General features: G+C 40.6%; 5 protein-coding genes across 8 annotated transcripts; 1 reads left to right on the forward strand and 4 right to left on the reverse strand.

The window, feature by feature from the left end:
- Positions 1-668: 668 nt before the first annotated feature.
- On the reverse strand, positions 669-25,249 carry ly75 (lymphocyte antigen 75). The gene is made up of 35 exons (XM_044143704.1): positions 24,903-25,249; positions 22,397-22,768; positions 19,794-19,967; positions 19,452-19,610; positions 18,546-18,665; positions 17,639-17,779; positions 17,077-17,280; positions 15,929-16,089; positions 15,701-15,808; positions 15,433-15,521; positions 14,329-14,498; positions 13,977-14,176; positions 12,748-12,890; positions 12,385-12,463; positions 12,105-12,176; positions 11,754-11,874; positions 11,536-11,571; positions 11,255-11,424; positions 10,241-10,311; positions 10,032-10,114; positions 9,250-9,386; positions 8,811-8,916; positions 8,156-8,316; positions 7,919-8,048; positions 7,385-7,608; positions 7,148-7,310; positions 6,809-6,973; positions 6,603-6,722; positions 5,212-5,397; positions 4,901-5,124; positions 4,590-4,791; positions 4,207-4,368; positions 3,879-3,995; positions 2,539-2,721; positions 669-2,454 (listed from the first exon to the last, which is right to left on the reverse strand). Exons 1-35 carry the CDS (start codon positions 25,000-25,002, stop codon positions 2,279-2,281), a joined length of 5,229 nt encoding a protein of 1,742 aa, XP_043999639.1. The 5' UTR covers positions 25,003-25,249; the 3' UTR covers positions 669-2,278.
- Positions 25,250-26,090: 841 nt separating this feature from the next.
- On the reverse strand, positions 26,091-50,238 carry pla2r1 (phospholipase A2 receptor 1). 2 transcript variants are annotated; one of them, XM_044143725.1, is made up of 30 exons: positions 48,800-50,238; positions 46,010-46,390; positions 45,759-45,932; positions 45,020-45,184; positions 44,777-44,890; positions 44,526-44,675; positions 44,048-44,242; positions 42,567-42,730; positions 42,385-42,495; positions 41,038-41,150; positions 40,788-40,957; positions 40,506-40,711; positions 39,771-39,916; positions 39,187-39,271; positions 38,939-39,074; positions 38,806-38,841; positions 36,918-37,078; positions 36,126-36,190; positions 33,850-33,950; positions 33,635-33,771; positions 32,438-32,555; positions 32,217-32,356; positions 31,925-32,063; positions 31,210-31,445; positions 30,246-30,435; positions 30,012-30,146; positions 28,422-28,544; positions 28,168-28,344; positions 27,767-27,802; positions 26,091-27,567 (listed from the first exon to the last, which is right to left on the reverse strand). In XM_044143725.1, the coding sequence occupies exons 1-30, from the start codon at positions 48,945-48,947 to the stop codon at positions 27,350-27,352; spliced, it is 4,470 nt and encodes a 1,489-aa protein (XP_043999660.1). In that variant the 5' UTR covers positions 48,948-50,238; the 3' UTR covers positions 26,091-27,349. The 2 variants fall into 2 exon arrangements, with proteins under 2 accessions (XP_043999660.1, XP_043999651.1); XM_044143716.1 differs by having other exon boundaries at positions 26,092-27,567; positions 31,925-32,066.
- A 174-nt stretch (positions 50,239-50,412) lies between these two features.
- itgb6 (integrin, beta 6) lies at positions 50,413-73,962 on the reverse strand. 3 transcript variants are annotated; one of them, XM_044143782.1, is made up of 16 exons: positions 73,775-73,962; positions 69,904-69,973; positions 69,508-69,587; positions 69,147-69,345; positions 68,797-69,043; positions 68,521-68,686; positions 68,263-68,424; positions 66,921-67,016; positions 66,569-66,658; positions 65,392-65,526; positions 64,159-64,573; positions 63,827-64,049; positions 63,245-63,339; positions 53,798-53,914; positions 52,286-52,452; positions 50,413-51,243 (listed from the first exon to the last, which is right to left on the reverse strand). In XM_044143782.1, the coding sequence occupies exons 2-16, from the start codon at positions 69,956-69,958 to the stop codon at positions 51,148-51,150; spliced, it is 2,343 nt and encodes a 780-aa protein (XP_043999717.1). In that variant the 5' UTR covers positions 69,959-69,973; positions 73,775-73,962; the 3' UTR covers positions 50,413-51,147. The 3 variants fall into 3 exon arrangements, with proteins under 3 accessions (XP_043999717.1, XP_043999725.1, XP_043999708.1); XM_044143790.1 differs by lacking the exon at positions 73,775-73,962 and adding an exon at positions 70,147-70,166; XM_044143773.1 differs by lacking the exon at positions 73,775-73,962 and having other exon boundaries at positions 69,904-70,114.
- Positions 73,963-76,847: 2,885 nt separating this feature from the next.
- On the reverse strand, positions 76,848-94,379 carry rbms1a (RNA binding motif, single stranded interacting protein 1a). The gene is made up of 14 exons (XM_044143805.1): positions 93,767-94,379; positions 91,947-92,089; positions 88,507-88,565; positions 86,266-86,357; positions 85,282-85,439; positions 84,861-84,940; positions 84,665-84,765; positions 83,242-83,291; positions 82,867-82,957; positions 80,962-81,012; positions 80,041-80,142; positions 79,266-79,334; positions 78,949-79,024; positions 76,848-78,753 (listed from the first exon to the last, which is right to left on the reverse strand). The coding sequence occupies exons 1-13, from the start codon at positions 93,815-93,817 to the stop codon at positions 78,956-78,958; spliced, it is 1,116 nt and encodes a 371-aa protein (XP_043999740.1). The 5' UTR covers positions 93,818-94,379; the 3' UTR covers positions 76,848-78,753; positions 78,949-78,955.
- Positions 94,380-99,857: 5,478 nt separating this feature from the next.
- Positions 99,858-103,911, forward strand: psmd14 (proteasome 26S subunit, non-ATPase 14). Its single transcript, XM_044143819.1, has 11 exons — positions 99,858-99,987; positions 100,691-100,746; positions 100,936-101,007; positions 101,122-101,241; positions 101,987-102,057; positions 102,265-102,415; positions 102,511-102,618; positions 102,880-102,954; positions 103,049-103,174; positions 103,479-103,541; positions 103,738-103,911. The coding sequence occupies exons 2-11, from the start codon at positions 100,699-100,701 to the stop codon at positions 103,834-103,836; spliced, it is 933 nt and encodes a 310-aa protein (XP_043999754.1). The 5' UTR covers positions 99,858-99,987; positions 100,691-100,698; the 3' UTR covers positions 103,837-103,911.
- The last annotated feature ends 15,106 nt before the right edge of the window (positions 103,912-119,017 follow it).

A 119,017-nucleotide genomic window follows, 5' to 3' on the forward strand; every position in this document is an offset into this window, starting at 1 on the left:
GGGTGAGAAGCTCAGTCATCCAGAAGGGACTCAGAGTAGAGCTGCTGCTCCTTCACGTCGAGAGGAGACAGTGGAGGTGGCTCGGGTATCTGGTCAGGATGCCTCCTGGACGCCTCTCTGGTGAGGTGTTCCAGGCACGGGAGGGACTATGTCTCTCGGCTGGCCTGAAAATGTTCTGCCCCGACTCTGGATAAACAGAAGATGGATGGATGGATAAATGCACATACATACACTCACATGCGTGATACACATAGCACAACAGAATACAGACAGTAATGTTAGCTATCTAACATTGGTCACACACACACACACACACACACACCTAATGGACATTGACATTGTTCCAACATCGCTATTGTAAAATTGCTGTTTTAAAAATGTTCTACAAATTGTTCTAGAAATGTTTAAAAATGTGAAAAATGAAAAGATTTCAAACATGAAAGAATTTTTGTGTGGAATAAACCATAGCAGAAAGTATACAAAACTTTATTTTGAATCAAAATGACAAAAAGTAGCATAAAAACACATATATTCTAACAGGACTCAAAAAAAGACCCAGTCATGGAAGACTGTATAGTGAGTCACTCATGCATCAGAGGGTTAATCACATATTGGCAAATAAAAAGCTCTCAAAAAAAAAAAAAGCAATCACACAAGAACAGTAGAAATTCAAAGAAAATGTTTATTGAAAGGTTACAGTACCTGATTTAAGTTGATCGGTTTTTGTAAAACAGTGAACTTAATAATCAACCGTTTGCATTTTGATATTAACAGGCCAAACTGAGGCAGCTGCTCAGTAAAAGCTTTTAACATTCACATGCCATCTTTGGTTTAATTAAAAACAATAATAAAAATATATTTACAAAGCATTTACAGAAAACAGTGCAGTTTGACCATCTTGTGCTTTAGTATACAGCAGAAACCGTTTTCTCTCGCATTAAAGTGCGTTCTTGATCAGTAGTTATGTGCATAGATAAGACGCAGACGTCACACAGATGGGTGTCGATTCATTTTAGACTAAGGCAGTGCTCTTCACTTACAGTTAGTCGGCAGAACAATACATCATCTTCTGTATGCATTAGTAATACAATGTGTAAATTAATATCTAGCCACTGATGCTAGAAGGCATTTATTGTTTTTAAGACAGATTTTTGCCTATTAGATAATAGTTCAGCTGAAAATATAAACATGAACAAAGCAAGTTCAAATTACTTTAAATTCAAATTTAAATTATCTAGTCAGATCACTTCAACCTGCGGTGATTTCTTTTGGATTTATATATAAACACATTTTTAAATAAAAGCTTTTATCTGTATTGGAGATGAAACTCCTCGTCTATAAAACGCTTGGGCTCAAAGCAAATAGGTAAAAACAAAAAAAAAATAACAGCAAGTTTGATTCCTCGTAGTTTGAATGAACTCTTGTGTCAGCGTGCATCAGCCCGGTGGGACCGAATGGTAAAAACAAAAAAAATGCATGCTGCATACTGCAAAGGGAGAACAAAACGAGTTTTGCAAAGTTGGGCTTTCTTTGAGGAATTGGCTCAACAAAACCTAAAACCTCCACAGTCGATACAACAATGGTGGGAATGATCTTGATTCAATTTTGTGTTTCCTGTTTAGGGTCTGTGTTTGTGCATTTACACCTTCTTCAGCAGGACATTGATGACTGAGTGAAGGTTGCGCTAATGTAAAGTATAAATGTCACCATTGTAAGACAACTGAGAGGACTACAGCACAAGTTTGAGTAAATGTCTGCTGTCATTGTAAACTCGAGACGATAATTATTTCACTTCACCCTGCAGCTGACAAATCACTTCAATGACCAAATTAAAAGTATAGTTTTTAATAAATATTCCCTAACAAACAGAGTTAAAATTAAGGAAATTAGTTTAACGTTAGCAGGTGAGTGAAGTTTGCAGCTTCGCGGTGGAACTTGAAGACCCACAAAAGCATAAAAACAATAAAACATTATTCATCTCTTAGAAAATTTCAAATAAAGCTCCAACCTGCTCAGGAAAAGAGATTCAACTAGAATCTCCTTTTTTCTGATGTCAGATTTCTTTGGTTTTCAGCCTCACACAGCTGAATTCAGCGTCCCAGACTATACTTACAGATTATCGGGTTTTTGTTTTTTTTTCTTTAAGGCTGGGGTAAAAATGAATAAATAATAATAAAATAAAAACACTAGGAAGGCTGCATCCACTTTTGTTGAGGAGTAGAGAACGTAGACGACGCAGGCACAGAAGTAGTCCCTGAGGCTGAACGATAAGACAAGCTCAATCTTTTCCTGTCATTATACTGGTGGTGTCCAAGTCATCCAGGGTCCTCTCATAGCGAACTGTCGAGGAGAAGTAGGACCGTTTCTTCTTGTAGATGACAAAGCCGATGGCTAGGAGGAGAGCGAGGAGGACTACGATGAAGAGTCCCAGTGCAACAGGGGAGCCTGAAGACTCTGATGGGCAAAACGGGTCAAAACGTCAGTTTTTTTTCTTCCTATTTGTACATCAAACTCATTCCACTTGAATACGATACTCACTCGCTTGAGTTTGGCAGACCACACGGCTCTTGGTGGATGCACAGTCGACCAGCTTCCAGTCGCCGGCGTCTCCTGCCATCATGACAACACAGCTGGGGTTCGACTGTTTCCCTGGCGACGAGGGCTCAGACTTCAGGTTCGTGTAGGACAGGCTCGAGCCATCCTGCCAGGACACAGGTTTACCTGGGAGGAAGTAAGAGATGAAGATAAGTTCGACGTCAATCCGTCACATGATCACTGCTAACTTAGACCCACTGTTGGTTTCCTTACTTGACCTAGTATCTTCAGAAAAATCAAGATTTTCTACTTTCTTTCTAAGAGGTTGCTCACTGTTATTCTTCAGGATTTTGTTCTTGCCCAGTGCTGCTTGCATTGTGGTACCAATCAAAGGACATTAGGCAGTTATTGGTTGTATTATTGATAATATAGCCTCCTAACTTTAATATTTAAGGATCATTGTCCAGTGAAATGACAAAACTAAAAAAATGACAGTTTTCCTGTAATGCTGGGTTGTTTCTCTGCTATTACTGCAGCTGCATTAAATATCATTGTTGACTTGAGTTAAATACTTCTTCCTGGCACTGATTGGCTGTTTCAGATCAGTCGTGGTGTATTTCTGCAGATAGCAATATGACCACTGGGAAGAGCCAGAGAAGCTTGACTTAAAATGTGAAGTCATGTGGTTTAAAGGGCTATTTCTACCATTTTCTGCTTCACACGGTTAGCCAACCTCAGTAAGAAATGACCATATGTTCAAGTTTATAGTCAGCATGTATTGAAACCAATTTGGCTGTGACTAGACACCATGAAAATAAACTCAAATACAATAAACCTTGTGTATTCAGGAAGGGGAAGACAAGGTCTCCTTTTACAACAGTGCCAAGCAATTTGCTTAGTTCGGTTTTTGGGTCTGAAATATTTAGGGAGGGACTTTTGACAACACTTGGCAACAAAAACTGAATTCATGCTGTGCATCCTGAAACTGAAACCGATAACTATCTCATACGTCCGTAGAATTCTGCGGTTCAATTTTACCGAATCTCTAATCCTCCATTTTCGAAGCCTATTTGTCTTCGTTCGTAAACACGGCTACAAATTTTTAGAACTAAAAACTGGATGAAAAAAAACAATTTTATGTGTGAAAAATGCTTGGAAAAAAAAGTTCTTACTCAAAGCTTAGTGTAACATTTAAGATATTCAGGTTTTATGAAGCTGCGATGATGTTTTTTGCAAACTCCGTAAGTCTAGAAAAAATTCACAATTATGACAATTCCTTACCTTATCTAAAAATAGTTGGATATTTTATAATCTCCTCCTTTAATCTAAAACTCAGGCTTTACCTGCAGAGTCTAATTTGACGTCGAGCCAAACTCGACTGGTGATGAGAGGGTCGTCGGTGAGGTGCTTGTTCAAGAAGTCGTTCTCCTGTTTGGTTTTGATCGTCAGTAGCTGAGCATCTGTGGGCAGAGGGGAAAAAAAAAATAGTTGCAGGATTTCAAGTAGATCACATGCAAATCAAGAAACCGGATGTACATTTTAATTGTCTGACTGTATTAATGCTAAACCTGAAACACAGGCAGTTTTATTCAAACCAGAAAAGAAAAAAAAGAGACATTAGTTATATATACATGAATCTGGTTATATTTGAATTAATAAGATCCAGCTCACCCAGCTGCTGACATATTGTCTTGGCCTGGTCCATGAAGTAAACGCTGTAGTTATAGAAGCTCCCGTCGAATAAATAACAGTGATCCTGATGCTGAACCCATCTGGACGTCCCGTTGCCCTGAGGACAGGAGTTGTTCTCCGGGCCGGTTTGCAGCTTAGCTCCTGTTTCACAGCAACAACATGAGCAACAATTGATATCCGTCCGTCACATAAACAATCGCAGGAAAAAGCGCTGCTTTCCAACATTTGCATAGCTTGGAATGCTTCTTTTTTAGCAATTACTGTTTTTTTTTTTTTGTTGTTTTTTTTTTACACAATTGAGCAGTCAACACAAATCCCTTTTCCTACGATAGTGGTGGAACGGGCTCGACTTGTCATCTCACTTTGGGAGGACGTGGTGGTGTTGGTGGTGTAGCAGATGGCGCCGTCTTGCAAGGTATCACAGAGGGTTTTCACCCACTCTCCAGTGGGGTTGATGTGAACGCAACTGGGCTCGCTTGAGCTGAAGTCCGTCAGCGACTCTTTGATGTTGTCGTTGTACTTAAATTTCGTCCCATCTGACCACTCGAAGGCTGAGCCACTGACCTGTCCAAAGAAGTCAGAAGAGGTAAGAGTTAAGAAGAGGCAGAAGCTCTTGCAGGATGGTGTTGATGTGCTGCTCAGGCTGTTTAACCCTTCGCCATAAAACTCTTACATCCTGGTTTGACAGGCCAATCCAGAGCGGGAAGCCATCTGTCTTGGCGATGAGCTGCAGGTGCTTGTTGTGTTTTCCGTCATGAATGCTCGCCAGGTGACCGCCACGCTGGCTGCACTCTTCTAGAGCCTGAGACCAATTTAACTGTTTGGTGACGACCTCATAAGAGAGGGTCTCGTAGGCCTTCAGGTTCTTGAGCGACACTTTGTACTCCTTTTTGGGCTCTACAATGGAAGAAAAACGTAGCATCAAATACAGTCTGCAAACTGACTAATTATTCTGTATTACGATGTGAAGCGCAGGACACTGACCGTTATCCAACTTGCAGACAACAATTGACTTTTGTCTGAAAGCCTCAAAGGTTTCTTTGTCTTTTAAGAGAATCCAGGTTCCCTCAGATGTGAGGCCAGCCATGAAGGTACCGTTTAAATTGGGTCGGCCTTTCAACCAGTTGGAATACTGGACAGTCGTACCATCGTACCACATGGCCTGGTTATCTAGAGCAGAACAACATTTCCCTCACTCCACACATAAGGACGTATGGTGCTTTTAGAAGATATCTGCCCGCTTACAGATCTCTTGTTTTTGATTTGTGGTCACACTTACTTTTTTATCAAATAATTTTTAGGACAATTTTAAAGGTAACCAGAGAGACTGTAAGAAAAAAACAACAATATATTTCTAAAGACGACTTTTTTTATTAGCATAAAAAAAGCTATCCAAAGCACAGTAGATCTGACACAATTGGGGCAAAGTTTACCCCTAAAACTAATGACTGGTAAGGAACAAGAGAGTGTATGCTGTTTATTTAAGCAGCCATGTTATAGGTACTGTTTGGGGGAAAAAAAGCATTTGTGATATGTATTTGGGGATGGTGCCAATATGTAATAAAAGATAAAAAAAAAAAAAAAACTTTCTGTGTAAATATCATGGTGTGGTCTATAGCACAAGTATAGACCACATTGGTCTGTACACCACAGGTATAGACTTGTGTCTTGGCGATGAGCTTGGCAATAAAGGTACGAGTCTATACACCACATTGGTCTATTCCTGTTGTGTATAGACCATTGTGGCTATTTGTACAATTCTCTTTTTCTTCAAAGACAGTGGGTGTGGCTTTTACACAGGTAAGCCACACCTAATAGTCCAGAATTTATAGAAGTCCAGTCTTTAACCATTCAGATGTTGATTTACTGGTCAGCGTTGAATCTATATGCTCTGGATTGTCATGCTCCATAATCCCAGTAACCTTGAGATTAATGTTATGAAGTTGTAGCTATTCTAGTTTTTGATGGATGACATAATTCATGGACCTTTCAGGGCATCGTGCTGCTGTTTAAGATTATTTAGCCCACTTTCTGTCATTAGACAGGTTCAATTCAAATGATTACTTGACCCTGCAGGTCTGTCTGTAATCAGGCCAGGATTTGGGTAATGAAACTGAAGTCATCTTTTAAAAATTTGGTTAATCACGGTGAATTCATTAACATTGCTTTTTCAAATATGTCAGGCTGGTTTTTTCCAGCTTTTTCTCCCTTAATAATTGACATAATCATTTGAAAACTGCATTTTGTATTTACTCCGTTCATACTAAACCTCCTGAAACATTCAAGTGTAAAAAAAATCCAGCAAAAATCTGTAAAGGGGCAAACACTTTTTCAAGGAAATATAAACCTCCACAAACACCAGATAAAAGACCTACCGCTATTTTTGCGCAGTCCCAGCCAAACAAAGTGTACTAAGCTTTCGTAGGATTTGAGCTTTTCTGCGATGAACTTGTTCTCCTTCTCATTCCTGATGGTTAGGATGGAGGCGTTTGGATCTGAAACGCAGACGATCAAAAGCAGCCATTACCGAAACATTCCTGTCCAAACATCAGGACGATAACAAGCGAGGTCCAACTCTTACGAAGTTCTTTGCAGGTGTCATTCGCTTTATTATTTTTAAAAGCATCCCATCTGGTTGGGACGAGTTGAAAGGTGTAACAGTTGCTCATCCAGGGAATCCAGTTTGGTCCTTTTATGCTATGAGGGCATTTAGTGGCAGCGTGCTCCGGCGAGGGAATGACTTCATCTAGGAGACATAAGTGCACTTTTGTATTTAAAGAATTTAAAAGTGAATCTTTGTGCAGCACATTGAAGCTTTTATGTTCTTTTGTCCCTTTGAACGTGCCTGGAAACAACTGTACCCAACAAACAACCAAAACATCCAATCGATGGTATTTCTGTTGTCTACGTTTGCACTCACTGTGCGGTTTGTAGCAGATGGCGCCTCCAAGCTGATCCTCACATTCCGCGGCTTTCCAGAAGCCATCTGTGTCCAGGTACACACATCCTCCACTGGTGGGCTCCGAAGACCATCGGCTGAACACGGTGTGACTGTGGTCGGCCCACCGGTAGTGCTGCCCACTCTGAACACAAGGAGACATCTCGCAAAACAAGAAGCGTAGGTATGGGGTATTTAAAGAAATCGCAGGGCGCTTACATCTTCGCTAAAAAGGCCGATCCACATGGCGGTTCCAACGCGGCTCACGTTCACACTGAGGACAGACTGTACGAAGGCGTCGGGAATGCTAGCTGGATACATACTTTTCCTTTTGCAGTACTCCGAAGCCTCAAACCAGCTAAGATTTTTGGAAACCAGTAGGAAAGAGTAGTCTTTGACAATCAGAGACTGTTCAGTGATGACGGTCTTCTCCTCGGTTTTATCTGCAATGAAGGATAAAAAGAAAAGCGGTGAAAGGGTAAAACACTAACATGTAAATGCATCCCAAACATTTTTGGGATATTTTTAAACTTAAAATAATGTAAATATTTTAGAAAATACAAGATGAGAGAGCAATAGTTTTGGTACATAGATGTGGCAGCTAAAACTCTGATGCCAAAGAAAGAGAGCGTTTGCTTGATCTCTTTCATTTGCTTCAGTATTTTTTTTTCTTAGTCCTGTTAATACAATTCAATATTCTGCACTTCAACCAGCCAACACCTTCAATTTAAGCAGATCATTAGAGAACTTTACCTGCATAATACTGGCAAATGCCCAGATTTTGACTCTGGGTGCAAGGAGAGTAGTCCCAGGTTCCAAGCATGTCAGAGTGGTTGTTATTGATCAGGAACGCACAAATGACTGAACCCTCCTCATCTAAAGTCTAATGATAAACAAAACCAATCAGAAGGGACAATGCGACTCTTTGAAAATAGAAAAATAAATCTTAGTACACAAACTGTAAGTAACGAGGTGACATGTGGCGCTTACCCTGATTCTCATAGACTTGTGCATGCCCAGAAGGAGAGGGTTAAAATTAAAGTAGTTCACTGGGGTCTGATCGACCCACTGGAAGTTGTTCTGCTTGATTTTCATACCAATCCATACTCTCTCCATATGTACCACACTTGGTAACAGAGTGCTGATGAAGTCTAGAATGCACAGAAAATAAACGATGTAGACGGGAAACAGTTTGATTGTTTAAACATCCTAATCTAAAAACACTGGTTTGACTTCCACCCATTGACAGCATCGTCAAAAGCCTGCGCTTTCCTCTTTCATGCGACGGTTTAACACCACCTGATAGGAATAGCACAGCTAAGATTTTTTTTCTTAAGGGGAAAAACCCTTTATTACAGCCACTGCAGTTTGTGAGGAAAAGCTTTTGTTCTGTTGAAAAGACAAAAGCAACTTCAACATCAGGACAAAGAAAAATGTTTTTAAACCCAAAGCAAAAAATAAAAAATAAAATAAAGAGACAAACAGGTAACGTGTTAGACTAAGAAAGAAGAAAGAAGTGTTGGATTAAGCTCATGTGGATCAATTATCATGAAGGATGGTTGTCGACTAAAATTTAATGACAGTGAAAATCCTAAATGTAAACAAATAGAAGAAGAATGAAAGACATGTCAAGCAATGTCCTTACCTTGTTCCACCTGATCCGATATGGTGACCAGGGTTCCCCTCAAAGATTTGCACTCTTCATTGGCCTGTTTGAACGCTATCGAGGTCTTGTTCAACAGTACGTAGCACTGAGAAAACAACACAAACACTGTAACCATTGAAGCACAGAGCCGATCTGTGATCCTCCTGTAGTGTCCCAAATCTTGTGCTGCATGAAAATGTCTTGAAATCGTAAAACTTCTTGAGTAAATGCAGTGGCTGGCTAGAAATTAATCCAATATGCAGAGTACTTCTATTGGACCAACAAAGAAACCTAAGGAGGTGCAGTGTCGAATTTTAGAAATATTATATGCATCTGCATTGAGCTCTCAGCTCATTTTTATCCTTCGCTAAAGTTCTCCAACGTCACAATAAACAGAGGGTTCAAAGGAATGATGACAATAAAAGGACCAACTCCATACCTTGTTCCTGAAAGAGACTGAGCGGCCTCCACAAGGATGTCTTTCAGGTTGGGGTTTCGCAGGGACTTTCTCAACTGATGTGACGTTGAGCTTTTCACACACAAATGGATTTTTCTGCTGGCAATTTGCTAATTGCTCTGCAAGGTAAATGGAAAGGAATGGGAACAGAGATATTTGAAAAGGCTAGCATTATAAATCAGGTGGTTCTGTTCCAGTGGAGTCCCCAGAAAAGGTTCTTAAGGGTGGCCAGACCAGGCCAGTAAAAACTTTAAAAAGCTACTTCTAACTTGCTTTGGACAAACCTTTACAGCAAAATTGATGCCATTTACTCCCACTCGCACATTTTTTAGATGCTCAAGTTAAACGTAACATAAACTGAACTCACTGAACAGTGCCCAGAGGAAGAAAATGACATTACTTCTTGTCTCTTTCAATGTTTTTATCTATAGAAATATAGATGTATTATAGTCTCACTTCAAATGAGTGATAAATATCAACAACAGATTTTATTTCATCACTTCAAACAGCAGAGCCTGCTAAAGGTCGACTTTAAAGACGACCTTTATTTACTCCTTACTTTTAAGGAGTAAATATAACAATAAAAGCTAAGTCACATGCTTCTTCCCTTGGTTTGACCTTTGAACATGAACAGCAATGACGTCTCTATGTGAAAATAAATAAAGATAAAGACAGTAGCATGTCCTCACACTAGTAATTTAGTTTAACTTGATAATTCTTCTCTTCTTCCCACTGAGTAGAGCATTAACAGAGTTTTCAATTACCTGGAAAAAACCTTTTGGGAGTGACGTGATGCCGAGAGCATCGGCTGACAAATGTAGTGCGGTGAAAGCGCGTTGGGGTGTACCTGGAACACATGCGAGTTCAGTCAGTGCTGCCTTGTGAATTTTTTAATGCAGCTATATTTAGAAAAAATTTTTTTTTTTTTAAAAAGCATCAACATTAGACGTGTGTGAGATTTTTTTTTACTTACACATGGGGGGGGAGCAGCTGGCGAAGGCGGGTCATATCGACCCACCAGTTTTGATCTGATGGTCCACCCAGCTGTTAACAGTTTCAAAACAAAGTAATTACTGTTCATTTCAGGTCATACGCATCATAATAAGTTATATTGTGAAACATCAACTAGAGTGTTGTGCATTTTCATTAATCTACTGAGCTGGGATTTTCTTTGGTTAGCCTTCAGTTAATACATCCCAGTTTCTTGTTAAATCACATCGTCTGTGAGTCTGAGGTGCTGCTTCACTGCGTCTAGCTAGATTCTCACGACTAAATGCTCGTTTCCCACGACCCTGGAAAGAGGGGAAATAATTGCGTTGGACTGTGAGGATTTTCAAATCGGCTAAAAAATCCCCCATAGGAATGAAAACAATAATGGAGGGAAAAAGAAGCACAATAATATGTTTATCCTTTTTCCCCTCCCCATTTCATTCGGAACTATAATCCTGTTTTACTTTTATGAATCGTGGTTGCAGGGTCTCAACAGTTTTTTTTAAGTAACTAGTAGATAAATTAATCTTCAATAATTCAAACAACTCACTGTCTATGCTGAGTTTTACATCTTTTATGCCGAACTGCTTTGAGAGGAGGTGGATTATTATTTTCTTTTTAAAGATTATCATAAGCATACTGTAAGTTGCTGTTTCATGGACTTCCCCTGTTCAAAAATCTCCCTATAGACTTTATGAAAGTGTATTGATCCACTGTAAGACTTTCCAACTTGACTTTTAGTTGGATTTAAGTTTTTAATTGTAATGATTGAATTGTGCTCAATTTTAGGACGAAATTTGCTGGTAATGTTATTATTATAATGCCAGCCTGATTTATAATTGCATTTCATTTGCTATACTTGTGTTGGTTATTACTTTTACATCTCATTATTCAATGAAAAACACATTTATTAACTTTACGTTGGCTCCGTATTTCAATATCAAAGCATCGTCTGATTTAAAATAAATATTTTGAACCTTAAACCAGTGGGACTTACCTTTTCCATTTGTTGCTGGATCTTTGCAGCTGCAATCACGCTTGTTGGAGAAGCCAGTTTGCTGCCATTTGCATCGCAAAACAGAATAGCTTCATCAAAGCTTAGTTTGGGCTCTTTTACGAACCAAAACTCGGCTCCGTCTATGAAGACAGAAGTCTCATGGTGCCCATCTGAAAAACACACAATACATCGAACTGTCATCTACAGCTGAGGGTGGGAAAAGGATGAATCAAAGAAATTATTGATATGGGTTTTTAAAAATAAAACCGTAGTTTAATTACCAGGATTGTACCACTCCGGCGTCTTTGGCTTAATTCCTGTTAAAGCACGGACAAACATAAATTCAGAAGCACAAAACAAATACAAATACACAAAACTTCACTTATTTATTTTCTCAACAATGACTTCCTAAGTCACACAGTATCCTCCTTTTTGGTTAGATTTGCGGTCTAGTGGTTAATGCAGACGCTCCACAGCTGGGTTGAATGATCCCACTCACCGCGGGGAATCTGGCAGACCCACTCCAGCTGAGCGTCACAGTGGAAAGGCGTGGCAAAGAACGGTGGGATGTTTACGTTATAAAGGTAGAGCAGCAGGTGTGTGTGGGTTCCCTTCATTGACTACAGGGCACACATTTGGAAAAAAGCATAACAGGTTTAAGAAATACACAGAGATTTTAAAAGAATTGTTCGAGGGACAAGTAAAAAAAAAAAAAAAAAGGTTATAAAATTTATAAATTAACTGCAATTCACTATTTAATAACCAAGTATAACTCTCTTTACTACCATAAAAAAATCTAAATTTGGCACAAGAATGTAAAGCAAACCTAAGCAACACAAATCCAGCGAACCTTGAAAGCCGTGCAGTCTCTGTTGTAGTCATCGTCCTCGTGGAACTCGTGGTGTAAAACATCGAGGGACACCTGTGGCAAAAACCACTGATTACGCACTCAAAATAAATACTCTCTTCCAACAATAAGATTGTGTAACACTGCTTTACGCAACTCACGAAATAAATGCAAGAGCTTTTAGTGACATGGTTAGGGTGAACTTCCAGAAAGAAAGCTTTTAAAACAGACTGAACAGGGGACGAGGTGGGGTTTTCCCTTCAATGTTAAAAGAGGGACTCACAGGGCGGCCATCGCTCCACTGCCAGGATTGATCGTTTGGATTTCTTCTGTTCAGGCCAACCCAGAAGAACCGATCGTCACTGCAACGAGACAAAGACATTCACTTTATTCACACTAATTAATCAAGAAATGACCGAAGATATGAGTAAAATCCTCTAAAGTTGGACAGATTTTTGAAAGAGTGCTTTTTTTTTTCTTTAAATTGCCAGACTGACTCCTCTGACTTCAAAGTTAATAAGCCATTTTGTCCAATTAACTATCACTTCTTGGATGTTTTCTCGGAAAAGTCAGAATGGTCCGAAAAGTAAAGACCCTCCCAGTATCAATCTCTAGTGTGACGTCTGTATTACGGAAGAAGATATACCTAATTGAATTCCTCATAATGCGGTGCAGAAATGCCATCTCTTTAATGTTTGTGAAACTGGGCAGGTTGGCTCCCAGAGCCTGACAGAACTTCCTGGCTTCCTCCCAGGAGCGTTTCCTGCTGAGCCGCTCCTCATGAAACACCTGGAGGGAGAAAGACCAGCTCACAAAAACTTACCAATTTAAGAGGTTAAGCAGAAAAGGGCAATAAAAAGTGAATTTAGGACAAAAGAGACACGTGGTGTAACAACGCCGAAAGACATACGGATGATCTTTGAGTTTAAGAATTCAACATTTTTTATTTTCCAGAAATGAACAATAAAAATCAATAGTTGAAGTATTATTTAATGCAACCATAAAATTATCAAAAACGTTGGATTATCACATAGAAGTCAAAAAAGCTACATTGTAACCAGTAGAGTAGCGCTTACAGCTGTACGCACTGTGCATACCATGAGATTTTCCTTTTTATTATCTAACCCCCTTTACTATTAACAGATTTGTGGAGAAACATCTTGTACATATCCCATATCAGTGAGTCTGTGGGAATGGGCACATGCACGCCTTAAAGCCTACATGTTATTGGTCAGTTTACTGTTGTTTATTTGGCGGCTTGGCGCTTTTCCTGTAAGCAAAAAATTCACGAGTGGCTTTTTAACCCTCCCGTAGTTCTAGTAGTCGAGTGAACCCTGCCTGAGCTTTTTACCGTGTGCACGGTTCTGGCAGATTGACGGTTCATGAACATTTTCTGTGGTTTCACAAACTGAAGAGCTGACAGGTCACCCGGCTGGCCGACCATGACATCTGTCGCACTCTTCCTGAGCGTCGCGCTAAGACTGTGGGAGAGTTAAGTAGTTCAGTCTATTCAAAACGTTTTCCAAAGGAGTAGAAATGAAGCAAACATTTTTGCTTCACCTTCTTCTCCTCTGGGAGTCTCAGAAACATCACCTGAACCTGGGAATCTCCATCCTCCTCGTTCCTTGGATCAGACATGCAGGCTTTGCTTTCATGTCTTTATTGTTTAACATAATTTATAGGGGGAAAAAAAGGTCCGCTGTTGTAGTGGGCCATGTGAATTACGGGTGTCTGGCCTGCATTTGTGTGGTTTAGGTTTGTGTTGGTTTTGTGCGACACGTTGGAGATGTGGTTGTGCTCTTACGGGTCAGGTGCAATGATAGCTTTGTGCGTATCCTCCTATAATATCTTGTAGGTGCCCTTGACGGTACATACCTTGTAGCAGTAGTTGCTGTCTGTTTTAGTCATCCATCCATCAGCACAGGTCGCGTTAGGATCCGGTACTGGTTCTGGTGGCGGAGGTGACTGGAGGTCTGTTCTACAGATTGTGCCGGCTTTGAAAAGGGTGCAGTTCTTTATTTCCCACCTGCCCAGCGGCTTTGCTGTGGAAATCACTGCACAACCTCCGTCACCATCTAAAATACATAGGTGCAGAAAAATAAATATGCATAAGAACACCAAGACAAAAAACCCCTCCAAAGCTCTGCATAATCTGGTATTGCACAAGAGTTTAAATTGCAAATTACCACAGTCTGATTGGAGCAATGGGCTTGAGTTACTCACTAACCTGGTTGAAACCAGCCCCAATTAGTATATGTGACCACGCCCGAGGAGTCACCCTGACTCATCCACTGATACTCTCCAGTGTTCTTGATGTCCTGCAGACCTATCCAGAAATACTGAGGGTCTTTGCTGATGTGTTCTGCAAGCAGGCGGTTGATGAAGGCCTGCTCAAACCTAAAAAAAAAAAAAATCTTAATGATCTTTTTTCTTAATGACTCGGCCCCTGCCACAACCTAATACGACACAGCTCACCATGCAAATGCAAATAAAAGGATTTAAAATGTTGTGCATTTGGGTGGAGGCATGATAAAACGTACGCCCTCTTTCAATACTAAGAGACAACACAACGGGATTTGGATAAAAAGTAATCTAAAAGTAAACAGGTTATGCAAAATGGAAACTTGAGAGAACATCACCGGGGCATATTCCACTATGTTGTGTAACAAACTCCATGTAGTTAAAACTAAAACTCTGTAAAAGCAAGATTTTGTCAGCGTCTATGTTCTGGTGCAACATTTGTATTGCTAAACATAGATTGCTACAGTTCTAGTAAATTTGTACATTACACGGAAGAACATTGTCAGTTTTGAAACAGTGACTAAAAACCTTTGTAACAATCTTCTCAGCCAGTTCAAATAAATATAAAACTCAAGAGCCACATCACAGGCCCCCAAAAGCAGTTTGTTTTTGCATGCTTAATTATAAAGTTCAAACTGTACATTAAGAAAATAGTTTGTCAAATTGTGTCTGAGCAGAAAATAGGAAATCTGGAATAATATGCTTTCTGACCCATCCGTGTGTGTGTGTAATATAAGAGTAAAAGGGTCAATAATCACCCTGATTATTGGGTGATTATTGGGTTTCTTTTAGAGCCACAAGATCTGGGCTCTCATTCAGTCTAATATCAACTCATCTGCAGAGTAAAGCAAAGATTGCTCATTTAATTGTGGAAGAATCTCTCTGAGAACTGTGAATAAAAATGTTAGCAAACCTCGACAACATTTTTACCTCAGAGACCCGGAAAGGTACCACGTAAGTTAATTGCATAATGATTTTTCTGTTCTAGAACTGACTTAAGATGGTTTTATAGATGATAACCAGACCCCACCTGTTTCTGATAGTGACGTTACAGTGGTCTTTGAAGGGCACTTGTTCAGTCCTCATTAGATAGCAGGAGTTGCCATGCTTCCTCCATCCCTGGGTAATTAAAAACAGTAAGACTCAGATTATACTCAAATTACATGCAAACAGGGAGATTTATATATATATATATAGATTTGCTGACCAGAACCTAACAAAATTAACTAGCTACCAGTCTTATGTAATATACTGCAACAATCATTTTTGTAAACTCTGATCACAAAGACAATACTTGCATCTTCATAGCGGCATCCAGCTTGTACCGACGACTCATTGAAGACTCCTTTTTTCTGACACATGAAAGACATCTTCGTTGAGCAGTCCCCAACCCGCCAACCATGAGACTGGAAAATTAAAATGAGTAATTACGATTTATTTAAAAAAAGAAAATGTATATACAGCTTTGACTCTACATCCTTTTGTCTTTCAATACATAAAATGGTGAAGGGAAAAAACACACAAACCTCCCGAGAGCAGAAGACACAGGTGGGATCCTGAGTATTCTGGACAGGCTGGTTTTGGTCCCAGTAGGTGAAACTGACAGGCTCCTTGTGAGTCCACATGAAGACGGTGGGTTTTAACCCAAAACCCTTGAGACCAATCCAGGCACGAGAAAAATTTGTATCTGCATGACACGGAGAAACTTAGAGAAAACTCAAAGAAAGACTTTAAATCAGTACAGTAACAGGTCTTTATTTCAAATGAGATCCTGGATTTCAACCCTTCCAATATCAAATAGTTTGTTGAAACGTTTGGTCCCTGTAAAAAATATTTAAGTGAGGTTAAAATAATAGATTTAAAAACACTCATTAATGACTTTTTTGAAGTAGTTTCTTGGTTACTTTCTATCACCTCCCTTTGGAAAGTCCCACACACTTCAAAAAATGCCTAATCATCTCTTTGGAAATATTTTTTTCTTTTCTTCCACATAAACCTCCGTGTTCTCCTGGACTCTTTTGCTAACCAGCCTGCTTGTTTTGTGATGACTGATGAAGTCAAAGGAAGATTTTCTTCTTCTTTTTTGCCACTTGAGAAAATTACCCAAGTGTGCTTGGGTAATTTATCAAAATGTTACTTTGATAGATACCAATGCTATCAAAGTTAGCATTGGTATCTGCTAACTTTGACACCTGATACTGCTCATCCATTTTCAGCAAAATATGAGCTGCATGTAGCACAATCCTAGAGCGCAACTCCTCCACCTGCAGTGGAGACCTTTTCTTTGCACAAGTCTGTAGCCTTTTGTCTGCCTACATGCTGTGACCAGCAGCTCCATCTGGCTTCCAAAATGAAACAGGTGTGTTCAGGGCCTTCCTAGAAATAAACTACTGGTTTCAATCTTTGTTGAGGCACAGCTTCAAACCTGAGCTTCAGGTTTCCGTAGCCATTGTTAAGCAACTCCCAGCGTTCATCTTATGAGTCATAAATTAAATCAATAAAAAGCAGTCGGAAACAAACCGTGCAACTGACTTGTCAAATTCTTTTGCTCAAAAATAAATCTGAAGTAAAACAGAAACTCTTTAATCATATGTTATAGATAATCCCCTTGTGCTATTTTCTGAGAGAAAAGAAGAGAATAAGTTCAGGAAAACTGAACATGAGAGGGTTTTACCTGTCAGAAAAAACGTGCTGATCATCTCGATGTTGTCAATAGAGTGAAAGCTAGCTAGTTGAGCTCCTCTTTCTGTGTTGTTGCAGTATTCTTGGGCATCTGTAAAGTTGCTCTGTTTGTTGATGTCGTTAATTAACTTGTAGCACCAGCCGTTCCATGACACCCAGCCCTCTGAACACACCGTGTCTTTATTTACTAGAGGATCTGGAGGGATAAAGAAGAGCAGAAAGAAAGGCATGAGAGGACATTACAAGATTTCAGAGTTAAGGGGTTTTATTAACTGTGAAAAGCTACGTTAGATAAATGCACCCAGAATAAGGTGAGGTTTTTAGCATTATTTGTTAGTAAGATTCCCTTAAAAGCTAGCTGGTAATATAAGTCTTCATGAGAACTGGAGCATGGAATAAGGAAAGCATCTTAAATTATGGTGTGGTCCACAGCACTGGATTTTAAAATAACAAACAAACAAACAAACAAACTCATCCTGGTGCAGTTATGTGACAGTTTCACTCAGAGGAGAAACAGGTGGCATGCCATGAAGGGCACACTTCCTTTAACCGACCCGCGGCTGTCGTGTCGGAGGCGTTCACCCTCTTCTTGCAGATGTACGGCAGCCGTTTGTTGCATGACTCAGACTCAAAGTTCTTCCCAGAATTTAAGACGCCGCAGTCCGACTCAATAAGGAACGAGGTGAGTGGCATTCCTGTCAATAGCAAACACTGTTTTAGAAAAAACTATAAAAAAAAAAAAAAAAGTACATCCTAAAACCTACAACCCAAGTGAACATCGTACACCAACAGTGGGAAATAGACAGTACGCAAATAGCAATGAGCACAGCTGTAGCTCGCTCACACACACACACAGCATTAGAAGCAACGTAACATTTTCCTCACTGCCTGATTGAACTCTTACACAACGTGGACAAACTTTGGAGAAATATGAAACGGCACATTTACTACAGCAACAAACCACTACTGTACTTGCCGGTCACGACCCTGACACACTGTAAATTATTTTAACCATCGAGCGTCCATAACAAGGAAAGACAAACTGCTTAAATATAAAATGAAGAAAACAATTGCTGGCAGCCTTGGGAGAGCCACCCATTCAGTGCTACTAATGGGTTATTCGGCAACACTAGCAATCTCAGTGGCACACTGTGTCCAATAACAAGGCACACGCAGCTCCTTTGTAACACTGGTTATATTGTTTCACTGACTGTTGCTAATGTTTGTAGAACAGGAGGCCGCAACAGGATGAGGTTCACTGTGTGGATTAGAGCAGCCTGCATGTTGCAGCCTGCTGCCAAATGCAGTTTGATTTCCTGATCAGAGTTTTGATTTCCTCACACTTTTAGACTTTATCATTTTACAGGTACATCGATTTATGTTTGGATCCATCAGTCAAAAACATAGAAAATAAAAAAAAATAAAAAAAATTTATATAAGAAAGCAATGAAAATTCCTGACCTGCTTCCCAGCGCAAGACATAAAGAGGAGATCCGTCTGACCACTGCCATCCCTGGGAGCTGTCTAATTGGTGAAGGCCGATCCACATCCTCTCGGGCATTTCACGAAGACCGCCCAAAACTGCACAGTGCAACATCACAGCAGTCAAGAGAAGCAAACAGAAATGTTCTCATTCAGGAAATGAATGAGAACATTCACTTCTCATGAATGAAATGGGAAATGGCATTTTAATGCCACTGTGAACATTAAAATAACCATAACCATCCATTCATCGAGGTCATTATGACCAGATTAATATAAAAATGTCAAATCCTTACGTTACCAGTGCAGTACAATGTATATACAGCATATACTGAATATAATAAAAATGGAAATCTTTAACAAGGAAACAGGTGTTTTCACCAAGACCGCCTAACGCTGTTAGGTGTTTTAGGTGTTTAATCACCTTCTTCAGAGGTGATTAATTTACTTTGAAATCTCCTATCAGTGCCAAAACCTGCTTCAGCCAAAGTCCAGTTGATGATTATGTAACACAGTTGTGGATATCTGACCGCAAACATAAAAAGGAGACGGGAAGTACAAAAGGAGGAAGCACATGAAAGAATTCTTATACGGGCACAGACGCAGCAACAGCATGCTGTGTCTCAAACAAAAATAAACTGTCACAGAAACATGGTAACAATCTGCCCACTGGCCTCATTTCCTAGAGAAGCCGAGGCGATTAGGCATGGAGTCAAAAAAGTGAAATGATCCGAGTCATTAGTACTCAATTTAACCTTTCTCTGCTTGCACAAATACAAGAACTTTGAAAACCAGCTGATTAATTACTGACAAATTCATCTGTGATCTGTCATTTTCAGGTGGGTAGCGAGGTGAAGGTACTTTTAGAGAAAAGGTTGGTCTTACAGGCTGTGGAATTGAGATCGGACTCCGACAGACTGAGAAGATCGGCTCCCTGACTGCGACATGAATGCAGAGCTTCATGCCAGGTCACCGCGGCGCCGGAAACAAACTCATAGCAGGGTCCCCCAGGCGGTCCGGAGAACAGGGTCTGGCAGCCCACCTCTGCAAAGTCACGGACACAGAGTCGTTGAAAGTCCAGAAACAGAGCTCAGTCGAATCGGGACTGTGCCTTAGAAAGAAGAAGAAAACTGCTATGCAAATAAAAGTGTACATTAATCCAATTAGCCGACAAAACACATATATTTTACAACTACATACAGAAGTAAAAACATGACGTGAACTTACCAGGTAATAGACAGTTCCCCCACTTCTGTTCATAGTCGAAGTCTGAGGATGTGGCACACCAGGACAGTCTGGGGACCTGTGCATCAGGAATACATCCGTGATGCCAGGTGTTGTTGGCTTTGAAGGGGAACTGGCATGGGGCTCCTGCAGAGTTCCCTCTGGTGGTGTGAACAACTGCCCAGACACAAGAGACAAAGTCACAGCTGCATTACAAGCTCCTGCTAACCGTGGCAAGAGGATTGTGTCACATGGGTGGCTGTGAAACTGAATCACATCTGCATAAGTTGAAAAACGAATTTGGTCCGGCATTTGCAGATTGACCCCAGAACAAAAGTCAAAGGCCTTGTGAAGATGTTGGTAAGATGGTGAAGCACGTCCAGAACCGACACGCGTCCAACGGCCATCGGTCCGAACGGACAACAACCTCAATCATACAGCCAGAGCGGTCAGATAGAGGTGACCAGGTTTTTGTTCACCCTGTACAGAAATAGTAATCCTTCTGTCTGTAGACCTCTGATTCTGAAGACACTGACAAATAGTTTTATCTTCCTCTCAGTATTGTGGCACTCAGCAAATAGAAATATGTTGGGTCATTATAGCTGACCAAAACCAACAGAGGTTTGGCTTATTTCACTTGACAGCGCGTCTGTTTGCTTAGTTATCCATTCGCAGGTTTCCATCTTTCCAATCGAGAGAAGATGTAACATGAGCCGCTGCAGTGCGAAGGCCGGCAGGAGGCTGCAAAGAAACACAATCTGGTGGAGCAGTGAGTCCCAAACTGGGGGTGCTGTGGAGACTGCTTGGTGGGTGGTGGTAGTGGTGTTGTTGTGGGTGGGGTTTTGGTTTGGCAGCTGGAATTTAATGCTAATAAACTAAAATAAAAAATAATAAAACACTGAGCTTTTCAAAAGGAACAATTTAGCTTTAAATTATTCTACACACAGTAGTGTTATTTAAATACTCCTCAATACTTGCACTGCATTGGACTATATTTGAATTATTTTCTTTCAATATAAAAAAGATCCAATTAAGTTATCAAAAACCACAGACTGCCACTTAATATCCAATTTTCCGCATCCATTTTACAAGTCCAGAGTTTTAATTTGAAAGAATTTTGAAGACTCACACAGACACACACTGCTCCTCATTCTGCCACCTGGCTCTTCTACTGTGAACGAGCTCAGGATGACGAAGCATATGCAAGTGCGGGAAGAAGAAGTCGCCTCACTTTACTTGCTTCCTCTCGTGCACAAACGTTCACTCTGGTTGGCCAGTTCACTCAGCAATTTGAGGCACAAGCTCATCATTTGATTTGTGCGAGCTAAAAACAGCCTCAAGCTGCACAGTGCACATTTTGACTTGCACTGGGATTTAGGAAAGGAAAACTGCTAATCTGTCATCTTTAGGTTTGCACAAAAATCTATTTATATACTCATTAGTCATAATATTTTGACAACTATTCTAAGACTCACTAGATTGCTGTTTTGTGGGGGGGGGGAATCAGCACATTGGGAGATGTTTTATGGGAACATTTAGCCTCTTTAGGTCTACTGGAGGTCTATTTTCACTAATGTGAAACATTTCAAAGAGTCAGGGTATTGTGTTTGATCCTATTCATGCTGAACTCAGAGTTCCAGCTGCTTCCTTCAGCAAGTAGATATCATCTCAGATACAAAACCGACCTATCAGAACCCATCAGTTTGGTGTTTTTGGGAAGCTTAGATTAACCTCTGTGGCTTTTTATCAAAATTTTTCAATCGCTCTTCAGCAATTTTACTCTAAGCCACTGCTGCTTAATTAAGGCTAACTGTGTGCGTCGGCCTCAGGGAGGGGAGTTTTGTTGTCATGCCTGTGAAATGTCTGTGTGGGAGGATTTGGTTTGGCGGCAGATGTCATTAAAACCCGTTTTAATGTCAGCTTGTAGGTCTTTCAGCAAAACCTTGCACTGTGACAAAGATGAGCGATGTGACTCACGTTAGCTGTAAATGGTTGTACTCTCAAGGCTGATCAGAGCAAAACGTCAGATCGTATTTATTAGTACAGATGTTACAAAACTTTATTTTGAGATCCCTGTGGGGTCAAACTGTACTAATACGAGTCAAATTATTCCTAACAATGCTTCATAAACATACCCCTCTTATTTTTCTAGATGATTTTAACTTTATGCCACAGTTTCATTGAACATTTAATCGTTGTTACACGAGTCAACAACTTCAAGAGCTGGAAAGCTCTTTTTCGTTACTGGAAATCCCCCAAAAGGATTGTACTTCCTTCCATTAGAATGTGACTGTAACACGCAGACCCACAAAAAACATCTAAGCCAGATAAACAAGACCGGTTTGTTTTCAAATGTGCCACAACCTGTTTTTTCTCAAAACAATACCTGGAGAGGTGTTTTTGCAGGCACAGTACAGAGATCTGAGCAAAATCACTGCAAGGTCACTTCAAGAAGTCAAGTTTAACTTACTGCACTCTGCACAAAATTAATTTGCCAATATTGTTTTCCCTCTCCCATTCCCTCAGATAACGTCCTGAAGCATCAAGCACATGGGCGCCCGACAAACGTCTTGTCTCACGCAGGAGAAATGGGAGGCAACACTTACCACGATAAGGCCTCTGGCAGATGTTTTCTTGGGTTCCTCCTCGAACCCAGGAGTCTTTAGAGTCCCGCCTGGGCCCAACTTTATCTTTGGTGACCGTCAGGCCCATCTGGTAAACTGTGTACACCGCTCCGTCGAGGCAGCGCCACGTCAAAGGAACGGTGGAGCCACAGTCAACCAGGGTAAGCATCTTGGAGCTAACGTTCAGCGCCAAGCAGAGAGACGATGCCACGTGGAAGAGCCTTTCGCCTGAACCCCACTTCCACAGCTGGGATCTGACGGTGGAGTTGCAGGAGGTGGTTCTAAAGTCTCTCGAGAGTCCCGCTTCCACACATTTACCTGTGGTGGAATGCTGGATGGTGAAAGCATCTTCATCTGAGGACGAGAAAGGGGGGGGAAATGTGTTTTTTGTTCTTATTCAGAGACCCGAGGTGCTGATATGTGGATATTCTTTTGCCTCCATAACGCAGAGAGAAAAAAACAAAAACACTGAGCTAAGACTTCTACTCACTCTGCCTGCAGCTGATGCTAAGTTAGTTATTGTTAAGCTCAATGTATGCACTCTTCAGTGCAGTCTGGCGTTAGTTTAACTTACTACCAATAGGTTTGATATATTGGACCTGCAGTAGGAAACTGAGTGCATGCCATCATACAACTTTAGTTCACCGGAATGTTCTTAACCTGTTAGACTGGGTATAGCCTAGCTTGCTAATATGCTGCCACAATCAATTACATTTCTATGGTTACAGCATTTTCAAATGGTCTCTCACAGGTTCCTCCTGTTCTCAAATCAAGTGGCCAATGGTAGCAGTTCTTAATAATTTCATTCTTAGTGACATGATGTCAAATTACAGGTTAGATACAAGACACACAACCAACGCAACAAATGACAAGTCAAGTCAGCTGCGTAAAACAATAATCAGCATGGTAAAGAACGAACCAGAATGAGATTTCCAAAAACAGCCATCCTTTGTAAACAAAACAGCAAAGTTTGTCAGGGCTGCATAATCTGGCTCTGTGTAGCAGCAAATACAGCATGGAAGACACTGCACAATAACATAGAAATAAAATATTGATTGTCCTTAAGTCTAAAGTATCTAAATCAAATTGATCTAAAGAACAAGAGATAAATGTGGTAAATATCGAGAGCTAACTCTTTTGTGGATAAAACCAAGACGAACTTGATCTCATATTAATGTTTAGTGTAAATTCTGCTAATACCTCAGCAATAAATATTAAAAAAATAAAAGAAAGTGTGAACCACAGAGGGGAAATGCAAACTCTTGCTGCATATCCAAATATGTTTGAGATAACGTGTGAAAAAGGTTCTAAGGTATCAGAAATTTGGCCTAGTGGGACACTTTCTGCACTGATAAGAGAAAAAAAGTGTACACTACACTAAAGTGTTTGAAAAACAAAAACAAATAAACAAAGTCAGCAATTACAATGACCTGGGTTACAGAGGCTCCAGACACTGCTGGCAAAAATTTTAGTTTTTGGAAGCATAACAAAAATGTGACAATAGGTTGAACTTTATAATTAATCAGATTCACTGGAATCAATTTTTAACTAATAAGGCTGAATGATGAAATCAAACCCAAAGGTTTGTTGAATTAAACTTGTAAGAAGCCACAGATGGCAGGCAAGGCTTTACATGTGGTTTGGATTACCAGGGACGAGTATACTGTTGAAACTTAGAATAAATTATATCACTGCATTCCTTGGGACAAAACCTGAAGAGAAGCTTCAGAAAATTGCAAAGATTGCTCTAGTAATTTGTTCAAAGTTTTTGAGATTCCCCCATGTTAAGGAGGGCATGACTCAACGCAAGGAAGCACCGAAGCATCAGAATCAATATGAAAGTGAAAGGTAAAATTAGGTTTTGTTTGCATTTAAAGCAGAAACTCAATATATATATATATATATATATATATATATATATATATATATATATATATATATATATATATATATATATATATATATATATATATCACAAGAGTGTTTGATTCTAACATGGTGATATGCATGTGGATAAACAAGCTGGGTTTGTATAAAAAGCAGCATCTTCTTTGAAGGGAAAGAGTATTAAGGTAAAATGTGTTTTTTCTCAAACATGTATATGGGAAACAGTTTAAATCTACAATTCGCCCAAGCTGGCTTTCCAGAAATAGAAAGTGTCATATTACAACTGCAAGGATGTTTGTGTCAGTGAGTGATTTGTGTTATTTCACCCCTAAACTGTAAGCAGTATAACAAAAAAAACAAAAAACAAAAAAACTGAGCAGGTGCAAGGAGGAGTTTATTAGACCTGGAAGGATCCCAAAGCGGTTTAGACTGTAAACAAATATTAACAGGAGCTTACTTGTTGTAGTCAGACTGGTTTGTGCCAATTGCTGGCCTCCTTTCTAAAAGTTATTGCCCAGCTGAGCTGATTGTGAAACGGGCTGACCGGAGCTGTAAATGTAGATGGCGCAGAGCCGAAAGCAAAGTGTCGCAGATTACTTACCGTAGCTGTGGACGCTCTCCGGTGAACAAGTTCCCCAGTTGACAGATGTCTCCAGCATCAACAAACAAAGGCAAAGTGTCGCTGCGGAGAATTTCAGCATACTTGTGGCAGTCTGTGGTTTTTAAGGCTTCATAAAGGATATGTTATATTTTCCCCTCCTGAATAAAGAGCAGCGCGACCTATCCCTATCGATAAACGAACTTCTAAACAGAAAGTGAACAGACAACCCAGCAGTCAGCGCAGTCCCGGCTGTCACATCAGCGCCTCCCAAAGACTTGGCTGAGCCCGTCAAGCTGGCGTCAATTTCCGGACTGGGCGTAAAAACGACCACAACAAACGTCGTGGGGAAAAATTAAACTGGCCAATTAAAAATAAAAATATTCGGAATAAATTAACTGCATTTAAACATAATCATAGTTTAAAGTCGAGAAAGCAACAGCAGAGGAAAAACAAATACGGCGCAAAGAATTACGTCAATTTGAAATAATTAAACATATTCTTACGATACAATACCAATAGATATCTGTAGAACGCAGATTTGCCTTCCAGATAAACAACAAACTTTCAGATTTTCAAAATAAAAACAAGACGTCTGTTGTTCAAATGTAAATCTTGAGAGACAAATGTCAAAAATAATTAGAATTAAAAATAAACAAATAAAAGGAAAACATATCGTTCAAACAGCGTTTAAAATGAGGTTAAAAAAATAAAAACAAAACAAAACACAACTGCCAGGCCCAACTATCATACACTCAGGAGAAATTTTAATCCAGTAAAAATTAAAGATATTTCCTTCCTTCACCTTGGTCATTATTGCTACGGCTCCTTGTGTGTTCACAAAACTTATGAAATGTATAAATCTCATCTGACACCTTTCACTGGTGTATTTGTTCTCGATAATTTATTTACTTTACTCTTTTCTTTTGCTGATGCTGTTGAACGTGTACAAAACGTTTCTTTCTGTACTTATCTATTTTATTTTCTATATAGTTTGTTTTTCAATGAGTACCTAATACGGAATGTGTACCTCTTACTAGACATAAAGGCAGAAAACCTTCGCTCTCACATTTGCTTGCTTTCAGGTCTTCACCCACACTTGTGTAAGAAATTTTGAAACACTTTAATTCTGAAATTACCGAACTTCCGGTGTCTTCCAGCTGACGCTTGCTAATAGACACACCCAGCCGTCTTATCTCTATATTATACACAAGCTTATTTTAATCACACGCAAACTGAACAGGAAGTCCCAACATTTTGTGCCACACAACTCTCCCTCCTGCTTGCACACGGATTTTTTTCTGCAGCTGTAGTGAATTATTAAATACTCTGCATTTAGATGTCAGATATTGCTGATGATTCTAAGGCTGGACTTTACTGACAGCGGATATATAACACTCTAATGACTGAGTGTGTTTTACTGAGAGATCAGTGCTGAGATTTACAAAGGTTGAAAATGGAGAACAACATGTCATCAGGAATAGCCTATAGGATATTTTTTTATGCAAATCATACATATAATTCCATTTAAAAATGCATGAAACAGTCTGACGAACTTAAACAGCAATTTCTTTAGACATGGTAGCATTATCTTTCATATTTACAAGCCCACTTGAAACAACCTGTCACCTAAAACTAAAGTGGTTAAGGTTCCAGATGGATGTCGTTTATTTCACAGACTTTCTATAACCCTGCATTGTATAAAACGACAATCATAAACGGTTTAATCTAACCTCAATTTAATTAAATGTAAATGAAACTATACAGAAAGCATTTTTGTGATTTGTTTCAGATCACCAAACTTGGAATGAAAACAGGACATTTCTAGCACTAAAAAAAAAACAAAAACCTTCGGAAGTCAATATACAGAATGTGTACATACAAAATAATGTAAATAAAAACGTAATACTGACAACTTTGATGTTCCACATGTACAGATCCAGCAAATCCAGATGCTCCTGAATGCATCATTTACAGAAACAGATAAGTAATATTATGTTTTTTAGTGAAAATATGAAATTACCACAATTTTCCTTTGCTCTTTTCAAATTGTTGAAATCAATCGTTTTCTGCACTGAACTGTTACCAAATAAACAAATTAATTTCATGCCGTTTTGATTAAAAACGTTTTGTTAATCTCCTAAACTTCAAGTTCCCTGCTGTCCTCATTATTTCAAATAATCTGACCTTAGTTCAAGCATTAATTCAAATACTGCGTCTCCTTGTCTGCAGAAGGGCTTGACTCCCACTCTATCCCCAGCTGAAGGCTTTAAATAAAACTGAATCAGAGAGTCAACAGGATCCTTCAAACACATCCACTGTCATCATCTCAGCCCTGAGGTGCTGAGGAGGTTTGTGTCGCAGCTTTAAGATTTCACCTGGCCTATACACCAGACAGGGAAATGCTGCGATACACACAAAGGCTAATAAATTGCCAAAGTCACTGGGTGCTATTCTCCTGAATGAGCCTCCAGGTCTGTAATCAGAACATTTCCGTCTGATTCTGTTGCCTGAGAGTTGGTCTGTCTGTAATAAGCGCTGCCGATCGAGGGGAAGCCGCGGAAGCGAGCCGGGTTTCTCTTGTACAGGAACCACATCGCCCCTGCCAGCAGAGCGAAGATCAATACTGCCACCAGCACTGCAGCAGGAATGACGCCATGATGCAAACCTGCAAGAAACATGATGTTTTAGATCAGGGTGAGACAACTCATGCACAGAACTCATAAAAATTCTTTGGCAAATATTCTAAAAATAATTAACTGGATATGATTAGCTTACATTGTTCCTTGTGTGCTGGTGTTTATTGGACTAGCTCTAATAAATACATGTATATACTGTTTTCAAAGTTAGTTTTTATAACAATTTACCATTTACGGGTTCCACCTCCACCTCAGTGGCTACATCTGCAAAAGATGAAGCACATTGCATCATAAATCATCTTTGGCATTCAGGGCAGCTAACTGCATGCCAAAAATAAAAAATAAATTCTACATTGTGGCAAATCTTCAGTGGAATGTGTCCTTCAGAAACAGAGACACTAACAATCACAAGCACATTGTTAGGATACACAAAGTAGCATCCATCAAAAGTTTCGTTTCTGTGTTATTGGCAATTACAAACATTAATTTTCACGCTCACGTACTGAAATGCTTATGCATCTAAAATTTACTTTTGTCCAGTAAATATTAAATTTCGGTTTCCGTGTGCTAACCCAAAGATTATCACCCGACCGTCCCTTTGGTAAAGTTCATAAGGCGGCCTTATCTACCTGAGACAGTTTTGCAGATGAAGCCGAGCTGCCCTCCGCATGTCGATAGACGCCACACGCCATCAGTCACCCTGGTTGTAACACAGGTGTCTGCGGTGAGCTGTTTGGTGTCTGGGCCTTTATCTGCCCAGTTGGTGTAGTCCGTCGGTGAGCCATCAACCCAGGCCATTGAATCAGCTGGAAGCAAAGTTTCACAGTTAACATAAATTCATTTGTCATCATTTATTGGTTGAACGTGAGTAAGGAATTCGTACTATCAATGCTGAAGTACATCCCCAACCAAATAGTGCGGTGAAGGGACCCGGATGACCGCAGCTGCTCCAGAACAAAACGGTTCTCTGTCTCACTTTCAATGGTCAGGATGTCTGAGGTGTTGACTGCAGGGTGAGGGAGGGACAACGTCAATTATGAAGACGAGCTCAGGTTTCTGTTCTTATGCTTGATTAGACTTGATGTTTTATGCAAGCAAGATAACGAGAGGTTGTTGTACCTGTCACAAAAATACTCAACATAATTTCTACACAAAACAGTGAGTCATACATATATTCCAGTGACAAATCAAAGCAACACTTTACACTTTGTGAAAATAAAAACAAAAATCAACCTGAGAGATCAGTTGTTAATCTGAAAGTCAAAGTGCAAAGTTTGCACCAAAGCCCAACACAGCAAATGTTAAACATAACAAAGAGCGGTAAAATGTTAAAATAACAGACCATAAAACCACCATCTAAGAAGTCAATGAGACGAGACCAGGATTATTTTACTTTCTGTTTCATCAAGTCCAGACAACTTTAAATTCTGGCTTTACTGGTTCCATGGTCCTTAGACTGTGTCTAAAATGTCAAACAAAACATTAAAAAGAAACAAAAACCAAATAAAGGTACAAAAGTTCTCAAAAGGCACTTTAAAGAATCTGAATTTGTTGTAGGGATCCTCCATTACTCATTTGACAAGTGCAAGAGTAACAGACTTTGAAATAGAGCTGATCTAAGTTTGTCTGTGTGCCACAAAAGCAGTTAAATGGCCTTATGCTGAACCAACACACACTGCAGTGTGTAGCACTCAAACAGGTACAGCGTTAATCCTTTGTGATCTTCTAAAAAAAAAAAAATGCAGAGTAAAAATTTACATTGACCAACAGAAAATTGGTGTTTTGCATAATGCTTCTGAGCTAGGAACTAGCCAAGCTAGGCTAAAATAAGTCAAGCTAAGTGGATATTGATTAAATATTAAATACTATCGCTGTCAGACAGAACAGTCATATGTGCAAAATTGCAGGTTTACAGGGAATAATAACATTTGTTTTGCTTTTAAGTGTAATTTCAGTGTTAGTGGTAAAAGTTGAATATACTTTCTGATCCTTGAATGCTGTTCTTCAATATAAATGCAGTTTCCTTGCAGCTGTTTGTGCAATGAAACCACAAATAGCAGTACGTGAAGATAATTTAAGTAGATTTTCACAAGAAAACTAGAATAACAAAAAAAGAGCTTCTTCCCTTTTGTCATAAGGCATATTGCTCATTGTCTTATGACTGAGTAATATGTCATAAGATCTAATCTGATCACAGTTGTTCATTCATAGTTCCTTGTATAAGATTAATGTCCTATACAAAAACATTTGATAACTAACAAAAAAAAAAAGATTTTTTCTGATTGTTATTGCTGCTTATTTAAATTGTACTGTTCTGTCTGTGCAACGCAATGTTGTATCTCCAATCAGCTCGCGCTTTGTCACACACAGAGGGGGGTAATTTTAATTTTATGTAGTGAAATATTTGAAATTTCTGGCTGCACTGATTAAAAAGCGAAACAAACAACTGAGGTCTCAACTTGTGAAAACGTACCTTTCTGTTTACAGCGGGTTCTTGACTCTTCAAATGTGAGTTTCTCAACCACCGGCTCAAAGTCGTAGCAGCCTCGTCCAAACTTCACCCAGGTGTGCGGACAGGACATCTCGTACGAGACAAATGGCTTACTGTCTGTGAGAAGAAGAGGTGAGAGTGGGATTTTAGCCTTCTGACTTATATGTAGCGTTGAGTATTCAGGTTTTCATGCTTCATCACAGAAATGGTACTGACTGTGACACAGGGGGACGTGACACAGCGCTCCTGGCAACGGAGTCTCACAGTCTGCTCTCCGCCAGCCTCCGTTCACGTCAATGTACACACACTCTCCAGTCACAAAGTCGTCATCATCGTCATCATCACCTGCGTCCCAGTGGGTGTACACTGTGTCACTGCCGTCTGACCACTTGTAATTGATGCCACTCTGGAAGGATTCACAGTCAGCAGCAGGTTTGTCAGAAAGCTCCACAAGCAAAACAGGATTTTACTGAGATTGTCAAATCAGATTTTGGTTATTTCTATACCAAGACATGTTTGTATTTTAATTTTATTTTTACCTTTATTTTTATCATTTATGGCATAATAAGTAACATGGCAAAAGGCAGTGATATGATCAAAAAGCTATGGTTACTTCATTGTTCCTGTATTAAGAAGTCTGCAACCAGGAGAACGAACAGAGAAGGTAATTTATGGGGAAAAACGGTAACTCTCTCACTTCCTTGGTTTATTTCTCTCTTTTTCCAAAAGTCAGCCTACAAAGGCTGAGCAATGCGTCACTCCAAATGTTAATCCTCTGACTGTTAAGTGGGAAAGTACATGCCTGCGTAATGTACACAAAGTACAACCCCTGAGATCCACAAGAGACAAGAGAAACGACGAAAAACAAACTGAACAAAACACAAGCTATGTTTAGCTGTGGCCAGACGTCCGTTTATGGAATCGTTTGGGATTTCCCATAATACTTTATACATCAGATGAGTGGGTAACATTTTCTTAAAGGGAGATTTAGTTTCAACCTATGTATTTTTTCCTTTAATTAAGTTTTCCTTGCTTGCACTCACCCACGCAGGCAATATTAAAACCTAATCATGGGTGTGGTACAGCAGAGTAAGTCAAAAGCAGAGTTGACACCGACTCACATGTTCACAGTGTCACACAGCAGACATTTACAATGCAAAGCAAAACAAAAAGTACATACGTCTTGACTGTACAGTCCAATCCAATGTGGGCCGTCCAATCTGTTGACAAGGACAGTAAGGAAAGCCTGGTGGTAGGCATCTGTAATGCTCACTAGCTCAGAATCATTTTCTATGCACATGTGCATCGCGTCGTACCAACTCATGTTGCCAGACACAACCTTGTAGGTGGTGCTCCTGTACTCAATATTGTCAGGAAGAGGGTGGTGATAGGAGTGGGTGGGGGGTTTGGATGTGTCTGCAACCAGATAAAAAAGCAAAACAAAACAGTACTTTGGAAACAGTGCAAAAACACTGGTAATATATATCAGAATGATTATTTCACTGTGTTAATGTTTGGTACAAAGCGTGTTCTAGGATATGTTCAGGATTTCACGCACCGATTTGGAAAACTGAACATTGATTTCATGGAGTCATTACTAAAAGTCTGCCAGATGAAACTTGGGGCTTCCAAGGTACAGTCTTGCTCACGTCTGGTTTTCAAATGTGCTATAAAGATGCTAACTTCCAACTATCTGTTATTAATTATACAGATCCTGGTAGTAGATATTGCATTAAGTCAAAGTAAAATAGCTTGGTTGAGGTTACATCAATGCTAGAATGAGTGGTAAACTGCAAATCTGTAAGGTCAAGAGGTCAAACAACAAAAGAAAGAAAGCACACAGGCTCAGAGAAACAATGGCGGACTGACAAGAGGTGAATAAAAAAAAAACTTACCTTGAGGTTTTTGACAAACAAAGCCATACCCGCTCTCGCTGCACTTCTCATCGTACCATTTCCCAGTGAGGTGGAAATTGTGGTTGTTTGACAAAACCGTGCAGAGGGGTTCATCGGCAGCCCCACTGAGCCAGTCATCCTGCTAAGAGGTCAACACAAAGTGTCACAAAGCTATGGCCTCCTGACTTCCCAATACGTACAATCCACGTGTTATTTCGTGTGCACGTGCTCGTCTGTATTACATGCTAATTTGCTTAGTTTGATAAAAACATCACCGAACTCTGGGGCTTACAGTAAGATAACTCTTTGGTTCAACTGGAGACCAGTTGGTGTAGCTGACTGGTTTCCCATTGGTCCATTTCATTGTGTCCTCATCCCGTAGACCGATCCACACACCTACAGAGCTTCCCTGGAGCAGCATGGTGATGTAGGCTGTAGAAATCAGAAAAATAAATAGGAAAATAAATAAAACAGATTTTGAGAAGTAGCATTGATTGTTCACGCTGCCTCTACCTTGTTCAATCTCATCTTCTATGGCAACCAGGGAGCCTTGAAACAAAGAGCAGATGGACTGGGCGTCTTTCCAACTCTTTCCTTCGTTTGGACTGCCAGGAAGGTGAAGCAGGAGGCACTGCCAGTACAAATATTAATCCCACACAAAACAGTAAGACTAACCAGTACTCACACAGCTCTCAAATCAAGCGGTCAGGACGCAAAGTTAAAAAAGTCAAAGATACAAAGATATTCTTGCTAAACCTCTTTGTTAATGTTAGAGGGGAAACAATAACACATAACGTAGTAATGATGTAACTATAACAGACATTTCTTCCTCTTTTAGCATTAAAGGGGTGAAGAGCAACACAATTCACAACCGCTTCCCCCTCCTTTTCAAAATGACTAACGCTGTATAATCTGAGTTTTTACTCACTGCAATTCCCACAAGGGACTTTAAGGTAACATTTGATCTGAGCAAAGAAAAAACTAGTGCTATGACAAGAACCAGCTGGATTATTCTCATGTTAACAACATCACTCAGAAATTGGAAACACAAACATCCTGCTTCAACCTTACAGGCAGCTAAGAACCTGCCGATTGTTTCAGATCTGTGGGAGTGTAGTTTGTTCTTAGTTTTGTTATAGAAGCAGCGGTAGAAAAAGGAAAGTCCCCATCCAATCCTGTGTAGAGCTTAGCCTTTCAAGGAATAACAAAAATGACTAGATTGGGAAATTATTTAAATTCCATCTTATGTGCACAAAATGGCAGCAGATTCCACCATGTTATGACTTGTTATGCAAAGATTAAGCCAAACCAAAATAACAGTATACAAAAATAGGTGCACTTGTTGATTCAAATGTTACGCAAGAACGATTTAGAAAAATAGTTTTCTCTATGACTTTATCGGGCGCTCACTGTGGAGGAATTTTGGCTCATTCCAGTCACGGCATTGGTTGAGTCCTTTGGGATTTGCAGACATTTGTTTCTGCACAGCATTTCAATCAGGCTAAGGTCTGAGTCGTTGCAGGACTTTGATTCATTTTTGTTTTTGTTTCAACAGACATTTTGTAGCATATTTGCTACTGTGTTTGGGAGAATTTTCAACCAAGCATCAGGTATCAGACAGATGTCCTCACTTGACCTCAGAGGATATAAACAACGGTAAAAACAACCTGATCTTTTTTAGCCACTGATTGCACGAGCGCTAATTTGTACCTTGTGTCCGAAGTAGAGCCACTTCTCTGGACATGCTCCAATGTAGTGTGGCTCCTGGGGAGTCTCCACCACAGATACCGTCCTTCTCTTGCACACGTAGCCGTGAAGTTCGCTGCATTTCTTCACCGACCATTTCCCTGCAACATCCAAGTGAATTCTCACCACTGGCCACTGCCATCAAAAATGAATGGGCATGTTTGTCTGCCTGTGTTTACCTGTTGAAGACATGGAGAGACACGTCCCGCTTTTTTTGAGATCGCTGTTTAAACCGCCATCAGCCCAGTTCTGAAAATCTATCTCTGTTTTGTCGCTCCACCTGGAGGAAAGAGAAAGAAATAGCGCCGACATTGGTTCAACTAAAGAAAATCTTTACAGGATTGATTTTCTGATCTTAATTATGCTGTCAGTGACTTGTTTGTTGAATCTGGGTTTTGCCTCACTGCTTTTGACACAAGTAACTCCTAACAGTGTTTTTCATGGACACGAAGCACATCAATCACATGTTGGGATTCCTACACATAACTTTTCCAGACCTGACTTTCCTGAGTCCCCTGTCCCTAGAGTTCGCTTTAAAACACCAAACTTTACTGTGTTGTTTATGACTTACGCTAGATCACGTTTGTTGTTTATGACTTGTATTTAGTTATTCTTTATTCCTCTAAATGTGTATTTTGTCTGTTTCCCAGTTTGTTTACTCCTTGCTCCTCTTCTATCTATATCTCTCCCTGTTGGGGAGAGACATAGATTGCTCTCTTCTTTCAGCTGCATCCTGTTTCTAATTAGCATTCATTAGAAACAGGGTGGTTCATTGTTTAGCAACCAAGTGCCCAGTATTTAACCCACTCTCTCTCAACTCTCCTTGCTGGTCTCTTTCGTTGTCTCATGCGACCCGGTTTCTGTTTGTTCCCTGGCTCCCTGGATGTTCTTTTTAATAAACGTAATTCCTCATCAAGTCCAAACCCACTAATCATGAAATACGAAAGATGGGAAGCAGGAAGCAAGGAAGGAAATAAAGAAAGGAAAGAAATACTGAAAGAAAAAGGGAGGAAAGTAGACACAAAGAGAGACAGAAGGAAAGACACAAGAAAGCCAATCAGAACACAAGAAAGGAAGGAAACTAAGAGGTCTTTAAGGTCTTATATTTATTGTCTTATTGGTGTAACATAGGAGGATGCAAGGAGAGATAGAAAGGAATGAAAGAAGTTGATAAGGAAGAGAGGATAGAAGAATATTTATATAATGGCGTAAGGAATAAAATGTAGGAATATGGATATTTTTTCCTACCCAACCGAGACCTGGAGGAAAATACTAAATCTAGTGTTGCCACAGCTATGGTAAACAGCACGTCTCTACGTAGTTGTGAAATTTTAACAGAAGAGATCAATAAAATGTATAGGTTTTTTTTTTTTTTCTTTTTTTAGCCCCAGTCATTGTTTGATTTATCCTGGATGGGTTTTTTTGGTTGTTTTTCTTCCCTTCCACTTGTTTATTTCCTTTTAGCTGAGCTTCTCTCCTTGCTCAATAGTTGTCTTTCTTTGCAACTTTTCCCCACTTTCTTTCTTACACACAAACTATGATGCTGTGTTCAACTTGGCTCCAAAGTCAGAACTTGAACATATAAAAAAAATGCTACACTCTATCTGATTGCATGTTTATTGTGATTTGGAAAACCTGGCAGGGTACGCTGTCCAACGCAGTGCCAACTAGTATTCGCAACACAAGTTTATAACAATGTATTTAACTCCATTTCATGCATTCAATCACTGAGGGAACATGTTCACAGCAGAGGTTTGCATCACTTTGCATTCCTTTGGTTCAGTGTATTAAATAAGCTCACACAAAGGGTTTATTCTGCAACAAGCACATGGCTGTCTTTCTGCATATTAAATCAAAGCCCTGGGGCAAATCCAGAGATCCAACTTAAAAGTTCACCAGGCGGCGTGAACTTTCAAGCTGGAAAGTTCAGAATTTCAAGATGGGTCATTTTCAAGTTCCTATCTTGGAAATGTTGATCTCTGACTAATAAACAAAAGTTTGGTAAGTCTCAGGAAAACTACTTGAAGGATTTTATCAGTGGGAGATAATATTTTGTCTTTCTAACAGGGTGACCAGCCTGACATATTACACAGATTTACAAATTTTTCAATTTCCAGCCAACAAAATACCAGAGGTGTGACTTGCTGTTTGGAGTGTTGGATTTTTTTCTTGGAAACTATAACTCGATTCTAGCAATGATGTCTTCAGTTGAATGCATCTAACTTGAAACTGAGGCAGAAAATTGCTGACAACAGACCTATTACCACAAACAGAAGCACATTAGCACCATTTATTCCTGCAACTTCGAGATGTTTGATTTCCCCACCTGCCATACTGAGCAAGCAAAAGCAAAAGCAAATACAAACTATATCTCTGGCTACATGAAAAACAACATTCCAATTTCTACACAGATTTCTACATAAAATACATTCAGCAGATTTAAATACTCACACACCTGACCTCCTCTCCAGGTGGGCCAAAGGAAAGGCCAATCCACCAGCCGGTGGGTCCCAGGGAGAACTGTGAAAGGAGCAGGGATTAGCAAAAACTTTACTTACACTCTACAATAGCAAGCCCTTCTCACACGCCTGAAAGATCACGGGCAGCCATTCAGGCACACTCCACGGTCCCTGATTTGCTTCTTTCACCACCCTGTTTTGTTTCCACTATCCCCTCACAAGCCTCAGAGCCACAAGAGGCGTCTTTAGTCTGATCCAATAGGCTGCTGCCAACAGAAAGCTTTATTCTTACCCATTCTGTGTTTGGGGACTCGAGCATTTAAGTGTCCGCATGTAAGAGCTCGTTGGTGTGTTTCTGAAAACACTGGAGCTCGCAAGAGAAACGAGTGTTATTGTCTGCACGCTTGTTGATTTTCCAATGAGAGCATGAACTGAATAATGGCTCGGTAGTGCCATTGAGTGCTGGCAAACCTCTCTGATTAGACAGAGGCCGACTGTGTTTGTTTTCGGAGAGATAACGCATCAATGTTTGTTTAGATTATTGTTATTCGGCGATGAAAGACTGAATAGGTGTCGAGTGCTGCTTTATTTTAGGCGCTTAGGAGAATTACTTTAAACTTGCAAAGTGAACTACTTATTTTCTGCTTCATTCCCATTCAAAATCAAAATAAAATGCTAACAATGTATTGAAATATTGTACCATAATGAGTATAAATACAGTTTTAAAGATATTTATAAGTGGCACCTTGTCGATGCTAATCAGTCTGTGAACAAGGCCAATGACAAACCCGTTGTAAGCGCTCCTTGATGAATTGCGACTCTTCCCTGGAGTGAATGGATAGCAGGTGGGCTCCCATCATCTGACAAGCCAAAGAGACTGCGTGCCAGTTGTAGGGTTGATTAGCCAGCAAGTACTCGGCTCCTCGGTAAAACACCCAGGCCTGGCTCTCTGTGGGAGGAGCAAACACAGAGAGACATTGTCTCCAAAGAACAAAATACAAGTGACAAATTAGTACACTATTACCATTGCTGATTAATTGACGATTGAAGGTCCTAAAGGATTTACTTAAACTCACTCAAAACTCTCTGAGGTCATATGTTGCACCAGGTAGACTCTATTAAAGTAATACATAATATTTTTGATCATTAACGCAATGACAAGATGAGCAGTGAAAAACCCTATTTTTCCCTTCCTCTTTCATTTCTTACCATTTTACTCAATGTACTCTCAAAGAAATCACAGACTTCCCTAGATGGTTTATTAATGAACTGAATTGTATTGAATGAACACAGCTCTACAATCTGATTGCCCACATTCGCTCTACTCTCTCTGTTCCTCTCTCCCAAGCTGTTCTTCTTACATCTGCCATCTCCGAACCTCTAAACTGTTCCCCTGTGATTTCAGCAGACAAAATGCAAAACATAATCAGACAGACTAAACCCTCCACCTTCCTAACATCACTGGTAAAAACCCACATCACCACTTTAAGTCCCCGCATCACCTTTGTTGTAAACCATTCTCTCCAATCTGGTCATGTTCCCTACGTCTTAAAGAAAGACATGATCACACCACTCCTCAAAAAATCCATCCCATGCTCTCCCTCTTAGACGCCAAAGAACTAGTCCACGCCTCTGTCTCCTCCAGACTGAACTATTGCAACACACTTCTCATTGGGACTCCTAGCAAGAACCCGCAGCGGTTCTAGTATAACTCTGCAGCTAGGCTCCTGATGAGAGTGAACAAACATGACCATATTACTTCCGTCCTCCTCCTCTCTCCACCAGCTTCCCATTTCCACCAGGATTGAATTAAAGATTTCCTTCCTCCCACAACAATGCAACTATGGGTATGACCCACTTATCTCAAAGAACTGCTTAACCCACAAAACACAACTTGCTCAAACCTTCTCCACACACCCAAAACCAAACTGCTGCCTTCTCCCAGACGCTCTGAGGGCACCACAATCCATTCAATAAAGGTCTTAAGACAATTCTTTGTAGCCGATTTTTGGTTCACTTCCTTACATACTTGTTTTAATCTCTTTTATATATTCATTTATAAAATTATTTTTATCCATTGTAATTGCTTATTTTGTTTTTGGAGTGCTTGATATAAAGGCAATTCTAAATAAAATCTATTATTACTCTTATTATTATTTCCATATTCCATATTTTATGAGTTTATGGGGATCATAAGTTTCTTGATTTTTCCTACTCCTTTTAGAGCATGTCAAGATTACTATGGTACAAAAATATGCGTCTTTTGCATTCCTTGTTCTTGTGCACGATTTTATACTACTGTCATGTTCGAAATAAATAAATAGTCAAAAAATAGTCAAATCATCATTATTGTAGCCATCTTTCGATTTACTGACACAATACATCATTTCAGAAATGGGATCCTGGAGGAACGAAAGTTGTTTTTCTACAAAAATGATGAATACATTGAAAAATAATGTCACTGTGGTGGTGCAGAAATGTAGGTATCTCTGTTGGTCCTCTTCTATTGAAGCACACAGAAACAGGAAAATGTAGATGCTGCATCAGTGGCTCTAAGTTAGTTTTCAGCTTACAGATCTGTTTTCCTATCTTACATCCAGATGCTCTAGTGTGACATCTAGTGGCAATCAATTGTGAAATTCATGTGAAGTTCCTAACAAAAATCTTTTTACTCACGTTCAGTGTACCAGTAAGGCTTCTTCAGCTTATCACCTGCAGTACAAAACAAAGTTTAGTAAACCAGGCAGCACAGACGTGTTTTTATATATGATGCAAACGGTGTGGAGGGAAAAAGTGTGAGCATGTTTACCTCTGGACAGCTTGCAGATCCACTCATGTTTGGTGTCACAAGGTCGTGGCATCATGTTGTCAGTCAGGTCGCTGTACACAGCACAGTCCCTCCTGTCATCCTCCTCGTTCTTATCTTCAATGAAAGACGTCACTACCTGCACAAAGATTGGCCTGGCTGGTATAAAAGCTGTAAAACTGTCCGTTTTCCACACAGTACAGCCCAGACAGGCTTTATGCGAGCTGAGGCAAACATCTCTGTGTTCTTACTGGCGAGCCGTCGGACCACTCCCAGGCTCCAGGGTGGTCGGGGTCTCTCTTATTTAAACCAACCCAGAACCAGCGGCCCTCTGTTCTAAAAAATAATACACAAGGGAGAAAGAGAAAACAAGCACACAGAAATTTAAGGCTACGTGAGACGGGTTTCCCTTTCGAAAATAAAATGCGCACATCAACATACAGTACTGACTCCTGTTTGAGAAGACATTATGCACTAACATGTCTCTGCAGAAACCTGAAAGCAACAAACCACAAAATGTGGGACTGTGAATCTTTCAGATCATTGGAATCCACAGTAATTTTCATTTTATAGCAATAAAATGCCTTATTAATATCAAGGCGTGGTATTTTTTGTATAAATACGTTGTCAACTTTGTTATGAAAGTTTAGAGACATTTTTTTATTTATTTTTCTGTTCTCATAAAATCCCTTAAAAGTGAAGAAATGTAGTAAGTGTGTAGCACCTAACAAGGGGAAACTGCTTTTACTGTGTTTCAAAGCTAGAGAAAATAAAAATGCATTTTCTAATTCTCACAACAGTTTTCCAACACTGAGCCTCAAGGGGCAATACTAACCCTTCAAACATGGTGCTGAGCAGGTGCTTAACAAACACCTGCTCCTCATAGTGCTGGAAACTGGCCAGCTGAGCCCCGAGCGCTTGGCAGAAGAAGTCTGCTTCCACCCAGGAGCGCTTCATCAAGACTTTCTCATCGTGGAACACCTAGAAAAGCCACATATCAGGTCAGTGGAGCTTAAACCGGGGAAATGCCTAACATTATGTCACAGTGTTTTAGCACACTTTCTGTGTATGCCTTTAAAATATGGAAAAAAATATACATCCGAACACAACTCACTATCAAAGAGCATATTTACCACAACAACAAGGAAGTGCAAGTACTTTGTATCCCTGAGATCCATGCAAACTCTGTACATTTGTCCCCCGAAGCATTGCTATATTCTTATTGCCCTTTGACCTCCCCAAACACCTCTATAACAAAAACAACTTCTTACTCTTCAGCAGAGAAAACGTTTGTGTAAAAAAATATCAACAACCTAATGGGCAATAAAAAATAACACACAGGGGGGCAAATGTTTTTAAAATGACAATGGTACATCAGCCTTTTTGTGCCTGATTATTTCTAACATGCATTTAATGAATGTCCTCATTGAATAAATAAAGGAGAGTCAGCAATTTGTAATCATATTAACTTATCTGGAAACTGATAAAATAACACTTTATGAAAATGAGTGCCAGCTACACTTACAGGTAAAAAAAAAAAAAAAGAAAAAAAAAAAGTTTAATTTTATACCTTAAAACAGTGGAGCAGTCCAAAGTGTGATTCCCAGCCGGGAGGACAGGGGGCGTAAGCATCAATGTGGCGCTCTGGCAGGCCAGCATCACTGTGGCTGCTGCTCATCTTACACACCGACAAAGCCTTGTGGGATCTGCAGTCTTTCACCTCCCAGTGACCCAAAGCAGGACCGCCAGACATGACGACACAGCCACCAGCACTAACTGGATGAAAGGGGAAATGAAGGAAGGGTAAGGATTCACTGATATCTAAACCAGAGTTTTATTAACCAGTGGTTACCAGGCTGATGCTTGTTCCAGTTTGAGAAGGTGAGACGCAGAGAGGAGCCGTTGTGAGGAAGCCACCTGTACTCCCCCTTCTTCCCCTGGTCCTTGAGGCCGATCCAATAGTTCATGCTGCTGTTGGTTCCATTCGCACTCAGCAAACTGTTGACAAAAGCCTGCTCAAACCTGCCGCAGTGAGGATGAGAGAAGAGGCTTGAGACAGACTTAAAACAAATTTGTTTTGTTAACATAAACCACTGGCTCACCTGTTCTCCACAGTGAGGAGAGAAGCCGTGCAGTAATATCCCAACGCCGCATCTTCAAACGTCTGCTCATGACTAGTTACTGTGTAACAGGAGTGACCGTGTCTCTTCCAACCCTAGAAGAATAATCAGAAATAAATTTAAAAAATCAATTGAATAACATAATTTCAAAATGCTTTGAAGAATATATTCACTCGCAAATAATTATTTAAGTGATCACAGAGACAGGACAAACTGATACAGCTCAAGAATATTGAGGCTTTCTATCTCAGGAAGCTAACAGAAGATGCTAATTTCAGGTTTTTGAATTGCAACCAGGAGGAGAGTTTTCTTGAAACACAAGAACCTACAGCCGTATTTTCTGATCTTGTATGTAGATATGTGTGGGTAAACAACTGATTCAATTCGATTCAATTCAATCCAATTCCTCCTCTGTGCCTTTGTGTAATTTTATGCAACAACATTATTTAAAAGTGTGAAGTGCAGAAGAGAGGCTGTTTAGAGAAGTGGTGTGAATTTTCCTATTTAACCCCCATAAAGCCTCAATCCGCAGTTGCCTTATGGGATCCAGAGTCTCGCCCTCACATCTGCATGAAGACACTTTTCTGAGCCTTAACTTTCCGCAACACAAACGACACAGAGAAAACAGACCTTCGTTTGGAGTACGTCAGGCAAGAATCAACAGAGACTGCTCATGCACGACGGTTGATATTGTGCCCTTAGGGTAATTTTTTGGCCTCGTGTTCCTTCGAACCAAATAGCCTGGTGACTCAGGAGGCTGATATTCTTGTAAACAGAGTCAGGGAGAACCGTGATTGCCAGACAATACGTCAGCGGGCGGGTGAATCAGCTCTTTGTGCTTCTGAAGGGGCAACTTGTTGGACTAAAAGTTGAGCTGTAACGGGTGTGTGGCTCTTTGTGGTGCGTGTCCCGGCACACAGTACAGCCAATCCACCTTGTGACCCCCCCCCCCCAAAAAACCTCAAACTCCCCCATTCTTTTTCATAATAGATAGTTTTAAAAACAAACAGATTTTCTTGGAAATCTTTCTACTCCATAAGAAATTCAAGGTTATATTTTTAGAAGGAAAACAAAAAGGAAAGAAAGAAATGAGGATAACATTTTGCTTGAATTATTTTTTGGGGGGCTTTTTAACATCTTCTGAAAGCTTTGGAAGACATTCAGCAATTTAAGTGTGAATGTTGTGTAACCATGTAATGAACCATGTATCCTTCACCACTAATTTGAGCCCAGGTTACAGTGAGCCATCTATGACTCCACTTGTTTTGCTCCCAAACACACATCAGGTAACTACTTGCTGAAGGGTAAGTTGTGCATGCAGGTTCCTACCGCAGGGCATCCTTCGTCCCAGGTTCCTCTGTGCTGAACAGGACTCTGGCTTTCTCTTCTGCATACAGCAGGGTGTTGCTCATCACATGGGGCCAAGAGCCAGTTACCTTTCTGTGACAGAGGGAAGACTTAAAATCTGACAAGGGCAGCAGCAAGCTGCATAGTTATGTCTTATGTCTTACCTCTGTTTCCATTTTGACGCAAAGTGTCGAGTCTGTCAGGTTGGGCACAGGCTGATACTGGTCCCAGAGAGTCAGAGTTACTGGTGAGCCATCTGACCACTCTACACTTGGCGATGACCCGTGCTTCCACAGACCAATCCAGACCTCTGTGACTTCCCTGGAATCTGCCGAACATGAGAAAACAAGGAAAATTCAAATACCAACAGAGATTCAACATGAAGTGCGACAATATCAGACAATAAAATGGGCTTGTTAAGATCCAGGCGGAAGCCGGTGAGGTACTTTGTAACTACATGGTCTGAAGGGCCACTCACTGTGGAAGAATAAAAAAACAAAAACAAAAACAAAAAAAACACAAAATATATCTTCACAAAGGACAATGGTCCTAAACACACTGGCAAAATTGTTACCCAGTGGGATAAGGACAACAAAGGCCTTGTTCTGGACTGGTCAACACAAATCCCTGTTCTCAGTCCCAAGACAGAAACTGAAAATGTGTGTGTAACAAACTATAACAAACTTTTATAGTTTGAAGGATCGCCACAGTGTTTGACCACAATCACACAGTTTTAATGGGAATTTTACCAAATAGGAAGGAAATGTATGAACCCTTTTGACTTTGCTAAACAAACAGGAATCTTTAGCAAAAAAAATAAAAAATACAGAGTTGGAATTGAATAAGCATTTGATTAATTCATTATTTGCTAAATTATGTGGTTTTCTACCACAATTGGTATTTTGTATGAAAATATCTTTTATTTTTATATGTATCGTTATACTCTTTTTTTGAAACCGGAAACCTCTCCACGGGTGCTTTTTATTTTTAGTGCGTCAAAAACCTCCTCTCCAGAAACTACTCTGACATTTTTATTTTAACTAATTATGATGCATGAGTAGAAAGGACTTACAGTGCAGCTACATATCTAGCAATTGTAAAAATCAACCCTAATTTCTACATGCTTGACTTGACAAAGTCAAGCTTCCATGCAATTTTATGTTTACCCAATTTCCATACACTTTTTAAGGCTGACCATTATAATAAATTGCAAAATGAGTATATGCTTAAGTGTCATGTGTTCAAGAAAAAGAAAAAAATCCAATGTAGATTTAACAGGAGCTTTATTTGATCACCTACTACATGCCAATTGTTCCTTGGGATTCACCCCACTGAAACTAAATACTATTTTATTTTTGGAAAATGTCTTTATCTATATTTTTCATTTTTATTATTGTTATTACTGAGTGTACTTCATAAAATAATAGCAATATTGTCACATTCAGAACAACTAAAAGCAGACAAAGTCTGCTAAATGTTTCCTTCATAAAGTTCAAAAGAGGTTTTGCTCAAGACAACCATAAAAATGACAAAAAAGTGAAAGATAATCATGATTCATTGGCTTTAGTCAGAGAACTTGAACATTTAGAAACACAAATGTTATCTGATAAAAAAAAACAGCAAGTCTGTTGTCTGACACTCTTACAGTTAGCCAGCAGGTTAAGCAGCATCTCCACCTCTGACAAGGAACGGAGACTGATGAGCTTTGCCCCCAGAGAGCCACAGGCTCGGGACGACTCCTTCCAGCTTCCAGAGTCTTTTTCCGCCAGCACATGGTAGCAAAAGCCATTATGAGGCCACCAGCCATCAGCGCACTCGGTATGGATGTACTGCCAGTTCTCTGAAAAACAGGAAGAACCAATATGTGCGAGAAATGAACCAAGACGGACAGAACAAGATGGACCAGAAAAACAGAAACACAGGGTTCGGTCAAAAGTTCCCTATCCAGCTGTACTGCACATGAGGAGGGACCTCGACTAAACCAAAGGCAACAACGCGTATAATAGCATGCCTTATGAGTAATCCCTGCTCTTAAGACTCATACCTGCCACGAGAAAAAGCAGGACGGTTCCCACACTCTTTAATGACTTGTGTCTGTCTCTTGTGATTTACCAGAATCTCACCTAGTGGCTCAACTATGCCGGTGTTGTTCGGTGTCTTCTTGCAGATGTAAGGCAGGGCAGACTCGCAGGAGAGACTCTGCCACTGGCCTCCGTAGGCAGAGTTGTAGACTCCGCAAGGCATGTTGGTCTCTAGCGGACCAGCGGCTAGAGCTGAAGGATGGAGCAAAGGTTGAGCCAAATGTTATTCAACATAAAATTGGGACAATTTGAGCAGCAGATTTTGCTCACAGATTTTCTTAAATAAGCAATACCTGTAGTAAAATTCACCAGTGATAAGGGAGCGCCATCGGACCATTTCCATCCATACCCGTCCTTAAGGTGGTTCAGTCCAATCCACACCATTGCACCAACATTTGCCAGTCGATCTAATCAAAACATAACCCCAGTAGGAGCTAAAACTGTTATGCAATAATATCCAATGTTACTATAAAAAACACCTAAACATCAGAAACTAACGTGAGTGCTTCAGCAAACGTTTCCTATGCGATGCCTACCTTGGATATACCTGTGCTCAGCCAGGCTGGTGATACTCAACAGATTCCCTCCTTGAGCAAGGCAGGTGGACAGCGCCTGACTCCAGGTGAGGATGGTGTACAGGTTGAACTGGTAGCACGCGCTGAGCTCCTGGTTCGACTCCCAGAAATGATCACAACTGGAAACTAAAAGTTGGTCGAGGCATAAATTAGACGCTGAGTTAGAGGGACTGGTTCTCAGTTTTGTGCATTTCATCCTCAATTGTCTGTCACTGTTTTCACCTGCGTTTTGCCGCAAAAGTGTTATTTCTTGAACTTCACTACTTCCTTTTGTGATCTGTCTAGTAGTTCATGTGTTGGCAAAGTCCAGTTCCCCTACACTACTATGAATGACTTGTGATCAGGGCTCTGCAGAGTGGAACAAAATGCTGATAAGAGAATTCAGCCATTGGATTCAGCAGTGGTGGAGCAGAGATAAATCCAAAAGATGAATGTTGACAGCTCCCGAGGACTAGAGCTAGGCACCACTGGTCCAGTATAGTCATTTTGAGTAATTTCCCATGTAGGCAATCTATTAGGCTCATTTTAACTCCTTGCTTCCTCACCCTTAAATCAAAGTTTGTCTATTTGTTTTCAGACAAACGGAAAAACTGTCACTATTTGTTTTAGACAAATAGACACGCTGCCTATGACTCTTCTGCCTATGTCCTGCTTGCCTTTGCACAATTATCACAGTGTTTGTCAGCTGGACTCGTGTTACCTTTAACTGGACAGAAGCCCCATCTTTCAGACTGATCGTAGCGATCAGTAGTGGCACACCAGTGAAGATTATCCTCCCGGCCCTCAGTCGTACACTCAGCGTACCACTTGTTGTTGTAATTAAAAGGAAAAACACAAGAATATCCGTGTGCATTTCCCAAAAGAGTGTGGATTTCTACAAATCAAACATACTGAATTAGAAATGACTCAGGCAGGATTTTCTATTTGCAGCGTGATCAATAATTAATTCACCTTCATATGGATGTGAGCAGGGGCCTTCTTTGGGTGTGTTGTACCTTTTCCACTCGTGGTAAATGTTCTTTCTTACCACCACCAAACGTCCGGAAACCGTCACCTTCCACTCTGACGCCCCATAGAGCATGTTTCCGTGGCAACGCCACCACAGCACTAGATAGGTAGCGTCGCACTCAAACATGCCCAACGGCCGCGTTGTGTCCGAAGCGTTAAGGCCCAGGCACATGCTGGAACCTAAGTTGAAGAGTCGGTGCCTGGAGACCCACTTCCACAGCATACGACGCGTGGGACGCTCGCAATCGTCCAGCACCACACTGGAGCCGTTCACCGTCACACAGCGCTTCAGCGTGACGCTCTCCAGGACGAAGAGACCTTTTCCTGGAGGGAGAGGGAGCAGAGATGCTCACACGTGGATTGTTGGGGAAAAATATGCAGGAAGTATGACAGGCGCCTCAAAACTCTGTCACAAAGACAGAAACATTTTTCACAAGAGAAATGTAAAATTGTGAGCAAACAATTCCTCCACCAGTTACTGTGTAAATACATGCCCAAACCAGAAAAAAGGGATGTGTGCTGATAATTTAAGGAAGTTAACAAAAGAATGTGGAGAAATTCTAACTTCCTTCATGTATTGACTGTATACCCAACACTGCATGGTTCTAGATGGAAACAAATCTTTAACTTGTTTGTGTACTGACAAAATGATTGTTTTTAAAAGGAGTGTTCGGCAAGCAGAGGAAGCCATCACATGTCTGCATGACCAAAACTATTTTCAGTGTCCAGACGTCCTTGCTCTGCTTTCACTGGGAAGAAACTAGGATGCAGCAAAATACAATATACATAATTAAATATGTCCTAAAGTGGGATTTTATAGTGACTGAAAACAAAACTGCACATCGCTGAAATAAAACATGCAACATTTTCAGAAAGCCCATAAATTAGTGCCAAAACAGAGAGGAATTGTAGTGCAGTTGAAATCATCAACTTTGTGGAAGTGATGACCAAAAACGCAAAATATTTAACAACTCAAATAAAGGAATAGGATTGTTTTCCCCACTACCTCAGAAAGTTGTTTTTATTGCGCTTTGCAAATTAGAACTGTGCAATCATAGAAACCAATGTGATCTGGAGTTGCAGCATGCAAAGCAAAAAATGTGTCTCATTCAACTGTTTGGGGCTTCATTTGTCTTAATTTCTAAAGCACAGTGTATTTTTCTATAAGCACTGCTTGAGACTACATGATACCAGTTATTACAAAAGCTGGTTGAGTACAATGTAACCGGATTTGGGCATGCAGACTGTTTTGTGCTGTTTCACTAAACTATAAAGGTTCTTCCTTTTAAGACGATTTTAAAGTAACAGTTTAAGTGTCCTCAAAAACTTGCAGAAGCCCCAGAGAATTACTCAATTTAGCAGATGCGTAAGTTACAGATGTCATAATTGTCCTACGAAAGACAAAAATGTAAATAAACAAGAGATGGTGTGCTTTTCTCTTTAGCAGCTTCAGATGGAAAAAAAAAGGTTGAAAATAATTTAAAGTGTTTGTCAGAGCTTAGAGCAGTTTTCCACTGCACGTACATGAGCTCAGCAACTTTCATGCTTCTTCCTCAAATGTTTTTTTTTCTTCTTCTTCTTTTTGCATGAAACTCCTTCCACTTTGATTCAGAGGGAACAGAATTGGACCTGTTCTGCCAGGAAGTCCAAAAGCAGCTATTTTGGTACTGCTTTTTGACCTTTCATCCAATTTAGTGGCGACACAGTCCCCAATTCTGGTCTTCTGAGAACACAATCCTTTAGGGGTCACAGGTCAGTGGGTGTTAGTGTTGACCCTGCCACAACCTCTTTAAACTAGGCCGTACCTTGGCGAGTCATTTGAATCAGGTGTTTAGCAACAGGGAAATGTGGACAGTTTCAGAGAATGATAGACCACTCCTCAAACTTTCTCAAGCTAATAATGATTTCTGACTTTTAAATTCAAAGAAATTGCATCAAAGTACACGCAGACAGCTAATGAATTCAAAGACTGACAGAACGAATTTCTCGTTCGTTTGGTACACTTTGTCACAAATGTAACAGAAGTAGTGATTTTATTTAGTACCGGACCATTCCGCTTAATGAGATATAGGTCAATCCCAACCTCTGGCTGATTAATTGCTGAACCTTTAGTTGCATCATTAATACAATTACAGTTTACTTGAGTAAACTAACCAAATAACATTATAGGTTTTAATTATTCACAGGTCAAAAGTTTCAGCTTTTCCTGAGCTACATATTACATCATTTTTTCAAAGGCCTTGTACGTTTTCATTAGTTTTCTTAGGCAATAAAGAAAGAAAGCTGTAAGACCGAGTTCTTTTAAATCAGAGCTAAAAACCAACTTGCTCACAGTTGCCTTTGATTAGTAGTAAGTTGAACATTGTTTTTTTGCATGTTCCATAATTGGTGACTGCGTGATGTTTTTATGATGTAAGAGCACTTTGAACTGCCTTCTTTCTGAAAATGTGCTACACAAATAAACTTGAGTTGTTTGTTTGAAGCTGGAGCTTCTGTGGGTCTCATGACTGTAATCAAAGAGCCACTACAGAAAAGGAGGAAGGTCTAAAGATAGCGGTATTTTTAGTCACACACAACACAGCAGTGAGAACACACATCCTACCCTACCTTAACATGAAGCAGCGCAGTTATAAAACAGTCTGCCTGCAATTAATCTGTGCAGCCTGGACGTACCGCGCAGGGCTATGAAAGAAAGACAAGCGGTCTGCAGCTGGAGGATGGATAATAACTTACTGTAGAATTCAGAGAGCTGGTTTTTCCCCAGGACCTCATCGTCCTCCTCGCTGTTGCACAGGGAGCTTCTCGACAACAACACAGTTAAATAAATAAGCGCCACAAGAGCCGCGACCGAGTCCATACATCGACAGGAGCGCAGAAACATTTCGACAGATGGTTGAAATGTTGGAGAACTGAGCGTCTGCACATTCCGGGGCTCCGCGTATTTTCGGGCTCGCTGCTTTTTTCTTTTTTCTTTTTTTTTTTTCCTCTCCCCCCCGCTTCTGTCTCTCCCTTCTAGAAAACTTTCTCCGGAGTGAAGTTTTTCTGCGGGGAACCAGCAGCGACGTCACGTCTGACGGAGGAGCTGCTGCTGCCGCCCGGGTTCGAGCGCTGCATTCCTGCCGCTCTGCTGTGTTTTCACTGGGACACGGCCAGATGACTTTTTTCGACCAGAGGACTCCCAAAAGACAAAAAGTCCATAAATATAGGGCGAACGTACTGAGAACATCCGCCGATGTGTCCAAGACTTTTCTTCGGTGGTTTCCTAACAGCAATCCGGGGAACGCTTGTGAGGGGTTTGCAAAAATGGCACAGAGAAATTTTCTATAGGTATCCCAAAGTGAAACATTCATAACATCGAAAAAAAAGGAAAGAACGGAATAAAATTAATATTTACATTTCAAGTTCTCTGAAGGTGTTATATGAGAAAATGTCAAGGATATTATTTGTGTAGACGCGATTCGGCAAAGTAAGGCAAAATAAAATGGGACTCCCTTCTACATAACATTTTTATAACAAAAATTATTTAAACCCAAGTTGCATCATTTTTGTTCTTTGAGCTTCATGACACAAGCTTGTTCTCTAGACGGTTTCCTACAATTTATGAATTTTCAAACTTTTAAAGATGCACCTCTGCCTGTGTACCTGCAGAGATTTGTGACATCATCAGTTTTAAAAGACTCTAATTTTACACTTTCATTAATCGCAATTCTAGAGTTCAGTGTTATTGCTTTATATTACTGGACATTTCAAATTCATGACGTGATATTCTGTGGTTAGTGTGCAAAATTGTCAAAACAGTTAATCCACATACCGTACTTTTATGCAATTCTTCACAGCGCTGTTGCTTTTCATGTAGCTTTGTTTCCATAGAAGTCATTTACATAGAAGCTCTGTTTGCCCCATGTCAATCACATTGAAATAGTATTCTGGCTCTTGCACAGTTGGAAATGGAGGGTTAGTGAACTGCTTTTTGAACACATTGTATATGCAGCGCCAAACTAAGCAGTCACTAATCGATGGGCTCGTCCTACAAACAAAAAGATAGAATGGAGCTTCGACTTGAAAATAATTGAGTTAATTTGTTACATGTAAGCGAATTAAATTTTTCAAACTTACTTTATTTTCATTTGATTAACATAACAAATTCATAAACATAGTAGGCTATATTTACTTGGATAAACTTAATTTGATTACTTGTAACATATTAACTCTTTTTTTTTTAAAGTTGAATCACTTAAAAGTGATTTTTAATGGAATTAAGTTTTTTGATAACTTTGATGGGATTGGTGGATGGAGATCAATATTTCTGTTTTGTCCTGCCCCAGATTATCTATCTGCAATCATAGAGAGCAATTCAACTTTATTCAGGTCAACACAATCCTAAAAAACATTAACATGTTAAAACAAGATTTCACCAATAACCCCCGGAAAAACGGTCCACAAGCAGAGAGAGAAAATGTAGTGCTACAAAAAAAAAAGAAAAAAAAAAAAAAGAAAAGAAATGACCTACCCACAACCTTAAATATATTAACTATTCTGTGACCAGAGAATATGACAATGCTGCTGTGTTTACCTGATGAAATGTTAACCTTTGATGCAGTCAAGTACTACCAAGGACATACATTCATTTAAAACTGAACATCATTAATTTCACAGTAAACAAACGTCTTGATTTGTTCGCTATTTACAACAAAACAACTCAACTGAAGGATTTGCATAATTGAAGGCTCAGCCTTGCTTTATATTAAAACAACAAATACAATAAAACATAAAAACAACTCAGTATTTACATACATTTGAATTAATCAGTTTTTCAGTAGTCAGCCATTTGCGGTGTAGATCCCTCATTACCAAACTGCATGTCGGAGCACAAACAATGACATTTAGCGTCTTACAGTATGATACCAGCAGTGCACTTTTACAGCAGTTAATTTGTCATGTTTCCCCGTTGTCTCACACCGTCTCTGAATTAACGCGACAAACGTTTTAGTAAAAACATTTCTTTCTCACACACATTCATTCACACAGACTTGCGCCTGGCCTGGGCTCAGGTGACGGCTTTCGCTGCCTCCAGTTTGTCATCAGTAGTGATTTATAGTACAGTCCTTTCTGTGTGTGTTCTTGTAAGTTACATTTTTGAATGTAGATGTTGAACTTTTGAACAGAGGGTTGGTCCCCTTGAAAAGGAAGACAGAAAAAAGACACAACTGTAATGACAACAATTTACACAGTGAAAATATTCAGTTTGACTGTCATTGGGGATCTTAATGAAATCATAAAAGCGACAGTTTTATTTTGTATCTAATCTGAACAGTTCTGTCTATACGTTTTACATTTACGTTGGCTGAGGGTATCGACCAAGTAGAAAGTCTCTCCTCCAAAATGTCACCATTAACTTGACTGAAATTTGCAGCATTCTACGTGGACATTCACAGGGTTAGAGGAGAGAAACGGAAGAAAATATGGTTCCCATTCCAGGCACAGTTGTGGGATCATCATGATACAGGCCCATTTTGTTAGACTAATGAAGAAGACATGCCACCTCCAGGCTCTTCAACTCAACATGGCAGGCGTCCCGAAAAGGACGAACCTGCTGTTTTGCCGTTTTGGAAAGCAAACAGCAGGCTAAGTTTCTGGAATGGCCCTAAAGTTGACCCTATTGAAAAGTTATGAATCGCATTTAAAAGCTGTATCCATGGCAGGAAACCAATCGTAAATTAACTCCACCAATGCTGGCAAGAAAAGTGATCAAACATATACATTTTGACAGAGGCTCCTCGATGGCTACTAAAATTTGTGATTGAGGTGCAACTTGTTCTGGGACTTTTAACCTGATATTAGTGAGGATTTCTGCATATACATATCTCACCCTGTGTTTATAATTTTAACCTTCTTCACGCTATGAAATAATCTACTATAAATTTCTACTTGTGACTCTTCTGTTTACAATTTATCAAATTTGTTCGCATCATCAGTCCATCTTAGAAAAAGACAGATTAAAATAAATACTTAAAAAGCACAATGCTAATATAACCCTGATGTAACCATATAGCTCATAATGTGTCCATGTATGAAGTCTTAGTAAGTCTTAAGAGGATGGCATCTAGCATGAATTTGGAGACTGCAGGTTCAATACACATACAATTTGTAACAGCATGGGCGAGTTTTTAGAAACAATAAAATGTCACCAGCTATGACTTTTAACCATCAAGGTCTTACCGTCTGCCATTTTACTTTTGCTCGCTCAGCCTCAAACCTCGCCACCTCGTTTCGGTCATGCACCGATACCAGTGCCTTCCACACAGTCAGTAGACTCACACCAATACACACAACAGAAAGGGAGACCCCCAGAATAATCATAGGGATGTTGGGGGGCTTCGGGCATCCTGAAACAAGAAAAAGGAGGAGATTTGTCAAGGGAAAGCATTATAAAAAGAACAAATCAAATCAAATCAAACTTTATTTGTATAGCACATTTCAGCAGCAAGGCATTTCAAAGTGCTTTACATCATATCAAACACAAAAACACAATGCAACATAGAATCAACAATAAAAACATGACATCAAGTCAGATTCCGTCAATAAATTTGCAATTGATTACGTTTCAAATACAACTCTAAACAAGTGGATTTTTAGTTGAGATTTAAAGGAAGTCAGTGTTTCAGCTGTTTTACAGTTTTCTGGAAGTTTGTTCCAAATTTTTGGTGCATAGATGCTAAATGCCGCTTCTCCTCGTTTGGTTCTGGTTCTGGGGACGCAGAGCAGAACCAGAACCAGAAGACCTGAGAGGTCTGGAAAGTTGATACAACAGCAGCAAATCTTTAATGTATTGTGGTGCTAAACCATTCAGTGATTTATAAACTAACAACAGTATTTTAAAGCCTATTCTTTGAGCTACAGGGAGCCAGTGGAGAGACTTTAAAACTGGTGTTATGTGCTCTATCTTCCTGGTTTTAGTGAGAACGCGAGCAGCAGCAACAGATGTTGCTTCTGCAGTAACCTCGACACTTATCCAGACACCCTGGATGACTTTAATTAATCTGCATATAAAGCAGATGAATTAAAGTCAATTCATCTGTTATACAATAGATTTCACATGGAAAATCAGAAAAAAAATTAATTTTAATCTAAGGACGTTTAATCAATGTACTTGGATTTTTTTAAAAGAATCACTGGTGCCATAGTCCTTGATCAGGGCTTCAAAGGACCTTCAATTAGAAATCCATGATTCACGTTCCTCTGGAACATAAAGCAACACAGAGGCTAACTTCTTTTAGTCCCCATTGAAATTGGGAAATGAGGATACATTTCCAATTCACCTTTTGATGAACAGGAAATGGTTGCCGTCACGGCACTTTCCAAACAGATTGGAAATGCAGTAGCTTTAGATGATAACCTTTTCAGCAATAAAAACTCCACCTGGGTCTGGCATAATGCAGACCCGGGTGGGTCTCACATACACTAGCCCACTGCCAGGTTTAGTGAAGCTGTGATTCTGTGGGTCTCTTTTGTTCCCCAAAACTCCTGGAAACTTTGTGAAAGCCCATAGTATCATGGACACTTTAAAATCCCAGGACAATTTAGAATTTTGATCTAACAATCACATGCAGAACCATGGTCCGGTTCTGAATGGCCAGGAAGACATCTATAAAGCCTGGCTTTGAGGACCCTGATCGGTGCCTTTTAATTTCAGAGGTTGCCAGATCTGTTGCGTTTTGTTGAGAAACTCACCGTACATATGGAGATTGTAGATGACATGTCCCGTCTCGCTCGCCGCCATATAAAACGACACCTCGCACTCGTTCTCCACTTTGAGCGTGCATTTCATGGAAGCGGTCTTGTCATAATCTTAAAAGCAATGTGAACATATACCTTCATGAGGAGTGAATCTAGTACATACATTTCATAGGGACTTTTGCACTTAACCTGAGAATGTAAAAGGATAGTCTTTCTTCTGTTGTGCTGTCAGTTTGGATTTCCATATCAAACGATACAATCTGGCGTCTGCGAGTTACACAAAGACTAAAAAAAAAAACCTCCAGCGATAATCAGATACACCTCTCAGCTTGCACAGGGACAGCGGTTTTAAAATCAGCCCCTCTATGAAGGATGACCGGCTCCTGCAGCTATTCACCGGCACTATAATAGCTCTACCTGTACAACATGGTAAATAATATGTTCTCCATTGTCCTGTGGAACCTGAAAGGATGCGGTTGGTTTTGTGTTGGAGATGGGGGCGCAGACTTCAGATGGACACATGAGTCGATTGAGGTCAGCATTCCTCCAAATCACTGACCCAAAGGTGAAATTTATCACGTTGACCCCGATAGATAACAAAACCTGAGCAGAAACATCAAACTCTAAAGGTATGAACCATTTATACCTTTTTTTTTTTTCCAAGGCAAACATGTATATAGTATCTATATTCTTCATTGTTTTTTTTTGTTTTTTTAATTGAACATCTAATGAAAGTCGACATGTCTGGATTCAAAACCAGTTCCAGGTCCTGTTTTGTTATCGCCCGGAGGGAAAGTGTGCCGTTTGTTGCCGTTGACTATTGCATAATTGTGTCCTGTTAACAGTTAATAACAAACACTGTTCAAAAAATGATTCCTTGTTAGTCTTATCAAAAAAAAAAAAAAACCTGAAATACAAGTTTGGATGCTCACTCTTGCTCACTCTTGCTCACTTCAGCACAGTAAACGATGTGAAAATAGTTTCGTTCTTCCCTGCCAACTTCTACTTCTAAAAATATTTTTTAAGTCACAAACTCAGAGAGCTAAATTAGGGGACTTTTTATAATTTGACTTTAATTCTATACAACTCAAATCAATAACTTGCTTTTTATATTGTATGGAATAAAATTGAACTTAAATAAAACCCCTAAATAAGATATAGATTCCCGTTAATAAGTCAATAATTAATATCTCAAGAGATTTTAATTGTCTTACAAAATATCTTTGGTTAGTATTATAAAAGTTGATTCTATAATGGGAGAAGAGGAAAAATAAATTTTACATTGCATTTGATTGCTTGTTTGTTTTTGTTTTTCTAAATAAAAAATACATATAACATACAGATAAATGTAATACCTCTTTATGATCAGAAAATAATCTACAAAACTGAAGAGTAATATGAAAAAAGTGTCGAGATTTTAAATTAAATAATGAATTTATTAGAAGTAATATAGGAAAAATTCCTGAGTTGAAGCCGAGAGAAAACATTCTGCGTTAAATAACCTTTAATGTATAATAGTAACCTAATAGTATAATATCAAAACAGCATCATCCAATAGTATTGGCAACTTTGGTAAAGGTATATAAATAGCCTGAATAATTTCTACTTCTGTAGCATATTGCACTCAAAAAATATGGGTATATTTATATTATTGCGGTAAAAAAAACCCCACATGCATATTTATTTTTAACAAAATGCAATCAAACATTTACTCATATATAGCTTAAGCAATGTTATAATTTATGCTTTACCTTTTTTAGTTGATCAGAGAGTCTGGGATATTTTGGTACTTCATGACTTCCTGATTGGTTAGCCTATAAAAATATTAAGGTCAAACGGAGGTCCAATTTTTTTTACTTTTAAAATGAGAAAGATGGGACTGTTACAAAGGGTCGGGTGTTGATTACTTTGGACTGGGAGGGAGGTGCGCCACCCGGTGGCGAGTTCGTTATAGCACATTCAGCTGCTGCAGAGGCATTATAGCTCTGAGAGCGGGGACACGCAGCTGCTGCTTACGGTTTCGGCTGAGGTCGATGTGCGTTCTTGACTTACTGTAAGTAATTGCTGTTACATGTACCAAGACAGTTCATTTAGTAGTTCCGTCTGTATTACATGTTGATGTTGTATTCATAAGAGTCGCCGGTTTAATGCGACCTTTACTAACTCCATGTGGGTTAGCCTGTTAGCTCTCGGTTGTAGCATTGAATATACGTGTAGTCAGTATATGGCCAGCAGATGTCACTGTGGTAACTTGTACTTGATAGTGTGTAAAGTGAATTAACGTGGGCTTTATTTCTGTTATGATTTAGACCACATCACCTCACTTCCACAATCACACATCCTCAACTCCAAGCCTACCTTTTGCTGCATATCTGTACTACTGCTGTAACCACGAATTAAAGAGAGATTCTCAAGTGGGAAACCCCCTCCTCAGTTTGTCCTGATCGACACACAGTGGCGAGTGTAAACGTTCCACCAGCCTCAAGCATAAACATAGATCCTCCGCTACAATTTATGGTCCTTCGAGCCGGATTGGGACACTTACCACTGTTTCAGCATGCAGTTCAGCCGTGAAGCAACGATGAGACCGAAGCGGCAAACCCGCCCACCTTCGTATTTACAGGATTATGAAACTGACCACCAGGAACACCGGTTTCAGCCTCTGTTTGATTATCGAGGTGTACGAGCTGAACCGAGATGTGAGGATGGCTCGTATTCACCGTCAGAGGAGGGAGCTGCCAAGATGACGCCCCTCGCCCCCCCATCTATCTCAGCCGGATGGCCCAGTAAGCAGTGGGAAATTACGGTAGATGAGTGGGTTGGTTCCCCAGAACAGACGCTTACTGAACCACAGCGGCGGGAGAGCTCGGCAGAAGAGGATAACAGAGATTATTATTCTACTGCATCTCCTCATCACAGGCGGCAGCAGCAGAGCTTCGCACCATACCGCTCGGAGCTGGAGCAGTTAAAGATGAAAGAAGTCGAATATGAGCGGTCTAAAGAAGAAATACGCTCTGAGTTAGCCGAACTCAAAGATTTAAAGGAAGAAATGAAGAGAAGGATGGGATATACGCCACAGAGTACGGCTACTTCACAGCAGCGGTCCGAGATCCCACCACCGACGTACGGCCCGCCGCCTCCTTCGACATGGTGGAGTAACGATGAGGAGGAGGAGGGGGAATGGCCTGAACCGCCGCCGTGGCCCGAGACAGAGGAGGAGGACGCTTCTCCATCAACCCAGCCTGTTTCGATCATATTGGAAAAGCTGATGAGTGATCTACAACTCATAAAGGATCGGACCATGACACCACAGGGCAGAAAGCCACGGTTCATGAGACCTGTCCCCACACCAGAAAAGAGGCCGACAGATCGTCGGGGATCACTGAGGCCAGGAGGCCCGGCTCAAGCACCAAGTTTGTATCCTCCTTCGATGTTGCCAGGTCTCACTGAACAAACCTATCGAGGTCCTAAGCCAAGCATCCCCTACTTCGCTAGACGAGATCCCAGAGACTTTGCTCGGTTGAAAATAGCTTTGATTAATCTGTTACCACCAGATGGGACAGAGCTGTTCAAGTACCAGATTCTGGTGGATCACCTCAAACTCGAGGAAGCTAAACTCATAGCAGACTCTTATTTGAACTCAGCCACCCCGTACTCAGACACTATGAGGGCTCTAAGTGAGAAATTCGGCCAGCCGCACCAGATGGCATTGAACAGGATTGCCGGTGTAATGGATGCTCCTGACGTCCGCCGAGGGGACTCGGTGGCGTTTGAGAGGTTCGCTCTCGAAGTTCAGTCTCTGGTAGGGTTACTCAGAACTTTGGGTCCGGAGGGTGATGCCGAGCTGAGATGCGGATCTCATGTAGCCCGCTTGCTGAGTAAACTACCTGCAGAGCAGCGTGCAGACTTCCGCCGAGCCATGTTCCGCCATCCCAACGCAGTCTACGTTAGTGGATTTCGCTGAATGGCTCCAGTACGAGACCTGGTGTCATAATTCAGAGAATTATGATTCCGGAGCAGGAAATAAAGACAAAGCAGGACATCAGAAGAAGAGGGTCACGACGGTGCTGCATGGAACCAAGGACGGTTCCGTTTCTAGGACTTTGGGGAATAAGGGCATCAAATCGAATCGTTATTGCCCATACTGTGAAAGTAATCAGCATTATCTCAGCCAATGTTCGGACATTCAGAAGTTGTCCAAGGACCAACTATCGCAGTGGATAAAGGACCACAACAGATGCTGGCGCTGTGCGAGATCTCATCATGCAGCTCAGTGTGATCTTCGGAAACCCTGTAACCTGTGTCAGGGGAAGCATCTTCAGGTGCTCCATGATGTAAACACTAGAGACACTAAGGACACCACTAGAGAGGAGAGTTGCCTCGTCAGCACCACTACTGAACAGCTGTACTTAGGCCGACCGGCTGGCGACGGGCAGAGTTTTACTGAAGGTGGTCCAGGTCACCTGCACCACGGGAAACGAAGCCTCAAACCTATGCCCTACTCGATGATGGTTCTGAACGCACCATGCTCCTGGCTCCTGCTGCGCACAAGCTTGGTTTGCAAGGCACCCCAGAGACTCTGAATCTGAGAACCATAAGGCAGGATATTCAGACTATGAGAGGTGCTTCCGTTTCCTTCCAGATATCTCCTTCCTTCAGCAAATGCCGCCGCTTCGCGGTGAATGGAGCCTTTACGGCCGACCGCCTGGTCCTGGCAGAACAGTCTTACCCGATCGACAGACTCAAGAAACAGTTCAAGTATCTGTCTGATCTGCCTCTACATCCCTTTAAGAATGTGCAGCCTCTGATCCTCATTGGGACTGACAACCCTCACCTCATTACTCCCATTGAACCAGTTCGGTTGGGTCCAGCAGGAGCACCAGCTGCAGTCAGAACGAGGCTCGGATGGGCTCTCCAGGGACCAATGAGGACAGAGGACAGTGGTCTCCAGCACTCCCAGTGTTTGTTTACATCAGCTTCCCCAGCTAATACAGAGCTGTTGAGGAGTGTGGAGAAACTCTGGCAGACTGACGTTCTTCCTTACCAGAATGAGAAGTCAGTGACTCGTTCCAAGCTGGACCAAGAGGCTATAGAACTATTGAAGAAGAGGACCGAACGAGTGTGCGTAGATGGGATCCTCCGTTACGCTACACCACTGCTACGGAAGAAAAGCATGCCTGTCCTCAAAACCTCTCCTGAATCAGTGATGTTCAACTTGCGGAGCAATGAGAGAAGATTGAGTAAGAACCCAGCGATGGCTAACACATACCAGGAGGAGATTCGGAAGCTGGTCCAGGCCGGTAGTGTGGTGAAGTTGGCCCCTCAAAACACTGCAGCAAAGGGGGAGTCGTGGTTCATTCCTCATCATATGGTGAACCATAATAACAAGAACAGGCTGGTGTTCAACTGCTCTCACCAGTACCAGGGCCTTAATTTGAATGACTTCCTACTACCTGGACCTACCCTCAGTGCATCACTTATAGGAGTGTTACTGCGGTTCCGGGAACATTCTGTCGCCATCAGTAGCGACATAAAAGGGATGTTTCACCAAGTTCGCCTCCTCCCAGAAGACAGACCCCTCTTGAGGTTCGTGTGGCGGGATCAAGTCAAAGACCGATCACCAGACATTTATGAATGGCAGGTGCTTCCCTTTGGCACCACTTGTAGCCCCTGTTGTGCGACTTATGCCGTCCAGCGTCACGTCACTGACCATAGTCAGGATGGAGAGGATGTGCGGTTTTCAGTGGAGCGGTGTTTTTACGTCGACAACTGGCTACAAAGCTTACCATCTGTGGATACAGCGAAGGCCTTGGTGGACAAACTAAGAGCATTGCTTCTTTCCGCAGGATTTGACCTTCGACAGTGGTCAAGTAATGCGATGGATGTGATCAGTCACTTACCCAGTGAGGCCCGTTCCCAGGCTACGGAGCTCTGGCTGACTGAAGGCAAGCACGATCCATCTGAGAGCACACTTGGGCTTAGCTGGAACCCTCATCAAGATCTCATTGGCTACAAGCACAGGCCTCTCAATTATGGAACCTTGACCATGAGGAACATTTACAAGGTTCTTGCATCCCAGTATGATCCCTTGGGTTACATCCTACCCTACACGACCCGGGCCAAGGTGTTGGTTCGTCAGCTGTGGGAGAAGCGGCGGGATTGGGATGACCCATTGCTCCCCCCGGATGTACAGCAACTATGGGCGCAGTGGGAAGGTGAACTCCAACTACTGCCCCAAGTCACCTTACCCAGACATTACACGCACGCAGCTGATTATGCTTCAATCATCAACAGACAAGTGCATATCTTCTGCGATGCTTCAGAACAGGCCTATGGGTCCGTGGCATACCTCAGGTCTGAGGACAGTCAGGGACAAATACACCTAGCCTTCCTCCTCGCTCGCTCACGGGTAGCCCCCAGGCGACAATTATCCATACCTCGGTTGGAGCTCTCTGCAGCCTTAACAGGAGCCCAGCTAGCCAAGCTGCTAAGTGCAGAGCTCACCCTGAAGATTGACTCTACCACCTTGTGGACAGATTCCACCACAGTGTTACAATGGATACTTTCGGATTCATGTCGCTACAAAGTATTCGTGGGCACCCGAGTGACGGAGATTCAAGATTTAACAGACTCACAGTCCTGGCGATATGTAGATTCAGCCAGCAATCCAGCTGATGACATTACCCGGGGTAAGAGCTTGCAGGAGCTGTCTGAGTTGAACAGATGGACCAGAGGACCCCCCTTTTTACTTCAGACTCCAGACTACTGGCCCACGTTACCAGCAACCTCACTCGAAGAGGAACCCACAGAACTTCGGAAGTCAGCCTTTTGTGGTGTGACTTCAACGTCTGCCTGTCCAAATTTGGAATCTGAAATCTACAAGGACTGGCAGGAGTTGCTCGAGTCCACGGCACAGACGCTGCAGGATGCAGAGGGGATAGATGGAAATCTGAGTGCGGAAATTTATCGCAAGGCGGAAAGACACATTATCAATAAGATCCAGCACGACAGCTTTCCTGAAGAGATTAGACTTCTTAGTTTAGGCAAGCCGGTTGCCATAAACAGCAGGTTGCGTGCCTTGGCACCCCAGTTGGATGAAGCAGGAGAAATCCGTGTAGGTGGCCGATTGAGGTACGCGACGGATCTTGAGCTGGGAGCGGTCCATCCCATTGTTCTAGATCCGAACCACCCGTTCACCAGACTGCTAATACAGGACTATGATCGACGTTTGTGCCACCCTGGTCCCGAACGATTGTTCGCTGACATTCGTCGGAACTTCTGGATATTACGAGGAAGAGAAGCGGTTCGACGTCATCAGTCCAGATGCTCTGACTGCAGACGATGGAAGGCCAAGCCTACCGTTCCTCAGATGGCCGACCTGCCCGTTGCGCGTTTGCGCCTCTTCAAACCTGCATTCTACTCCACAGGCACAGACTGTTTCGGACCATTCCAGGTCAGAATCGGGAGGCGCCATGAGAAACGATGGGGTATTATCTTCAAGTGTTTGACTACCAGGGCAGTCCATCTTGATGTACTTACCCACCTTGATGTTGACTCTTTTCTTATGGCCTTAAGGAGATTTATAGCTCGTCGGGGTACACCGACAGAAATTCTCTCAGATCAAGGAACTAACTTCCGTGGAGCGGAACGAGAGCTACAACAGGCCATGGCAAAGATGTCTCCAGACCTGCAGAAATCCCTGGCCAAGCAAAGGATAACTTTCAAATTTAATCCCCCTGGGGCTCCTCATTTCGGAGGAGTGTGGGAGAGAGAAATACGCTCCGTGAAAAGGGCTTTGTCTGCCACTGTTGGGGCTCAACCGCTACCTGAGGAAGTGCTGAGGACAGTTCTTATAGAAGTGGAGGGCATTCTGAACTCGAAGCCATTGGGCTATGTTTCCTCCAGTATCGCCGACCCCGACCCTGTGACGCCAAATCATCTGTTGATGGGGCGGCCGGATGGGTCGCTGCCTCAGGTTGTGTACCCGGCAACTGAACTTCCCAGCAGGCGTCGCTGGCGGCACTCCCAGGTGCTGGCAGACCAGTTCTGGTCCAGATTCATCAGGGAATACCTTCCCAATTTGCAAGTTAGGCAGAAGTGGCAGACCACTCAAGCTGACCTCAACGAGGATGCCGTGGTCATGCTCATGGACCCCCAGCTTCCCAGGGCCTTGTGGTCCATCGGACGGGTGACTAAGGTACATCCCAGCGCTGATGGCTGCATCAGATCGGCGGATGTTAAAGTGAAGGACCGAATCTACACTCGACCAGTAGCGAGGATGGTTGTTCTTCCGGCGGCACCCGAAGAAGCCGGCGGTCAGGATCCATCATTGAAGACTTAGTTCGTCGCCTTTGTTTTGTAACAAATGTACTTCATACATTTGGGGGCGGCTGTTACAAAGGCTCGGGTGTTGATTACTTTGGACTGGGAGGGAGGTGCGCCACCCGGTGGCGAGTTCGTTATAGCACGTTCAGCTGCTGCAGAGGCATTATAGCTCTGAGAGTGGAGACACGCAGCTGCTGCTTACGGTTTCGGTTGAGGTCGATGTGCGTTCTTGACTTACTGTAAGTAATTGCTGTTACATGTACCAAGGCAGTTCATTTAGTAGTTCCGTCTGTATTACATGTTGATGTTGTATTCATAAGAGTCGCCGGTTTAATGCGACCTTTACTAACTCCATGTGGGTTAGCCTGTTAGCTCTCGGTTGTAGCATTGAATATACGTGTAGTCAGTATATGGCCAGCAGATGTCACTGTGGTAACTTGTACTTGATAGTGTGTAAAGTGAATTAACGTGGGCTTTATTTCTGTTATGATTTAGACCACATCACCTCACTTCCACAATCACACATCCTCAACTCCAAGCCTACCTTTTGCTGCATATCTGTACTACTGCTGTAACCACGAATTAAAGAGAGATTCTCAAGTGGGAAACCCCCTCCTCAGTTTGTCCTGATCGACACACAGTGGCGAGTGTAAACGTTCCACCAGCCTCAAGCATAAACATAGATCCTCCGCTACAGGGACATTGTACGAACGAGGCAGATTGTGTGTTCTCAAACATAAACCAAACAATGGATGATACAGTTGGAGCAATATGCAAGCGTTACGAAAGAACTGGGACTGTTTGGTGTATCTACTGTTAGAGAACCGCACCGTAGGGTAGAAACTGGGGTCACCGTGACAACCATTCTTATTTGCGCCTTTGTAAGATGGTGCCAATAATTGTGGATGGTGCTGTAAGCGTCAAAAGTTGAGGGTCTGGACCGTGACGCACCAGCTGACTACAAAAAATTGCTCTGTTTTTGAAATGTTAATATTTAACAGGCTAAATATTGTGTGCATACTTCAACACGAAATAGTGGAGGTCACAAATTGCTGCCAATGTAAGTGAAAAAGCCTGTGCACTACTGATACAGGTAGAACAGGTAGAGTTCATTACCTCCAGTTGTGTTTATGGAAAGTTTAGCAGCATTGCAGTTTTGATCGCACAATCCAAAGTCATCCTTCGCGAGCAGATGACACTCCACACAGCTCCTAATAATAAAAACACACAGAAACAATACAGATGACTCGCCTAGGAGAAACCCTGGAAATGTAGATTTGATGAGGCTCCATCGCTAATAGAAAACATAGGAAGAAATCCCAGCGTTAGACACTTATCAATATTTTCCCAAGGCTGCACTCCCTCTCCATCACCAGTAATGGTGGTATCAAATGGCCCCGGCCCTGACAGCTGCTTTACAGCAGAGAAAGGAAATCTTTTAGCGCTGTGTTGGGGACATTAGTGTCTTTTGATGTTACATGGAAGGTGTAGACACATGTGAACAAGAGGAACAAAATGCGATATCCCTGGATTTAAAAGAACAGCCAGATCATGTAGCACAAGGAGACAACATAACACAAACAGATATAACAATGTTGTATCTTTCCGGGAAAGAAGCAAATATATATCCAAGACAAATTCTTCCGGGTGAAATCCGTATTCACCTAGAAGGAGAAGACGACGTCAGTTTGTACTCACTTTGCATAAGTGCAGGAGTCTACGCATGTCGGACACATTTCACACTTTTTTCCCGACGCCCCAGCAACAGAGCAGATGCACTGGCCACAGTTGCATTTCCCCCTGCCACTGCAGAGACTGCCGTTCTCCGACATGCACGCCTTGGTGCTGCTGCTGCAGTTGCAGTATTCCCCCGTCCAGCCGGGTTCACAGTGACACTTTCCACAGTCACACACTCCATGACCTACAAGCGTAAAATTCTTCAACAAACTGGCTCAACCACAAAAAAAAAAGAAAAAAAAAAAGAAGAAAACTGAAGAGACAAGCAGCAGCTTTCACATGCGATAACTCACCTCCGCAGAGTTCTCCTCGGAAGCGAACACAGGAGTAATTGTCACACTCACAGTATGTTCCGTAAATCCGGCCATAGCTGGATGGATGACACACACAGTGGCCGCAGTAGCAGTCCCCCTGACCATTACATATCTCAGAGTCATTGGTCGCGAGGCAGTTACTCAAAAAAGCAGACTCGTCATTGCATTCACACTGCGCTCCCAGAAACCCCGGCTGACACACACACACGCCACAGTGGTAAATCCCCTGGCCCTCTGTGCACCGGCTGTTTGCTGCAGGAAGCCGGTGGCAATCACAGGAGCAAAGAGACTCAAGTTCCACTTCCAAGCTGTCCTGCAAGCCCACCGGTTTGAGAGAAAACCGTCGAACTCCCGATAGACATCCTGAGAGCGCCACGGACACGTTGAACACAACCTGCAGGGGAAAGAAAAGGTACCAACAAATGAAATTCAAACTCAGCACTGATTTGTGAAGGTTCCGCTAGAGTAACTGTGTTCTAACATCCAGAGAATTGCAAAGTAAGTCTAGAGTTGTTTTTTTTCCTAAACAACCCCAATCACATGACCAAAAAACTTTTGGAAACCTTGACATGAGGCACCATGCGGTGCATTAATAACTAATGTTTTAGACGCAAGTCAAAACTGGTATTTCACTTTCTGAATCAAAACCTGGTTATTCAATACTCAGTCAGTCTTTTGGGGTTGAACATGAACGTAAACATGCTCTCTCTTGCTAATCAAGAGGTGCCATTAATGAGAACGAAGCACTGAATACCAACAGTAACTCCTGTGACCTGCAGAGGCATAGAAATACACAAAATTAGATTTTTGCAGATCTCATGCAAGACCACCTGATGTTTTTTTTTTTTTTTATTACAATAAAAAAATAATTCATACAGAGAGACTTAAACTTTGGGCTTATGCCTGTCCATTTAGCAGACAATCCTAGATTTTTTAGTTCTTAGATTTAAATTTACTTACACTGAGCGGATGTAAAAAAAAGTTGCTGCTATTTTCCATATGTCAAGGCTTGACTAAGACAACTCAGAAAGCAGTTGAGATGTTCATTACTTATATTACCTGCAATATATTTTATTGCACGCAGCTGTGTTTCTCATTCTGCTACCTTATCTCTCTCATTAAATTCTGAGTCCTGCAGCACTTTGAACTGCACTGCATGAATGACACACAACAGGTACAAATGCAACAGCAACAAAAGCAGAAGTAACTGACCGTTTCGCCTGGCTTGACGTTGGAGCACTGCTTCAGATTAGGAAAGACCGTGCCGTTTGGACAAATGGTTGCGAAGGACATTTGAAGTTCCTCTGTGTCTCCAACGACCTCAAGTTCAATCTCTGAACGCAGCTCCTGGAAAACAGTTTATGAACTTCACATTTCCGTAGCCTGTATGAAAAAGAAATAGATACTAAAGAGGGTATTCCCTTCTTTATCTTGGAAAGCAGTCTCTAAGACCATAAATGGTCACCCTTTTGTGACCTGTGATGTGCTTGATGTTTGAACCTTCAGTAGCGTCTCGCAGGTGAGTCATTGTGCCAGGTGTGTTTAACCAAACAAGACGGCCGACAGAAGAATGACAATCCACACACTCGGAGGGAGAGCAAGCTGCGTGACGAATGGGCTCTGACAAACCGTCTGGATGTGAACAGAGGGTTAATTTTAACTGTACTGCACGGTGAGTGTTGCTATGGAGGAGAAAAACTCTGACATTTGTGGGATACACCCAACCTAACCCAGATTAGGTCTATAAAACAGTTCCAAAAGTGTGCAGTGCTGTTCAGTAAATAGCTTTCAAGGTACTTAAAGCTATGTGGCCCAATTATTTCTTCTCTGAGAAACATAACCGTAATCCAAAATTCCAAGTAACCACAATACATTATCTGCAGACGTTTGTGGAATATTCCTCTGTTTGTATTGCGTTCCCTTCAGGCACTGCGTCTACAATCAGAGCGATAACAGGGACCTCTTTCTTCAGTTAGCGTGGCTGCAAACGGCATACGTGGGCACAGTAATTAGAGGACTGTGCTCCACTCCACCACCGGTCACTGCCGCCAGGGGGGATTTACAATGCAACACAGCCCAGAGCGATGGAGGGAAGGAGCGGAGAAGAAAGAGCAACGCTGAATCAGAGAGGATCAAACGGATGGGACAAGCAGGAACTCGCCACGAAACATGTCGACGCAAAGCACAGGCTGGCAGTGGAAAAAGAAATGCAGTAGGAGAAAGAAGAATGAAAGAGGAAACAAGTGAAAAGAGAAGGAATTCAGGGAAAGACTGACTGTCACAGAGGGTTAAGTTATGGTGAAATTTAGTAGAGGAAAAATCACTTTATCACAGTATCACAGCTGCAAATGCTGCAGTTCTCTCTAGATCATCTGAAGTATCAATTTACCTTGTAAGCTGTTACAATCACGTCCAGGATGTTTCTCGAATCTGATGCCAGGACTCTCACCGTGGCGCCAGGGATGAAATCTGCATAGTTCTGAGAAAAAAGCAAAAGTAGATAAACTGTAGTGTCAATGTTATAATGTGGGCAGCCCTTCTGAAATTTCCAAAATTAGAAAGCATGGAAAGGGCAAACGAAAAAAACCCCAACACACTGGGCTAGTTCTAACAAGCAGAATATAGCTCAATAGATAAATATGTTAACCTCAGTAAGCATTAGACTCCCTAAAGAGAAGTATTTTTCAAGCATGGACTTACTCTATTTGCAAACCAAAAACATCACAGAAGACAGAATTTACCTTGTAATTATTTATCTGATTCTCTGTCACTGCAAATATCAGGAGGATGTTGTTCTCCACAACTTTATCAATCAGCTGACCGAGAGTCGGATACTCCTGGAAAAAAGAAAAAGTTGCATTAGCTCATCTGTAGCAAATGATTCCTTAAAGCTGAGCTAATAATGGGATTGACTGAAGAAATTTAAAAAAAAAGTCAATAACTTCACTACCTAACCATCTAAAAAAACAAACTAGAAATAGATAAGGTTGATGTTATCAGAACATTCAACTGTGTCCTGAGACATGCTCAGATTTGTCACAGCTATGTAATAAAAGACAGACTTGACAAAAGGTTGGGTGCGTGGGCAGGCAGGTTGGAGGGTAGGAATAGAGAAATGTAACTGAATTTATATCAGTTAACAAAAATGTGAAATGATCTGAATTTTCTCAAGGCTTTGGAGAATTTACAAAGATCTGAAAACTGGATGAAAGTGGTTCCAGTGTAAAGAGTTTTGATGGCTGGCACAAACAGAAAAATGCTATATAAATTCAATCAATTTACCATTTACAAGTATTAATGGTGCACTCCAAACATCTGGCCATTGTTGAAAGAAAGTCATTTTATGGCCTTTTTAAAATTTGCAACAACACATATAGGGGACACAGCAAACTGAAAAGAGAGCTCTCGCCAGATGAGACCAAACCTGAACTTTTAGGCCTAGACATGGAACTCCAAATATGGTGGAAAACTCAACACTATACATAGACATGAACACACCATCTCAATTTTGAAGCCTGGTAGTGGCAGAATAATGCTGTGGAGATGCTTTTCTTCAGCAGGTGAAACTTTAAAGAAAAATGGATGGGATACATACACGATTTGTCAGAAAATCTGTTATAAACTTCAAAAGACTTGAGAATGTGGTGGAGGCTCACCTTCCTGAACACTAATCCTAAACTCTGCAGCTACTTCAACAGACGAATAGATTTGAAAGCATATTGGAGGGTTAGAATAATTCTTTCGTCCTACATTTAATAGAAATTCAGAGGCAAGACCTGACAAACACCCTGAAAGAGTTATAGGTGCAGAAGATGGGTCTACAAAGTACCGACTCAGAAGGACCGAATACGATTCAAGCACACCTTTGAGATATTTGTGTCGGTCTATCACATAAGCCTCTGACAAAATAAACATGTCTATGGTTGTGACATGAAAACATGTGAACAAGTTTAGTGAATACTTCAGTAAAACATCGTGTTTCAATTTAGGATCTCTGGTATTACAATTTCAAGATGAAAGTACTGGCTTTCACCTCGTATGCCTTCCTTGATGTACCCTTTGCATGCTTGTGTGCATCTTTACCTGCTTTGTGGACATTGAATATTCATTATTTTCATCCAAGTGACACTGTCCGTCGTTAGGAATCACAATCCCGGCCATTTTACTGTCCATCCCGAAGTGCGAGTCCCCGTCACTGGTAAACACCAACAGACGCATGGAGTCATTCCTCCATCCGATCCTGTCCTACAAAACCAGCAGAACCCATTTATTATGAAACACGACCAGATACCTGATGTCAGACAGAAAATCTTGGAGAAAGTTTTTTGTTGTTAATCCTACCCCACAAACAGCCGCTTGCATGATAGCGTCAAAGCCAGCTTCCACATCATCATTATTAGCAGACACAAGTTGCTTAGCGATTATCTCGTTGAAACTGCTGGTTCTACTCGTCAATGATAAGACGTGTTTGTAGCCAAATGTTGGGTGGCAAGTCATGCTAAAGTCACTGGAAGAAATCAGGCGTAAAGAAACAAGTAAAATTACTAGAAAGAAGGTGATATTGTTGAAAGCTCCAGATCATTGCATCATTTTCTTGCTTTCAAATCTATTAAACACCTGCAGGGGTTGGCCAGCTCTTTCTCAGTGATCTTGATGAAGGGAAGGACGGGCTTTTCCACGAAAGAGCCAAAACCCATTTTAAAGTTACTGGTGAGTTTGGACATCTCTCTGGACAGAGACGAGCCCAAGTCTTTGATCATCTTGAGATCGTCAATCATGGAGGCCGACAGGTCCATCATGTAGTACATATCCACAGGATAATCCGCTGTGTGTTGAACTTTAACCTGAAAAGTCTCCACACTGCCTGTGGATACAAAATACACACACACACAAATCACCTTTTATATTTTTCTGACAATAAGAACCAACCTCCAGATTGTTAATTTCAGATACTCTGAGCGGAATACCTGGTCGTAGTTTGAGGGACATTTTTTGTGGGGAGATCTGAGTGCTGTTGGCATCGTCTGTGATCTTCCCTAGCGGTCGATCCAGGAGGATTTGGCTTTCGGAAACGGGGAACTGAACCTGGTCCCTTGAGCACCCTTTTTCTAGCAAGGAATCCAAAGTGTCACATCGCGATGAGATTGAAACCCAGTCTGTGAAATTCTGACAGGCGAAGAAAACAGTTGCATCAGTCAGAGATGTTTCTTCTTTATATTTACATATGGCATACAAAACAACAAGGGCCTGACTATGTAACTTCTTCGCTATTCTATGGGCTTTTTTTCTGTTGTTTTCTGCCTCATCTCTGGGTACCATTGTGTTTACCTCCTTAGTGCACCAGCCACAGAGAGGACTGAGCCGCAGACACTCATCACAAGTCACAGCACTCACAGTTGAACATGATCCTGCAACACAAGTGAACTCAAAATGAAAAAGAGCTTCCACATAAGTCCAAGTCTTTTCAAGGAAGGTGTCTTAATTTCAGAATTTGTGTAATTTCTGGATCTCATTCATAAAATAAAAGTTGAACAGGAAACCACATCTAGGAGCTTTAGAAAATAAAACAAAAACTTTCAAGATATTGTAATAATTCTGATCACAAAAAATGTGATTATTGCTGTTTTTGTCATGTAAAGAGTCACCAAAAATATGGCTCTTTCTTTGCACATGACAGCCGAGCTGCCCTTTAATGATTGGTGACCGAGCAAGGCTCCCGCTTACCCTCCACGGTGTAGATCCAGTGCCGGAGAATCAGGCTCAGCAGTAGAAGCCACATTAGTCCGTGAGATTACTGGGTGAGAAGAAACAGAAGAATAATGTTTCAGGTTGTCTTGTGGGCTATTTCCAGGCGTGAAACGAATCCAGCGCCATGACTCCTTAGACTGAAAGTGTATACTACAGACAGGAGAGCGCTGCCGAGCCGCAGCACCTGGAGGGAGGGAGGAGGTGAGCAGCAGCTTTTACCTGGGCTGTTACTTCCGTCCAGGTGAGACTCGAGAGAAGGCGGGGGCGGGAGCAAATCACAGGCTTTTATTCTGACCTCATCGTTTCCCCTATCGCTCTTTTTTTTTTTTGTTCGTTTGTTATGATTTTAGTAAATAACCTAAATGGAGACAGCCTACGCCTTTTGTTTGCCTTTCAACACACTATTCGAGAGTATATTCATCTAACTATAATGATGCATTTTGTACACAAAATATAACGAGAAAGGAAACGTTGAGTCACGGAGCATATCATTGGGCTGCAGGTTGTAAATTTCCGCAGTAAAAAAATTAACAGCAATATTTAGGCTTATTTAGTCTGGTATAGAGAAAAATGCGGGAGTTCATTTTTCAAAGTCACTTTCACCAAGGGCTGTTAGCTATGGAACTAAAACTGTCTCATAATTCACAAAGACAGATTAAGATACACAGATGCACAAGATGAGATCCACAAATGCACAGGACGAAATTCCCACTTGTATTTTTGATGCAAACACATATATATCTTGATTTACAAGCTGCTTCTGGCCTGTGAATTTGTGTGAATCTTGAGACTCCCTTGATGTCTCAATCCACAAACGTCTTTTTTTAAATAAATGGTCTATCTGATATCAGATAGCTTTCTTGTTTCAGCCAATCATATGAACTATGATTGGGGGTAATCTACGTTTACGTGGGGGTAAACATAGATTACCCCCACGTTGGGGTAATCTATGTTTCAGCCAATCACATTAACCCATTCCAACAGCACTGTAGCATCGACAGTTTAGACCTCAGAGTGGCTTCTGGCAGCGACAGGGTAGCTGTAAGTGAAATATCTAACATATTAGCAATTTATCTCCATGTTATTATGTTAATCGGTTTAATTGAGCAATATCATCACAATCCAGCAAATTAAGTGAGTAAACTGTGCCACTGAGCTATGCTAGCCCGTCTGCATGCTAATAGCGTCAGGTTAGTGTTTCTATATAGTTTAATTTCTTGTGATTATAGTAACTGTTTAAACGCCTGGGTTTGTTGCCCCAAACCGAGGTAGCAGCTCAGGCTTTTGTGCCATTTTGTGCTTTTGTTCTCTCTGTTTGAGAACAAGATAATAATAGCCTTTGTATATTATGAATTGTTAGAGAGACCTGGCCCTTAAATGATAAATTATAGCAATGTAATAATTCACTTAAGTCACGCCTTTCGGAAACACAGAGTGATTTTTTTAACTTATCATACAAAGCCGAATATGCCAAAATATGTGCCCATCTCCAAAATACACATCGGTGTGGATTTCTTTTAATTTTCTGTTAGCGGGAGCTGGCTTTTACTGCTTTGTTAATCGGTGATGTTTCGTCTCTTCTCTGCGGTGATATTGTGAGTCTTTGACATAACCAGTAAAGCCCAGCTCACACTGAGAAAAAAATATGTAAATGCAGAAACCTGGTAGATGATAATATATACATTGTTTATACAATATATTCGTGTACTTGTCTGATACATTAGACGAAGGAGCGATCCGGACATCGATTTTGACGCTTCGGTTGTTTTTTAATGGTAACCAAGACAACAGAACGTAACTTGGCAACCTTACATGTTAGCACGCGCTGGTGGGTATTAGTACAACCCCAGAACCAGCATCAATACATAATATAATAAACATGAATATATTACAGTTTATATTTCATAATTCACAAATGCAAAAGATTCACAAATGAACAGAATGAGATCCATAAATGCACAAGATTAATTAAATATTTAGTTTGTAACTCTAATATTTCTAGATGTATCAATAATATTGGGAAAATATGACTGAGCAACGAAGACTCGCGTTTTTCTGTATAACAAGCTAAATAAACCAAAAACATCGATGTAAATTTTTAACTGTGCAACTTTACATTTACTCACCTGTGGCTATCTCAAATGATGTATTGCACAAAACAGATAATAGCAAAATGGAAAAAAAACAGCGAGAGCTGTACTTTGACCAAATGCACAGCGATTTATAGTGCACCTGAAATAAAAACTCTACACACTCCTGTTCAAATCGCACACTTTTGATCTTAATACTGCACTCAGTATTTTGTCATAATCATCTGTATCTCTTGCTTTGTTCTTCAGGATTTATGCTTTGCATCATTTTTATGCTTGAAGCTGCAGTACTTCTTCCTCCTTTGCTTTCTAGCTGAAGTCTGACATGTTGTGCCAATGTTGGATTGGCATATAGTTCATCCTACCTTAATTTAGGCCCATGTTTCAGCTGAAGAAAAAAGACCCTCAAAGAATAATGCTTCCTGCCACCACCCTGCTTCACTGTGAATATGGTGTTCTTTAGATTATATACAGTGTTGCTTTTGGAATTACGGTTAAAAAGTTTTGTTTTACATTTATCAGACCATGACACGTCTTGCTACATACTTTTGAGAGAGTTTCCATGTGCTTTTGCTAAATTTAGATAAGCCTAGATTTTCTTCGATGTAAGAAGCACAAAGTAGCTATTAAGTAAAATCGTTAGGAGATTAAAAACTAAACTTTGGCTCTAAATGTTTGAAAGTGCATTACAAGTGTAACTTCTACTTCTGTGATAACTCTTCTGACCTTCCTAGTTGTGGGAGTTTTGCACGTAGTGCAAACCATAAATTACGCTCATTCAGAGGACTGTTTTGTGTCTTGATTATATTAAATATTCCTCACACCTTTTTGGTTGTATCTGTTAGACATATCCAAGGCCAAGCTATGACTCAGCTGTTCATTCATTGTATTGGGCTGAACAATGCTAATCAAATACAGACCGGCATGACTTTGAGCAAACACAGCCGGGGCAGAGAATAACCCAGAAACAGTAACGGATATGTTAATGTTTAACTCATGAATCATTGTTGTTGTCGCTGAAGAATTTTTCAGTTTGATGACTGACAGAAACAACCCTGGAGGTCGGTTGCAGAATATGAAATATGGCTCTGAATGCCAGTGTGTGACTATGCTATGTGTGTAGTTCACAGGGTTGGAGGGTGTGGTGCTATGTAGGTGTTGAATCATTGACAGCTGCGGAGAAAATATCACCGCTCTCCCCAGCTAAGAGGAATCTCACAATTTAACGTCACACCCCCCTGACTGAGGGTGAGTCCCATCTGTCACCCCAAACCCGAACCCCACCTCTGCCCCTGTAACTCCGATCCTTCCCTTTAACTCCAGTCCCTCCGGCTCAGCTCCTTGTATTTTGATCCATCTCACCCTCCTGATGTATGCATCCATGAGGCTCCCTCCTTCATTCATTTGGTTTACTGCCCCTCATTTCCTGCTTCTCTGTCTACCAGGGAATTTACCTTTTCCCCCCTCCAACCTCTTGCCTAAACACGGTGCAATGAAACCACATTGCTCAACGTTTCACTCCATCAAATATGACGAAGGACTTAAGGTGTCACACTTTGCAAAAGTTATAATATGGGTTGCCTTTCTGCTGATGTCTGTCAGTGCATCAGTTTTCAGTCATTACCATGGCTTGACCTTTAAAGAGATTCAAACTGATGCACATTCTAAAGTCCTAAAGTGAGATTTCTCTCAGCTCTACATGTGTCCAATAATCCCAGAACAGGAGGAGTGCATAAACCCCCAATGAGCAAACTCACCTCCAGGGCCGTCCTCTGATAACATGCTGTCCGCTCTCAGTCGTTCTTCCTTCCAATCAAGTGAAAAATGGCAAGAAATCCGACCAGCACCATCAGTCTTTTCGTGTCCCAGCTCTCGTCAGAGTAACAGTAAACCTATTGTAATGGCGCCCTTTATGAAGCATGGCGCTGGGGTGACCCTGCTGCCCATGCTCCTTGGCTCATGTGTGCCTTTGTGTGTGGGTGTGGGAGTGTGTGTGCGTGTGTGTGTGCATATGAAAGTGGGTGAGTGGGTGTGCATGCATGCAGGGGTCGTGTGTGGGTGTTTGTACAAGCTCCAGCTTGCCCATATGTGTGTGCAGAGGGAGGCTGCAGTGATAATGAGTGGCAGTAACAACTGCGGGCTGCGAGATCTCTACGGGAGCCAGCTTCTTTATTAAGAGTCGACCTGCCTGATGTGCTCGTGTTGCACCCAAGAGGCTGCACCACAACGCTCCTGAATCAAAAAGTACGGACCCTCTAATAAATCTGGACCCTGCTTGAGTTGTGCTTGCTTGAGTTCAATTATTTCTTGTGGTGGAAAGGAGGAGAAGCTGAGCAGAGGAGTGCCAGGTCTGTGGTGCAGCCTCCCTCACGCACTGGTATGGCAAGAATGCAGGTGGAGGTATACACATACAAGCTCAACTGAATGGTAAAAATTAAGACACCCATGCTATAACAGAATAGATGCGCTGTAAACAAGATGCTATTACGTGTCGCAACGCATCTATTTTTTTGTTGTTATACACTTAGCAGGTATGTGGAAAAAGTTACAGAGCATTTCTTTGTCTAGTTTCTTGGACACATATGGGAAATTTAACAGCAAGTCATAAAATACCTGGGGAGAAACGGCGCTTGAGCAAAGACCCTGAAACATCAGGGTCGGGGTTCTGGAAGAGTCAGAAATGCACCAAAAATATCCAAACTCGGCCCTGCATGCCTTTTAATGCAATCCTACCGCAGGAAGAAGTTGGTATCTGCAAAACCAACTAAATAAAAAAACAACAAAAAGAAGTCAGAATTTTTCAAAATAAGATAGTTTTTGCACATTTTGTTCATAAAAAAGACAAAGGAAATATGCTTTCAAGTTTTCAGGTTGTAATATTGCAGGTAATGGAAATAATGATTACAATTACCTTTTCAATATTCAGGAGGGTCACAAGATAATGTTATTGGGACTATAGAAAGTAATAAAAAAAATAATCCTGAAATTATAAGGAAAATATTTTAAAGGATCCTGAAAGATGTAGCTTGCAGTTGTGTATTTGTTGGCTGCATGTTGAGTGAGTAAACCTCATGACAAAGACTGTGAAAGCCAAACTTTGCGCCAGGATACAAATTTATTCCAAAGCTGTGAACATTGTATTCACAAACGACAGCATTCAATTTAGGATTTATCAAACCCTCCAACAATCTTTGCCAAGACTGCTTATGTAATTAGTAAAACTGATGGTGTTTTATTCTTGGGTCTACAGTGTAAATATGTATCACCATGTTTCATTTTGCACTTTCTAAGCCCTTTTTCTTGGATAAAAACATACCCAGCCATTTTTCTGGCTATGTTGATTTATATTTCATATTAGCATACCCTTCTGCTGTATTTTTCTTACTAAAGCATAAATATATGTTTTGGTAGAAGTTCAAGAATCACTGCACTGGAAAATTTTGATTTGAAATAAATAAATAAATAATTGAACATGGGTAATTTGTCTTTATAACAGCACCAATACAGTTAGATATAAATCTAACCCTAAGAAGATGTGCTTTTAGGTGAATCTGAATCTAACGTTACCAAACACTCACCTGACTCCAGTGCACATGCTGGGTATAAAATGTTGATTTTCATGAAAACAAACAAAAAACATACTGAAATAAATTGTGCGGGGATCATTTTATGCAGAACACTGAAATGACACCATCCCACAGTGACAGATGTGAACTTTTTCCAACTACCGGTAGGTATTGGAAAAACGTTTTGCCTTCTTTCAACGTTTCATCCTCTGGTAGTGTCCTTTTTTTTGTTTTGTTTTTACAGACATTTCTACACGAACTAATATCCCATGATATGCTAAACCCTCCTGATCTCAGGTTCATCTCATGTGTTGAATTGTTGAAGTGCATCACACTAAATGAACGATATCGGATCACGCTGTCTGCCTCTCCTAAAGTCTGCACCCGGCCTCTGACCTTGGTGTTACCCAGGGGATCTGTGCCATGTGTCCCCTCAGCTGTGGAGAATTAAGCACAGACTCTTGATTTGTTTGCTTCTGATGTTCGATGCCCTCACAATTGGGATTTGACTGACACAAGTGAGTGCGAGAGCTCCAGCGGAGTTGCCGTGGATGGGTTGGGATGGCCCTTGTGTTTTGGAGAGTGTAATAGCTAATCTTGCACACTGGCAGTTTTGATCCTTTTGAGTGGTAAGGGATGGAGGCATGGTGCCTTCATGTCTCCGGGATCAGCTGTGCTAAGTCTGAGCTTAAGAAGGAGATCCGGTGTGAGAGTGAAACTACAAAGGCTGCGGGCCTGAAATAGTGCAGGAAATGGGGAGAGCAAGAGCACACATGCTGCACATGTTGCTCATCTGATCCACCATAAGCCGCATACATAACATCAGAGTCAGCCATGCCAAAAGATATCAATGACTGAATGTCAGTCCTGGTGGCAACATATTGGACTACATTGGTTCACAGTGCCCCCTGCTGGCAGATAACCAGCGAACGCCTGGCGTAGCTTGGCATTATTGTTCATAATATGCAAAGCAGAAGATTTTAACGTTTTAAAAAAAAGAAAAAATCAGAGAAACTTTATTCTTAAAACCTTCATAAAATACTTTAAGTAATATAAGTTTTATTTAGGACACCAATAGAAGCTGTAAAAACAGTTTCCATCCATCCCTCTCTCCCTCCCTCCCTCCTCTCCCATGTGTTATATTAACAATAATCTAATATTAGATCTGTTCCTTATAAATCTGACATACCAATAACAAGAGTATGTTCATTAATTTCCTAATGCAGGAAACTAATCGGCCTTTAAGGAAAACAGGAGCCATATCTGAGAAAGAGAAGATTATTTTATTGTTTTTATTTCAATGTTTCCAAAGGAGAGAGAGCAAAGAGAGGATTGTTTGAGAATCAGTAGAAGGTGACAGGAGGGAAGCGATGAGGAAAACATGATTTATTTATTTTTTGTTTTTGTTGTTGGTGTTATTCCATTTAAAAAAAAAAATTTCTCAGCAACAAATCTTCAGGAAAGGGAAGTACTCTCAGTAAAAACCCTGGCTGTATTTTGTCTGTGTTCAGTGCTCACTGTTTTAGCAGAACAGAACAGGAAGAAGCACCACGACTGTACATGTTTGACCCTTTTCCTTCTTTCAAGATGGTCATTCAGAAATAAATTGAAGGAAAAAATAACAAAGTAAAAGTAAAACTCCTCTGCTTTTCACTTTTGGCCATTGCAGTATGCAGTTTGCAGATCTTAGGAAGTACAGTTTTGTGATTTAATTTCAAATACCATCAAATTGTACAAGAATATTTGTTTTTTTTCCATGTACTTCTCACACGATTCTTTAATTTTGAAGTCATTTTAAGCTTATCTAAAGTGTTTGGGATGTGCTAAGTTTTTAATCTTTGCAGAAACCAGGAGAGTTAGGAAAAATCTGTCAAAAATGCAAACTGCTGTTACAGAGGAACTTTGAGTGTCTAAAATGGAGCATTGCTTGTCACGTTGTGGAAAAAAGAAACACCAGAAGAAAAGCAAAGACAAATTGGGATAAAAATTTCAAAAGCATTTCTTTTTCTTTTCTTTTTTTTTTTTTTCTTCCCATTTTGATGATCATGAGGAGGAATGCTGCACATGGGAGACAAATGGCAGAAGTCCTGTTTAGCCAGCTCCTGAGCGTGGCTTCTGGTTCGCAGCGTTCAGTCTGGCGAGAAGGGGCTTTACCTGCAAACCCGACAAGCACCAGCTGACTCCAGCAAAACCGTGAGGTAGATAACCGGTCACACCGACCACAAGAGTAAAACAAAGCCTCCAAAATAGATGCCCATTGGGTGTAGAACTTGTAAAGTCATAAAGGTAGGGCTCCTGCTTCATGTTTAGACCATTAAAAAAAAAAAAAAAAAAGGAAATAGGAAAAATAAGGAATCACCGTGCTCTCAGTTGGTCACCTTTGTTCTTAGTATTGCCGTGGAACTCTCATTGTCTTTATTGCTACCAAACGACTTAGATAGCGAAACACTTTCATGGACAGCTCCATGATTTCACACACACAATTGATCAATTGGAATAGAAGAATGACACCTGATCAAGTTGGATGAATGAATGTTGGACGATGTTCAATGTTATGTGAGGAAGGCACCGTTTCCAATAATAAATTCATTAATTTCCTAATGAAATGGGCGTCTATGTTAGCTTTCAAGTGCAGCTGGGACAACGTCAGCTATCCACTGTCCTGCCACTCTGAAAACCTAAATGAAGGGATTCTAAAAGCTTCAGTGCACACAAGGCCTGCTAATGTCGGTCGTACACCACGAATGAAACAAGCTGTAAAACCATGGAGAACTCAGAAAAAGGGAGGGGAGAAATATCTCAGTCCCATGCATTGCAAATGTCACATCATACTTGGATTGGGTGGGAAAGGGGGTTTTAGGGGGGGGCGGGTGGGAGAAGGTGGGTGGGAGGGTGTTATTGAAAAGGAGAGTAAGAGAAGGATGTTGTTTCTTAACAAAATATATCTACTTTTTTTTTTCTTTTTTTTTTAATCTTACTTGATTTCCCCTTGATTAGCCGACTGTTTGTGTCCATTTAAGTTGTGTTCAATTCCCACTAAAAATGTCGGGGCTGTGCAAAAAAAAAATGTATGTGTATCTGGTCCAATCAGGGCAGGCGGTCGCTTTTGTCCCTGCGATATCCTCAGCAACTTCCCAACTGCCCTCCGGCTCACAGAGCTGTAATGTGGCCTGGAAAATAGAATTAGATTACTAATATTAGGGGGAGGGGGGTTTGGTGCAAACTAATTTATTTAGTTGTATGTAATTTACATGGAAAGCTTTTAAAAGCAACCTTTAAAGGAATTGTTTTATTTACCATCAATATATAAATGAACATAAAAAAAACATGCTTGAGTTTCAATCATAAACCAGAGCACACTGTACCTGTGCATTACTTGCTGAGTTGACTGTAAGGAGAGGAGTTGTTGGAAGAATCCACTTGCTGCAGCGTGCCGTTTTCCTGCAAAGCAAGAGCAGCATCTCTCATTTAGAGCCCGATAATAACCGCCCTCTGTGTGAGAAAATTGATGGTTTTGGAGGACGAATGCTTCAAAAGCAACCCGGGGCTTTTATGAATCGAGGACTTCTGGACAAGGCACAGGCTGCTGTCATTTTCTGAAGTAATTACTGCTTTTAGATGTGTTGCGTTTAAATGGATGCTGCGCGGAGGGCGATATGAAACGATTTTATGGGGAACTTACAGCTGCTGTCTGAAGTGGGGGGTACTGTGGCATGTAGGCTCCCTGGACCCCGGGGTTGGCAGCGATGTACTGTGAGACACAGAAGGAAAAATAAAATGAAATACTCACTTTTGCTCATTGTGTATTCTATAGTATCAAATGCATAAGAAGGTGACATGAGAACATTATATTCCTGTTGCACTATAACTTCCAAATACATTGAAACTTGAGCCATATATTAAAAAGTGTGACAGGGCTATTTTAAGAAAATGCTGTAGCAATACATTTATTAACACAAAACTATGTATGTGACTGGTTTACTGTAATAAAATCTACAAAGACTATAATTGTGGAGAATCTTCTCTGTTTAATTACAGAAGATAAGCTATAACCTTATTAATCTCCCAAAGGGGAAATTATAGAAAATGCACATGTCCAACCATTTTGGATACTGAGATCCTGGTTTCCAACATCAGAACATTTGCCACATAAATTTTAATTTCTGATTTCTGGATTGAAATACAGCAGAGCATAGCGACTCGCAACCTCTGGACACAACCCCACTATTTAGATTGTGTGGATAAAACTAAATGAGGGAACCTTAGCTAACAAATGATTGTGAGTGCGGTTATGTTTGAAAGTCAGACAAATTAAAATGCTTCAAAAGAACAGCAGTTTAACATTCTTTTAAGTCTCCTGCAGACTTTAGTGTTATACGCAGAGCATCTGAAGACAGTGTTCAATCTAAAAAGAAAAAAAAAAAGAAAAGAAGTGTAATGGAGTTAGTCCCACACACCGCTCCCGTGTTTCCCAACGACAGCTGGCCCATCTGCTGAGTAATCATGGCTGTGGGATGCATTGACATGGAGGGATCCACAGAGGGAGACATCACAGCAGCCTGCGGCACAAGACAGTTCAGCTTTAGCATCATGTCACATGATAAAAGAGTTTTACCAAATCAGTCTTCACTCTGCAAGAACAAAAATAGCAAACCCCAAGCAATAAAAAAAAGAGACATAACAATTATGGACAAAAATATACCAAAAATCTAATACATACAGGTGCAGTCAGCTGACAGATGATGTGATAATTTTTTTTGCCATTTCTGTGAGAGTGTACTTATTAACCACTGGATGTGTTTTGAAGTCAGATTCGAGGCTCAAAAACCACCAAAAGTGTTCATTTGGCAGCTTGTCAATTTCCAAGTGGAGTGTGCTACTTTAAACATTAATGCCTTTCGGGAACAGCTCATTTCCCAGCAGAAAGTGTGTGTGTGTGTGTGTGTGTGTGTGTGTGTGGTAGGGGGAGGGGACACAGCAGCAGACACTTGTTCCAGTGGAAACCATCTGTTGGAAGAGTCAAAGAGTCACAAGACTGTCTCTGCTTCAGGCATTTCCTGCTGGATCCACAGAGACGGCGCAGGGGAAGGGAGGGCTAAATGTCTCCTTAGTTTTTCGCCTTCTCTTTCATTGCTCTCCCCATCACACACTCCAACAGAGAGCGGCTGTATCCCACAGCCTGTGTCAGCTTGGTCTTTCCCCACATTATGTTTAGGGAACTTTGAGTGTTGGGTTGACTGTGTCAGCAGAGCGGGCTGAATAAAGAGCGAACAGCACTGAGCTCAGCCCTTTAGCCTCAACTGCACCACATATACACACCCATTTCCTGTATGCATAAAATGGTGTTATGTACATATATATATTTTTTGTTCACTTACCGGGTGTTGCATGATGTATGGTTGATGCGCCACCCAAGAATGACTCTGAACCTAACAGAGGGTGAGAAAGCGAGACACACAAAAGATGAGAAGCATTCGTGTTACCCACAATCAGATGCCATAAGCCGCAGTTTGTGTGTGTATGCGTGTGTGTGTGTGTGTGTGCAAATCCAGAAATAGATATAAGCAAATATTGGAAACATATTTATCAATGTTTGAATTTTTAAATAACTAATCCAGCTTTGTGAGGTTGTTCATTCACAATTCTTAAAAAAATGTTTTCCAAATCTTACAGTTTTAGAGTGCATGTCTCTACAGAAAACGTTTTCTGTGTACTGTCTGAGCTGTGTCAGTGTGATTAGTCACTCCTATTAACTTTAGTCATCTGCTCTGCCTGCATTACTAACAACCTGAATAAAATGCTGCCTTTTTTTCTCGGAGCTGGTAAGCGGCTCCTTATACAATCGATCTTCTGTTAAAAAAAATCCCCAGTATAATTTTTGACAGCTCTTTTAAATGTGATTTACAAATCAATTTCAGACGTTTAAATAGTTCTTCCTACTTTCAAAGCGATGACATTTGTTGTTTATTTAACTATTTTATTGATAGTTTTTAAAATTCTAAATTACATGACATTTTTATAGTAAAGTCTGAAGACTAGGTTCCCTCAGGTGATATATCCAGAGTAATGCGGCATTATCTCAGGAAACACCTGAGATAAAAGATTGAGGTAACAATTTCTTATCTATGGAATTGTGTGTCTAAGTATTAAAAACATTAGAGAGCTGAGAAACTTTCCTGTTACCTTTAATTATAGTAAAGCTCCAATAGTTGCTGGATTTATGTGGATTTATTTGGATTTATTATTTTGTGATGTTGCTCTTTGTGTCTGCCTTTTTTTTTTTTTTGCTTTACCACTCTTAGTTCAGGTTTTTTTTTTTTTTTTTTTTTTGATAATCAGCAATTTGTTGTAACATCTATTTTTCTTCAGGACTGTGAGAAAATAACAATTCCTGAATCCTGATTATGCTTAATTTGGAGCTTTTGTTGCTCATTTGACCATTTCAGAGCAGTAGCTTGATTGAGATTGAGTTTTAGACTGCTGGTGTCCACCAGAGGGCTCTTGGCCTTCTAACCTTAAAGCACTCAAACCTAAAAAGGTTAACAGGTGCTACAGCGACAGGTTCAGGTGGAGCTTTATTGGAAATGGACTGACTGCCAATTAATGGTAAAACAACTTATGTCCTGGGACATAAGTGAGCTGTCTGAGTGTTTTTTGATGACAGAGCTGTGAAGGTGTGCAATTTCACTTCTTGACCCAGAGAAGTGAAGATCTCTGATTTTTATGTCTTGTCAAATGTTTCCCTATTTTAATTGAAGCCTTTATTTTATACAATTATAAAATCATCAAAAGGTTAAATCTGGTACACTTGTATCAAATAAAAAATACTGCAAAACAGAACAAAACAAAAACGTTATTGCTCTGTTTCAAATTATGAGCAAATCTTTGATCTGTTTGCTAGAATTAATAGAAATCGCAATAACTCTTGGCAGAAATCTTATCTTATCTAATCCTTCTCAGCATTATTTCACTTCCACAAACACACGCTTTACTAAGAGATTATTTAACGTTTAGCAGATCAGCCTGCTTTGCATTTTTATGAATAGCTGTCGATCGCGACCCCAGGTTGTAAGTGCTTCAGATATGGTTTAACGCCTTTTCTTGCATTTCTAGCTCCTGAGCAAGTGGGAAATAACGAAACCCCGAGACTCGTGAAGGGAAAGCCACTCCTTAAAATGCACACTGAAGTCAGCAGAGAAATGGTGATAATTCAGACATTGCTTGTTTCTTTTCTGTGTCTGTTTTATGTTTATGTTGATTTATTAAAATGACTCTTTGAATACCTGATAAGCAGAGACAGGAGACATGTATGGAGACATTGCAGGCTGCACAGTCATTATTCTATTGGTCACCGGATATGGAGAGGGATAATATCTAGAAGAAAAAAAACAGTGATAAAACACAACAATATTGTTGTTATATTTGTTCAATGGGCTCAGAAGTAACTAATGTGAAGTTTAAAGCTGTCTAAATGTTCAAAACTGAGCGCTAACATCAGTTAGCGGACATGCAGCACCAGTTTTCACTGGGGGAAGAACCGCCAGCATTCCACTGTTATTTGTCCAAACAAATAAAAATACCAAGATTGAGTCCAGGGCACTTTCTCACAGAAGGTTTTAAAGGACTGGACAAACTTCTGTAAAGAGAGTGTAACTTACCCATTCTGTATGGCTGCAGTGGAGGGGTCGTAGGTCAGCGTCATGGCGCCCTATGGCAACAAAAATAAAAGTTCAGGCTAATTGTGACTCAAATGATACTCAATTTCTTTTTCTAAAAACAGTTTTACAATGTTGTCTGGAAATGACTTGAATAGTTTATTTTTCATATGAGTTGTACAGAAGTCAAAAGGGGTTCTTTTCAACCCCTTTTTTAAATAATTGATTACCAATATCATCCTATGAAATGTGCAAGTAGAATAGTTTCCTAATTTGACATATTGCTTCTAGTCAATTAGTTTTTTAACAACCAAAATTCAAACTACTTGAATCCATATTGCTCCAGCAGATTACTGGAATGGAAGGACTGATTGTTTCAAATGTTACTTTTTTTTTTTTGAAACTAGAAATAATCCAACTATATATTTTTCTGAGTTTATCATAATGTCCCCCAATTAATGCAGCTGATGAAAGTGATGTGGGGCTGTTTGATTTGATTCCATGTGAAGATGTGATATATATATATATATATATATATATATATATATATATATATATATATATATATATATATATATATATATATATATATATATATATATATATATATATATATATATATATATATATCACATCTATATCAGCAGATATATATATATACATATATTACAAACCACCAATCCATACATGTGCTTCCTCTATGCAGGATGGTGGGGGACAGAAAGCCAGAGACATGAGGTGCAGGCATTCATGCATACTCATGCACACAAACTCCTAAGGCATAATTAAAGCATCTAATTGACCTAATCTGCTTTTGGACTGTAGGAGAACGTGGAGAGAGCTCACATTCTTTATTTATGCACAAGAAAACCTAAGACCGTTTTTGTGCAAGCCAAGTGCGCCACCACATAGCTCACATTTTCATACAGCATATAACCTTTCCTTGTTAAAAGTTGTTTGATTTTGAGGTTCATGCTTACGTAGAAGTTTTCCGAAGCCCCTTTATGTTAGTGATTCTGAGATGCCTTCTTTTCCATTATCACAGCTGTAACAGCTGTAAACGCTTGCTTACAAAAATCACTTATTTCTTTTCTGTCCACTGCCGGTGGCAACAATAGGTTAGGATTTGTTTGAATTGGCTTCTCAGTCCAATCTTCAGTTTTTTTTCTTTCCAACACTCATGAAACTAAATAAAATTCAGATTCTCCAAATCACTATGTAGTTATAGACATTTTTTATTAATTTAAATAACTGACTATTTTAGATGCTTTAGAAAATTATAAATCCATTACGCATTTAAAAGTAGGCTGATTTCTGAATAGAAAGGGTTTTAAAAATAAGCTTTTAAATAGGTTAATATTTCATACTAATGAAACAGTAATCAAAATCACATATAGTAAATAATAGAAGAGGATTTTATACATACTAGTCTGAGGTCGCCTGTCTGTCCGTTGGGAACATATCCACTGTGAGCATGTTTCTTTCTTTGACTGTCAGCAAACTTACACAGCAAAGGTTGAGACGGTCCTGGAAGACAGCATGTCGACACACAGGCAACATGAAATTATTACCGTCATTAATCCATTTTAATGAAAATAGACAGAAAAATGAAGGTCGTTTACCCAGAGCTCCAGAGGCTAATTTGATGAACTTGCCATTAAAGTGGGAGATGACTGCATTGCACTGCTCCGTCGTGTCCATCCTGTAAGAGAGACACGAATGCTGACACACCAACTGGAACAATGTGTTTTTAATATAAAGCGTTCATGTTCTGGATAGCTACAACGCATACTAAAACAATGTTATCATTAGCTTTTTTCAAACAATGTTAAAAGCAGGTTTTTGGTACCGTTTTCTCAGATCATTGTGTTTGCCAGTCTTCTATTTTTTTGTGCACACGAACAGCAGCTACGAATAGTCGAAGCTGAACACCAGATCACATAAAGAGGCGAAGCGCTGAAGGCTTATGCCGCAACTATTTCAAAGGTGATTCATCAGGCAAGAAGCGGATGTGCCTCCTTTCAGTGTTATCCTGCGACAGACCTGGCAAAGCCCACGCCTCTGCTGTTGCCGCTGTAGTCCCGGAGGATTCGAGTGGAGACAACCTGACCGAAGGGCTGCAGCATCTTTTCCAGCTCTCTCTCATCCACCGACAGAGGCAGGTTGGAAATGTAAAGGTTTGTGGGGTCCTGCTCCTGCTGCTGCTCAGAGACAGGAAGAGAAACTGTGAGAATTTTACATCCCAGAAAGAACAAAAAAAAAGAAAGCTAAAACACAGATAACTCATTTTATCTTCACTGGCAAACGGATGAGTCAGAACACTGACTTTACTCAGGTTTTGGTCAAGGGAACGCTCGGGTTAAGCAAACATTTTTAAGCTCTTCTGCACACAAACATGTAACCACACACAGTGCATCCCACTTCATCTGCTCTGAGCAGCCGCTCGGCGCCTCTAGGTCTCTCCTGGAAACAGCACGAGAGCGCCGTCGCCATAGCTACTGCAACACACAACCTGTGTTCTGCCATGTTTGATAAAAACTGAGCAGCCACATGCAGATCTCCCGAGAGCAGCGATTCATCAGCGAACAGCAAAACACACACGCAGAAAAACGATTGGACTAAAAGAGATTTCATGCTGCTCTTAGTATTTGAGGGAAACAATTTAAGAAGATGCATAAATATCCCCTTTCTTTATGGTGCTTGGGTGCTAAATATCTCTCTGCTTTCATAGACTTTTGGTAAAACTGTGGAATTAATGTTATTAGACAACAGGAGTGTAAAAATGCATATGTAAGCAGCTTGGTTGATGAGTTATTGTGCCATTATGTCACTGGGGTCAGAGGAGGAACAACACGCCAGCTAAAACACGTTCAGCTTCAACATGCAACTGAGAAGGACGCAAACAGTCAAAAAAGCACAACTTCAAAGGAAAGGTTCGAAAGCATGAATAGTATGCACCCACACACACACACACACACACACACACACACACACGTAGACATGCAGGCGTGTCCGTATCAGACTTACCTTGGCCATCTGGGCCTGAATGCCGCTGGTTTTCAGAGCATGTACTGCCTTTAGAGCAGCAGCTGGGCTGTCAAAGTCCACAAAGCCGTAACCTGATGTTTGAGGAACAAGATTTCTATCAGCAGTCATTAAACCAAGAGAACAGTCAATGATTCCAACGATTTCTGCTGTCAGCATTGGGGATAAATCACTTACACCAAATAATTTTGCATGACACAAATAAATAAAAATCACCATCTAAAATATTCAAACTATTTGCCGTGTGGTAATTAGGTTCTGTAAACCACATGAGGGTGGTGGTATCTGTCAGCAAGTCTGTCAAGTCCAAGACGTTGTGAAGTGGATATTCTTTTTTTGCAGTACATCCGGGAACATTTTTCTGCTGCACAAGTCAACGCCCTTCAGGGAAACGTCTTTTCCACTAAAGGGTACACTAGCAAAGGCCTCCTTTACTTCTGACTTCCTATCGCTCTCTAGGATCTCCATGGACATTTGAAGGCTACTTGAATGTAGCCAATGTAGACAGTCACATTTCAGTGTGAAGGCAATGATGACACTTCGTTTTTTTTAAGACTATACCGGTACTTTTGCAAAGTTGCTGCCACAGTTATCACATTTGCTCATGGAGTTTACTACAGTATTCTATGGCTCACCCACTGCAGCTATGACAGCTTCAACTCTTCTGCGACGCTTTCCACCATAGTTGGGAGTATGTTTATAGGAATTATTGATCATTCTTCCAGAAGTATGCAAGTCATTGGGGAATCCGTGCACCACATATGTTCTAGTTTGTTCTGTCCTGACTCAAATGGTGGGTTCTTTAAGGTATCTATGCAAACCAGTCAAGTTCTTATGGACTTTGCTTTTCGCTCTGGTGTGCATGAAACTGTGCAAAATGTCTTTATATGTTGAAGCACTAAGACTTCATTTCACTAGAACTAAGGGAGAGCCCCGCATCATAGTCTGCACCAAACTTTGCACTTTACACAATGATGTCAGGGAATTAACAACTTCCTGTTCAGTCCTTCACCCTTACCCATCCGATGGGTTTCCAAACAGAGAGGGATGATTCGTCCCTCCAGAAAAAAAAAAAGACTCTTCTAGAGCCCAGAGGAGAATGTTTTACACCACTGCAACCACAAGGTTTCACAAGAGACGTCATGATGTTTGGTTTGGATGCAGTTTTTGGCCATGGAAACCTATTCCATAAGCACTCCATGAGACTTTATTCAGCCACATGAAGTCTGACGGCCTGTAGCTATGGACTCTGCACAAAGTTATCTGGACACTATGTGCCTCAGCTTTTACTGACCCCGAGCTGTGATTTTCATTATCAATCACTCCAATTATATCTTAATTAAAAACATCCAAACATTTGTTCAGCAGCATGAGAGGGTGGAAGGAAAGGGCTTTCCCTTTCGTGACTCAGTATGGTGAATCAAAGGCAGTGAGAACAGATCACACATCATGGATAAAGTACGACTGTTGCTATAGGTTGCTATAGAGATTTTTAACAGTAAGGTGTGGTTTTCTTTTCTTTTTCTTTTTGTAAGTGGCCAATCTCTAAATAGGCAGAGTCAATGATACAAACTAGGTACTACAGTAAGTCTGGTATTGTGTAAAGATAAAAATAAAATATGTGTGCTTGTTAACTTCAGTACACTTACTTTTGAGTTGTATGAAGTGGGTAACTGGAGACCTGAATTCATAATGGTAAATTACATGGATCATTGATAGCTTAATATATGCACAATGACATGAAACTAGATAACGTATTTTTTTCCAGACATAGATTTCTCTAACTTTACTTTAAACTGGAAAACATTCCATTTTTTTCATTTCCAAGTATGATCTTAATGTTTCCCTGTAACACAGCCAGCCACTGTTTTCTGCCGATTCTACGCGGAGAGAGAATGTGTCTGTAGATCCTCTAAACCTGTCTGTCTGGGATAATCCATCTTAATCTGCTTTTGTTTTTGTCAAACTTCTGTTACCATGGAAGCGCAGCAAAGATTTTGTACAATTCAATCTGCCTCAATGTGAAGTCGCAGAAGTTTGACGAGGGTGGAAACAGAAGCGTTCATGGTCAACCCTCACAAAGACTGGCTATCAGGCTAAACAACTAATCCATTTATGAACATTTAGGATATTGATACAAACCAGATGCTTCCTCAAATGGTTCGAAACATGCAGATATTCTCCCTGCTGCTCTCAACAGAGACTGAACATACTGCTGCTGACCTTTGCATTTGTTGGTGGTCTTGTCGAGGATCGCCTTGGCCGACTGAATCTTTCCATACCTGTGTACACAACAAAATGCCCATTAGTGTCAAAGAACACTCATCTAAAAAGGTTTGACTGGAGATAGCATCTTTAACTGATGCTGATGGCAATTTCCGTTCGTTCCCAAAGGGAGGGATATGTTCTTAAAGAGTAGAATAGTGCTTTCTCTTAACGCTCTGCAAGGTGGATTCAGTCTTTTTTACTTAAGCCTCCATACTTTTAATCTTAGTCAGATCTCCTGTTTCTATCACACGCTGTTTACAAATGCATTTCTGTTTTTTTTTTCTATTGTTTGTTTGTTTTTTCACATTTAATACACTCACAATTAAAGCTTTTTGGGTTTTGTAGCCTTACTCACAAAACCAAATAACTAAAAGAAACACCAAAGCAGCATATAAAGTCTGCAAAAAATCTTTTTCACCAATATTCTTTGATATGACTTATTTTTGAATAACTGCATAATACTGATCTGTGAAACCAGCGTAAAGAATTGAAAATGTTGTGGAAAAATGTTGCCATTCCCAGCAATCCCTCTAAAATAAAAAGAAGTAATCGTTAGGTTGTTTCTGAAGCTAGCACACTCATTTCCTTCAACGTTAGCAGAAGTGTAGTTCTTTAATGTAAATATTGTTCTAGTTCTGGAAGTGGCAGGAGGCACTAGCGATTTATTAGCAATATTGTGTTTTAAAAATACATTTATTTTTGACATTTTGAATAAATGAAATATTTGTTGCCACATTTTCAAAGGGCCCAATGACCCCTGAAAGTCCGATCCTGGAAACGGCCCTGCTGTGGGCCCAATAAAGACAACGACTTATCAGGCAAAGTAAAGCTGTTCATGTTAAAGGAGAGGAGCTACACACTCCATCAAACATATTTCCCAACAACTTTAATATAATTTTATCACCTCAGGCTTTATGTTACATCTGGCTGAAATGTGACACAAACTGCGAGCTGCTGCGTGGATTTGGAGGCCATGCAGACGGAATGTCTCGCTCATTTCAACATGCATACTGTGTTGCTATGAAAAGCGGTTTCGTTTCTGCTTTTGTGCTGGCAAGCACCATTGGGAACAAGAACAAAACACAAGCAAACAGGACACAAACAGCTGCCGCTGCTGCTGGTTATATGGCTGAGTGCCTCTCCTTCCAATATGCGCTTGATTTAAAAGGAAAAACAAAGACAAAAATCCACTAATTATGGCATCCACCACATTAACCACTTGGACTCAAGTCGTGTAGTATCAAGTTATATGAAACATGTCCACTGGACGGCTGTCTTTTCTCTATAAAATAATATTTTTACAGCCTTTCACATCCCATTGGTGAGTTCCTACTTTTGTATTTGTATTTAGACCATCGAATGTTTTAGCACTTATGTATCACTGTGCAAAACAAACAAAAAAAAGAACAAACAGATTTTCAGTAAAACAAAACAAGGTCTACAATTCTTTACTATTTAATTTCAATTCATCTGCAGCTTAACTATGTCAAAACGCTAATTAGCGCATGTTTCAACTAGTATATTCCTTGTAAATATGTAAATAGGCTTGCTGAGCTGCTGAATTTTGCAGGCTTTTTGGTGTAAAATGTGAACATTTCAAAATGTCCTCCAATTTGACACATTTTTCCTTCAAGAAAGGCTTCAGCCTGCACCTGTCAGCTCAGCGTAGCACCAAGACTGGAAAAAGAGCTAAAAAAAAATAATAAAATGCGGCAAAATGTAATTTAATTCTCAGAGGTGTTTTCTACCGTGTTCTCTAATCCAGAGTTTCCCCAAACATTTTATCTCATGCAACAACAAAATGACAGCAGAAACGATAACTGCGGACCCAATTATTGTTCTTTAAAGTACAAAAAAAAACGCAATTAATAAATCAATACAAAACACCCCCAAACAGCCACTATGCTGCGTTTTAATAATTCATTATGGCTGCTATTAACAACAACAACACATTTTAATAGAAGCTTTTAGCAATCCCATTTAGACTGAATGTCATTTCTAGAGATTCCCTTAATATCTCAAAATAGTGTTTCAAGACTTTGACGTTTGTAACCACAGCTCTAAAACGGGAGCATGAAGTGTGAACCTTGGTTCGGTGCTGGCTAACCACATCTTGATTACTTCTGAATATTAAAGTCGTCATATTTAGTTTACATCATTGAGTGAATGTGGGGATCATTAAAACCTGATTGTGTCAGAAAACTATCAGAACTATGAATAACTGGATAGGCATATATTGTGGCTACAATTGTATGACGGGTGGCAGAAGTCTTTAGGACATTGATGCAGTTACACACTTGTTTAAAAATTTTAAAACAATAACTGTTTCAATGTTTAAAATCCAAGGAATTAACCGACTCAAATTTAAAACCGTCCTATTATGAAAAATATTAGACACAAGATGAACGGGTTTTTGTCTTTTATTAAAAGTTTTTGTCTTTTATTAACGTCATTTTTTGGTTTGATTTTATTTTTTAGATAAATATGACAACAGAAATCCAGCGACTTTTACTCCAAAGCAGGCTGGATCGCTTCAGAGTAATAAAATGAGAATAATTTAAAAATAAATGAATAAGTAACAAAGTAGGCTGCAATTAACTGACTGCAATAAAAAACTATGTCTCTTTCTTTCAGCAACGAAAACTTGCAAGATCCCTTTTATTCCACGGTGAATTAAAAATTCACGTTCTGCGAAAATCAGACAGCTTCATTAAAATGCAGCATATTTAATGTATCTGATAAGTGGAAATTATTTTTGGGATTTTAAAAACGACAATGGCACTTTGAACTTGATGATGAAAAACTTTGCCTACTACTAATCAAGCTTCTCGTTTTGTTAAGAAGTACAAATAAATCTATGTTTGCATGCAAAGCAGGCCACTGACATTAAGATTCTGAACATTTTCCAATCTCTAACATCAGAGATACAGAGATCCCAAATTATGGAGATGTGATGCGCCGCATTGCCTGTGAAAGACACCATATATCTTGTATGCATTAGTTTATCTTATGTTAGATTATACTGCTTATCAGGCAGTATTGCAGTTTCACATCACTAACATAGGTTGTAACTTGTTTTGGGATCTTCGGCCCATTTCCGATGATGTATCTCCAGTAGCAAAAAAGCTTCTGGAGATACTATTAGCCATATTTCCGGAAGGCAGGAGCGACATACATTCCTGTCAAAGAAACACTCCAAACAGTCTGCAGAAAAATCTTAATTACCTCTTCAGCACGTTTGGACTATATTTAGCTTGAGATGCAATGAAACCAATGTGAAATCAGACTCGAGGAAATGAACCACACCACCTCTTCTTATCGCAAAAAGATGCGCTCTTTGTGCTGTTGACGCCAAGCCCAAAACCATCTGGACGTGTCTGCATGCATGTACTCACTGGTGACAGAGTTTGACCAGATCCAGGTCTGTGGTGGCGGGAGGCAGGCCTCGGATGTACAGGTTGGTTTTGCTGAGCTGCTCCAGGCCTGTGCTGCTGCTGTTGCTGCTGCTGCTGGGACTGGACGGCGTCATGGGGTAAGACTGCACACAGGAAACCCACTGTTAGGACGTGAACGGGCCTCCGGATGATCTCATTTAACCAGACCAACGGCGATCAGAAGAACGTCTTGGCTGTACAGGGCGGGAGCGTTGCTTCCTACTGCGTTAAAAGCTAGAGTTGTTGGTCAAGCATTGCTTATTAATGACCAACATTGAACCTCGGTATACTGTGTACGGCGGTGGAAAGACGGTAAACTAGTGGCATTTTTCCCCCCCCCCTACTACTCTGCTATACGTTTCTCAAAATGTATTACAAAAACAAACACGTTACATTTCCCTCTGCTACAGTTTTACAGCAGCAGCAGATGTAAGTAATTGATTTAAGCTCCCATGAAAATATGATATTCTGCCAACCAAAAGTGGAAGATTTACTATTGTGCAAGAAGCGCCTTTATGAATCACATTGTGATTAAATCGGTATTTTAACTAGTACATCCTGCTGTGGCATTCCTCAGAAACATGCCCTTTTCTTCGTGCTTGTAAGCCACTCTGCACACCCCGCACTGCTCCTGCGAAGCATTTCCTTCCTTTTACTCATTCATTAAAATCGCTCCCAGCCACCCCAAGCGCTCTCCAGAATCAGATCAAAGGCAGAATCTCACCATCTGTCCATAACCAAAGGACAATCTACTTCAAGAGCCAAAGATTATAAAACTGCACACAAGACTGTAAAAAACAAACAAACAAAAAATTTGAACAACAGGGCTATTCTTACAAAGGCTTGTTTTTTGTTTTAATGCCACAGATGAGAAATGAATCTGAGGGGCAGAGACATATGTGAGGTCTGCTCTGTTCTCAAACAATTAGTTGGCATGCAGCTATAAACTTTTCTGTTTGGATGGGCAACCTTCAAAGATGCATATGATGACATTCACAAGGGCATCTTGCAGCTAATTACTACCAAAACCTCATTTCCTGTAGGGATTCGTTCTTAGGTTCAGCAAACCACAACTGATTTTATCTGTATTGGGGTTGAAGTTTCAACCATGGACACTTCTTTTCTTTCTTCCTTTCTTGCTTAATCATCATCATCATCATTATTAGTGGTATTTCTTTTTTCAATTCCGCCATCTAAAACTAGAAAGTGTGACGATCTCAGAGGTCAAAACGAAGAAGGCAAGCAAGACCCATACAGCACACTGATACATGCTGTGCTTTGCATCAGGACATAAAGTCCTCTATGGACTCTCCCAGAATTCATTAACCTATAAAAAATGGACTACAGTTACCGCCATGCATATTGACCAGAGTTGGAGCCAGCGAGTGGGCCAAACAAGGTTACTCGGACATAAGCGTCAAAGTGTCGGTGGAGCCACAGATCAGGGGGGGGCAGCTGCTGTTTTATCTCCCCGTGTATATCAGAGCATCTGCTTGGCAACTGCTGAGAGCGGTGGATCTGTTTACTGATGAATTTAATTAATCCCGTCATATAAAGAATGAGGTGGGAATGCCATTCCAATGTCATGTGCGCCTGGTGGCATTTCAGTGCCTTTAAATGCCCAATCAAATGTGACCTAACACCAAAAGTGCGAGCAGGGAATAAAATAAGTGTAGCCTTATATGTGAATGTATATGTGTGTGTGAGAGAGGGCGTGTGTGTGTGTGTGGGTGTGTGTGTGTGTGTGTGCGTGTGTGTGTGTGTGTGTATTTCTGGCCTACCTGCTTTCGATTGGTCGTCTTCAGTGGGTTGCCTGTGTTTGCAAAAATCATCCCGGAGCTTATAGATGTATCTTGGATCCCTCCCCTCAAAAAAAAAAAAAAAAAAAAAAAAAAGAAATTAAATAAAAATAAAATAAAACAGAGCGCTAAGGCAGGAGAAACCGAGCGACGATGAAAGGATGGAGGGGTGGGGGGGGAGAGGCTTGTAAAACAGCCTTTATAATATCCGCATACTGAACCGGCTGGTCAACAGCGAATAAAGCCTCGGTCCTTGATAGGTGTACTGACACATCTATAATACAGTCAGATTCACACCAGGCGATGGACCAACCCTCCGGTCCGGTTCATTGATCTACGACGTCCTGCTGCAGACCGCTCGGCTGTCCCCACCTACTACAGACCGAACCATCTCCGCCTCTCCGGGGTGTTGCACAGCTCACAAACTGCGTGTTCCCCGCCTCAAAACCCCCCAACAACGTTTCGATCCGGTTGGAAATACCTACGTTTAGACCTCAGTTATACTATCGGCGTATATTAAAAATTGCATTAAAGGCGCTTTTTTGAGGGGGGGAGTTTTATTTGTACGCGCGTTGCTCGCCTCTCGCGTTGTTATCGTCCGTCCGCACATACCAAGCATTCCTCACCCCCACCTCCTCCAACCACACACACGCATACAAAACACACACGCACACACACATATCCTCTTCCTCTTTATGCCCTTCCCCCCATCTAGCGTGCATGACAGAGAATCAGGATGCAATGAAATATAATCAGCGACTGGCCGGTCAGGAGGTCACGGTGTCCCTGTAAAAACCCCAACTGTGTTGAGGAGGGAGTGGGGTGGATAGGATTAATAAACTGAGCAGCCAGCAAATATTTGGAAACAAAGAAGGAACCCTCACCCCTTCCTCCTTCTCATCACCATCTCTCATTTAGTCCTTTATGTAGGTTTCCTGAAATGCAGCCAGCATCTACAAGCCCCATCTATGCAGATCATAGTTACAATATTAGCAGATGAGGCTGAGAAAAGAACACTTGCAGACCAACAGGATCATCCATACACTGCTGGAGTTCACACACGAGCTCGACTGGCTTGTGTTCTGTGCGCAACACAAAACATAAAGAGAATATTTCCTTCATGCTGGTGGAAAAAAAAGAAAAAAAAGAAGCAGAACTACAGCAGCTCCGGTTTTCACTTCTTCAAACACTCCAAACCTCAATGGGTCGCCTTACATTCAGCTTTTTGCTCTTCTTTTCTGAAGGCTTGCAGTGATCGCGAACTACAGGCAGCATAGTGAACCAAACAACAGCTGAAGCACTTTAGATACGTTGGGCTTTTTAAAACAAAACTTTGACTTAGCCTGAATTCATCTTAGGGGCCGATGAAAATAAAAGGCCATCGTGCTTTATTAGGTACACCTTGCTAGCACCAGAGTAGATCTCCCTGTGCTTTCCGAACTGCTGTGTTTCACCGTCGCACAAATTCAACCATGTGTCAAAATCTTTCGATGGAGATTTCTATATGTCAAATTCTGACTGTGCCGCAGCTGAAATTAAGACTCATCAAACCTCAAAATGTTCCAGTCTGTTATTATCAAATTTAGGTGAGTCTGTCTGACTTGTAGCCTAAAGTTCCTGCTCATAGTTGGCAGAGATGGCTCCTCTTGTGGTCTTCTGTTGACGTGACCCGTCTTTCTCATGGTTCAACGTGTTGTGTTCAGAGACTGTATTCCTTGTGCAGTACTTTCTTTGTACATACTTTTGCCCTTCTATCATCTCCAACCACTCTGTCAGTTACCACCTGACACCAACAAGGTATTTCCATCCGCACAGCCTCCGCTCAGCTGAAACTGTCTCTTTCTTGGACCGCTTCTTGCATGTCGAGAAATGGCACATGCATAAAGTTTCCAGCAGATCAGCGTTTTCTGAAACACTCCGGCTAACCCAACTGGCCCCAACAACCACGTCGCATCCAAAGTCCCTTCAATCTCCTGTCCTCCTTGATTTTGATGCTCATTCCAAGCATTCAACAAGTTGTCTTTGCAGCTTGTAGACAGCTAAATCCTTTTGGTTGATGTCCATTTGTTTTGTTGATTTAAGTCTCTTTTTTTAAGGAAAAAAAATGTTTTAGGCCTTTCTATTGTCTGTCTGTTGTCATCAACAGCTTTTTCGCCCCACTTTTCTTGTACCTGACCTTTTTTAGAGATGCTGTATGTATTTCTAAGCCACTTCACTCTGACCTATGAATCATTACAGCATATAAAATGCGCCCGAACCGAAGGGATACTTGCTACTTTAGAGTTCTGAATGTTGTACTCTGTCAAGTGTTCCTTCATGAACTGCCTGTGCCGTATCTTGTAGCCAAAGATGATGATTCTCTCCCCCCCTGCGTCCCTGCCCTATCAAACTGTGTTATCTTCTGTTTCATTGATGGAATGCAATGCATTCTAACAATCTGTGTGTTGTTGTGACAGGCTCCTGGAAACATGGCGCCTAGAGATAAATTTTAAAACTCATGCTAAGTTGTGTGTGATGTTTACAAAACAAAGACTCATCTTTTGAGTCTGGGTGCATTTCTCTTGAGCTCGAATAGTTCATAGGTCAGGGTTAAATGGCTCAAGAAATAAAAAGAACATTCCTCTGAAAATGGGTGGGTAAAAAAAAAAAAATCTGCCATTTTAAAAGCCTTTAAAGACATTCAGCTTGGTAGCATCACTTTTGCACCAATGCTGTAGAAATTTGAGACTTGTTTGGAAAATGGATTTCATATTTTTACCTTGAAATGCTGCAGGGAAATTACCCGAGCATATTACGCAACACCAGAGCTGCCTATCTGCACACGCGTGCTTCTCACTTTTGTCTTATTTTCGCTTACAAAGCATTTAGGAGCTCTAAACAGCAGCCTCCCCATCATCTGGTCCTGTTGGACTCTTGCGAGTTAACTCTAAAATCCAAATCCTATCAGGGTGGCAGGGAGGCTCTTAAAGCATCAGATTTCTCTCCTGTATTTCCTCTGCAGATAGGATTAAGGTTTCATGCTGGTTTTGCATTTCAAGTGACTTCTAATGTACCTTGAAAAGTCCAATCATTCCTATCGGCACGATCAGCTGCAGATGGCTTTCTGTGCCTGTTGTTGCCCAGCCAGGTGGGTTAATAACCCCTGGACACCAACTGTGCAGGTCGCAGATTACATTTTATTTTGCAGAAATGAAATTTCACAAATCAGAGAAGGGTTTTTCAGCTTCTCCATCTTTATCAATTATCCAGAAAATCAACTGATTTCCGGTTTGGAGCAGTTCCAATTAGCAACAATAGCCGCCACACAAAGTGCATCTATTTAAAAATCTGCTTCAGTATGGGCGTTGTCAACTTGAGTAGATGTGTTATTTATGTGAGTTTTGCATATTTTATAATAAATTTACGCAAATATTCAACAGGTGAAAATGTATAAATAATACAACTGTCTGATGAATTCACTCTGACTTGCTGAGGCCAGAGAGAAGTTGTCTCGGGCCAGCAGAAGGAAGGAAATCCTGGTTAAGAATGCAGAGTGTGTTGAGGTAGCGGGTGGGGATGGTGGGGGGGTCGCTGAGGAATGCAGATGATTATCTGCTCCTTACAAAACTCATCAAAGAAACAGGCAAGTTTGAAATTCTTCTCAAAATGCCAGCTGACCTGCCTGGCACCGCCGTGTGTCTGAGCGGAACGCTGCAAATGTTCCTGCACAAACGACAACCGAGGAAGTGAATTCAAACGGCGAAGCTTTCTCACAACCCCAGAGTTGTTCTGGTTTGGCCAGGAGTTTGTGGCCCCACTGGGAATAATGAAATGGCTGCTTGAAACAGGAGAAAGCGCACAAAATGTCAAACAGGATTTCTTTCATTTCTTTTTCTCAGAGCACACGCCACAGTTCTGCGTGCCACTGGCGCAGCTGTCTAAAACAGGGAAAAGTCGCAATCAATCGCAGGTGTACGTCATAATCGCACACTGAGGCTTTTATAGAAATGCACAACTTTAAATACTACATCAAGAAATTTTTGTTTTTTTAAAATCCTATAAATCACCAGAGCCACATCTACAGTTTGTGTATTGTAAATTAAAAGCGACTGTGACTTGGTAGATTAAGACTCTTGCAATTGGAAGGTTGTCAGTTTGGTACCAGCTTCCTCCTCGTGTTGATGAATACATTTCTTTTAAATGCAGATGGGCAAATATGTCTGCTGCACAGCAAAACCAAATCCTTTGAGTCGTCAGTATGATAGAAAGGGTATAAATTCAGTCCATTTAAGCGTTTTTACTGAATCAGTTTTACTGAATCTTGATCAGAGTCATAATAAATGATCAGTGTCTGTTTCCCTGGAGTCTGAAAAAGAAGATGGAACAGAGAGGTAAGGTTCACGTAACCACTCTTCAGAATAGGTAATTGCTCTTCTTGACAAATCATGACATAACTGTGATTCACCAAAGTATTTGGACGGCTGAGTTTAATTTCGACATCCACATCCTGGAATACGCAGGACTGGTTCCAACCAGACCATTAAAAGCATAAAACCGCTTAAAGTTTTCCGACAACACGTACAACTGTCTAAAATAACTGATATGTATGAGATCTTTTAGTGAGTAAGCTAAAAGAGCTCACGTGCGCACAACCACACACAAAAACAACCATCGTTCTAAGATCTAAAGAGCTCTAATAACGGAAATAAAGACAAAATTATTTAGATCTATAACGGTGACAAACTTATTTCTAATGCTTTCGACCTCGTGTGATCCATAGCACAACATGTAGTTCAAGATTGAATTAACTTTATTTGTTGGCAAAGTGCCTATGTTGGGAATCTGTACTATATAAATAGACTGAGTTAAATTAATTTGAATTTAATTGACAGGTGATGAACAAGCACAGTTCCAGCTGTGTGATTCCCAGCTGTTTTCATTATTTCATTGGTTTCTGAAACTGGAAACTGGTCATTTTTCCCACAAAGTTGTTGCAGTTTGTTCCAGAATCACAGCAAAAGTCCAGGAGCAGACAATCAACATCATGCAGACTCACTCCCATAAAGAGGGAGTATTTTTCCCAGGACAGAAAAAAAAATAGCATCAGATCAATTCAGAACTTGCCACTCACACTCAAGAACAGTTTGAGAAGTTTCCTTAGTGGCAGTACATAAAATTACTGCAAACTAGAACATCAGGCACCAAAACAACCTTGTTCCACTATTCATTTGTCCCATGTCTTGTAACTCTCCCAGTGTGAGTCACCACAGATTTAATAGATCTCAGTGGCCAAGAAAAACAAACCCTAGTATTGCTACCATCCTCTCGAATCAGTTGTGATCATTTCCAAAACAAACCAAGATATACGAATGCATTAAAAATATCTACAAAGAAAGAGCAAACAGTTGTGTGAGACATGTATTTTTGCCCTTATTGATATGTAAATTTTCACATATTTTTAACTTTTGCAGTAGTAGCAGCTAAGTAAAACATCTTCAGAGGTTTCATATAGAATGAGTACAACCAAAATGGTGTTAATTATGTCAATGCATGAAAATTCTGAAACAGCACTATGTTTAAATTAAAATACCTTTCACTGATTGGTTCACTCAATCACGCATTCAAAGCAAGTTTTCAAGTTGACAATAACAAGTGAAGTGTACAAATTAATTTGCAATAAGGTAAACACTTAGTTTTATCACTAAGTTTGTTTTTATGTTCACCTTCACAAGCATTGTAAAATATAACCATTTAATCAGAATCAGTATCAAAAATTTATTGTCCAAGTTCTTTTACATGCAAGGAATTTGGCCTGGTGCCGTTATGGTGCAGAGCATTCATTGTAAACAGAGGATTTCTTTCCCACACGTGTCGAGGCATTTTAGTTCATTTCTTTGTACTGTCGAATCAGAAATGCTCAATACTCTGCAGAAGCTTCTCAAAGACTCTTTATGTCCAAATCTCCCTTTTTAAAAGGTCATTTGAAGGCAGAGACGACAGATAAGTGCAGGAAAGTCACCTGCAACAACGAAGGTGGCGCCCTCTAGTGGTTAATTTCTGTATGCGCCGGACGAGCGTCAACACTAAACGTAAATTTCGTGCGACGGAAGTAGTTCCGTCTAAAAAAGACTTCTGGTTTCTGGCTGATTCATTGTAGCTCGCTGGTTTGGTCTGACTGTGCGCTGAAAAACATTCATCTAATCGCTTGAAACATCTGACAGCAGGTAAAAGCAGATGTACATTGAAGACGCTCCGTAGAGACTTTTTAACAGCTTTGGGTACATGTGATGTTCACACAAAAGCTCGTTTTTTTCCGCTAAGCCATGTAAGCTAAGTTAGCATGAGTTAGCTAACGGTAACATAACGCTACTGTGTATTTAGCAACCAAGTTAATTTAGGTGTATGCTTTGTTTGATAACCACTTTTTACACCCTAAATGTGACAACTTTCAGATTGGTTCATAATAAAATGGCGTCTATGAATAGTTTAATATTCATTTGAGTGTTTACGTTTCAGAGCAGTGAGCAACTCGGCTACATCAGCCTAGCATTAGCTGTATTATTTTGCTTTCTCATACTAAATAAGTCTATGTTTTGTCACTTTATGATTACATGACGAAAGTTTTCTAAAAAAGAAAAAAATCATTAACACTCGGCCTAAATGACATTTTAAATGTAATTCCCGCCACAAACATCTAATTGCGATATAAACAAAATCGTCTACTATTTATCAAGAGGACAACGTAAATAGTTAATGAACCTCACTTTATTACTGCTAAGCAATTTATGACTATCTGATCTTCAAAGCCTTTTCTTATCCATTTGTTTATTTCATTTTTAATAGTGTACAATATTTTTAACATATATTATTACATTAAAATATTTGCTGCTGGAGTTTAATGGTAAGACTCTGGGAATGTGTTCACAGATCTCAATATGGACCGGCTGCTGAGGCTTGGAGGTGGAATGCCAGGGCTTGGCCAGGTACATTTTAAATGTCCTTGTACATAAAAGAATGGCATTGAGCTTGATTGAGGTTTTGTATTGCGAAGTTATTTCATTGTGACTTTCAAGCTCAGACTGATGTAACTCATCTTCTGTGCCTTTTTTTTTCCTAATGTAGCTGCAAAAACTTTGTGGTGTGTAACAATGATTTATCCTTTGCTTCATAAGGGACCCCCCACAGATGCTCCTGCTGTGGACACTGCAGAACAGGTTTACATCTCCTCTTTGGCCCTGCTTAAGGTAATAAAATAACTCCTCATCAGAGCTAAATCTGTCATATACCTGAAGCCCAACCTTTTTATATCCTCTCTTTTTTTTCTTTTTGTTCTTTTTTTTGCCGTCCCTCCTCATCAGATGTTGAAGCACGGGCGTGCCGGTGTGCCAATGGAGGTCATGGGACTGATGCTGGGAGAATTTGTTGACGACTACACAGTGCGAGTGATCGATGTGTTTGCCATGCCTCAGTCAGGAACAGTACGTATCCCCTCTAAAATCAAGATTGCATGTTGTGGAGATTTTGTGTTTTGTTAGACTAAAAGTGTGTTCTCATCTGAGCACAGACGCGCACACACACACACACACACACACACACACACACACACACACACACAGTAACTGCTGCACACTGCAGTTGGGAGAGAGGGGAATTCTCTGCACACACAAATTTGTAGGAAAGCGGTTGCAACTTTTTGTAAAAAATTGAAGGGGAAAAACATCATTACACCTAAAAATATTTATGTCAACTGAGTTATTTTCTTCTCATGAATAGCTAATATTGCAATCTTGCATGGTACATTTCTCATATTGCTGCAACAGCATTGTAGACACAACCTGGATTCATAGGACGTCCTGTAAAAATGATGACACTGTCATCACTAGTTGCCTCAAAGTCTTCTAGACATAAATTATTACAATTAGGTTAATGAGCAGTAAGCATAGCAGGCTGGAAAAAAACTTATTAATTCACCTAGGAGTGGTTTTGCAATTTCTGACATTGTTTTTTTTAAAAGAATATTGCATTTTATTTTTGCTTCCCCTCCAAATCTTCATTTCTTCTCCTGTTAACACCATCATTAGAAGACTTCACCGTCGTTGTGCCAGGGTTAAAAATTGCTGGTTCATTTTCATAAATTTCTACTTTTCAAGTAGTTTGGCATCCCTAGTTCTCGTTGTTGTTCGTTTTCACTAAGCTGTGTGTGTGTGTGTGTGTGCCTCACAGGGAGTGAGTGTAGAAGCTGTGGACCCCGTCTTCCAGGCTAAGATGTTGGACATGTTGAAGCAGACGGGCAGGTACGGCTCAACAAGATCGGCGTTCTGAATTTGTTAAAGAAGGAACCTCAAAGTCCCACGCTTGTTTTTACAGAATTTAATTCCACTTAAAAGCAAATTGAAGAAGGATTATACGAATGTGTGTTTATTTTCCTTCCTTTTTTTTTTTGAATTTAAGAAAATCGAAAATTAAAACGCTGTTGCTTCCCACCTGTTTGTGTTCTTCAGACCAGAGATGGTTGTAGGATGGTACCACAGTCACCCTGGTTTTGGCTGCTGGCTGTCGGGTGTGGACATCAACACGCAGCAGAGCTTCGAGGCGCTGTCGGAGCGAGCCGTCGCCGTGGTAGTTGATCCCATTCAGAGTGTCAAAGGAAAGGTGGGCACAGGGGACCCTAAGTTCAATCAGTGGCACTCTATCAAAGTTTGAATTATTTAGGAAAACTGATTTTTATTTATTTTTTCTGCCCTCAGGTGGTTATTGATGCCTTCAGACTGATTAATGCCAACATGATGGTGCTGGGTCACGAACCAAGGCAAACTACATCCAACCTGGGTCATCTCAACAAGCCGTCAATCCAGGTCACTTTTACATTAGAATAAAAACGGGAGCAATTTTAAAATTGCAATTATCTCGCAATTGGTTCTGTAAGCCACATACAGAACCAGACAAAAGTTAAGAGAGTTTATCTGAAATAAACCTTTAGAATGCGCCACGAACTGTTTTATTTGTAAAAACAGTTTGTAACTTTTTTTTTCTTGTGTTTTCCTGTGACCTTTCCTGATAATCAATATAAATCTGTATGTTTGTTGCACTTAATAATCTGTTTTACTCTCTTTCAGGCCTTGATTCATGGACTTAACAGACACTACTACTCCATCACCATCAATTACAGGAAGAATGAGCTGGAGCAAAAGGTTTGAAGTTCATATTTTAAGACCCCCCCCCAACCCGCCATCTAGTTTTATTTTTGTTTCTTGTGAAACCTGATCCATTCTATTCATTTTTCAGATGCTGCTGAACCTGCATAAAAAGAGCTGGATGGAGGGCCTGACTCTGCTGGACTACAGTGAGCACTGCAAGCTCAACGAGACGATCGTCAAAGAAATGCTGGAGCTGGCCAAGAACTACAATAAGGTAGAACCTGAGCCCTGTTGGGTTACAACACGACAAGGTTTCATTGAGTCTGTTAGAGTTGGCGGCTCGCCATTTAGAAATATTTCCAACTAAATAAGAGGTCGTTTTGATTTTAAAATATTTCTCTGCTTAATAACCAAGTGTAGTTGGTACCTTTTTATAGGTGGGACTTTTACCCAATAATTATGATTTAGTTCAGTTACTTGTGGTTATGCTAGATTTCCCCCATTTGTTTACTTTTCTTTTGGATGACACAGTAAAAAAGGTGTTCTACTTGAAATAAAATGAACTGTTTTCACCTCAGGCTGTTGAAGAAGAAGATAAAATGACCCCGGAGCAGCTGGCTATCAAGAATGTTGGAAAACAGGTATTGATTTAGTTTTTTTTCTTTCTCTCTCTTCTTTTTTTTACGTGTCAAAAATATCATTAATTTCAAAGCTGATTTATTGCTCATATGTCAACTTGCTCTCTTAGTAATGTTGCTTGTTTATGGAGCTGATAAGTCTTGTTAAAGCACATTATGTATTTAGTAAAATCATCATCATCTTCATTTCTTCTCTCAGGATCCAAAGAGACACCTGGAGGAGCATGTAGATGTTTTAATGACCTCCAACATCGTTCAGTGCCTAGCCGCCATGCTGGACACCGTAGTTTTCCAGTGACGGATCCCTGTGTGTATAACTGTTAATATTACAACCATTGTTTCTCTTTTATATAAAATAAATGTATGTATGAAATATTGCTTTGTCAGTTTTTATCACTTCTGCCTTCCTAAGATTTTTGCAGATTATTTTCTTACACTTATTCTATCAATCAATCACGAAACGTCTATAGTACAAAAGGTAAAAACATACAAATAGAGATGTTAATACATTTGAAAAGAACAGACGATGTACTATTTCTATTTCTACATTTTGTGCAAGAAAATTGCAATCATAGGAAGAAGCATCTAAAGATGAACAAAACGGTGAAAAACACACAAAATGAATCCTCGACAAAACAATAAAATGTATCAAAGAGCTGAGGGGATACAGTTTGCATGAAAGAGCGGAGACATTTCTTTCAGAAGGCTCCAGACAGTGTTAGACGGAGGTGTGACAATCATCCTGTACTGACTCTTTCATCATTTAGCCTTTTAAGCAACAATATGATGTTATTTTTAATATGAACCAAACTGCATTGAGCCAAACTATTGCAGATTCATTTACATCTCAACGTTGGGGGCTGCACAGTGGAACAGTTGGTAGAGCTGTTGCCTTGCAGCAAGAAGGTCCTGGGTTCGATTCCCGGCCCGGGGTTTTTCTGCATGGAGTTTACATGTTCTCCCTGTGCATGGTGGGTTCTCTCCGGGTTCTCCGGCTTCTTGCCACAGTCTAAAAACATGACTGTCAGGTTAATCGGTCTCTCTAAATTGTCCCTAGGTGTGAGTGTGTGTGTGAACGGTTGTGTGTCCTGTATGTTTCTGTGTTGCTCTGCGACAGACTGGCGACCTGTCCAGGGTGAACCCCGCCTCTCGCCCGGAATGTAGCTGGAGAGGAACCAGCAACCCTCCCGACCCCATTAGGGACAAGGATGTTAGAAAATGGATAGATGGATCTCAACGTTGATGCAATGCGCTTGCCAGCCACTAGATGGTGAAAAGTAGCCTGTCACAGAGTCGGATGTAAAAAGTCAGATCAATATGGAAACATTTGTATAAGGAAACCTGTGGTTTATTGTATAAACCACAGGTTTGCAATATTTATTTTTTCTAATCCAACAAATAAATATCACAGTTGTTTGGATGCAAAAAACAATTTCTCAATTTAAACCATCTAGATTTTGAGAAAGTGAACATTCATTTCAATAAAGGTTTTCATTTTTAAAAGTAATGATCTTGCTGTCCTAATAGCACATAATGCAGTTTGTTGGATTAACCTGTGTTACCTAGAACCAAAGTTTTTCAAAATTTGCAAACATGATTTGAAACAAACTTGCATCCATTTGAGCAATAAACATTTAAATAATAGTTCATGGACTTTGAAAGGATTTTACGTATAATGATCAAGTCTATATTTACTGTTTGCCAGGCTGTGTTTGAGCTTATGAAAACCTAAAGATGATGCATTTCATTTAATTGCATTTTAAGTTGTTTTTCAATTAGAGTAATTGTCATTTTAGAACTAAAATGGTGTCATCAGAGTTGTGTACAATAGCTTGGCCCATAGTAGTTGTGTATTATGCAGCTGTGGTGTACCTGGAGACAATCTTTGTTATAGTTTATCCTGTTTTGTATTGTTTAAAACTAGTACGATTTCAAAACAAAGCAAGTCACTTTGCCAGTGACACAGTGAAGATGTGCTCTTCACTCTGAACTCACTGGATTCAGATACGGTGGTTCATGATGGGGAGTTTTCTCTATAGCTGCAGTCGTGATCTTCTCAAACATTGGAATAAAGTGCAAAGACGAAATATCAGAATTTCTGACGTAATCTGCTTTAAAAAACCCCCCCAAAAAATGCTGATCAGAGAAGTTGAACTGTTACCCTGTCTTTTGATTTAGCTGATGTTTGCAGATGGTATTCTGGTGAAGACCAGTATAAATGATCATACTGGGTATTAAAGAGGAAGTGTGCACATTGCTGTATAAGTGGAAAAAAGAAAACGCACAAATTTGCTGCAATTTTTTTACTCTGTGGCTTTGTCTGATCTATTCTAGACAAAAAACAAAAAACAAAACAGATTGTCCGGGCCCATCTAAAAACATTTATTTAGTCGTCTTCTCGACTAAATAGGATTAACATCCTTTTCTTCCAAAAGAATATCCAAACCTGGCTTAACCTGGGATTGTGTCTGATAAAAGTAAAATGCATTTTTTGTCGAACTGATAACCTGAAGGTAGATTTGACACAAAAGTCACCTCGTATCACCAATAGAACAGCAAGACTGATGAAACACGGCGGTGGTGGGAAGCATTTCCAAATACTAAAACCGCAAAGATGACAGAAAGCTGAAAATGAAGATGGATGTTATTTTTCAGCATCACAGGGTCACGTAGAGAAGGATTTTTAAAGCTGATTTCCATTGATAGGCAATTTAAAACTTTAGTTTTATAAAGAGTTTCTCATAGTGGGAATGCTGTCAAACAGCTTTTATCCCTCTTACTTTTTTTTAAGTTAGAAAAAAAATAGGAACCCAGTTTTTTATTCCAGTAACTATTTGTGAACAAAGAACATGGAGCACATGTTCCCCCTCCAGTCTTTCCAGTATTTACAAACCAGACAGTTAGAACAGACTTACCCCTCCTAACTGGGGGAGGAGGGGGCTTCAAGTTACATAATAAGTATTTCTAAGCAAGATTTCTCCTGCCCTCCCAGAAGGAAATCACTGTTTTTCCACTCTCGGCCCAGAGAGTGAATCGATTTAGAACTTGAAAACAACAAGGAAGAAAATGAGAGAAAATATTCCTGTAAATGTAAAAAAAAAAAAAGAAAAAAAAGAACACATTTGTTAGGAGACTTTACAATGGTTCTACAAGTAAAACTAGAACAAAAAATAATGACTAAAAATGCTAAATCAGAATGCAAATTTATGTAGTGTGAATTTATTACATCCGGTAATCAACTCGATCAAATCCAGTTAGAGTAGCAGGACGAAAGGCTTTTTCATGATAACTAAACTGGTTGTAAATATTTCAGTGATTTGTTTAGTCTAAATTTTGAAACTTAGTACACAATTTTAGAGCATTTAATCTTTTAAATTTAGTTCGGTCACTGACTCTCACCACAACCAGGACAAAGTGTGCCTGCAAGTCAGAATGATTTTAACATGCAGCCTTTTGCATTTTTTATTTTATTTTATTTATTTATTTTTTTAATAATCTGAAACCATTTTAGAAGCTCAGCAGCTTTGCTTCACACAATATGAGAAAACCAACTTTGAAGGATTTATACCAGTGTTTAAATCGGACATTTTCCTCTGAAAAAAGCCAAGGTCACTTGTAACATGTCTCTGCTTTATCTCTGAAGTGCTGAATCTTCATCATCCAGTGTTCATTGATACGCTTTCATTTTACTTTTGGGGATGTCAGGAGACGCCTCGCAGAGAGAGAGAGAGATTGTCGACTCAGTTCAAAGCCATCCTGCTCAGAGGTCTTTCAGAGCAGCAGCAGCTGAAACGTAACGTTATCTTCTAATGGCTTTGATAAGAAACTTGGGCCCAGAAAAGTTTGGTTTGTGGCTCCTCCGTCTGTTTTTGATGAAAAGAAGAGCTTCAGGCATTTTTCCACAAAAGGTTTTCCTCTAAATGAAACGTTTTCTCCTCACTGCGTGGAGATCCACCTCTGTACTCCTATTTCTGTGCGGCCCAGGTTTTTCTTGAAAGAGGACTTTCCTACTTGCGTTGATTAGACGATACGCGTAAGAGGATAAAGCTGGAAACGAGACCGAGGCTTTAATAAACGCTGGTGTTTTCTTGGTGTGGTTCAAGAGGACAGATCACTCCCTGGAGGCCAAGGCCGAGTACACAACACGCAGCCCCGCCTCGGCGGATGGAATGCAGAGGATGACAGAGTTGGATCTGCTTTCACTGATTTGAGCCTGAAGTGCTGTAAAAATGTGGAAGGCTACATAAATAACAGGATTAGTTGATCAGCGCTGCAGCGGTTTGTTTAAAATTCCTTACAGATAAGACGCAGTGAGTGAAATCAGGTAATGTCCGATCCCCACGGACAGCATGGGGTTTTTACTGCATTTATTGCGGGTTTCATCACATCTTTGCTCGTTTCTCGCTTTTCCTTCCGTTGCAGGGAAAAACACCAAGAAAATCAGACACGTGAAACAATTGGATTCCTACAAGAACACCAGGCATCTCTTCAAACCATTAGTTCCAAGACTGCGCTTTAAATCCCATTTTGGTTGCCTCCCTTTGTATTTCACTTTTTAAGAAACCACTGTGCTGTGGGGATTGAGTTGACAATTTGCGCCTCGTTTCTGCACATGCCGCACGTTGAACATCTGGAGGAGGATTTCTCTGGACCGATAACAACCCATCAATCTGTGTAATCTTAATATACCACTTTCTTCAACTTCACCGCCCGGTAACTTTGTCCGCGCAAAGCGAACATAAACACCGCGGGTTTAAAGAGAGACAGCTGTGCTGTATCAGTTTAGAGATTAGACTCGGTTTGAGAACCTCCAGCTTCATCAGCCAGCGCTCTTAACCTGCGAAGCGAGTTGCCTGCTCAGCACATCGTTTCCGCCAAGAAATAAACACTTTGTACTCTTACGTCATCTAGCTTAGTCCAACTGTGGATTATAGTGTTTTCTGCAAATTACCGCTTTATGCAGCACGAGATCAATGGTACCAGCTGCTATATAATGCCATTGTGAATTAATGACATTATATAGCATTAATTATATGTTAAAATAAGTTTAACTTTTTTTTAACATATGATACTTTTTTTACTGTATTTATTTACGTTTTACTGTTTGAAACGTAGTACTTCTCAAACAGCATCAGCTAGAAAACATGTCGACGAATCAGAAGTCTTTAAAGGGGCAGTGTTATGTAAAATCAACTTTTTCTTAGCTTTACATCCTGTCATAATGTCATTACCTCATCAAAAACATACCTGGAGTGATGCCTTGATTTTTTTATTTTTTTTATCGCATGTTTGAGAAATCTTTTAATCTCCATGGGAACCATTCAGCTGTGCAAAACCCCTGGATGAACCTAGCACCTCCCTCCAGGGTGAAGCTCCTCGTTGGATCGGCAGTTTCCAAGTTTCCGAGCTCCCGCATTACGGAGCAGCCCTCCCTCGCGACTTTCCTGCTCAGCTCCTTCAGACTAGCCAGCAGCAATTAGCAAACAGTTTCAGAAAGAGAGTTTTTAAAGAGACAGAATCTCAATTTGTAGAATGAAGTCAAGTTTCTTTTCCCTCATTTAGTATAGATAGCGTTTTTATAACGACGTGATTGTGCTAGAAAATGACACTATATGCCTCGGAAATGCACAATGGCCCTTTAAGAGCATTTTTTGAAATCATTTGGTTTTATTTAGTCAGAGAAATTTTTTTGTAGGTCATGAAGACAAAGTAAAGAAGAATTTTTGTCATCTGTAGGATTTCTGTCATCCTGCAAATTTTCAGTCAGAGGCTTTGAGCTCTTCCAAGTTTTTGATTAGTTCTTTGTGTTTAACTTTAGCAGTTCTTTCTTAAAGGGACGTTTGTCAGAGCGGAGGACGGATTTCCGTCCCAGTTTGAATTTTCTAGAAGACTGAGACAGGTTCGCTGAAATCTGCACTGGGAGCCTTTCACCCTGTTGAGTCACGCTGCACACCGTCCACCCTTTGTGTTATGTAATAAAGCCTTATGATTTCAATCAAGGAAGCACAAAAATTCCCCAGAAGCTAATCTTCAGAAACTGACAAACAAATTGAGGAATGGCTCACGGCCGTCAGAGTGTTTGCTTAAAGGTGCCTCAGATGGAGAACAGATAGAAGAAAATGGTATGGTTCAGAAAAAGTACACAAAAAAACTATACAGTAAATACCCACTGTTTCACTCATGCAGGATGTTTGGACCCCTTTCTACAGACTGATGTTCTTTATTTTATTTTTTATTTTTTGCCAGCTTCTTGAGTGTTTGTTCTGTAAGCAAGCACTGCCGGTGTCCGTTCCCCCATCTGAATGTGGTGTTGTAGTGCTGCGGTACTTAAATCAAAAGGCATGGTTTCCACCTCTCTATTTAACGTTACTCAGTGGCGCTGGAATGATGAAGTCACTTTCCACCGCGGCAGAGAGGCACTCTGTGGACGAAGTGAGTGGGTGTGTGCGCAAAGTCAGACCGGCTGCGTTTGCAGAGGGAAGAGGGTCACTCCGAGCCGGACCACAAAAGAGAGAGATGCTGTTCTTTGGGTCTGGTCTGCAGAGAATCACTGTCTGGGACCGTGTTATTTTAGTCAATAACACGGTCCTAACACACGTCCGCCCGAGCACAGGCACAAACAACTCTGGGTCTTCACCTTTTGCCCCTTCAAGGTTTAGATGAAAGAAGTCCAGTTTGGTAAAACACAATTTGGAGAATTTTCTTTTTAGCAAAAAAAATAAATAAAATAAAAATGTTTATGCCAAATAAACATTATATTTGACTTAACTTGCAGTTCAAAAGAAACAGACCAAACTATTTATTTTTCCAGGAAAATGATAAAAACATTACAAAGAAGAGAAAGAACATCCATCAACCCGCCTCACAGAGCTCCCAGTCCCAGCAGCTGTTAAAACATGAATCTCGTAATTTAGCTTGATCTGCGGCTCCTTCACTGTTGCTTCCAGTAAAACGTTTGCTGTGAGACGGAACATTTATAGCGAGAACATGATAATGTCAAGCCAGGTTTTCACTCAAGCATAAACAAAAGATATATTCAGATTGTGAGTGAGTACATTTGTCTTAGGCAGCTGGACAGGAATACTTACCAATTGTTATTTTCTCTGCTCCTTTCAATAATCATGGGAGTATCTTTATCTATGCTGAGTTTAAATTGACTGAAAATGAATTTTGATCAAACCTGTCGTTGAGCCATCATCAGCACGAGCTGCATTTTGGTTCTTTTTAGCCTGATGGTGAAAAGGATGGCGAAAAAACATTGAAGCATGTCATGATTTTCACTTCTAAATGTTTGAGTCTCATATAGAAAGTATTAAAAGGTTTCGACCCTTTAAGCTCTCTTATGTCTGCACAAAATGTGCCAATGATTGCTTCCTCTCATCTCTGTCTGTCAAAGCTTTGGTACCTGTCTCTGCTCTTTTAGATCCAGGATTCTCAAGGTTTCTGTGGTTGTTGCACACCTATTTCCTTCTGTTGACACAGAAAGGTGGCACAATCTCATCCCTTAAAAAAATAAATGATGGATGTCGAGTGTGCAAAGAGAATCGGAGGAGCTTCAAACATTCAGTTTGGAAAGAGCTAGAAGTTATTCCTCTGAGGTTTGGGAATTCAAGCAGGTCATTGAAATGAAAATGCATTTTGTTGTTCTTTCATTTTTCCTGATTTGTAAATTGTTTTGCACTTGTGTTTAAAATTGGAACCCTAAGGCATATTGCTAAACTTTATTTTTTTCTTAAATAAAATCTAAAGAACAGTCTGTAGATTTCTCACACTGTGTTCCCAGTGACTTCACCTCAGCAACGCCCCGATCTTTTTTTTATTTTTTTTTATTTGCCTCAAACCGACGCCGCCACAACATCTCCACAACAAACCCAAACTTACACAACACCTCCCCGCAAAACCGTCGCTTCAGCAGCCGCAGGCGTCATTTGTATAAACTGCACTGTAATCATTTCCGCAGCGTTTGGTTGAACTTCGGTTCAAACTGATGTCCTCTCTGTGTGTTTTTTTTTGCACGTACATTTCTGCTTGACGCTGAATTTGGAACAAAGATTACATGCCTGAAATCGAGCTTGCTTTACTTTTGCTGTGCACTTTTATGTCCCCTTTCCCAGTGAATCACATAAACAACAGATCGTATCATTTGGAGCAACATGTGCACACACGGTGACGATCCAGCTCATCCTTTTAAACAAGCCGCTGGCTGATGGTCGGCCTGACGTCACCTGCTGGATCCCCGCAGGGTAGACCAAAGTGTGTAATTACACTGTAAAAAAAGTTTGTAAAATAAACAGTAAAATTCTGTTAAATCATGACAGAAAAATTTTGTAAAGCAAAACACAATGATATTTTGTTAATTAACCAGTATTATGTCGTATAATGTAGAACCGAAAATTATTGTAAATTTTTAAATATAAAATTGTAAAATAAACAGTAAAATTCTGTTAAATCATGACATGTTTTTGCTACATTTTCTTGTAAGCGATTCCCCAGATGAGGAATTGAGTTTACCGGCACTACTGAGTGGACACCATCAATTTCTCTGACTGTACTGTACAAAATTTCTCTTCCAAAAGTTTTTTTTTTTTTCCTTTTTAAAGCTTGCTCCGTCCAAGCTCTTCCAAATGGTTTCTCCATGCAGAGAGAGAGTTTGTGCTGGGAAAGGTCTGTCACTGTGCCCGTCCACAGACCGTGACTCACCCTCTCGCCGCTTCCCTGCCATTCTGTCGAGCTGAAGCTCCCTGCGTGTGAGTTGACTCACAGCCCACCTGGAGCAACAGGAATCACTGTCAGAAACATATTTACACCTTATATTTCTTGGAATTCCCTTCAGTGCGTCGTTCAACGCTGGTGTTTAAATAGAAAACACACTGTAAGGGTGTTGTGTTGAGGGCTAAAGTGTGCAGCACTGCCAGTAAGACGTTCTGGCATTTCCTTCAGACAACAGCACTGTGGCAAATGGTCTAAAAAAGGGGAGGCTGCTGTCAGGCTCACATGGAGCCAAATGGAGACCAGAGAGACGGCTGAGACCAAAAAAGGCTGCAGAGAGGAAAGAGGAGGCAAGGAGTGGTGGTGGTGGTGGGGGACTCTAAAGAGGATGACAAAACAAGGGATAATACTTGATGAAGGGGAACAACATCCTCACCCACATGAAATTATTCTGAGGCAATGCTGCTGCAGTGCACTGCTGCTACTTCCTGTTTCCTCAACTAGTTTTTGTTTTAAAATCTTCATTCGTCTACATGCATACATAATGAATGAGCAAATTATTTGTTTTAACTGTTGCATAGTTAATACAGTACCCAATATATACATTTCCTCAGTAAGGAAGAAGAGCAAAACAATCCTGCTTAGGTTTGATGAAGGCTGCAATTTGACATTAGATTGTGTTTTAGCCAACGATGATTGAGAAAAGAAAATATGAAATATGTGAATGCAACTTTCAGTCTGGAGTTCAGCCTCCAAGATTTTGAACATTTGAACCGTTTTGTGGTATTTGCTGAGTAATTCATCCAATGAAACAACCTACAGAACCTCTTTAAGATTCTCTCAAGACTTATTTTTTGCACATATTTTTTTCCTTTTCATATGTTTATCTGCTTTCAAGTTTTTTCTTCGACATGCAGCAGAATAAAGAAATTGTGTGATTAAAAATAACTACATTCAACACGCATCATAACCTCTTTAGAGTGAAGTTATTCAGTTTGCTAAGTGAATTTAAGACAGAGGTCTAAAGTATTTGCAAGGTAAAGTAGAAATGTATTTCATACGACAAACAAAACTGAATAAAATTGAGTCATATCTTTGCCTCTCTAAATGCCTCTCTGTGGATACAGGAGGTAACTCACTCTGATGAGTGAGTTACCTCACCTTATCAAACTCAAATTTGATAAGGTCATGGTGATCCATGACCTTATCAAATTTTGAGAGGTGCAACTATGTCCGTCCCGTTAACCACTGGTGCAATTATTGCCTGGGTGTGAACTGTGAGCCGTGCTTCACTCATGAACCACAGCCTGCTCATCCACAGCTCCTCCACCTCCCAACTTTGTCCTCACCCCAACAGAGACTCTTTTTGCTCATTTTCATCAAAATCCAGTGACTTAAAAACAGAACACCAAAAAAAAAAAAATAGCATCTCAAATACCAATTTGCTGCGTGGCAAATGTGACCAAAGCTTGAAGTTTCATTTCAAAGATGCAGCACAGATGTGTTGAAGGAGAGTAAATATAATTTGCCGGCTATGTTTGCAGAGGTGTCTGCGCATCCCTGCTCATGACTTTGCTGGTGGATGCGTCTGACGGCGCGTGTGTGTGTGTGTGTGTGTGTGGGCGTGTTCGGGAGGCTGGAGAGGTCTGAACGCGACCACTTGCGTCCTTCCCTGCGAGGCGCATCATGAAGCCGTCACGTTTCTCTCTCTTCTTCTATCTTCCCATCGCAGTCACATCAGTTTCCCACCACATGGGATGGCTTCTTCAAACGGCCTCACGTGACCTGGCACCTCTATGCTGTCTAGACAGGAATGAGTAACAGTGATACCTACTCCTACACACGCACGTTTAATGACATTTGCTCTCACAACTTTGGAAAGTGTGTTTGCTTCATCACAGTCCAGCTGTATTTTATACGGGAAGCAGAATAATTATGTTTGGGAGTTGTCAGCACATAAACACTGCGCTCTTGTCCTGAGGATCCTCGCTTTGACGTTGAGCTAATCTTTATGCCACATCTATAATGTGGGAGGGCAGACAATGAGAAAAAACAAGATAAATAGGAGGCTTCAATGCTTTTTTTTTTTTTTTTTTTTTTTACTTCACTGAGGTCTTTATTTGGGGTCCTGCAGCTCACCAGTGGATGTGATTTATGCAACAGATGTTGCCCGCAGGATAACTCCGACCTAACACGTGATATAACACATTTATCGTATTCCTATCTCGGAAAAACAACGTGTCTAGGAATTTTTTTATTTATTTTTTGTCAGTGTTCTCAAATATTACAGGAAAAGGTCCACATTTTCTCTGTAGAGCAGTTGCAGTGCCAGACTGAAAGTGCTCTGGAAATAATCTGTATGCACAGATTCATTTTTATGTCCAGTTTGTGGTGCGTTGCAAACTTTCATGTCAAATTGAAGGACTTTTAAGGAGATAATGGCCAGGAACCTTTTCCAAAGGCCAGAAAAAACATCCACTAATTCACAAAAAATACTCTGTCTGTCTGTCTGCGTCCTGCAGGATCTTGTGAGGACAAACTCCCGTTGGAGGGAAGACGTCAGCAGCAGGCTGGTTCTGGCAAAGGGGTGATGCACCAGTGCACATCGAAAACACACAATCAAAGAGGGAATGAGAAGTCGGAGATGACTGGCTTTGGAGCTTACTGTACGTCTTGGAAATGTTCCCTGAACGTGTGAAAACGTCACCTGTCCGCATGAGGAGTTCAGTAATTAGATACAAAAGAAACAGTAAGAACAGTTTTAGTTGTGACAGGTATAAAAGTTTAAAATGGTTTCCCGTGGAGCCATGTAGGCAGAGCTTGTTTTGCAACACAAAGAAGAGTAAACAAGATGCAGACTTGCTTCCTCTGCTTTTAATTTGGTTTTTATTAAAACCGCTCCTCAGTCTGGGGATTACTCCATGGGGGAAAAGGCAGCCTGTCTTCCACAGATCCACTACGCCCAATCTGCATGCTTGAGGGCACAGGTTACAAAGGTCCTCTTTCACCGAGTTACTTTTTGATCAAGTCTCCTGTAGCAAACACATGTTGACATTGCAGAGGTCAGGCTCATTCACACTTGAAGCGAGGACGTAAAAAGCACAGGCCAGGTTTTCACGGCCGAGACGGGGAGAGAGAGAAAGTCATGACGGGGTGCCATCTGGCAGCTTGCAGAACAGCTAATGGGAGGTTTTTGACTCCTGGAAGTGTAAACTGTGACTGGCCTGGAGGTGTGCAGCTGTCTGGGTAGGAGGAGGGAGTGGTTCTGCATTCACAAAGTCAAACAGAAGAGTTGTCACTCTTGGATCGGGATGGAGAAAGGTCAGCGAGGCCGTGGACGACGGACTCCCCTCTGTGACAATAGGTCCCCTTGTGGCTTAGATTGCTCCTTATTACGTAACGTCAATGAAGGTAGCTATAATCACGATGGATCACATTGCTGGCGGCGTTTATAAGATTGCTGCCCGTGATACTGTCACGAGTAAGGTTTTCCTGGCTTCAGCGCTTTGGCAGCTCTGAGCATAATTTCATCATCCTTCGGCCTTATTCAGATCCGGTTGATACCAAACAAGTAGGCTACTTCATGGCTGGAAAAGGCTTCTCTGCTCAGCAAGAAATACGGGCTGATTAAATCTTTCAATGGCAATAGACTCAGTGATGGAGTGACGGAGTGGCTCAGTGGTAGAGCAGACGCATAATATTTCGAGGCTGCTGCTCTCAACACAGATGTCCTCGGTTCGACTCCCGGCCCACCATGCTATCCTCTTCTCTCTCTGTCCTTCATCCTGTCCAGTTACTGAAGAATAAAGGCCATTAGAACCACGTAAACCCTCAAAACAGAGTTCGAACTGTATCTGTTTAAATTATCTTACATGTACACATGTTATACATGTGTACATGTAACAAGCTAATTAGCAAACAGGAATTGTGTGCCTCTGGGCTACGGCTTAGATACTGTGTCTCGCTTCTCTGCGGTGTGTTGGACGAGTATTCATGCTCGCTGAACGCTTGTCCAGTCTCAATCACAAACTGGGCATGGTACGCGATCGCTTATGGAAATTGCTGCTTTTCAATCTTCCTTTCGCAGCTGCATTGCTAAAATGAGCTGTTAGGTCAACAAGAGCACGGAGAAAAGATTCAGTTTAATCCGTGCTGCTCTTTATTTCTTTCTTCGTGCCAATTCTAATTTATGAACATCTGCTTGTATTTAGCTGGGTTTAAGTTACTGACTTACTTTCAGCATGAGGACAACAAAGACTTCAGGTGAAGCCATCCATTCTTTCTGTGCTAACAACTTGGCACGCCGTTTTAGCACCGACTTGCTCCTCTAGACACTGGGTACCTCGTGACATGGGTGTGTCTGTGACTCGGTATGTATTTCAGTGGATGAAGAGCCACCATCACATCACTGACCTTTGTATCACTCTACAAAGGGCCCCCACTCAATCTTGTTTCCACAGCGACGGTGTTTTTGTTGCACTGTGTTATGGAATCTTTGATTAATGCATCTTCAGAGGGTTTGCCTTCGCAAGGGTGACTTCTCCAATGTGTCAACAGCTAAGCAGCACATGGTCTTCACATCCTGTGCAGAAATTTTGGACTGATTCATGATGCTGACCGGTGAGAATGCTGACAAACTAAAAGTGTGTTGCTCAACTATTTTCAGTCACCAAGCGACTTTCTGGGGCATGAACCTCTGCATGACTGTCATGTCCTTTTATTATTCAACCCCCTGCTTATATTCTGCTTATATTCTGAACAGCAATGCTCGGGTGGGACATGGAGACAGCAGGGGGCGATGCTCATCTCCTCCCTTGAATTGCATAAACCCAGCAACTCAACCTTCAACATTTCTGCTCCAAATCATCATTAACTTATTTCAACCCCAGTTACTTAACGCCTCCAGCCCCCCAAAATACTTCACTCCCACCCCCAGTCCTATCCCATCCATCTGAGGCCATCTGGCTCTCACTCTCTGAAGTGCCAAGCCACAGTTTAGTGAGTTTAGGGTGGAGAACCAAACTTTGAAAACAAGCCGACCCAAGGGTTTCCATCTGCTGTACCTCTGAAGCTTTTGCTGAACTTTAAATTAGGGACAAATGGAGACAGCTGCACTTGCAGTCTTAATTTATTTTAGATAAGGCACCTCATAATAGAGTATTACTCCCTTGTCCATTAAAATGAACTGTGTGGAGGTTTAAGAAGTTTATTTTTCTGTTTCATTATTCAGACAAGACAATGGAAAAGCCTTTTATAGCAATATATTAGCTCAGCTGCAAATTAGCCCAAACCAACCCATAAAACAACGTTTTATCTCTGAACTTTCATTTAGTTTTCAACACCAAGACACTTATTTGCTGTGCGAGATCTGAACCTAATTGTAGATCTTAAAGAATTATTTTCATTTTCAGATTCATCGTCAAATTGTCAATCGTTAATCAAACCCTTTTATCTTTTTAAGACAACAAACTTTGCCTTGAAAGACTAAAAATGCTGAACTGCTGAGAAAAATACTTTTCTTGTGCAAACTTTGAAATATGGAAGCTGTTCTAAGCATAAAAAGAAGTGACTTTGTAGCAACTAACAACTTTTTAAATTGTACTACAAATTTGACAAAAGAAAAACCCAGATGAATTTCTGAGTACGCAGCCATTTCTTGAGCATAAGCCATGTTCAGTGTTGTTTTGATATTCTTGAAAAATCACAACAGTCTAAAAAGTGGAACTCTGTGTAGGAAAGCAGGCCTCGGCTAACTCCTTCATGTAAGTCACTACAAAAACATACAGCATGGAGATGAATCCTGCTTGAAATATGGATGTTATGCAAGAAAAACAGACAAAGAGAGAAAACCAGGGATGAGGTGAAACCCCTGACAAAAGCCAGGCTGCCTTCCAGGAGCTTCCAGAGGCACGGCTCATAAATTCACGTAAGGTTCACCAAACTTCCAGAGACATTACATCACAATACCCCAAAACCCATAAAGTACGATAATAGCAGGAATTCAGTATGTTTTATTTTTTTGTATATGTTTTTTGTTCTTGCACAAGTTTCCCACCCATGCTGCATGAGTGAACATCCAGGAAGCCTGGCGTATAGCATCACTGGACCTGGAAACGCCAGTTAAATAATACCTTAAGGTCTGAGGTATTTTGTTCACCCGAAACTTAGGACTGTTTCACAAATGAAAATAATTTAAGAGCTTTTTCCACATGGAAGAAAATGATGACTCAGTTTTGCTCACTTAAGCCAACAGGGTTTATGCTTTCATTCCCCCCCCCATTTCCCCAAATTTTGGTTTTATGTTCGCTGCCGCTGGCACCGCTCGTTTCTTCTGTATTGTGACAGGAGTTGCTACGTACCGCAAACCACTTTCCAGGCGAGATCCATAAATACATTTGGCAACACTGGATGCTCAAGGATCATAACAAGACCTCGTGCTTTGTCTTGTTTCTAATTGAAGCTGACTGTAAAAGTCAAGAAAATTAAAGAAGGCTGTTTATTTATGTGTCTGGCACGCTGAGCTTAACCAGACAGGTCAAAATGAAGGAAAGGAAAAGCGGCATGATGAACGAAACCAGGCAGTTTGGAAAGAAAAAAACACAAAAACAAACAGCTGTTCCATGTAAGGAAACGTGATTACGTTTTTGTTTCTGGTACCTTAATTAAATCTGCTTCTTGCTGAAAAACACATAATTTTATTAGAGCAAATTATGAGGCTTAGGTTTAAATGAAGGTTTGGCATGAATTGTGGAACAAAGAATTGCTTTGGA

Source organism: Gambusia affinis, linkage group LG02 (genome assembly GCF_019740435.1).
Source record: "Gambusia affinis linkage group LG02, SWU_Gaff_1.0, whole genome shotgun sequence".
Lineage (NCBI taxonomy): Eukaryota > Metazoa > Chordata > Actinopteri > Cyprinodontiformes > Poeciliidae > Gambusia > Gambusia affinis.

Excerpts from the sequence above, each read along its gene's own strand:
- itgb6 (XM_044143782.1), bottom strand. The coding sequence starts at position 69,958 with ATGTGGCTTCTACTGCTGAGCCTGATTCTCCGGCACTGGATCTACACC. Across the intron at positions 69,346-69,507 it reads GTGGCTGGTGCACTAAGGAG|AATTTCACAGACTGGGTTTC; the intron begins GTAAACACAATG and ends TTCGCCTGTCAG. Across the intron at positions 52,453-53,797 it reads CTACAATCTCCATATGTACG|GATGCCCGAAGCCCCCCAAC; the intron begins GTGAGTTTCTCA and ends TTCTTGTTTCAG.
- ly75 (XM_044143704.1), bottom strand. The coding sequence starts at position 25,002 with ATGCTGAAATTCTCCGCAGCGACACTTTGCCTTTGTTTGTTGATGCTG. Across the intron at positions 12,464-12,747 it reads ATTATGAGGAATTCAATTAG|TGACGATCGGTTCTTCTGGG; the intron begins GTATATCTTCTT and ends GTCTCGTTGCAG. Across the intron at positions 11,572-11,753 it reads GGTCTGCCAGATTCCCCGCG|GAATTAAGCCAAAGACGCCG; the intron begins GTGAGTGGGATC and ends GTGCTTTAACAG.
- psmd14 (XM_044143819.1), top strand. The coding sequence starts at position 100,699 with ATGGACCGGCTGCTGAGGCTTGGAGGTGGAATGCCAGGGCTTGGCCAG. Across the intron at positions 101,008-101,121 it reads CCTCTTTGGCCCTGCTTAAG|ATGTTGAAGCACGGGCGTGC; the intron begins GTAATAAAATAA and ends CCTCCTCATCAG. Across the intron at positions 102,416-102,510 it reads TTCAGAGTGTCAAAGGAAAG|GTGGTTATTGATGCCTTCAG; the intron begins GTGGGCACAGGG and ends TTCTGCCCTCAG.
- pla2r1 (XM_044143716.1), bottom strand. The coding sequence starts at position 48,947 with ATGTTTCTGCGCTCCTGTCGATGTATGGACTCGGTCGCGGCTCTTGTG. Across the intron at positions 44,676-44,776 it reads ACTGGTGAATTTTACTACAG|CTCTAGCCGCTGGTCCGCTA; the intron begins GTATTGCTTATT and ends TCCATCCTTCAG. Across the intron at positions 38,842-38,938 it reads GATCTGCAAGCTGTCCAGAG|GTGATAAGCTGAAGAAGCCT; the intron begins GTAAACATGCTC and ends TTTGTACTGCAG.
- rbms1a (XM_044143805.1), bottom strand. The coding sequence starts at position 93,817 with ATGATTTTTGCAAACACAGGCAACCCACTGAAGACGACCAATCGAAAG. Across the intron at positions 83,292-84,664 it reads AGACAGGCGACCTCAGACTA|GGCGCCATGACGCTGACCTA; the intron begins GTATGTATAAAA and ends TTGTTGCCATAG. Across the intron at positions 80,143-80,961 it reads CATACATCATGCAACACCCG|GCTGCTGTGATGTCTCCCTC; the intron begins GTAAGTGAACAA and ends CTTGTGCCGCAG.